At 36.0% G+C, this 123,591-nt stretch overlaps 1 protein-coding gene across 1 annotated transcript; it reads right to left on the bottom strand.

Annotated features, from left to right (window-relative positions):
- Nucleotides 1–19,176: 19,176 nt before the first annotated feature.
- On the bottom strand, nt 19,177–85,953 carry SEMA3E (semaphorin 3E). Its single transcript, XM_062597744.1, has 16 exons — nt 85,843–85,953; nt 79,889–79,948; nt 75,483–75,602; nt 56,874–56,967; nt 48,757–48,876; nt 46,664–46,806; nt 44,026–44,140; nt 43,628–43,697; nt 41,460–41,604; nt 35,625–35,847; nt 32,792–32,883; nt 31,553–31,594; nt 29,427–29,593; nt 23,262–23,329; nt 21,464–21,603; nt 19,177–19,693 (listed from the first exon to the last, which is right to left on the bottom strand). Exons 1-16 carry the CDS (start codon nt 85,936–85,938, stop codon nt 19,241–19,243), a joined length of 2,148 nt encoding a protein of 715 aa, XP_062453728.1. The 5' UTR covers nt 85,939–85,953; the 3' UTR covers nt 19,177–19,240.
- Nucleotides 85,954–123,591: the final 37,638 nt, after the last annotated feature.

Genomic DNA, 123,591 nt, shown 5'->3' with positions numbered 1-123,591 from the left:
CGTGACAAAATGCTGCTTCACAGCTTTTAAGTTACTTTTTAGCAACTTCATAATATATATTTTTTTTGATAAAGTAAAATCATTATTCTTTAGACTTTCAACAGTACCTACGATAGTTAGGTACTGCCGCAGAAAATATGCTGCTATAAATATGGTTCTCACTGTCACAGAAATCTGCATCTCATAGATTTTTGATAAGATTGGATTGGGAATCCAAGGCATTTTTAAAAAAGAAACACTGTTAAATTTATTATATTTTTTTCAAACTAAGACAGAAGAGTATTTTTTTCCATTAGACACTCAACATTACCTATGAGATTTGAGAGTCATATAAACAACATATGCCCACAAATATTTCCTTAATATCAGACCATGCTTGATTCTTGGCATGTTTCAGTTTAATCCCTCTTCATAATATAGCATAGCATTAGCATTAGCACATAACTAGCATTAGCAGCACATAACTATTCTTTCAAACAAATACTCACCTAAAACTTTTCAGATTCCACAGCATAGGTTCATGTCATGTATATCTGAAATTAAATCCATCAGAATGATAGCTTTTTCAAAAGATATAGTTTATTATCTCTTACTATCTCAAAATATCAAAATGACTCAGCTGCCTAAATCTGTTCCTTTCAACTAGTATCTAAAGTCTGTGTATTCAGGATACTGCTGCCCACTGCAGCAGATACGTAACTAACTGTTCCATACTTAGAAGATGGCTTATTTTTGATATGTGGAGTGGCTGGATTTTCCATTTAGCAGTGTATCGCCCTCGCAGTATGTGTTTCCATTGCATTATCAAACGCTCACTATTAAAACCCACAGCTCCGCCAACTCCAGGCTAACCGTACGTAGGAACGTTTTTCTGGATCCTAGATGTAAGGTACAGCTCTTCAGTGCATCTCTCATGTTTCCTCTGAGGCTTTGGAGTAGAAGGAATTCAAAGCTGTTATACCTCCTGCACTGAATGCGAGATCTGTGATTCTTCCTTCACGAAAGTCCCAGAGACGAACCCAAGTTCTGACAACTGATCCATGCAATGCCTGTTCCTTGTGTTGGTGTATGTGCTTCTTACTCTATTACCACTAAGGATGGCTCACTGTCAGAACACAGCTGGAGTGAGAAAAATGGCTATAGCCAGGGAACCGAAATAAGGTTCTCGTTCTACCCAGCAGCAGGGCTCTTCTTTGCTGAGACCTCACATGCTACTTACAACTACATGGTAGATTTTTTCCTGTAGTTCTTGGCTGTGTCAGACATATCAGGTCCTGACAGACTGGTACATTAAAGCCCTCAACCTGTACAGTGACATCTGTGTCAGGACCTTGAGCGCGCCGACGAGCTCTGCCACTTCTCCTCCTCCCTAGCAGAGGCTTAGTAGCCCGTGTTCAAGGTTGGCTCTGGTGTGGTGCAGCCATGTTTAAGAAAGGCTTGTTTAAGGAAGAGTTGTAAGAGTCTTTGTGCCCTTTGCTTGGCATCTGCATTTACGCTCCGACCCTCACCCGCTCCTTGCCTGAGCTACCCTGCAGCCGTGCCTGCGCCTTGTATCTTTCTAATCTTGATCCCAGCCCACAGACTTGACTTCCTGGCCTGTCCTCGGTCTTGCCTCTTCACTATGGACTTATCTGATGACCTGGACTCCGGGCTGAGCCCAGCCTACCCTGTTCACCATGCTTGGGGCAGTGGCATGGACAGGTCAAAGAGACCACTGCCCTGTAGGCTGTGATATCACTGTCTCCTTCCCTTGCAAAGCATCCAGCCCCTGCTGTTCCCTTACAATCTTTTCACATACTCTTCAAAATCACAAGAATAAAGTAGAAAAAAATAAGAATAGGCAAAAGCTTTTTAAATATGAAATGTGCCATTTGTATTAGGGAAAACAAGGGTCTGAAACTAGGACTGAGGTCGCACTGAGCTATGCTATTTGGCCAAGGTAGCATTGACTACCTAAAACAGAGTATCTTAAGTCTTCTTTAGTTTATATCGTTCTTTTCCTGCTGCATGATGAATTATTAGCTAATACTCTGAGGTTGCTGAGTATATTTGAGATAAAAGGCCTTCTTTGGGAAAATGTCAACAAATTAGCAAGAAAACTTACTAAATACTATAGATGTATTTAAACTTCCCATTGCCTTTTTTTTTTTTTTTTTTTTTTTTGTAGGAAGAGAAAGTGTCTTTGACTTTTTCTATGTACCTTGAAAGCATTTATGGCATATTAGAAGTCTTGCTATGGAGTAATACAATGAAGTTATCAGGTAAATACCTTGAAGCATTTCTAGAATTAATATTAACTTGGAAAGCATAAGCTGAATCTCTGTTCCAGATCTGGTTGTACAAAATACAACTTTTTCCCCCATTAAAATCGAAAGGAAAGTTATAATAGGTAGTATAGTATGAACCTACAAGTGTGCAAGTATGATTTTTTTTTTCTCCCTAAGTAGTGATCTTATGTTTTATATCTTCATTTGTATTACTTTTAATGTAAAAGTGAGTGTATGTACTGATTTGGTTATAACCGTTTACCCCATCACAAATTTGACTCTAAGAATGAGAATCCTTTTACCAAGATCAAAGTGCTGTCTTGTTCTCTACACTGACTATAGAAGAAAACTACATGAATTAACCCCCGTCGGCTAGATGATTGCATGTAGTTTTAGGTTCATTGAGATTCTCTACAGATTCCTCCAATTATTTTCACATTTTGTAGAATAACATGTCCAAATTCTTGTTTTTAATATTTGTATTTTATCATTATTATTTTGAGCAATTACAATCTTTATAAAGTTTATATAGAAAAAAAAAAAACTCAGTCATACCAATTGAAAAATCAATAGTTTTAAAGCAATTTCGAAAGGTGTGTCTAGCAGAGATATACAGTTGCAAGATATCACATTTTGTATATAAACAAATAGAAAGAAACAGTAAGTTTGTAAAATAAATCATAAAAAGTTAAGAAACATCATGTTTAATTGCCTTTGTAGCTTTATTTTGATCCTTTAATTTTTATATATTATTTACAGTCTTTAAGAAAAGGACCTCATAGCTTTTCCATTCTTCCAGGATTCCTGCTTCATTCAGTGTACCAAATGAACAAGGAGACATTATCCAAAATTTTGCTTTTTCTAGTAACAGTTATGCACAATGCCTTAAGTTTTGTACTATCTGACCACAGCTCCAGTAACAGAATTATTCATTTCTTTGATGATCATTAATGTAGATTCATGAGTGATTCATAAATACCAGATTTTCCACCCTACTTCTCAAAAGATAAAAGAGCCAAATTGTAGTAGAAAAGTCCTAGTCAAGCCATAGAAATCTAAACCCTAAGAGATCCCTGTCACACCTCTCAGGAATATGGCCAAGCTGGGTAAATCATGCATGTAGAGTAAGGTATCGAAGCACAGGAAAATCAAAACCAGCAACCAGAAACCTTAAATAGCAAGTAGGAAACGGAGAAGACTGCAGCCTGAGCTTGCCCTCAAAGATAGCTGCGCTATTACACTAGGTGAGAAGCAGACATTTATTCCTATTCACAGTTCTTAACTATGAAATCTCTTCTAAATTAGCTAAGTTGTGCTAGACTTTTTCGTAAAAAATATTTAAGCTTTGCTAAAGACTCAATAGTTACAGCATTCATCAGAGACATAAGAGATAATGAATGAGCTTTTCAGGATGCCTTGTATGTGACAGAGAGTTGTATCCCTAGTGATTTTGTTCCTATATTTTCTTATCTCCTGGAGGTAATATATAAATTGAAAGCTCTTGATGATTTTTATTGACTTTTTTACAATTACAAGAAAATGTCCCCAGCACTGATGAGTTGAGGAATTGTTTGGGAGTCAAAAAACTCATCTGTGAAATGTAGAATATCATCCTCTATTTCACTGTCTACTTTACTTTGATGTGGATGGAGAAATTTCAAACAGTTGTTTGGCAAAAACCCACCAGCCGAGTTAAGCTCAGCCAGGCAAAGAAGTAAGTGAACTGAGAAATAAGTTTATTACTACGATCAGTGGTGCAGCGATTTCCAATTCAAGGATTAAGTGTGCTGTGCTGGAGTTGTTATGGAGGAACAGAGTCCATCTATCTGACAAGGAGTTCAGCATCTTCAGGAACTTGAGCTAAGATGTTTTCCTTTCTAATTGCTAGGAAGGATGCTGATGAATATTTATACTGTGTCCCAGTATAGGTAGTGGATTGGAAATGAGCTGATGTTAATTCTTCAAGCAAAAGTTTTGTTAGGACACATGCCATGAATGCAGAGTTATACACCAAAATGGTGTACTTCTATGCCTCAAGCAGAATATATCTTCTTTCAACTCCTTTTCTCTCCCTAATGTGGTTGGATTTGGCTTTGACTTCCTACAAGAGATGCTGAAAGGGCAGGTATTTCCACATAGTGGAAGAGTGGGAGTGCAAAAGTTTTTCACTCATTTGAGGGAGTTGTGGTCTTTGTACATAATCGCGTCCTGGCATGCAGAAATTATCATTTCCACTCATCCGTAAAGATTCCATTCCAAATAGCTGCCTCCACAGTTGAACACGGTGGAGAAGTGGGTATAGCATTCTGCTAGAGTTTGCAATAAATATCCTGCCGTCCATCTCGATTCTGAGCCAAAGCAGCAATATCATTAGCTTGATTTTAGCTAGATAGTTAGCAAGCGTCTGTGTCTGATAGCAGATTTTTCAAAAACGGCTGCCAAGACATTGATCATTGTGAAGCTTCCTTCTTTATAGCAGTAGATTCCAAGAATTTTTTTTTAATTTCTGCATGGAGTATGGGCAACAGAATAATCTAATATTTTACATGTCATTTATAAATTGTAATACACCAGATTTTTTTTTTAATTAATACCTTCCATTTAGCATAATCATTCTTTTACCCATAAAAGAAGAACTATCCTCAGCACAAAAGAAAGAATGCAGTGTATGTTTTTCACATTTGGATTAAGTGAAACTGCTGACAGTTCTGTTCATTATGGCTTGTTTTTATTTAAAGGCTGATAGTAAAATTAGCTATTCTAGAATTGTCCATAAAAATTACTGGCTTTCTTCAGATATATTGTGGAGATTTATTAGCAGCCCAGCTAACTAGAAAGTGCACAGTCTCCCTTTCTACAAATACATACATATATGCATATATACATAACATATTTACATATGCACACACATATGTGTACAAACCTCACTTTGCTTATTTTGTTTTCTCTATATGTATTTCCTTGGAGTGCTTACTGAAAGACAAATGATTCTCCTTTGCCTGGAACATAAAATTTTGACTTCTGGTAACTTTGTAGTTTAAGAAGAGAGATAAATATTTGTGTTTCAGAGCATTATAAAAAAAATGAAATTATACAATATGGGGAGAGACTTATTTTTTCTTACTTCCTGTGTTTATCAAGCAGTATCTGTTGCTATAGAGCTAGTATATTCTTTCACTAATGGACAGTTACTTTTAGTTTGCATGGCCTTTGCTACTTCCCAGGACAATTTTTGTTCTGCCATTCTATTCATCAAACTGTCAAATATAACCAGTGACAATTTTTAAAACTCAAATTGTAAGCAATTAAGTCAGATTCTTTCTTTTTCTGATTGCAAGACTCAATGTTTGGTGTAGATTGTATGCTCTTCACCGTATAAATATTGTTTCTAAATAAACTCATGCAGAATTCTAATGCCCTTTATAAAAATAAAGTTGGTTTTATTAGCACAGCATTGGTTCCTCCTTTTGCTAAGTTACAGATGCTGATTCAAGGGAAATGTTACACACCATAGGTGGTAATTCAACCATTTCATATTTATGTCCATTCAGAATTTTTGAGGAAATGTCATCTGATCCTGGAAATGTCTTACCCTTCCTTATGCCCATTTGTTCTAAAATGTCCTGCACTGATGCTTCTATTAGAGATAGAAGCTCTTCAGCTTCTATCCTATGAAGAATGCATAGGAATCTCGCTCATGAAACTCTCTAACCTCTGTTTAATGAACATCATATGTATTATAAATTAAACTTAGCTGTTCCGGCTTTGTCCTTCTTGAATGCTTCTTTCATCTTTGACGTGCATCAACCCTGCTCACTCTCTAGTAGGTTTCCTGCTTCTAATGTATTTGAAAATTATTAGCTTTTATTCTTCTATCATGTTTCTCCTTAAAATTATTCTTGTGGCTTATCTTATTGTAATTTTAAGGTTAACTTGACATATTTTATCCTCTTTTTTATTTTTTTTTCATTTTATTCAGCCCCCTTTTTGGAAAGATAACCTTTTATTTCTAGCGTATTTTTTTTCATTGCTGTTTAGTCATTCTTTGTGTGGCCCTCACACATTCTGTTTCTATCCTTCTGATTAGTGGTATGTTTTTAAATTTAAGCATCTAATGTGACATTTTTAACCAATCTCTCAGTTAAAATTTATCTGTTCCTTTTGATTTTTTCCATCTTGCTTCATTCTGTGTATGCGAATTCCCCTTTCAAAGAAGGTGCATCCTTTCATGAGTATGTTAGATTTTGTTGGCTTGTGGTTCCCATTACTCATGTATGAAATTGTTCAATACATTATTGCTACTTCAGTCTTATTTTCTGAAATAGGTTCTTTCCTTTGCTAGGGACTTACTCAAAAGTAAAGTCAGCTGATATCCTGTGAATTTTCTAACAACTCCAAGAAATAGTTATCAATAATGTGTTAAAACGCAGCTTCTGCACCATGTTATAGATGTTTACACTGATTATAGAGTGTTAACTGAAGAACTACTTTATTATGTTTTTTTCCTTTGAAATTTTTCTAATGTTTTATTTTCAGAGCTCATTTTATCATTTACTCAGTATACAACTCTACTATTATATTATTTCTAATTCAGCCAGAACTTTCAATCCATGCAGATTATGTGGTACACTGTGATATAGACAATCTACTTGGCTCTGTTTTCTTCAGTGTAAACCTTCCTCCTTACCACTGGAGTGTGATATACTCTTTTATTCCTAAATAATGATACTTTCATAATAGACAGTGATGATTATCTTTCTTCTATCAAGTTTCCAATGGGCATATTAAATATATATGTATATTACAATTAAATATTATTTACCACGTGTTTTCCAAAACTGGGTATTTTCGTCTTGTAAAATTTTCTAAAATTGTAATTATGTAAAAGTAGCGTTTAAAAGTATCTGTAAATATCATTTAAATATACTTTCTTATTTTTCATTTCCACCATTTAATTGAATTTTACATCTTTAGCCCTCTTCTTACCTGAATTTTGTGGACCACTGCTATGCCCTATTTTCTATGAATCCTCTTAAAGAATTAATTATATCAAACATTATTTTTCCTAGATTTTTAATCAATATTTAGGTTTTGAATTTTCCTTTTTTTAAAAAAAATAAAGTACGAGATAACGTCATATATATTTTTTCACTTTCCATATTTCCTGAATACCCTTCACTTTTCTTCCTAAACCATTTCTCTTTATGTGAGAAGATGCTGTCTTTCTACCCATCTCTATATCCCTGTGCTTAGTACTAGAAGCAGTTTGGAGGAGACTATTCAAGTAGTCCTTATCCAAAGCCTCGAGCCCAAAATCTACATTTGCCACCCGGACCTTCTCTCCCATGCCTTGTTGGGATCCTTATGTCCTTATGGACCTGGCACCTGACTCGTTCGTCAGCCTTCTCTAAAACAGTGCTTCACCGTCCTGTGGCTGCTCTGCCTTCGACGGGCGTATCGACAGTCTACGGGGGATAGATTTGTGATACCAAACCAATCCATGTTTAGCACCTGGTATACCAGCTCTCCATCCTGCCTCTTCCTAATCTTGAGCCGTTCAATCACAAAGCCTGTGGAGCCAGCAGAAACATAGCTTGCTCTTCAGCACTTTTATTTCACATTTCTCCCTCCTCCTGTGAACGCCGGCTGGTGGCTGCAGTACCTTCGCGCAGTTCATGCTCACGTCATGTGCACTGCGAAACGTATCCACGTATCCAGACTTCTGTCAGTTATGAGCGGAGGTAGTAAATGGTGCTTATGTGAAGTCACTTATGGATTACAGCTGGTCATGTAGTCTGTCAGCTGCCAGGTACCACTTTCGTTGCCATTCCAGCAGATTGTAAATAACTGTAGGCTAATAAATTATTTCATTAGGGAAATCCTGGGCCAGTCACCAGAGGAAAGAGGTTCTGGAGCAGACTGGGTAAGAACCAGACGAGTGGACCATGAACCATGGTAAAAGGAGGTGGATGGGCAGACTAAGTGTTCCACTTTGTGCATTTTCAGCTGTTGGGTGTAAGAGTAGCCCTGTACCCTGTTTTACTAGCCTTACATTTGTGATATTCTCTATTTAAAATATGTATTTTTAAAGTTTAAGTTCTGAAAACTTAAATCCTGTGTTAGTTACCTCTTATTACAGTCCAAGCTAATATTCTTCTGTGTTTAAATGCTATAAATTGCAACTTTTTCTAATAGTTACAAATACCATTTTTCAGGTAGCACCTCTAAGTGTTTCAGTATTTTTAAGCCAAAAAAAGTTGCTTGAAATCTGCACAACCTCGTTCGTACTCACATTTGTTACATTTTAACTATAAAAAATGATTCAGAAGGCTTTTTGAATTTGCAATATGTCAACAGGTTTCTGGGCTTCCAATTCCCCAGTAGTCTTTAAGGAAGAAAAATCTTTGTATCTGATGCAAATGAATATGTAAAATAGTCATGGATGCTTTCTGCAGCAGCAAGGCAGCTTTCCGAGCCAGCTATGCATCCTGTGTTTCTCCAGATGCTACCATCCCTGGCCACTGCTGTGCCTCCCTCTCAGTTATACCAGATGTTCAATTCCCTGTTCTGGATCTCCTTATAAACCCCACAAATCGCTGTTTAGACACAGCTGAGCAGGGTGCAGAGTGGAAGGACTGACTGGCTTGGGTTTTGCTCAGGTAGCAAAAGTGACATTCCTATTTCTTAGGAGGAAGTAGGATATATGGTGCTTATCTGTTAGGCAACATGACTGTGTCTTCATTGGTTAGCTCAGGAATATCCAAAGAAATTAAACTGTGCTGCAGAAATGAAATTCAGGAGAAATTATGCAGTGAACAAATTCTCTCTGAATGTGTTTTTTCACATTCCTTTCCTGTATAGTTTCAAAAGATATTTAAAAGACTTTTTACCCTGAAATTTATTTAAATACTAAATGATGTATGCATACAACCTATCAGCATTCAGTATATTTTAATAAACAAGATGAAAGTGTGTGGATTAGCTTTCATATTCCTCAATATTTTATCAAAATTAGTTCACAGTTTATGTTTGTACATATCCAGATATACTGCTGTGTAAATCTAATCAACTGCTAATATTTTTCTTTTAAGAATATTAAGCATGTCTGTATGTTAAAAGATTGGTTTTAGGTTGTTCATGCTAAATGTGTGATCTGAAGAAGGGTCAGACTGTGCTAAGAAGGAAGTCTGTAGCTGATTTCCATGAAGTGCCTAGAATGGTGTTTGCATCTAGCTGCCGTTTTCAGACAAGATCATTTGGAAAAAACGTCTTTACTGGAGAAATAAGGGGAACTCAGGACACTATTGGTGCAAGAAAAGCTTCATGAAGAGACTAAGGGACCTGAGAATACAGTCATTTTAAGGCTAGAAGAATCTATGTGGAAAATTCCTAGTGTAAAACCCTCATTTGCTGGAAACAAGATGCAGGCTTTCAGTCTGAAAAACTACATTATAGAGTTTCACAGCTAGCTTTAAAATGTTTAAAACTGAATATATAAACAGAAATGTTGAAGTATGAAAATGTCAAGGTACTGATAGAAATAGTGGAAGATAGCCATGGGGAAGCTTATTGTGCCCTTTGTAGCAATTATCAAGTAATGCAGCAGTTCCCTACAAGTTCTTATATACAGCTGCAGCTTTGGATTGCAACTCAGGAACGACAGGGAACTTCGTATTCTAGAAGTAACACCTAATACTATCTGAAGCAGATTCATAGCATCTTTGTGACAAGTAGACAAAGACAAAGTAGAAATAATCCCATTTTGAGGGGGAAATAAAATGAAGAGAAACAGTACAGGGCTAAGTCTGCATCAGAGTTGTATAGGAAATACTTTTTGACCTCTTTTCATGGAGACTGAGGAGGCTTCAGCGTATTACAGAGGCATCAGCCAGTCTGATCACCATGATGCCATTCGTCTGTTTGGTGAACTTCAGTTAATCGCACTGCATGTCAAACAGCATGCATTCCCAGCCCAGAGTAAAGCCTTCTTTAGCCTTCTTCTAGCCTTCTTCATGATGCAGCTCTCCTTTGTTCATGTAATTCTGGGCAAAGCCACCGAGTGCGTGGTGCCTGGGAAGCTCTGATAATTGGGGTGGGTACAGAGCTTGCTATAGAAACTTGTAGCATGTATGCCAGGGCTGCTAGCAGTATCAGCTTTTCAAACAGCATGACCCAGGCTTACCAGGAGGTGCATTTTTTCTTTTTCTTTTTTTTTTTCCCCTATTCTGGTCATTTTCTAAACTTAATTACTCGTGGAGCTAACAAGTCAGCAGCAGCACTCCAATTAAAGCCCATAAAGGAGGATATGTAGTTAACAGCTAAGGCGTAACTGGATAATGTACTGGATTTCTCTGCAGCTGTCATTGCAGTTACTAACCCTTGCGAAATAATTTTTTTTTCTAATTCCATATTGTTTTGAAGGATGGAACTCATTCAGTCAACAAGTAAAACTGTATGTCCTGTTCCTTTCCCACTGCCCAATTCTGTAATGAAATGAGAAACTGGAGAAACGAGATACCAAACATGCAGAAAATACACAGCTGAGAATCTTACTTTAGTTCTTAATCTGGATGTTAAATGGCTCCAAATAACTTGTTTTCTTCAAATTAGTGCTTTTTCTTGACGATAAGTGTCCATATTTGAGGCAACACATCTCTCTCTGAGGACCAAATAATAGAAAGTTTTAACAACTGTCTAGTACCCAAATCTCAGGGCAGAGAAAGCCATAAGTAGCTCTACATAGTGCCCTTTGTTTTTTGTTCAATGTAAAATAAACCTAGTGCAATTAATTGAACTGTGATGTTCTTGGTAGAATGGAAGGCAAAGCTTCCTTGTAAAAGCTTTCTGTGAAAATATTTAGTCTACATCAAACTCTGCACCTGATTTAAAATCAATATTATTTCAAATAGAAATCTGATACTCAGAGTAACCTAAGCCAAAATAGGGGGATTGCTCAGCGGGAGGATCTGTGTGATAGCTATATGAACACATCTTTAATGAGGACACTGGAAAATAGCTACCATTTTGCCCAGTATTATGGTATAGCTATAAAGCTTCGTATTCTTGGAATACAGATGTGGTCTTGGAAATGTTTCACCTTCTGCTCTGCTATTTGATAACCTATACCTTCTGCAGCTTACATTAAAGTCTCATATCTGTCATTCTAAGCACACGGAAAAAAGATGCATTTGTTTCTGTTCCTGCAGCACTCAGATGATATACCAGGGAAACAGCATGAAGTGTCAGCTTGCGAGCCTCTCTCCCTCTCAGGACCAGGATGAGCACAAATATCTCTTACTGTGTGCCTAAAGACCATTCATGCAAGCAGATAATCAACTCTTGTTGAAAGAATCAGAATTAGTATCCCATAGTTTGTCTCCAAAGAAAATAAAATTAGAAGCAACTTCTCAGTTACAAAACATCTACTGATTGTAAATTCAGCAGGTTAGATTTACTTTTTTTTAAGGTAAAAGTCTTTTATGCATTAAAGGCACACCTTCTGTGCTTCATACGTTGCTGCCTCAAGTATGTCCACGGCTGATCGGACCTCAGCCTAATCAGTCTGCGTAGGGAGAAATCCCTTTGCTGTATTGATAACAAAAGGGTTCAGCTTCTGGGAAGAAGTTTCCCACAACACGGCTTATGTTTTTTTCCACAACAAGAGAATAATTGCTTCCTTTAATATACTTTTTTTCATCTGGCTTAAAAGAAGCTACTGTTATCTGGGAGACAGACTGAACATGGGACCTGAAAGAGACCATAGTTTATTTTTCAATTTTCTCATCTTTGAAAGTTTTTATAGTGTTACATTAAGCGTTACAGTGAGAAGGGGTGGACTTCCCTCATTCCCTGAGAAAAATAGGCACAGTTCCACAGCTAGCCTACATGCTTATTCAGCTCCCATCAGGCTAATAGGAAAGTTTTTGAGGCACTGTGTTGTTGGAGTAACGACGGCCCTCTATACAGGCTGCTTTTTAGTTGAAAGCTCTCTGGTGCGTATGGCATCTGCTGGCTAAATGGTGCCATTTACTCAGTTTTAATTCTACTAAACCAACCTTAAAAGAGGGGAAATTCGAACTACAGAAATTACTAATAAATCTCTTATCCACCCCTCCTCTCTCATTGTGCAGCACAGAAGTTGCTGTAAATGACAAACAGTGCATAAATAACATGCTCCAAAACTTAAATGAAACTGAATACGAGATGAATCTTCCTTCCCTCCACTCCTCAAATTCAAATGGCAACCTTCACTCCTATTTTTTTGCAGCTGCCCTGCTTGTCCCCAGGAGAGACTGATCTCACCCATTTCCCACATCTTCTGCTCCCTTCCCCACTAGCTATTCCACATCCAACCTCCTCCCAGCAGCACATTGTCTAATCCAGCACCCTATACTCTTGTCAGAGACCTTTTGCAATATCCCCAGAAAAATATTGACAATCCACGTGTTGTCTAACCCTTCGCATCAGTGTAGAGCTGCTTTCAGACACACTGGGAACAGTCAGTGGTAAGAGGCCACGGGTAGTTATGGAGCAGGAAAGGGGATGCTTTAGTTCTCGCTGACCTGACACAGCAGGCCACCATGCCGACTGCGAGGAAGGACTGAGGAAGCCCTGGAAAAGGCCAGGCTTGCAAGAGCTTTGAAAGGGATGGGGTGGATGAGATGGATTTTCTTTTTTTTTTCTTTTTTTTCTTTTGAATTCTTTTTCTTCTTTTAAGGTGAAAAAAAGGTTTTTGCCTTTCAGTACTAAAAGACTATTTCTCTGTAAAATGAAGAATCTCCCCACAATCAATAATCCATCTAGTTATGGGAGCCATCATAACCATTTTCAATTCAAGGTCTTTTCTATAAATTTAGGAGTAAGCAGTTCTTAGACTGTTGTAGACACTAGCCCCACACCAATAAAAATAGCTCACAGCCGTTTATCCACCAGTTTACAGTTTTGTGTGCCTTGTGTGACATTTAATGAAATTCACAATGCAATACCATGAAGACATGAAAAATAATCAAAAAGCTAGAGTGGAGAACTGCAGTGGTCATGTTCTAGGCTGGAATAATCATAATTTCAGGAGAATGTTTAATATTCTGGAGGCTGAATGAACTTTTACCATGTTCACACTCTTAAAAGGTCAGTGCACATAAAAAAAATACTATTTTTTAGATTAAAAACAATCCTTGCTCTTTTGGGGGAAGTTTAAAAAGAAGGGCGATATAAAGGATGATATTCTTTGGAAGTTACACTGTTTTCATGAATATCTGTTTTCACATAAATGTGATGATATCTCAGTGAGTTAACACCTGATTCCCCTAGTTTCCATGCAAATATAAAGATTCCTTATTAAAAATAATCTCTGATGAAACCATAGCCTCAGAATGAATGAGAGTACACTACTTAAAGATTTCTACTATTTTTATAAAAAATCTCCTTCCCAAAACATTCCCCTAGATATATTGATTTCTTATTAAATGTTGACAACTTCATCCTCCTCAATGACTTCATTTGCCAGCTTTCTAGGACAAAACTGCTCAGAAGATGTTACCGTGTTTTTGTCTATATTGATACCTTTGATGTTTTGGACTATTTGCTTTGAGACCTTAAGATCAAGTATTGACTTCACACCCAGCAACATAAAGGGGGACAGTCAAGTAGCAGATACTTAGATATTTATATCACCATAAACAGGTTTTATATCCCTAGGTGGATTTACTACTCCCCCCCCCCCTTTTTTTTTTCACTTTATCCTTTTTCCAGAAGCTTCCTCCCTGTAACAGGCATGACTGAACAGGACGGGAACGTCACGTATTACCATAAATTGAAACTGCCTGAAAAAAAAATGTCGATTAGCGCAGTCACAGCCCTTATGCTAGCAGGGTCACAGTGCTTGTGGAGCACGAGCTCAGGTCACTGCATGGCATCGCACCGTCTGGTTTAACTTGCCACCCAGCTGTGAACATCTCCGCAGCACACACCATCGCGTTGTGGGGGAACCTTGCACGGCCATAGGCCTTTTCTGCTCCTGTTAAAATGTATTTTCATCCCTCCTGGCTGTTGCAAAACTTGATTAGCCAATACCTAAACAATACTTTGAACACTAAAAGCACTGTCAAATATTCATTTTTTCCAATGACTGTAAAATTATAATATAGTAGGTAACCTATATGAGCACAGGAAAATCCAGTAAATTAAAAGCTAATGATAAGTATGCCTGAGTATGCGCTCGTAACTCAACCTTAATCATTCCCACTGGTCTGCAGATTTCATCTTTTATTATTGGGAAGACAATGAGTTTCAACTGTTGCTGTTGGTATTATTATTCCTATTATTATTATTATTGTCTCTTCACACACATGCCTGAAATTCATTCCAAGGGCATTGGGAGAGTGGCTCTTCAGAGTCAGCAACAACATCAAGAAAAACCATCATAGAATATATGGGTGATTCTTTCTGTTGGATATGTCGAATTTCAAACAGCTCTCAAAACTGGCTAGAGTTATTTTGAGAGACCTTAATTTATACACAAATGCACTCATATTAAATGTAATTCTAGACCGTACTCCCTCAAACAAAGTTTCTAAAAGATGTGCAAAACACTCTAAAAAGCATGAAATTCTGCAACTGAATTAATCAAATAAGTAAAGCAACGTTTTGTTTCACTGGAGTTTGTCAGATGTGACAAATGGGAAAGTCCACTGAACCAGATTATTTAAAATGGCTCTTTAGCCAACAGATGGGTTGCAATAGGATCTTTGACTCACTAAAATCTTAAAGGATCCAAGCTTCTCATTCTGCAACTAAATCTTCTATGAGTAAGAATCTCAGGAAATCTGGGAGTTAGTACAACTTCAGTGCTCCAATTGCATTCAAGTCAGTGAAGTCCTGCAATTTCACGTAGCCCCACAGCAAATTATGAACACCTGTGACCAAAGATTTAACAATATATTTCCTTGTTCAACCTTACATAAGATTTGTATCTCATTCTAAGGTTTATAAGGTGCATCATCTCGAAAGGATAAAGCAGTTTGACAAATGAGATTACAGCGATGGATTAGGTTGATGTGAAAGGTTGCTCAGAAATGTCTGACTGCAAGTCAAATATTAGTATCACTGTAAAGTGATGAATAACTCAGCATTACAGGTAACTTTTACTTGACAATTCTATTGTCATTTTTCAGTTTACAGTACTAGTCAGGTAATTTTTTTTTCTCCATAAAAGGAAAAAAGAAAAGGTAAGCAGGTAAATATCTCCCAAAGACAAGACTTGTCAATCACGGCTTCACTGACAGTACATTTTCATGCTAACTGAACATAAATGCTGCTTCTAGTGCTGTAAAAACACTAATTTTGTGAACTGAACAGGATTTTGGGGCTGATAGGAATTACAAGCATCCTGCTAGGTTACCAATGTAAAAAAAAAGCTCATTTTCAGTGCTTCTTATCTGGACAGTGCAGCTTTCAAAGGGATTTGTACCTTCTGGACCCAGAGACATGAAGTAGCATAAATAACTCCAGCTTCTCTGCTCCAAGGTAGACTAAGGAGATTAACGGGCTTTCTAAAATGGAAACTGTGCTACTGCTTTTGAGGGAAAGAAAATTGAAATTTCTCTCTCTTTTTTTTTTTTTTTTTTTTTTTTTCTTTTTAATAACAAGAGAACCTCCATAACTGTAGCAGTTGTTAGAAGTTAATCCAAGCACAAATTGTTACTGTTAACTCTGCTGTTCAGGCAAATGAATATAGACAATTATTTTTCCCTCTTCCATACATAAGTCTGTTCTACATAAAAGGAACTGTATTATGCTGCAGAAAAGTCTGAGACCACAGTAGTCTGTAACAAATGATAATAATCTCATTTACAATAAATGACAAGAATAAAGAAAAAAAAAGGATACACTGGGAAAAAGCATTTAGTTGAAAGGTTTGAAATGGCTTATCCCTTGTCAGGCTGCAGTCTGGAGTTCAAAACTTCATCCAAACTGTTGTTTCTCAACGGATCAGTTAGATCTCCCAGTTTTAAGTGACCATGTTCCACTCTGAAATACATTCTCGCAAAAGATGTTGTTCTGATCATAGCTCTTCCAAAACATATTTAATATTGCTAGGCTAAATCTGCTAATTATCCTATGTCATGGTTTTCCAGTTGGTAATAGTGCATTAATAGCCCTCTGTCCTGAATCTGCACAGTGAAGGGCATCTGTAGATACCTGTGTGTAACTAGTGATCTGCACATCATCATATTGCTCTGGTCAAAATAAATAATGAGAAATAATACAGATTGTGTCAGCCAAATATGGTTCTTAATTATATTTATAATTTGACCACTTCATGCACATACAAAATACATCAAACTCATAATGAAAAGAAGCAGACAATGCTCCCTCATATACACAAGAAGCATTTTAAATAACATTGTCTGTGTACAGCATACTTATGTGTATCCTTCCAAAATACATTATTGTCACTTTCTCTTCAATTGTCACAGCATTTTTTAAACAAGCTCTTGTAGCTGTGATTTCTTATAATTATTGTAATGATGAAGATTGAAAGGTATAAACTAAAAATTTAAAATTTTAAATGTAAATAAAAGCTTGATGTGATTCTCCACATATAACCACTAAAAGGATGGGGAGCTAAAAATAGGCAATCTCATATTAAATCAGGAATCCTGCTTTGCATATCACATGACTTCCACCTGCAATCTCAGAGAATGAGGCATAAAGTCTCTTCAGGGTGAGAATCTCATGTTCCTTTCTGATATTCCAGCAATGGCACAGTTGGCACTGCATACTAGCAAATGAATCAGAAAAATTAAAATATAACTCACACTCCTGTTGAAAAGAAGCAGACCTTATCAGAAGAGAATTTCAGTCACATTTTAACAGTTTCCCATCAGGGATGCCAGTGAGATATTGTATAGGAAATGAAGTAAAATTGGGGATGTTTGTTCAGTGTAGGTTCTCCTCTCTGCCACAGTCCTCAGTGCTTGCATTTTCCTTGTAACTGTAAATGAAGATAGGAGCCGAACTGCAACTGAGTCCCTTTAAGCTGTCATTGAAAACTGAATTTATCCAGTCCCCTGTATCAGGCAGAGGTTACTAATGGGGGGATTCATGCAAGGCTACTCACAACATCCGTTCCCATCTCCCAGGCAGGCATTCTGGTCAAAAGAAGTGCAAAACTCCATATAAACACAATTCCCTTAACACAACGGGGTGCCTGAAAGGTTTATCTACGACTGTTGTCGTTATCACGTTATACCGACACACGGGGAAAGCCCGGTTTCCCCTCCGCGCTGCCGGCTGGCCGGGTGCCCAGGGGCTCCCCTCGCGCGCCGAGGCAGCGTCCGCTCCTGAAGGCAACGCAGAAACACGGCCAGATCCTCTCGCACGCAGCGTGCAGGTGTTGAAGCCACTCTGTCAGCATCCGCTGTGGTCTCCAGGAAGTTAACTCCCACTAATTTCAAATTCTGCTCCCGATAAGACATTGAAGCCAGACGTGAACTTCTCTTCACAGCTGGTGAATCCTCTGAATATATGCTTGGTAAACCAAAAATCTGTGTAAACTAGACTATTTACCCTACTGGCAGTACATTCTTGCTTGAGCAGGTAACTCATATTTATAACTTCCCCATCTCTTTTTTTTTTAAAAAAAAATCCAATTCATAATATAATATCATATATCTCGAGTAGATTTGGTAGAAAAATGCTGGATTGTCTGCATTTTCTGCATCTGGTTTCATGTACTTAAACAAAGGGGGTTTTATTTATTTATTTTTTAAAAAGTCTTGAAAATCTTTGATCTCCTCTCCTGAAATCACTCACAAAGGCAGCAAAGCAGCTCTTTTGACCAGAGATCACATATCAGGAAAAGATTTACCTAGATCAGACCGTGAAACTGTAGAAACACAGCTGCACGTAGGCATAACGCCATTCCTCTTAATCTATCTCCTAACTTTTACGACTGCATGTTACCCCAAAAGCACATCAACAACGTAAAGCGTTACTTTAAATGCCGTCTTTCCAACATAAGTGACTTCAGACATTGCCTTCCAAACCTGCGGATTTAGCACAAGGGGACTAGAAGCGTGTGCTGAAAACAAACCAGCTGTGCCTCTGGGTAATACTCCGACTAACTGCGGGTTAGCTCTGCACGTTTCTTGAGAAAATTTACGACAATGTTAGAAATGTTTTGTTTTGCCACAAGAGGGCACTCGCTTAAATCATGTCATTGCTGAGGCAATATTCGTTCCAACAGCCAGGACTTGTTTTCCATCTAAAACATTATTCCAACGTTTTATACAGATATGTGGACAAATTCCATTCTGTTTGTGTTGTCAGCATGCATTTGACTTACATTAAGTTATCAGGCAATATTATTTAGCCGTGACAGTACACTGTGCTTCATAAATGACTGATAAGACAAATAATGGTGGGAAGTAAATAGGATTTCCCTTCATTATCTTTAGAAATAGCAGTACACCATATTAACACATCACATGATTCTCAGTGATAAATTCAGACAGATCACAATCAAAAGGACAGTATTAGGACGTGCTGCTTTCAGAAGTATAAGAAATTTATGAAACCAAGATAAGATACATGTTACATTTTTCACCTACTTGTGAATGTTTAGCTATTTGAATGTGCTTAAATATGCTATCAGATGCAACAATATACAGCGTAAGCACAGTCCACATAAGAGACTAATTAAAGCACTCAAAGTCTGAAGATTGTCACGTCCTTAATGTGAAACTCTGATTGTGTTGACCTATTTAGAACCAGATAGTTATGCAAATTTTGTTTAAAATGCTTCTAAACAGTCATCAAGAGTGTACAGTATAACTTACCACAACATTTCTGTTTCTAGTCCCAATACTTTATATATATAAACCTGTTTCATTCACCAAAACCAAGACTGATTGCTCCTTCTTTCTTAAGTCCAAATAAAAATTCTCCCAGTAATAGATGGATTTTATCCATCAAGAGTCAGCTATGTTCCTGGGCAACCGATAATGCTCTGGCCTGAGCCTTGCCTTCTTCTCCTGTGGGTTGGCGTATTTCCACTTGGATGGAGACATTTTCAGCTTTTTTCTCTTCTTATCTGTACACCACACTTTTTCACAATATTCTTCAACCCTCTGGAAATTGCTGTAACCAATTAGCTGAAGAAATTCCTTGTACCATGGCTTTGATGCTTGAGGTATACTGCTCTGGATTGGGCATGGCATTTTGTGAGGTATCTCCTCCTCATAGTCCTTATTGAACATTTCATCTACACGTTCTTCCTCGACTATTTCCAGGGTGATTTTCCTGACAGTATGAACAATACTATGTTCCACTGTCTGACAAAAATAAGTCCCTGCATCCAATCTATGCAGCTTCAGGAATAAGAGGCCAAGGTCCATTTTGATTATTCTATCATCTGTCTTCACCTGAAAAATAATTGATGCGGGAGACTTTATTATTAGATTAAATCAGTAAAATTATTTCTGGAAAAATACCTTCAGTAATATAATGTTAAATTTGGAGGGGAAGATTGAGGAAATCTGAGATCCCTTATTTCAATGTCTTTTAAGTAATTAAAACATATGAAGTAAAATAGGAGTTTAAGATGGGAAAAGGAAAGCAATCTAATCTGGCTAGTATTCAAACATCTCCTCCTCCAAGCTCAAGAGCGGTGCATCCCTATGAGTAAGAAGTGCAGCAAAAGGGGCAGGAGACCTGCACTGGTGAGCAAGGAGCTCCTGGCCAAATTCAGACAGAAGAAGAAAATACACAGAATGTGGAAGAGGGGACAGGCTACTTGGGAGAATTATAGGAATGCAGTCAGAGTATGCAGAGATGCTGCGAGGAAGGCTAAGGCCCAGTTGGAATTGAGTCTGGCAAGGGATGTCAAGGACAACAGGAAGGGCTTCTTCAAATCCATCAGCAGCAAGAGGAGGACTAGGGAAAATGTGGGCCCGCTACTGAATGGGGTGGGGGCCCTGGTGACAAGGGATACAGAGAAGGAAGAATTGCTGAAGGCCTTCTTTGCTTCAGTCTTCACTGCTAAGGGAAGCCCCCAGGAATCCTGGAGCCTGGACGTGGGGGAAAAAGTCTGGAGAAGGGAAGACTTTCCTTTGGTTGAGGAGGATAGGATTAGAGACCTTCTGGGCGGGCTAGACATCCACAAATCCATGGGCCCAGATGGGATGCACCCACGGGTACTGAGGGAGCTGGCGGATGTTGTTGCCAGGCCACTCTCCATCATCCTTGGAAGGTCCTGGAGAACTGGAGAGGTGCCAGAGGACTGGGAGAAAGCCAATGTCACTCCATTCTTCAAGAAGGGCAAGAAGGAGGACCCAGGCAACTATAGGCCGGTCAGCCTCACCTCCAGCCTGGAAAAGTGATGGAACAGCTCATTCTGAATGTCATCTCCAGACATATGGAGGAAAAGAAGGTGATCAGGAGTAGCAAGCATGGATTCACCAAGGGGAAATCCTGCTTAACCAATCTGATAGCCTTCTAAGATGGAATGACTGTCTGGGCAGATGAGGGGAGAGCAGTGGACATTGTGTACCTTGACTTGAGCAAGGCTTTTGACACTGTCTCCAATAACATCCTCCAAGATAAGCTCAGGATGTGTGGGTTAGACGAGTGGACAGTGAGGTGGATTGAGAAGTGGCTGAAAGGCAGAGCTCAGAGGGTTGTCATCAGTGGCGTGCAGTCCAGCTGGAAGCCTGTGGCTAGTGGTATCCCCCAGGGCTCAGTACTGGGTACCATCCTGTTCAACTTATTCATCAATGACCTGGATGAGGGGACAGAGTGCCTCCTCAGCAAGGAGGGCTCTGCACTGTCAACAGGTGAGGCAGTAAAAATCAACAGATATTAAGTTAGAATGACATTGGGAGTAACATGTACACTTACCACCTCCAAAATAACATACAAGCATTGATGCTGGATTCTGTTTTGTTTCGAGATCTTAAGTCAAGTTTAGATACATTTCTAAAATCTGTGTATTTATTCAATTTCAATAACCTCAACTCAAACACCAGATGAAATTCTCAGGTACATTAATTCAGTACAGCGGATGGACACAATGATTCTACCTTATACTTGCGCACATTTCAGCAACTCATGACAGGTCTCTCAGTGAAGATGTAGTATTTCTAATCACAGGCTCTTTTTATTTTATTAAAAGGTTAGGGCATAACGATAGTTACCTCTTCCTTTTTAGTTTCGTGTGCTCGCTGGACAAACCAGATGACTTTGGCTTGTAGAGTCCTCGGGGTGCATTCCAGAAGGGTGCTGTTGTATTCTATCCCGTACACCAGTCGCTCTTCAGTCTTATCCAGGACTTCACCTGGAAGGGAACAAAGCTTTTAAAAGTATGTCTGCCAATTATGTTACTGACTATACAGGTCACCTTTTGTGCTTAGGGTACATTTACCGTGGGCTTTCACTCTTTAAAGTAAAATTTAGCCCACGCTCAGTCAGACTGCGACTGAAAGTCAGTGCTTGGTCAAGATCTTCCCTGGTAAATGAATTATCCCCATGGGACAGAAGGGGAGTAAACATCATTTCAGCATCTCACAGCATTTGGCCATAAGATAAACTGCCCAAATTGTGCCATGATTTAGCTGATATTATACAATGAAATACACCTCAACCCTTCACAATGTTAACTGCTTGTGTGTGGTTCTTATGAATCATTTGTCTTGATTTTCAGTCAGTTAAAGAGGATGATTCAATATATGCTTAAAAATAATCCCCAGATAAACACGTTTCTGGATAAAAATGAGAATATTTGTTCCATTGTAGAATGAAACCCTTAAAAGGTATAAATATACAATTTTATATTATGCATGTCTGTGATGTACACACACACACACATGGATAGAGCCTCATTAAATATGTAAAAGAATGTATAAATTTGTCCCATGGATGTTAACAAAAACAAGGTGAACACAATTAATCAAGAGTCCATTCTGCTTTTCTGTCCAAAAAGCATCTGGAGGAAGATAAGTTAGAATATGTTACACTGAAGGACACCAATTGCCTCATTAACTAAATCATTTTATTCCACAGTAGTAAGAGAGAAATGTTCTTGAGATAAACAGTTTTACACCTCAAAAACACAAGGTTTGAGATTATTGTGATTCCTTTCTTATATTTCAAATTTACTATATAATAAATACTTCATATTGGAATATACTCTTCCAAAATCTACTTTGTTCCTTAAGAGACTATAATTTTAAAAAGCTTTCTCTGGTAAAATATCCATCACAAAGAACCTTTTATATTTGAATTCTTCCTCTTTAAATATATTGGGTATTATCCTACAAAACACTAAGGATGTCCTGGCAATCATTTTCTGTCTGTTTTCACATTCCTTATGCCAGTGTTTGAAATTGGCACTTTTCAAGATTATGAGCCACAGTAATCTTTTTTCTTTTTTTTTTCTTTTTTTTCTTTTTCTTTTTTTTTTCTTTTTCTTTTTTTTTTTTTTTTTTTTTTTTTTTTAGATAGCTAAATCTCGATAATGATCCTAAACACACATTTGTGGTCTGACAGCTCAGTGGCTGTAGTTCTGTAGTAGGGAGCTCCTTCAGTTCCTGTCGCTGGCCTTGGCAGTATCTCAGATTCATTTCAGGATGCGGCCCTGTTGCTTCCTGCCCCTGCCCTCTCTTGGGGGTTACATTCCCATGGGAAACCCTTGCACAGGGGTCAGAAGGGAGCCGTGAAATGCATTAGCCTCATCTGAAAGACAGGGGTGCAGGACTACCGCAGACTGCAGGGCAGAGCTGCCCTGCAATCTACACGGTCACTGCTTAGACCTCGATGACATGGGGGCTTAGAGTTTAGTGCTATGTGGGAACATGCCAGCAAAAAAAAAAAAAAAAAAAAAAAAAAAAAAAAAAATCCACAGGTAATATAATGGTCCAGCACAAACTGTTGGCAACATCTGTGCTCTCTGCTCCAGGCATTTGCTAGCAATTTGTGAGTTTGTGAATAGATTACCAATGAACTGCTGGCCAAAGCACTGCTGCGCTGCATTTCCGTGTCGAACATCTTGTCTGCGGAAACGTCTGGAGGGAATGAAAAAAAAAAAAAAAAGAAAGAAAGAAATTGAGAAAACATGCTTAGCTTACAGATTGTTGCATTTGCACTGAATTTGCTTGCATTCATTAAACACATAAGGAGCTAAATCCTGATTCCTAAAGCTTTAGCATAATTGTGAGAAATAAACATTTATAGATTGGTATTTTCCCTCTGTTTAATGTGTTAGCAATCATTCCTGAAAAAAGAGACTTGTCTGAGAAAGAGACTCAACTGTGCGGCCAGCATATGAGTATCTATATTGAAGCTATAAATACTAAACCAGATCCTCTGAGCCAACTGGGTAGCATTCAATACTAGGAGAAGTCAAAGGGATCTTTAGTTTGTCTTTGAATGCCAAGGGAATTTATTCCTTTTTAGTTTTGAATAGTTTGTAGTGTATGCAAATCATGGCTCTTTTATTCTTAGCTCATATATATTATATGTATTTTAACTTTGAAATCACAAGGCACAGAGCAAACACTTTATTTTATTGCATCTATCTAGCAGACAGTTGCTAAGTTTATTTTTATTGATAGGGAATCAGACACAAGAATGACTTGCCCACTCTTAGAAGGTGAGCTAGTGGTAGAGCTGTGGTCAGAATCTACAAGTCTTCTCTGCAACCTGAAGACAATATAAATGCTTTTGAGGGAAAATGTGTTGTGGGTTTGGGGATTTAGGTAAACCACAATTGGACAGTGAATTCTCAGAAGAATTATGCTTTTCTATGATAATTTTGTTGATCCAGATAAACAAAATTAAGATTGATTACAAGGGAAAACAAAGACTCTACTAGGATGTTCAACTCTGTATCTTGCCAAATGTAATATCTCCAAACCTAGAGTTATACTAAGGATACCTTTCCCTTGCATAAAGAGCAATTCTACAAAATGTTACCAACTGCCATGAAATATAACTGATTAACAGCAATGCGCAGTGTAGCAAATCTTACAGAGCACAAGTATTAATGTGCCCTGTATAAACCACATATGATAGAAATATATGAGGTTTTTCTTCCTCATATTTACTACTTATTTAATACTTAGTTTCCACCAGCTTTATGAAGACACAAGAGGCAGATTATTATTAGGTTATTATATTAGATTATAGGTAGTGATTATTTTCTGAGATCTATCATATACATAGATTTTTGATCTAGTGGTAGAGCTGGACCAATAAAACAGCTTTAACCTTTACTGACATTCGAGTGGCAGCGCCAACATTTTGCCATTGCTGTTTCAGGGGAATCTGCAAATTCAGTTGGGACTGTGTTGACTTTTTTAGGCAGAAGGGCTAAAAATATGTACATGTTACTAAATGAAAGCTGAGATTCTGAGATGGTAACAGGATTTTATCATGTCCTGGGAGTTCTCACTTAGATGCATGGATGTGGCAGCTGTGCTCACTGATAACTCTGTAAAGTCTTAGTGTTGGATAACGCTGCCACCAGCTCTGCAGAAATGTGTACACAGATTGTGTAGTAGAGACATTCTTGTGCACAAATATACATAATAGTATAGCCATTAGTCTTAGAAAAAACAAACAAGGAAACCTCACTACTGTCAGTCCCAGCAGCCCTGTGTGTCAGGAAAGGGATAGTTAGCAGGCATGTACTATTTACTCTTCAGTTCCTATAGAGCTGGAAAAAAAATCCTACTTCTGTAAGACAGGACATTTTCCCATTTGTTAGCAACATTCAAGAGGAACAACTCTTTGGTGATTTTTTTTTTTTTTTTTTTTTTTTTTTTTTTTTTTTTTTTTTACATATTAAGACTGGGGAAGAAACTCTACCTTTTTAAACAAGAAAAAAATGAGCAACAGGAGCTGGAAGAAAGGGAAGTACTAGGAGATGCATACAGTTCACAAATACTGGCATAAGCCTGGTATTTGCTATTCTTTCTTAGTAAATCATTTCATCCAGCATTCCATGAATAATAAACTACCAGATAATCCATGAGATACACTAGTGTAAGGAACAATTTTCAGTGACTAACAAATGTGCTGGATGTACAGGAGTATGTTTGTAATCTTTTATTTGATGAGTTGAGATTTCAGTCTGTAACCCTGTGTTTTCAGGAACATTAAAAACGATCTGCAAGAAATCAAAGCAATCATCATCATCATCATCATCATCATCATCACCATCACCATGTTTATTATTTCTTCCACAGCAGCAGCCATTGAATCAGGGATAAATGAAAACAAAAATGATTTGGTTGGGGGGGGAAGGGGAAGAAAAAAAACCACGTCAGCGCAGTTTACTTGTGCTGTGCACAAGTAAAACAAGTAAACCAGTAGACTGAGTTTTGGATTGCTGAACCAAATATTAAGACAGACTGACATGTGCGTTGGGCATGGGTTGTTATTCTGCAAAGCATCTATCTAAGACTTTAAGAAAATTTAAGTAGAAGCTTAAAATTAAGCAAATGCTTAAAATACTCTTTTGCATACCACCTTAATTAAGTACCTAACACAATGAAATGACATTCAGCAGTAATAAGGGGACTACAACCAGGCCCATACCTCTAACTAGCAGAAAAAAATTAAATTAAATTTAGTTTAATAATTAAAAGAGCCTTGGGAAAAACAAAATCTGTTCAGAGCTCCTTTCGTAGATCCCATTGCTAACCACAATGGAGGAAGTGCACAGTTGCGTTTGCGGCAGAATGGGTGGTGTCGAAAGAGGCCAGCATGGGAGAGAAGGCAAGAGGCGGGACTGTCAGTTAATTTAGTAATAACAGCTTACCAGATCTACTCAATTTGAAAGGCACGTTAAAATACCTTGGCCCTTTTTTATAGTGGACTATGAATTAGCTCAGTGAAGAATCTCATTTGTACAATTTAGTGCTGCTTTAGATAAAAAAAAAATGAACCTGACTAACTCAGATTACTGATGTAATAGTGAATTAAAGCATTTAATCAGATCCTGGGACTCCCTGCTTTCTCAGACATACTTTGTGGAAGTTGATGCAATATAATTCCCTTCTGGCATCTTAGCTATTTGCAGCATGCAGAAAGAGCCCGCCTGTAAGTACCATGACAATACGGCATGCTGCACTGCCAGCATCAGGGTATGGGATTCTCTACTGGTCTTTTTTTTTGTTTGTTTGTCCTTAGTTAGGGTAATTAGGCACCCAGGCCAAGCATTTGCAAGGAATTAAACTACAAACTTTCAAAATTAAATAAATCAGTACCCAGCTGTCAAGCAGAAGTTTTTCTGAATTTATGCTGCAATTCATCTCTCTAAATCCCGCATGTGCCTTAGTCTACATTTTTTTTCCCCTGTTTCATGTTTCTCAAAACACTTGTCATACCTTGCAGGGGTCAGGATCTTAAGGAGATAGCATTTCAATCAAAGGGAGGGAAGGATACATTGTGTGTCCATGCTGGTTACGCACTACTAGTCCTGCTTCAGTAGTAGGATTGCGCTGAAGAGTGCAGAGTTCTTAACAGTGCTCTTACCACACTAGCAGGGCTGCTTTTACAATTCAAAAGCCCACTTACACATACTGTATGACGGCCACAGTTGACCTTTAGGCCTAATTATTAAAGCCAAATCAAGTGTCTTGCAACGTTAGGAGCTGCTGCAACATGAATACTGACTAAGGGCAGGCTACAAGCAGCAGGAGGGAACAAGCCCTCTCCTGTTGTACTCTTGTACTCACATTACTGCATTTTACAGCTTGCTCAGAAAGCTGGATCCAGACAAGGACAAGCCAAATCAAGACTCTCATGCTCTGGGATGTAGAGTTGTGTCTGGAGCACAGGTCAGCCATGCCAGGGTTATCTTCTGCTCAGGGGTGGTTTGGTATCAGAAAAATCCATGCTGTCTACTGAGACCTGCCTTTGCTAGCAGGGCACTCCTTGGACCCAATGGGATTCTTCCATACGTGGGTCCTGAGGAGCTCTCCCTGCCTCTCTTCCTTTACTGCACTTTACTTTTTTCCTTTAATGTAAGGTCCTAAATTTAAAATGATCTGAGCTACTCATAGCTGCCTACAGTGAACAAAGCAAACACTATACATCCCTCCCAACATTTTAGTTCTGTTGCTGTTTACCTGAATTCCTATATATAAAACAAGTTTTGCAGATTTCAAGAACAATTAATAGAGTGCAAATCCCTTCTCCTCTGCTGCAGCTCTTATCTTAAGAGAAGGAAGGTGATAACAGCAGTAGTTTCTTCTTTTAGAGTTTGACCTGCTGAATGTTGTTGAGGTAAGGCAGAGGAAGATGCCTGGGGTGCTGCTCATATCACTCAACCCTGGATAAATGAGTGTGTCAAGAAACTTAAGGGCTGCAACTCTGGAATCTGTCTTAAGTGAGAAATATGCTAAAAATGTGCAACTGAATTAGGGAGCTAGTGAGTTTCTCTTATCTTTTCTTAGACAATAAATAGCCTGGAGAACAACATAAATGAGGGTTTCTATCCTAACAGGCTGGTAGGAACCTTTCTACCTTCCTTCTCCCAAAAGGCATATATGTGGTTAGAGTAAATTATGTGCATTATACTTACGGTAACCCAACTTCTGCTTATACTAGAGGAAACAAATCTCCCTGGCTCACTATACAGCAAATTTTCTCTCTTTTTCCTGCTTAATTTTGGGGCCTGAGAATTTTAGCTGGGCTTCTCACGTTGTGTTTGCCCACAGATTCCACTTCTCCCACTAGGTCTGCTTGCAAGAGGATATGCAAAAAGTGCAAAAATGCCTGCAAAAGTGGTGTGTATTTCCTACTTGGTTTAATTTATAATTGACACAATTGTAATAACTCAAATAGGTTCTTCATTATGCTGAGTCACTGACTATATTTCCCATTTTGACTTTTTTTTAATATGCTCTATACAAAAAGTTGTGTTACTCAATACTTCCTCTGTTCATTATCTTTTAGAAAATCCACAGAAATGTCTGTTGTGCCTGGCTACAATCAGCAGTGTATTTGTTTGTGTTCACCAAACATCCAGGTTCATGGAAAAATAAGACCTGCAGGACTAAAAACAAAATAAAACAAAACAAAACAAACAAACAAAAAATCTTCCCATTTTTCCTTAAGAAAAAATGATCAGTTCACTGATAGTATGATTTCCTTTTGAGTGAACAGTTTCCACTGGTTTTGAAAACTGTCTCTAGACAAGAAGAGTTACTCAATTAAATCTAATCCTTGGAGTCACGATGAGTGGCTCCATATAATACATAAACATGTATTTACAGAAAGTGCAAAGTAAAGAAAGCTACAGAAAAGACCTGAATTATTCATAATCAAAGTTTTGCTGGCTAAAGGCAACAAATGACTCTGTCTGGTGGCAAAGCTGTCTTAAAGTCATGGGAAAAGGTTTGGGTTAAACTACACGTTTTATATGCTTTATTAGCATATGTAGCTGAACTGGAGAACCTGGCTTGGGTTTGAGAGAGAAGCGAAGATGGCAAATACATGAGAAAATATTAGGTAGGTAAAAGAAGGGCAGCAGCTATGAACAAATGATGAGATAGAGAGAAGTCTCCCCAAGGGAAAACTTACAGCACCAAAGCTAGGTTTGTGCTTTCAACTCGCCTCTAGAGCACTTTCTCCTTATAAAATGACTCTAGAGAAAGCGTAAAGAAATGAGCCTCCTTGGGCTAATACTACCTTTGTGAATATCTTAGTTTTATTTTGTCCAGGGTAGATATTTTGCTAATAACCCAGATTCTTCTCTTCTTTTTTGAAAGCCTGTTTTATATAATATTTCTGTATGATATATCTCCTGTGCAATACTACCAAAATGTATTCCTGACATTTTAAAGAATGAAACATCCATCTTTCTTCTTCCCACCAGAAGAGATATAAGGAAGTTGAGATTTGTTTAGTACTTACTACAGATAATAACCATTCATTAAAAAAAATATATTCCTAGTACTTCAGTGTATGTTATCCTGTTAATTCAGATCCCTAGCAGTTCTCTAAGGCTGAGCTAATAAATTATTAGCTAATATATCTTTTCACTATTCAGTTCTTTGTGTTAGGGGGAGATATGAAATAATTTGTGTTTCAGTAGGAACTCTTTACATATTTATTAGTTAAAATTATTTCACAAGAAGAAGCAATTCTTACCTCTTTGCCTGAATTCCTGTAGGATAGTATCGGGAACAAGATATTCCATCCCAAGCACAGTAAGGATCTCGAGCGAGACAGCAGTCGGCACAGGCAGTGCCATACATGTCACACTGATGGAACTTGACTTGTGCTATGGTTGACTCAGATCCAACATAGAGCTGTTGCTGTAGAAAATTTAACACAGGAATTTAACATATGCAATTAATCTCCTACAGCTTCCACTAAAACTAGTGTTACCATTTGTTTTTTTTTTTCCCTAAAAAAAAAAAAATGATAGAAGTATAGCTGCTTGCCACTTGTGCATCCACCCTGTGCCCAGAAGGAGGCAGAGTTATACTGTAAGAAAGCCTTTAATTACAGACTAAACTCTACTGTATGATGACAAAGGAGCAGAAAGAAGGGAAAAAGAACAAGTTTATTCTAGCATTTCCTAGCTTTTGATTTTCAAACTTGTAAGCTCAGTGTCTGAATAGGGAGGGTTTTATGTTTGTATTTCTCCCTCAGTGTAGTTACCTGTATCTCCCTATTTTCATTTGTCTGACACTTAATCAGTCTGAGAAAGTATTATGATATGAAAGACTTTAATCAAAGTTCATATTTGCCAAAATTATAAACAACTTCGATCTTAAAATGGAAGTTACTAGGTAAATTTAACTGTTGATGTGGTTGCTTACAATATAGGCATGTATTCACATGCAAAGTAGTATTCTGATTTGTATTATCCCTACGTACATAGATTATAGATAGACTTTTTTGGGGGGGGGGAAATGGGGGTACTGTGAAATATTTATGTACAAATTGATTGATATTTCATTTTTTCATCAAATCATTTCATTTCTTTCAGCACTAATTTTAAGTCTGTTTCATTTTTCTAATTTCACATAATTGTTCTATTTAAAGCAAATAAAAGATGATTAGTCTGATTCATGAGATGCTGACATAATAAATTCAGGAGAAAGTAGCTTGAATTTACAGGGATTTGAGAAAAATCTTGCTGTTGAAGGTAAATAGACTAAACATAGAAATACACAGTGTTCACTGCAATGCAAATTGCATGTGCCCTGCTTACTTAAGTGGTTTGCTAGTTCAAAAAAGGATTTCTAATGGACATTAAATTATATTCATCACCATACTTCATCTCTAATTCCAGCCTTTAGACAAAGCTTTCATAATTTTATGGTTTAAAACTGTTCAAGGCTGGAAAATGCAGGCAGTCCATTTAGTCTAACCTGCCTATCACAAGACATGAAATTTAATCCAGATACCTACTTCTTGTTCCTAATTACACTTATTATGTTTTTATTATTTTATTTTTTTTTTTAGGCCAAAAAATTGAAAATCCCAGAAGTGCCAGAGGAAGAGAATAGGAGAAATTGATAGTAGCAATGCTTAAGGACTTTTCAAGCTGAGATACGCTGGAAGATAGTAACTAAAAATTCAATATGCCAACTGAAAGGAAGATGAAAAAACATAGGATCCCTGTTTTAGAGGAATATTTTCTTGTCTGTAGAGCCTGCAATATGATTATCCTATATTCCAGTAGATGTCCATATTAAGATACGACCATCCTGTGTTACAGTGGGTTACCTTGGCTGGGACAAGGTAATGATGAGAATCTACCTACAAGAGCAATAAATATGGTATTTCTGTTAGACTAGAAGAAACACAGCAACAGTAAATTGACTCCAAACAGCCTTGCCTTTCATGGGGAGTGAATACCGAACACATGGCAGTCCAGCAAGGCTTGGTTTGTGCTGATATTCCCATTGGCCTGAAGTTAGTCTGCCTGCATTTATCAGCAAGGAACTCTTCCTAGAGTTGCCATACCCACCAAACTAATGCCTGCTGTGATCACCAGCCATGCCAGTAACTCATGAACCTTGCTTTGAAATGAATAATGGTGCAAACTAAGGGGATTTAAGCAGTTTTAACATTAGACCCGAAAAAAAATAAGTGTTTCACAAAGAAACAGAGCATGTTAACTACAAGTTTGTGTTACAAAAAGATTACACACTATCAGACTGGTTCTCATCCTGCTGCTGTATCTCCATTTCTATACATTTTACAACTTTTTTACATTAGAGTTATGCAATCTTCATATTTCAAATTCATCAAATACTTACCCTTTTTGAAGAGATTTCCATAGAAATGATAGGAAATGGCTCCTAGAAAATTAGAAACATATCTTTGCTTAGATATATATAGATATATATAGATATAGATATATATTTTTGCTTAAAATAGTGTTGATTATTCCTTATTATATGCAGCTCGGCTAAATACTTTAATTTTCTCTAAGTTCTGATGCTACAGAAAGATGTGAAGAAATTGTGTTTTTGAGAATTATTACTTTAAAAGAGTTTATTTAAAATCAACCAATCAACACTCGTAATTCAAGGTTATCAAATCCACAGGAGCCCTACAATTTCACTGTCCAAAATTAACATCAGATCTTGCCACCACTAAATACTTTTTGCACTACTTGAGAGTGACACATGGAGCGTTCTTTATAACAAAACATTCACTGAAGATAAGATAAATATAGTAGGAATTCCTTCTCTTAGCATCTTCCTCTTTGTCCTCTGCTGTTTCCTGGGGCAAAGGCAAGACAGACCTACTGAAAACGAGATTTATCAAGAGGAGAAATTTAAATGATTTTCCCCCAGATGACAACTGTGTAGTCACATTGCCTGAATTCAGATACAAAATTTAAATATCTAAGTTTGGACATTAAGCCTTGCCTATGGTGTAAAGTGGCTCACTCTCCTGCTTTATACAGGCTAACACGTCTGTATAAGCTTTAGCTTTATAGGTTAATGTGAGATGCTGTGAATACTCACTATAAGGATTTTGTTGTATTATGTGGGCTGCACAGCAAATATTGAGGTCTAGTCATGGATAATTCTTCAATAGAAAGGTGTAAAAACAGATTAACTGATTCACTCCTTGGGGGCTTTGGGCTTTTTCTTGCTGGACTTTCATTAAGCTTCCAAGATTCTAGGCATATTTTTGTGCATGCAATTATACTCTTTTAAATATTTAATTGGATACCACGGAAAAGGAAATAAAATGCAATAACTTTCTACTAAGAAGTTGCACTACAACCTCTAAAGTATTTAAAAGGAGTTTTATCTTTGCTGATTGCAACAACTGAAGCAACTGCTTCAGTACATTGTCTGCAACTCCATTTCAGAAAAACTTCTGAAATGGAGATATCCTGCCATAAAATGACTAGATTATTAGACAGTTTCTTGTACACAGCTACTATCTATCTATTCAGCCATCCTCAGAATTATAGGCATTTTAATTCTGAAGGAAATTCAAGACAGTTGTATGCATGCTTCATATACAGTACAATGCACCTTGAATACTTGCAGCTCTTCAAGAATCACTTCTTCCATTGATTCTGTCTCTTGATTGTAAATTGTAATGACTTTCAGCACAACTCCATTATCTGGAAATAGATTAAACAATGCTGGTGGTTATAACTAGTGGAAACTTTTAAATGGCCTTCAATGTATATTAAAATAAGTTCTTTAAATTGATAAACTTATAAATACATATAATCTGTTGCATATGGATACTACTTTTACTAATGGCAGTTGTTTCTTTTGAAAAATACAAATGTGTGACAGTTTATAAAACAAGACCAGCAATGCTGTGACATACTCTGGACTTTCTGGCAAATAAGAGAGTCAAGAATATGGCTAAGATGTCCCTGAGCGCCATGATTAATTGACCTATATTTTTCAAACTCTGGGTCATAACCCCTTGGTAGGCTGCAAAAAGAACAAAGAGGATGAGAGTGTTCTATAAAAAGAAATGAGAGTAGGCAGGAGTGCAGTTCCATCAAGGCAGAAGAGTGTAAAATGGCTATAATTATAGGATCTGAGAGCTGATCAGTTAGGAACCTGCTAACTGTCCTTAATTGCTGGCAGCAGCTCTGTTCCTCCAGGCAAGACTAGAAACACCTTCAGGGCTCCTTGCATGGGGCTCTCGCTCCCCTACTATAGAAGCATTGAGATGCTATTGAGTTGAGGATGTTAATTAAAGAAAGATGAATCAAAAAGTGTTGCATTTTCAAAAAGCTTAAGAAACACTGGAGTTTAGATCTCTCTCTCAGTATAACTCTGTTACAGGAAATTAAAACAGGAGAACAGCATCTGGTCTTCCACCATTTCGGCTTTGTCTTGCTGACTATTATTAGAATAGTCTTGCTTTCCTTAATCTGAAAATCTGTAATCAACAATGGCAAATACCACTTCCTTTCTTCTGTTATTTTCAGTCATCTTTGACTTATGAGGGAAATATTCAGCAGACAAGCATTGGAAAAAAAATAGTTCAGCGAAAGATCAAAGGGGCAAACATAAAGAAGAACCATTAAAGCGGGGTCACACACCATGTCTCAAAGAGAAAATGTAACCAAAGGAATCCATTTTGTGAGGGGATAGTTAAAAGAAATTGCAGTTTGGGCTCCGATTTTCATAAAACAGTCCCTCTTCAAATCCTGCTGACAGACATGTGGACTGTTAGGCCTGACATTCAGACTTCTCCTTTGATAAACCTCTCTAACCTGGGCAGCTAGCCTAAGGAAACCTCCGCTGTGCTGTAAGAGCCTGTACACTAATGTTGCACTGTAGGTGTTGGACTGAGATGAAATATTCTAACGGCAAGGGAACCCCTGAGTTTTTTGATGGGAGTTTTGCCAGAGTAGAGACTGCAGGATTTGTCTTAGATTTTCTAAAGCCAAAATTCCTATGTTGTAATTTCTCTTCACCTAAGATTAGACATTTTAAGAAGTCTGAGCAGCTGTTAGGCGCCAGTCCCACAAAGCCCTAAAGCACATACTTAACTGCAATGCGCAGTCCCACTGGTTTCAACTTTGCTCAATAGAGGACTTGGACACAAGTATTTGATATAATATCTAGGTCACGAATGTAAGTGCAAAATATGAAAAATCTGGTCACTATTAAAAAATCTACTGTAGGGACTATGTAGACACAGAAGTGACACAAGTGATGGCCTAGTCTGTTAGACCACATATTGATTTAACACTTAAAAAATTTAGAAAATAGTACTAATATAAATAAGCATTTACTCTTCTACAAACATGCTTCTTTTGAATGTTCTCAACACCGAAATGCGCTTATCAGAGGAATTTCATTAGCAAAAAATAATTCACTGTAAAAGCATTCCTTGACAAAATGGTCAAAGTGATTTGTGACACCATTGCTGTCATTAAACTGATAAATGTGAATATATGAATCATTGGATACTTTCCAAATAGATTAGATGTCACCAAATTTATATCTCATTCCAGGCTTTCTTCTTATTTTCTTATGATTTCTTATTTTTTCTCATATCTTTAGTATGCATATTTTTCTCTGACTGCTTAGTTTAAGGGTAGTTCTATGATGTATTTCACCTTATTCATATTTGTTTGGTAAGTATTTAAAAATATCTTTTTAAACAAGGCCTGTATTTTATGAAAACGGTGCAAGAGAAAGACAAGAAAACTTGGCAGAAAACTTCTGGCAGTTTCGTTTTGAAATATAAACTTGGGGATTTTCTCTTTCTTTCCTTGAACTGTTTTATAATGTAGGTCTGAAAGCTGGTAGTTTCTTTTTAACAGCATCAGCTAGACTTCCGGTCTTCAGAGTTGGGAACGACAAACTTTGGAATAAAGCTAGTAGATTGCACTGATATTTTTGAAAATCATATCACCTCTATTTCTCCTGGAGTCTAGGTCTCAGCTCAGTCTCAACTATGCTTAGTAGCTGCTTCTGTTCTGAAATTTTTTTAAAAAGGTCTCTTGTTCAGGAATTTAAGCTTCTTATTTTGAAGAAAAAGAAAAAAAACTTAATTGTGTACTTAAATCTGTCTTCTCGGTCTTTTTAATTGCTCTCTACCATTGTTTTACTATATAGCTTTAGATATATAGTATCTATATACTATATTGTATATAGCTTTACATTTTTTGCATGCTATAGCACAGTGAAATATAGGTCTGGAATGACTGATCTCTTTTGTAAGACAGTTAGCGGTCTAACAACAAAGACCAACATGGTCATGCAAAGAGTGATTGTTAAACAGAATGCTGTCTCTATCATTTCTGGGCTGTGCACAACTTAATTTCATTCATTTTGGAGGCCAAAGGTTATTGAATCAATTATCCTCTTAATCTTCTATATTTACCTGTGCCAATGAACAAGACATCATATTGCCCATCTTCAGCTTCCACTCTATCCACTGCTATTTGCTTAAGATTGTACTTTCCATCTGTTTTAACTAGTATTGGTCTCTTATGAACAGGCTTGATGGGCTGATACATCAGCGGATGACTCCTTGCAAAATGGACAGCTTCATCAGGATAATCTTTGGTGGTTGTGTACAGACCACCATTCACTTTGCTGGCACACTGCAAAAACATAAAACATAGATTGTCCATCTCGTTTGGAAAGTAAGTTGTTGGAGACAAGTCTTGTTTTCCAGGGTGAAGACAACCCTACACAAAGCCCATCATAAAAACAGTCACAGAAAACCAGAGTAGGAATTGGGACAGTGTTTTGTCCCATTGCTTTATGCGTGTATGAATTATTAATGATGAGGAGCAGAGAATGCTGAGCAGAGCCTTGGCATTCTCATGTCTAGGAAGAGCCAGTTGCTTACTGTGTTCTGACGTACTAAGAGCTTATATTTCATTATTTTTTGGTTATATCTCTTTCCGAATGCACACACACAAAGATAGCTATTATCACGCTCCTGACATGTATCTGGCCATAAAGGAATACAATCAAATACACACAGTAGTTTATGAAGGAACTCTTAATTATACATGCAAAGTCTATTGATATCCTGGGGAGACAGTGAGGTCTATAGAACAATGCTGGTCACATTTTCAGAAAGACATTTTTATTTAAAATAAAGCTTTATTTTGTAAAGCAGTTTCAGAGGCAAAATTTTGAAATATTGACACATTTATGTTTTCACAAAAAACATAATGATTATTTCTTCCCCAAATTCATGTTGAACCTGGCCACCGACATCCATTTACCATAAATCAGGCAGGAGAAAGGGGCTTCCTATCCCAGTAGAGAGCCATGTAAAGTCAGCAGAATAGTAATGCTTGATATCAATCTCTAGTTTAGTTAGTTTTGACTGTGAAATGTATTACAACAAGAAATTAAGCACACTTAAAAATGATAACAATATAAAAAGTAATTATTGATCTGAAGACTTCTAAGAGTATTACTAATTCTGATTTCTAACTCATGATGGTAGCATATATCACAGTTTAGCTTGAAATCCCAATGTTTGCATTGATCAACCCTTACAAAGCAAACACACTTTATGTCGGTGATTGATTAATTAAAAGAGATTTACTCCTTTGGTCAAACGTGCAATTAGGGATAACTTAATGTGTTAGATATAGAAGGTAATTTAGGATGCTTTGTAAAGGACAGGATATAGTGTTCCCAGCTGAACATCGATTCTTCATTTCCAATTTGCTTTATGGTGTCTAATTGAAACCAGTTATGATCAAGCTGGAAATATCTCACTAACCATCTACATTTTCCAAATATTCATAAGAGTGTGTGGTTTTAAGAAGCATTTCAAGCAAAGCCACAGTAGCAGGCTCTCCCTATTTAAATTGGATTTGCAATCAATAAAACGAAATAAAATACTCTTTATGTTTACTAGAAATAGTAATTTTAAACTTGTGGTCAGGTGTAATTGACAATAACAAACTCCTGCACTTGTCAAGTGGGGCAATGTTTATTTCCACTCTTGGGGCTTAGCTACAGGAAAGTATTTGCTCAGTGTTGACTTTGAAGTAATTGTCTAATCAACCTAGTGATGGAATTTCACCGGCTGTTTGCAATAAAGAGACAGAGTTTGAACATTAAGAGAGGCTAAACCTCTAATTTCCATGAGCCACACAGCATATCAAGGGAAGAGGCACTGCCAAGTCCCCTTACAAAGTTCTAGCCCTGAGAAATATAGTAAAAATGATCCTTCATAGGCTTTCCATTTTTAATTAAACAAATCAAGTTCTCTAGAAAGGACACAGTAGATGCAGCTGTGTCTGAAGCCTATCAACACCATTTTTGAGGTAACAAATGTCATTCTCAGAAGAATCACTGTCTAAACACACTAAGTGAATCAGCAGAGTAGGAATCTGGATTACGAAATAAACAATGCTTCATGCAGACTTTAGAGAGTGGCAGATTGCAGAGTTTGTCAGAATCACTGCGACTCTTAACAGAAATTTTCAATTTATTTAGCTTTAAGCTCTTTTCTCATTCCTTACAGACTCCATCTTTCCCCATTCAGTAGCTAAGATCAAAGAATGATGCCTCTCAGAGTTGCCCAACAGTAGCATTTTTGCTTCTTTGTCACTGATGTTCTTCTATTTAACTAACAATGGGAAAAGTAGTGGGATTCACTTTACCCCTATGCTTTGCAGAGTGTGTGAAATCCTGCACTATGGACTACAGCCCCAAACAGTCTCTTCATGCTACTGGAAAAGCATATAAAAGACCTTTAAACTGTGCCCTAAATGAGTAGCAACAAATGAATGAGCCTCTTTTTGCTAAGGCTGGCATAGCCAGCTAGTCCTGCCTCTGACATGCTCTCCAACCTATAGAGACAAATATGATTAAATTGATTAACACTTAGAAGACACCTGTTTCTACAGCTAACTTGTTCTGTGATATCGAAAAAACTAATTTCTCTGTTCTTTTATGTTTGTTTTAGCTCCTGTGTCTTGTCCTTGTCAACTTTACTGAAGTTCTAGCTTGGTATTCTGTCCTTCTTCCCAAGGAATAAACACTATTTAACCTTCAACACTAGTAGATTTCAAATACAAATACATTATGACTAGTAATAGTGATTAATATTGAATTCCTGACTGTGTTTAACTCTTATTCAGGTAAGATCTTTGATGTGTCCTACTGCGTAAAAACAAGCAATCAAACAAACAAACAATCAAAAATATTTTGGACCATATAATCTCTGTGAAACATATAGCAGTTCTGCAATTCATGCATAGAATCATAGCATCATAGAATCAGTAAGGTTGGCAGGGACCTCTGGAGATCATCTAGTCCAACCTCCCTGCTCAAGCTGGGTCACCCAGAGCATGGTAGACAGGATTGCGTCCAGGTGGGCCTTGAAGATCTCCAGAGAAGGAGACTCCACCACCTCTCTGGGCAACCTGTCCCAATGCTCCGTCACTCTCACAGTGAAGAAATTCCCCCTCACACTCAGCCAGAACTTCCTGTGCTTCATTTTCTGCCCATTGCCTCTTGTCCTGGCACACAGGACAACTGAAAAGAGTTTGTCCCCGTCCCCTTGACACCCTCCCTTCAGGTACTTGTACACATTGATAAGATCCCCTCTCAGTCTTCTCTTCCCCAGGCTAAAGAGGCCCAGCTTGCGCAGCTGTTCATGGCACCATCTCATTTTCATTTGGCCACTTATAAATGCTGTAATTTTTCTACAGCAATGATCAAACAGGAAACCAATAATTCCTTCAAATTCTCCTGTTTTACTCAAATGTTGATAATTTACTTATCTGTTTTCCTATCCTGACTCAATACCCGTGACTGACTTTGATCCACATCAAACAAAGGAAAGACATTTGGTATTGACATCAACATTATTATAGTGGCAGCTTACTGGTCAAGATGGTTAAATCATATTTAAGTGTTTAAATCCTAGTTAATCTCTTTTATGGAGCATCCTCTCCTGCATTTTGACTTGTCTCTAACCCCAAGAGAAGCAGAGGAAAGCAGCAATTTAAAATGATAGAGAATGTCTGTTTGAAATCATACTACAGGGAGAAAAGCTGTATTGGTATGGACTAGATAAGCTAATAGGCCTTTCACCTCTCATTCCTGTGATTCCATGATAAATGAATTGCATACAATATTTACTTATGCATATGATTGCTTTTAGTATAAAAGGGAATATTGATTCAGTTAGCAAAGGAAAAACAACATTGAATGTAAAGCTCCAGTAACTGCTTATTTCACTGTGAAGCTCCAGAGAACAAACTCCTAGCCTGCTAGAAGATAAAGAGGTGAAGTGCGAAAGCTGTTTTAGCCAAACAGCTGTTAGAAATGTCTTGGCATCTCACAGAGCCAGAACCCTGCACAATACAGACACGGTAAGGGGCAGACCTTCGAGAGTGTAAATAAAAACAGCTATGCCAGAGATAACCGCTGCTGCGAATGGCTAAGTCGTTCCACTCCGAAAAGGTGTGGGGAGAAGAAGAAATCCCTGATCTGACCCTTCCCTGCTGCGATGCCTTTGCCTTCGGCAGGATTCCTCCTGAGCTACCGCAGGAAGCGACAGGCGAGGGAGGCCCTGGCTGTGCCTGACCCGTGAGACGGGTCCCCGCCATGCAGAGTGCACCCTCAAGTACCGCTGATAGGCAGTGGCATGCGAGATTGCTCTCCTCACACCCCAGCCTGGTAAGTGAGAATCCCTGGCTAAGATATTACAGCGATAGGAACTTCAGAAACACCTAAAAAGAGAGGGGAAATAGAAACAGAGTTTGAGATGAGGATTATGTGCGATGCCTGTGAAAAGTCATCACAGACATTAGAAATTCATTGTATAAATTCAGTACTTCTCTAAGTAATGTCTGTGATTTCCTCCAGAAATTCTATCTGACAACTGAAAAACCTAAATGCCAGGCCAGAACAACCCTCCTGATGACAGCTCCTGTATAATTTCAGAGTACGCTACAGTAGATGCCAGCCAAATTGTATATTCAAAGTGTGTCTTGTTTCTTTTCTTCACTTACTGCCCACCTGGGGGAAAAAAGTGTTTGTAAAGAAACTCATGCAAAAATTATGGAAAGCATGAGTATTTTTGCTCAGCTCTGTTCTTGGCAATATAGTTTCCATATCTGTATATTCTCTGCAAGGACAGAGAATAAGAATGTTAATAAGCCCAGGTATCTGATCTGAGGTCATAAAATCTAATTCACTAATCTCTCTAAGCAAACCAACATATTTTGAGCATGCTAGGTTACACGTTCTAGAAAGAACCAGACTTGATATAAGGATCTCTAATGATGGAGGATTTACCCCTTGCCTAAGAAAATGGTTCTTCTGATTAGTTACTTTTGTCAAAATCTATGTCTAATTTCTGTTCTGTGCACTGGTCTAAATTATTGAAATTTGGTCCTTTTCCAAAAAAAGATGAAAAAAAGGAATCAGAACTACCTGCTTTAAAAAGAGAGAACTATCTCTCTCTTTTTTTTTTTTTTTTTTTCCTTTCTTTCTTTTCCTTTAACATCATTTTGTCACTGACTGCCCTGGTTTTGGCAGGCAATAGAAAGAATTGCCTTGTGTAAGCATCTTCATCCCTCCCCCAATAAATTTATTTACACTGAAAAATACTGAAGGTGTGTGCGAGCATGTGTGTGTATGTGTGCATGTGTGTATAGTTTTTACTTCATCCTGGATTTATTTTCTTAAACCAAATAAATTGGGATTGTTTATTCTTCAGCAAACTCTGTGGTGTTCAGAAAACTCTGGTGTTCATCGTTCATCCAAACCACTTAAATCAATTTGATTTTTCATTTATTTCTGTAGAAAAATAGTTTTATAGTGTGTGAAGGTCACGTTCCTTTCCAGGAAGGAACAGGAGCCCAGCTACTGTAGCTGGATGCAGCATCTGACACATAATCTAGAGATGCCTCTCCCCCGCTTATTGCCTGGGATCCTAACTTTGGCACCAGAGCATCTTAACACAATGTTGCTGAATCTAAGCCCCAGTAGGATTTTGAAAAACCCTACATACTTAACTCTCATGATTTTATTTACGAAAAACTATTGTTACCATGCTTGATGAAATTTATTGCCATTTAATACACTTCCTAAAATGTTAGAATATGCTTATTTTCAAATAAGTATATCCTGAATTGTGAAATCAATAAGATTTGCACATCAATATGAGTCCACTTTTTCAAGTTCACTTACATTAACAAAAGAGTGGAGAATAGACTGCACTTACTGAACCAGGTCTAGGATAAGGTACTTTTCCTTCATATAGAGCCCAGTGGTATTCAGGTCCTTCTTTATGAGCGTATGGTCCGTTGAAAGCTGCTCGAACACTTGCCATGTGGTAGACACATATAGCATATCCTCTAAATATATTGCTATAAAGTAAAATTCAAAGGCATTATTAAAACAGTATGGCACACATTCATTGCATATAATATCAGTGTTATTATGTAATTAAGACTACATCACACTTCAACGGTGTCCAGGGAGAAACATTTCTTCGTGTTTCCTGTACGCTTTCTTATAACTGTTGTGTCTGATGTTCTTTACAGAGTCTTTAAAATATTTATAACATTTCTCTGAAATAGCTTGGTGTTGTTATCCAAAATTTGAGGATGGCAAACAGACACACTAGCTCTAAATTACTTCTTTGGAGATACAGATAAATGACAGTCAGCACAACTCAGGTCTTTATGTCTTTGATGAGTGACCTGAACAATTCACTGTTTTCTTTCCCATAGCTTTTTCCTACTCTTTGTACCTTGGAAAGGTTGGACTAATCCAATACTGAGCGAAATGAACAAGAATCTTTCTGTGACATTAGCAGGAATATTGGACAGGGTTGTTTGTAAGGCCATAAAGTTCACTGTATATAGATCAACCTTTATGAAAGCATCTTTGCTATTTTTAAATTTTAGGGACATAGTTCTGAAGAAGCAATTCTGGTTGTGTTGTTGCTGTTGTTTGTTTGTTTAAAGTAGGCATCAATGCTCTCGACAAAACAATTACCTCTGAGGAATCCAGAAGGTGATCCAGATCACTTCAATTATATGTGATCTAATTAACTCTACATGTTGTTTGCACAGAGAACCAGTAAGAACTACTAGGTACCTACATCTCTAGTAGACTCTATCTGCCTTACTTTCTTCCAAAAATGTGAATCAAGAGAGCAAAACAGTGGCAATACCACAGCTGCTCCCCTCAACCAGTTGCAGCCTAAATCACCACGAAACAGTACTACATGCTAACACTTGAACAAGGCTGCTGTGAAAAAGGACGCCACCGGCAACAGTACAACTGACATTTTAGACTTCACAAGAAGGCAGAAGAAATCTAAACTTGAATCACAGAGGCCTTCTGAAAGGAACCCTGTCTGCTGGTTTAAAAACATAGAGGAGTTCATAGAATCACTAAGGTTGGCAGGGACCTCTGGAGATCATCTAGTCCACCCCCCCTGCTCAATCAGGGTCACCTAGAGCATGGTAGACAGGGTTGCATCCAGGAGGGCCTTGAAGATCTTCACAGAAGGAGACTCCACAACCTCTCTGGGCAACCTGTGCCAGGGCTCCGTCACTCTCACAGGGAAGAAATTCCCCCTCACGCTCAGCCAGAACTTCCTGTGCTTCAATTTCTGCCCTCTTTCATTGCCTCTTGTCCAGTCACATGGGATGACTGAAAAGAGTTTGGCCCCATCCCCTTGACACCCTTCCTTCAGGTACTTGTACACATTGATCAGATCCCCCCTCAGTCTTCTCTTCCCCAGGCTGAACAGGCCCAGCTCTCGCAGCCGTTCCTCATAGGGCAGGTGCTCCAGCCCTCTGATCATCTTCGTAGCCCTACACTGGACTCTCCCCAGTAGCTCCATGTCTCTCTTGTCCTTGGGAGCCCAGAACTGGACACAGTACTCGAGATGAGGCCTCCCCAGGGCTGAGGAGAGGGGCAGGATCACTTAATGCACCCCGGGATACTATCAGCTTTCTTGGCCACAAGGGCACATTGCTGGCTAATGGTCAACTCATCATCCACCAGCACTCCCAGGTCCTTCTCTGCAGAGCTGCTCTCCAGCAGGTCAGCCCCCACCTTGTACTGGTGCCTAGGGTTATTTCTCCCTAGGTGCAGACTCTGCATTTGTCCTTGTTGAACCTCATGAGGTTCCTCTCCGCCCAACTCTCCAGCCTGTTCAGGTCTCTCTGAATGGCAGCACAGCCCTCAGGTGTATCAGCCACTCCTCCCAGCTTGGTATCATCAGCAATGATGATAAACTTGGGAAAAAGAAAATTTTCAAGCGCAGAATATTTGATTAATGTCTTTCTAAGAAACAAGTAGACAGCTTCTGTCTCCTCTATAGACTGTTCAAGCATTCCTCTATTGCTGTTATTATTTCTTCAAGTTGCTTACCTTGTAGTGTTGAAGAGTCCAAATATCACTGGGTTTTTGTTATCCCGAGTTTGTAGCAAAAACACATCCTCTGTAAAATGTAAATGCAATGTTATTGATAGCAAACTACTTTTCTTAGTCCTAAAAGAGACACTTTGTTAAAGGTGTGATCTTAGTTTACTCATGCTACTCAATTTCATGTAGGTATTTTAAGTAGTTTTTAAAAAGAGTATTATAAGTAAAGGCATAATTGATGATAGTCAGCTCCGTATGTATAAAACTTTGTAAACCTTGGAATCAAAGCATTGCAAATCTCTTCCTGTTAATATTTAAGTACAATATTTAAATGTAAGATGAATTATCATGCAAGTTCATATTTATATGATGGTTTTAAGTTTCTTACAGTCTAGGATATTTACCTAATTCGTCAAAATGTGTGTCAATTCCATTTCTTCCTGGCACAGAGCAGACTAGCCTGGTTTTGAGGAAAGTACTCCATTTATTCACCAGCATTCGTTGTCCTCCCATATCATTCTGTGCAGAAGAAACAAATGCTAATGGCAGTTTGGATGAATAAGTCTAGAAGCATAACCATCTCTGCTGAATTACCCACTCATTGTATTCTGTAATGTCTAAAGCATACATTTTCAAGCCATGTGTCCGTTACTGATAATATTTCTCTTGAGTCAGTTTTCAGTAAGATTGCAATGATCAAGTCCAATTGTCAGAAAGAGCTGTGGGTTTGAATAATTTCTTTTCTTTTACTCCTCCCCCCCCCCTTTTTTTTTTTTTTTTTTTTTTAATCCGTATCGTATCTATGGCTAGTTTGAACTGTTGTATCCGTTTATATTTCTCATTTCTGTTAACTGGATGTACCAAGCACATTAGCAATCTTTGCTTTGGGAGCTCAATGCTTCACTGATGTTCTGAATCTATTTATAGAGCTAGTACAGCTGGGACAAGTCTAATTCAAGCATCTATATGGTGCTCTAACGATGTCTCAGCAACTTAAAATCATTTGCCCTTTGTCGTGGTTGAGTGATCTTTTTCTGCTGTTGGGACTGTCCAGAAGGGGAGAGGGGATTAGTGCTGCTTAGTGACAGGACACTGTAACCTTCAGATAGCATCCTCAAAAGTATATAGCCTTTTATACTCAGGTAGACCATATACTTGTATGTTGAAGGCTGTTTTAAGTTTTCAAGAGTCTTCTCACAACTTTAAACTACTGAAGTTGATTGATTTACTCAGCTTTGCACTGAGATATTACAAACACAAATAGAGCTCTGCTTTCCTCAGAAAAAGTAGAAATAGGGTAGTTACTCCTGCATTCCACAATCTGGTACAGCTCAGATGAAAATGTAAAAGCTGTAAAACCCAGTTACTGACAGCCTTTAATAGACAGCTAGCTCTCTTTGTTTTATGTATTAGTTAAACAAAATTTGATTTATAGCATATAGAGGGAAGACTGGAAAGTTAACCTCTAGATGAAAAAGCATCCAGAGTTTTGCACGTGTGGAAGAGAGGTCTATGGGATTTTGGGTTAACCCATGGTTAGAGATAAGAAATTCTGGTGGATACATTTCAGACAAGAGGGAACTATTAAAATCCTGACATCTAAAAAATCATAGGCAGTTGAGGCATTATACTTCAGATCTTGATGCAGGCTTGAATTCAAAATGCTAACTAGCACTGTGAACATTCAGATCTTAGGTTGCAATTTGGTACTCTGCATACTTCAGATTTTTTAAGTCATATGTGGGTACTCTGTAAAAAAAAATTGATAAGCAATATGATGGTGAGCATATGTGACATTTAGCATGCCACTCAACTGACAGAACTTTTTTGGCCTGTATTTTGCTTTATGCAGCTCAGTTTTAGGAAAGTGTCTACTACAGATAAGAAGGAAGGATGCAGTTTGCTTCGAAAACCAAACTGGATACCAAGAAATTAATTTATTCCTGTCTTTGATCAAGCAGATGTAGTTCCAATGGGAATGGGACAGCTCCTCTCATCAGCCTTACCTTTGGTCCATTAATAGAAGAGGAATGGACCCAAAGTTCATCAGGTGTTAGGAGAGGACCAATTGCGGGTAGCTTAACCTGAGGAGCTCACACATTAACACTGCTCCTCTCCAGCAATTGTCTGAGTTCTTTTTGCTGTGAGTGGGAGCAAGGAGTCAAAAAGACATCAGTCCTCTAGGCACATGGTCAGAGTGGGAAACTGATCATCATGCAGGGCAGTGGGGGGAGCAAAACCTCTCCTCATGTCTTTTCCACTCTTCTTGCTAAATTTACGCCTGGCTGTAATACTAATTTGCTGGACAATTCAATCTTTTTTTCTAGCTTTCTTATCTGCAAAAGGGAATGATTTTCCTTAGTGGCTGATGAGAGGAAGAGGAGTGGCAGATGAAATTAAAACATTAATAAGGTACTATTTATAAAACACTCTGTAGACAGGTGACATTGCATCCCTCTTATCAGTCATGCGCTAAAAAAGAGGTTTCCAAAATATACAAAAGTCATCAGATTGACAGGATAGCTGTCGTCCTTGCACAAATGGAGATGAGTCATGTCAGGTTCTGGCAGACAGAATAGGAAGGCAAAAGGCAACGTCAGAGAGGGCTGGTGGCTGGGCTTGTTCTGTCATCTGAGAATGCAAGGAGCCCTCAAGTTATATCAGCTGTAAGAGCTGCAGAAGGCATTGGACCTGCAACTGATACCGAGATGATGGTGCCATCATCAGAACGGAGAATCTGATTGTAAATGAGGCCTCTGGACAACTACTATTACTGATACCACATATAAGCATGAAGAGAGACGGAGTTAAATTTAAGACTTCTGAACTTTGCCTTCCCTGAAGCAGAATTCAGCTTCAAACCTAGATTTAGGGTTGGATTTAGAGTCTTCTAATGCTTGAGAATGTTTAGACATAGGGTTTTCATTCAGACCTGTATCTCACCTACATTAATTGATGCCATATTTGCCTGTGGGAGAAGAACCAAAAAAAGGAGCTTGCTTTTTTCTTCATCCAACTAGAGAATAAGGAAAAGAATCTTACCGCGCACACACGTCCTACTCTGGTGTAAATGGCATGAGTGCTTGTCTCTGCCTCTAATGCTTTTTCGGTAAAGAAGAAATATACTTTGTTATCATCGTGGTCTTCATTGTCAGGAATCATGTATGAGCCGACAAATTTTGGTTCTTTAAAAGAAAACAAAAATTTATTTGAGGATAAGATTAATTAAAACATTCTTTTTTTCAATCTTTAAAAACAACTAGTAGTAAAGAGAAAAATAGAATGAAAGAATGAAAGATCTGTCAGTCAGAGAGCTACTACTGGGGAATAGGGTGATGGAAATATGAAAAACAATTATTTAACGTGGGTGGGTATCTACAGAACATGTGGAAAATATTAGTATTAAACTATTCTTATAGCTTCAATTCACAAATCAATATTCCTTTGTATATATGCACGAAAAAGATCTCTTTCCAGTCCTGTTCTCTGGGGTTTATATATTTCAGTTTGGGTTAGACTAAAACTTGGCAGTGTACTGACATAACAGTCTCTGGTCCCATACAAATCATAAACAGGAATGCCAACTTCAGCTTCAGACAGCCTTTTAGATAAAGATCTGGTAGTTCTGATAGTTCAGCCAATAGATGGTGTATGGACTTACAGACAGAGGAAGTTTTGTGCATCTTTGTCATGAAATAAAAAACTGAAATTTTCATGTTTTGAATTTTCACTGCAAAATTGAAACTGCAAAGTTTGAACTTTGGTCTCTGCTGTATGCCTTTTAACCCCAAACCAAGCAGAACAATGAACTGGACTGTAGCAAAGCAAAGCAAATTAGTTCTTTAAATGAGAATGACGTTCATTCCACTGGTTTGAGTTCTTAAGAGGCAGTGGGCATCATAAGTATTTTCTAAATTCTTGTTCTATTTGAAATCACTCTTTAAAAAAGATATTGCTATAGAATTTTTGCTTGATGATTTTCTGAAGTGGCTCAGTGCATTTAAAAGTATTCTTTAGTAGCAACTTTAAATTTTCAAGTATAGAAGAAACTAAAAACAAAGTCTGAGGTCATAATTTCAAGAATCCTAAATTTAAAATAATGAAAACTTCCAGAGAAGGTTGAGAAGAAGAGAACATTTACCTGCTTATTGGTAACTATATATGACTAGTTAAAACAAGCAGTTCAGCAAAGGTCTAAGTACTAGATATAAGTAGATATAAGAACATTTTGAACATATATTTATAAAATTAATTTAATTGAAGTCTGAAGTCAGATTCAGTGAGGAAAAAGCATGCAGCAGAACTATTTTCTCTCTTTCCTTTAGTTTTAAGAGAAAATTGTTCTGAAATTTTAGAAAAAAAGTTTGCATTTCCTTTCTAGCTAGGTTCACTGAAAAGACGTTCTCCACATGAATCACTATTAAAAGGTGATTACTGATTCTCCTTGCTGCAGCTCTGTCACTATTAAGATGAAATATATCAGTACTCAATAGTACTGATCAAGCACTGAGCAAGAAAGATCAAGATTCTGATTCTCCATTTGACAGGAAATTTCAACATTATGAAATTCAATTTTGTTCCAAATTGAAGAGTTTCTAGACATTTCTAGACTTCCCAATATTTTTAGTCTTGAATTTCCTCAATATTTTTATTCTTGAAATTTTTGATGTTTTTATGTAAAATAACATGTTTTAACATTTAATTTAATTTAACTGTATAATATTCATATTTTTATTATTTTATGTTATTGTATGACATCTCTGTAGCACACAACTTGGCAAAAAGTTCAGTTGTTTTATTACAAAATTAAAGACAAAATTATCTCATCTAGAAATTCTAAGTAGAAGCTCTGAAGTATAATCTAAAAGTATTTTTAAAAGCAAAAATTGAAGGATTCCAAAGTTGTACTTGCTAAATCCAATATGTAAACAGAGTAAAGATTTCAATTTGCTCATCCTGGCAGGGACTTTTGTTGAAATCAAAAGAATCTCATTAAAAAGATGGTTTAATCAAATTCATCTGTAATTGGATAAGGTGTGCCTGGATAATATATTGTTAATTTCTGGTTAACAGAAATTTTCTAGTCATACAAAACACCTCTGGTTCCATGTTCTTCCTTCTTCAACTTTCTGTACCTTTCAACAGACGTTCGTTATCAGGTTCAGTTCGGATATGTGACATACGATTCATAGTATGAAACAGAGCTGCATCTCTTCCCCAGTAGTCACTGTAGAGTCCAGTAAAAAGTTCACCGCCTACAGACCGTACATTAAAAAAAAAAAGAAAGAAAAAAATTGATAATGTTCTACTTATTAATTTCATTACCTATGATGGGAAAAGGCATGGCTCATTAGTCTTTGCTCAGATGAGAAGGTGAGTCAGTAAATTATATATACTTTAAAGAGTGTATAGACATTGTTCCAATTTGCACTAAAATGCATTTGCAGCTGGAACAGCATGAAGACAAGATTTTGAAACTTCATTAATGGGCTCAGCCTCATTTTCAAAACTGACTCACGGATTTAGGGATAGATTCACATATACAAACGGTAGGCGCTAAAATATCATCTAACTGCAACATCGAGCAACTAAATTGCCTAGGTGATGACTAGCCCTCGGGATACCTACCATTTGTCAGCACTTAAATGTTTACCAGCGTAAAGACCTCTCACTTTGCTTCAGGCTTTGCTTCTGAGCATGTCCTGAAGCATCCCAGTCCTACTAATGAGAAGCAGTTAATTGCTTAGTCCCAGCACTGGAGGGGATGTGTTGGTTTTATTAGTATTTGAGAGATGTGGAATGACTAGCAAGAAGATCATAGAAACTTTGGGGAGAGAAGGGGTGGATGAGTGGACAAAGAAGGGTCAGAAAATGAGATTAAAATGCAGCAGCAGGTTTCAAAGTGCGGTGCAAAGTGAATTCCATAAACAGGCAGAAAGGTTTGTTAGGTTGAGGGGTCTTTCCAGGCAGCCTGCTGGAGTTACTCCATTTCATCTAGAACAACCACTGCACAGGCATAACTTGTTAGCTGATCAGACAGAGGAAAAGATCCTCCTTTTCTCTGCTACTGCAATAACATGCTCTCAGATCCTTGAAATATTCATCAGCACAGGGACAGGACCTGAGATCTCTTCCATCCTGCACAAACGATGGTGAATATTTGCTGAAAAATTCATGGGAGCAGAAGTCATGTTTGATTTTTCAAAAGGGTTTAGGTGGCATTCACAAATTAAATAAGCATTGTAAAATGTCACACACAATAAAATATTGAGTGCCAACAACTTTGGAAAAGTTGTCTATAATTGGGAAACTATATATGCAAATGAAAATGGATATGGGGATGCATATATTAAAAAATCTGGCTGTCTGACCCATATAGAATTGTGATAATGGATATATTTTATTTTCAGTGAAATACAAGCAGTAATTCTACATTGTAGTTATACATGAGTGCATTTCTCTCTTAACTGACCAAGCTTTAAGAATAATATATTTTATACACATGTAGGATTATATTAGAAATGTCTTAGGCCTAATATTAAAAGTAGACAGTTATGGTCACTAGGTGGCAGCCTTATGTTATCAAATAACAGCAGGCATAAACTACACCAAAAAAAAAAAAAAAAAAAGAAATTATTTCCAGTTCTTGGATAATCTGAGTGAAAGTTTCAGTGACAACTTCCTACCTCCTAATAAAAAGAAACATGAGTGGTCAATTCAAATAACATTTGTTGGCATTTATTAAAGATTATAGCGAAAGCAAAAGTTTTGCTCATTGGTCTCCCTGCAAGCGTGACTTTTGTTTCTGCTAAGAGATATATACGAATTTAAGGGCACCACAAGTCTAAAAATGTAGAGGAGTTTGGCAGCTGGGGCTGGTTCACAGACCTCTGCTGTTTCAAAGCTAAGCATAGATTTCCCTTAGGCTTCACCTCATGAAGAATGGATATTACCTTGTAAAATAGATGATGGTGGTTTACTGTAAAATATTGGCAAGTGAAATTAAAAGTAAATATAAATTACAGCATCAGAAGTTAACCGAAACTTATAGCTTATTTTTTTTAAACAACTCAGAGGTGCTTAAACAGTAAAACTTGCCAATGTCTGAATAATATTCCAGACAATGTTTATAACTACAATTAGTGAATTAGTCATAAATCCCCCTTTAAAAATTTACATTGGGTAAATAGATCAGACTTTTTTATTGCAGATTATGGTGCAGTTATACAAAACATGATGCTTCTATTCTTTCAACAGGACAGTGAAGCATGGAAACGGCATCAAGCCAGGGCAAAGGATTCTTCACATATTCCTAGTGATTAAGGCAGGCATTTAGAAGTCTAGACATTCAGAAGTTCTGATATGAAGCTTATTAATTCTGTTTAACACATATAAAAAGTATCAGTATACGTAACTGCTGGTATGGCATTCCACCATAAGCCAGAGAAGCTGATCACTGATTTTATCTGTGGCATCCTGGGAGGAGCATTAGACATCTCTTGTGTCGATACTGACTTGGCTCTGTACTGTTCCACAAAAGATATCGTATAGATACAGAAATCAGATTTGATTTTTATCCTGGAGTTCTGCTAAATACGAAACAAGTAACAAGTATGAACAGACAGGTGAAGGACTCAAGAAAGCAATGAGATGATACAGATGAGTGTGGTTGGTAAAGATCTCAACACAAAAACATTCAACAGAATTCTGAAAACTTTTATACTTTGACATTAAAAGGATCGTCACTTTTCCTCTTCAAAAGGCTTTTGATCATGTCCTTTATATTAAAAATTCTAAACACTGGTAGATTTTTACAGGTGCTTCCATGTTTAGAAGTTCCTTGAGGTTGTGCTTTGAAAAATGCAGGCTAGATTTCTACTTTTTTTTCCCTCCGTTGAAAAGATCTAGCTAATACTAGCTACAAACAACTCACCCCTCTCTTGGTCATAGGGTTTTATGCTGCTGCTCAATCACACTAAGAAACTAATATCTTCCAGTGAGAATCAACTGTAAATTGAGCAATTTCATGGAGCTTTCACCACTCCTTCCCTCTTATAGTCAAAATTTAGCTTCAGGAGGGTTTGTATTAACATGCATTTGAAAATTACTTGCTAAAATCTAACTGATAACTCAACTCGGTTTCTCCAAATAAAAGAAAAAATCCAATGGCCCTCATATAACACTTTTAGCTCAAATGAAAACAAGATCATTTTTAAGTATTCATTTAGGTACTATTAACTTGCAGAAAGCAAGTACATGAAAATTTAACTGGGATCACTTAAAAGATATTTTTACTTTTTGCCATAATTTTTGGAGGGAAAAATGAAAGAAATCAAATACAACCTGTTCCCTCTAAAAAAACAAGAATTCCAAGAGATGAACCTTAAAGTGACACAAATGGAAGCATAAAATCTTAGAAAATACTGATAACAATTCAAAATTCGTGTAGCACTCTTTGATTTCTCTATTTTAATTGTTTAATTAAGTGTCTGGATATTTTAATTGTACACCATTAACATATATGCTACTCAGGGTGGGTGAGTTCACAGTATTTCTGAAATCATAATGTAAATGATCATTCTGAAGACTTTAAGATATGCCAATTAAATTAGTACATGGGATATATATGACTACATATAAAACCTTTAAGGAAATGTTTCACCAGATTTAGGTCTATTCATACCTACCTTTTTTAATACCCTGAAAATGCCTTTCATATGCAAGTCTAATTTTGTTCTAATCTCTTTTCACTACATGCAACTTAATTTTGTGACATGTTTTCAGCAGCAAATATGATGGGCGAAGTATCTTTTGTTTTATTCTCGCTATAATATCCATGCATGCTTTGCACTAGGGGGGCTCCTATTACTAATTTAAAAGCCGTGCTTTACATTAGGGTGACTCCTATTACTAATTAAGAGCCCATGTTTACTGTCTTTGATACAGCCGAACTACAGAATACCTACTGCAGTCCTTACTGGAGTCTCTGTTTTTCGGAAGCCCCCGAACTCTCAGACTCTTTTTACATTTTATGTGCACTATCTATTACTGTTAATAGTGGTAGAATAAAGAACACAATCAGACAAGATATTTTTTCATTTTTTGTGTCCATTTAGGGTTTTTCAACGTTCTCCTTGAAGAGGCATGTGACGGCGCTTCTCCGTCTCATACCTAGACTCACCAACAGACCAACTCTACTTCTCAATAGCAATCTCTATCACGTAGTAAAGACAATTATATTGACTGAACCCTGTTACAACTAGATTTTACTTTTCAACTCCCAATGAAAACATTCTTGATTATTTTAGATTTTATTAGATATATTTTATATTCAAATGGATAGGCATTCATTTAAAGCATTTACTGTGTACACTGCATTCTGATAGACAGGCTGCTTCCGCTTCTGAAGCGGGTTTCCTTCGTTTGTTTTCAGCATTTCTCGTGTATCTGCTTCAGACTGAAAGAAGTAATGGAAACATAAGCTACTATTCCTCAGTAGTACTTCTTTTTGTGTGACAGCCCTATTGTACCACTCTCCGTGGAGTGGCTAACTCTACGATGAATAAAAGAGCAGAAGGCAAGCAGGGTGTCTTGTGTTTCCCTCCCTGTCAGCCAGGTCTACCGTTCTATTTTTTTATTAATCACAACTAAAATTAGAATATGAATTCACATTTGTAGCAACTGGTACTTTTCACAGTAGAAAACCACTAATTCAAAAGAGATTAGTTATTCCTGAGCCAATGAATAACTAAGTATCCTAGTATATTAGTTTTTTTTTCTGTCTATCACTCAATTATTCTGTCTTTTCTTCTGAGAGAAAAATGTGATTTTTTAGTTTTTTTTTATTCTATAGTAAAGAAAATAAAGACAGAAACATATGAAATTGCTCTAAAACTGTTATAACAGAGACTACTATCAGAATGGATTCTCTTGATGTAAAAAATATTTAAATATAATACCAGTTTATCACTACTTGCTGATGAAATATTTCAGCTATCAAAACACACAGGCATAAACTAATTTATCAGCTTTCAAGAACTACTGTGGTCTAATTTAATCAGTGTGCATGATCTGATATCAAAAGCAGTTTTGGCTATTGAAAGCAGATGGGAGTGTTCATTAGAAATGAAAGTCAAATGTTTTAAATTCAGTTTATCTAAACACGTACATTTTATTCAACTTGTCTGCCTTCCAACATCCACTCTGTTTCCTGATACTGACAATAAATTCTAAAACTTAATTGTTCATAAATTGAAAAATTAATCACAAGCTACTTTACCACAGGATCATATAATCTGTAATAAAACTTACTACAGCATAGATATTTTGTTTTAAAGCCAAGTCACAAACTATTGTTTTGTTGAAGAAAGGATTTTAACGGAAGTGTTGAAATACATGAAGAGATATGGCACAAGAACTCCTCTTTCTTCCAGAATTAATCTAGGTATATTTGATTCTAATTAGGTAGGCTGCAGATGATCTTTCAAGCTGAAAAGCTTTTAAACTCGTATCAAAGGTATGTAAAGTTTCATTGTTAGTCTAATCCTAACCCTCTTCATCATTTGCCACCCTGGTGCAGACTGCTGTGTATTCACCTGAACTAGTTCTGCTCCATGCGGAGGTGGAAGCATATTTTGAATCATTCTACGAGAGAGAAAAAGGACAAAGCTGCGATATGAAAAGCTGTGTCAACCAGTTTGTGTAAAACCTGATCAAGAACACCCACATCGGCTGCATCCTCCGCCGGAGGACCGAGGCCACGGGCAGCCCTGGGAGCTGTCTCCAGGGATGCTCTGACTCCACTCCTGGAGGAGGCCAGACCGTGGTCCGATCTCCTGCGGCAACAAATTCAATTTCTATACTAAAAAGTGGAGCTCGCAAAGAGGAAGGGAACCTCCAAGCTTTGGGAGGGATGACTGGAGGACCAGCACGCATGGATACATCATGCAGTTGACAGCTCCAACAACACAGACAGGCCCACCATCTTCCTTTAAAGTACACTCAGCCTTAGGGGGGTGAACTTCATTTAAAAATAAATAATAAATAAATAAATAGATAATAAATCTTTAATACATGCCATATTTTCATCAAAGTCTTCCACCCTCTTCAAACCGATATGTGCAAAGCTAAAGGATCTAAATTCTGTAGTCTGAAGAAAAGCCTGAGAAATTAATTCTGTTTATCTGATAAACTATGTGCCTCCAGGTAGCTGAATACACCAACATACAAATTTATTTAGCATATTCTTTGTAGTGTTTACTTCTGATTGAAATGAAAGAAATAAACACCATTAAGAATATTGGTATAGTTTTTAAATATCATTCTATGGTCACTTGAATTTTCTCAGAAATAGTTGTAACCAAACTATTTATTCTTTATATTTGAAAGCTGACTTTACTGGAGAAGATTTAATTTTATTCCTAACAGAAAATACATTTTCAAAGAAGCTGATATTTTAAGAAATGTCTGTTTCACAGGAAACTACTGGCACTCTGCCTAATTTTGAAATCTTGTTTGTGTCAAAATAATAAACAGCCTTGTAAAGAAAATTCTTATGATTCTTGTATTGTCAGTAAAGAAATGTGGGCAGGTTTGACTATTTTTGCAAGACTACCCTTGTTGTCTAATTGTTTTTGTAAACTTCAGCAGACAGGACTGCCCGATGGAGGCCTAGAAAGCAGCTTCTAAACAACTTTCTCAGGTCTTATTACTCTTGATGAAAAGATGAAAGTTTGTCTGTTCTTTACAGTTGTATCTTTGATTCAATAAAAATGTGTCACTTCCCCCAGCTTCTCTTGCTGCTTTACAGAACTGCTAGCTTTATGAGCTAGACCTTATAACCATTTGTCAGTGGACGTCCAAGAACCACCATATATCAGAAAAAGGGCTTATATAATGAATATTTCTTTCAGGTAAAACTATAAGGATCCATAGGACCTCCGACAATTCAGGTAAACTAATGAATAGGCCAGAAACTTGAGCACTAATCATCAGTCTTGAGGTGTTCAGTAGGACAATCTGGCTTCCATTTAAGCAAATAAAATTCACATTGCTCTCACAGCAGGAACATGATCAGGTTAATTTATTTACTTAGTTACATCTGAGTAAAGGTAGTAAAGGACTTCAAGATTAGACCATGAGGTTTCAGGCCTACAGCAAATTCCATGGGATGAATCTTTGCTCCCATGCCAAGCTAAGACTGGAACCTGTTAAAAATTGCAGAAATGATTTAGAAACCAGAGTGGAGGAAAAACATAACAATCTTTATATCATGGATTTTGGAAGGTCAGTCAAAATACTTTTTTTTCTAATTCTTTCATGACAACTTAAGCCATTAATTATTAAGAATCTGATGAACAATGTTTGATAACATGCAATATTTTGATGAATTGCTAAAACCTGAAAGATTTAATGCTACTAGTAGAGATTTTTCTTGTAAGTAGTTTGGTGATGTAAAGGAATGAATAAATCTAGCCTGTAAAAATAAGTCTGTCACTCACGGCCAATAGCTCCATATTGCTATGGGTCACCTAAATCACTTTAGTTCATAATTAGAGACTTTGGCAGTCTGATTTTAAGATCCAATTTTAAGATTTGAAGTCAAAAGTAAATGTCAAAGGATCTTTAAATCCTAAACAATTTTTATCCCTGAAAAGTGCTATCTCAGCACAGTTTTCTGACACTGTAAGACTTAGACTGAATTCTGCTTTTATAGATAGCAAGTATAAGATCAACCCTCCTAACAGAGAATCATCAGTTTTAGGTAGTTTTATTAGAAGGTATTGAAAAAAATATTTTATTTTGAACTCAAAAATTTTATAGAAATAACAAATGCCTCAGATATGAAAAATTAAACTTGCAAATATTTTTATAGGATGCCTGCTATTCAGATTAAGTCTCTGAAGATGAAAATATTAAATTTTGCATATTTCTCACAGGTGTAAAAGACCAAGCTAAACATACCATTGTCCTTTGAAGGAAAACAGGAAATTATTATTCTTAAAATTACATGACAGCCAACAACCCCTGCAGAATGGCACGCATAATATACCATCTACTCACTTTTATGAGACACACTTGCTGAAGTTATCACTGCCTGGAATGTAAAATTAATGTGGGTAGCACTATTAGGATTAAGTCTGACATGTGGAAGGTTGCAATGGAAGTCTGATAACGCCTTGGAGTGCTGAAGAAAGAGGTTTAGGATGACAGATTGACAAGACTGTGAAGTTTGTGACATAAAGATCATTACCAATTAAGATGGAGGTGAAGGAAGAACTTGGGTCAAAAGGGCACCTGCCTCGTCCTCTCTCAAATTTGTGCGATTCCAGTTGAAACAGATGATCCTTTAAAACAAAATCACAGAAAACAGCATAAACCCCATAGGCAAAGGAAAAAAAAAAAAAAAAAAAAAAACTAGAAACCAGCTTAACTTAATTATACCTTTGTTCTGGATAGACTTCATTAGGGAGAAAACACAATTATGATTGCTTACTGATATATTTGTCATGAAAATTTCTACAAAGCATTTTTATGTGTGCATTGCCCAAAAAAGTCATTAAAATATGCACCAAAAATAGAGTTTCATTTCTATGGTAGCAGAGAATAAAGGTTCCTCTATCTTTTCTCCAAATTATCTAAATGTTTGATAGAGATCTAACCATGGAATGTATTTTCCTTTTAAACATTTTTTTTGAGTAGTTATTATATCATGCTGTATTATCTTCTGTTGGTAGTTTTGAGACTTTTATATATTTTCTCCATGCAAGTATGTTTTAGGAATGAATCTCTGGTTAGAGTTTTCAGAGTAGATGTGATTTCTGCAGTAGATTTATCAGAAAATTGTTGTCTCATTATTTTTTGCATTTATATATATGTAAAAAATCACCAAATACAGAAGGAAAAAAAAGGAAGAATTAAGAGCCAAATAGACAGAAAGCTCATCTTTGAACACTTCATACAGTTATGCCACCCATCAATTCTGTGACTAACACACATTATGCTATTTGAGCAGTTCAAGTTCTACGTCACGGTTTTACTCCAAAAGCTAATGAAATACAGATTACGTCAACATATCAGAGACATTCAACCTACATACTCAAGTAAACTAATCTTAGACTCAGGTTGTTAATATGTTAAAGGCAAATGTCTTGTCAGGCATAAAATTACATGTGACAAGACCCCAAGTCACCTAGGAATTTGAGGTAGTTTTACTTTTCATTGACAGAGAAGCCTGGCTTTGTGTCTGCTCTCTGTAAAGCTATATTGTCCCTCTCCTTCCAGATCACTCACCTAACGTCGACACATCCCGCCTAACAACTCTACAAAACCCCAGCTACAAAATCCCGCCTACCAAACCTGCCCCTTCCCAAGCAAGTGCAGCTGCTCCCAGACCAATAGCAATATTCCCTGCTCTCCTGGTGGCTTCACCTATGCTAGTCATGCTCTCCTAAGGCAAATATAAAGTATTTACTAGGAGCAAACAGAAGAGGTATTGTTCATTGCATGAGACGGAAAACTGGCAGAAAAACAATAATAAAAAAGCGAAGTAAAGTCCTGAAAGGACTTTCCGGAAAGGATATAAGGAAAGTGGGAAAATTGTATTTTATTTCCCACTCTATCACGAGTGATGGAATCTCTCTGTGTGTTTCATTTAAACCGATTTATTCTGAATTTGTCACAAGCCCCTCCACTCCAAAACAATAGCATTATTCAGTCCTTAGCTCCGAGATCAGCCAAGCTGATGTGCATGTTGTCTGTTCCCATCTATCTAAATAATATATGCCATTTTGCTGCAACTTCTGATCAAAAAGTAAGAATCCCAGTAGTTGAAGAGTTTCCATAAATTTGGGGTGTAACGGAGAATGCAGTTCCGTAAAAATTAAACATCTGTTTCATACGTACATGAGGTAAAAAAATCAATGTAAAATAAAAATAACAAACAAAAGCCAGGAAACACTAGTAATAATCTTAAAATCTGCGAGGTAAGAAGGCACGGAGAATCTCACCTGTCCAGAAGCTCCTGGGCTGGCCAAACCCAGGCTCTTTATCCTGTATAATGACTGATGTTAAAGCTGAAGATGATGCAGCAAAAAATAGTCATCCTGAGTAGAACCCGGTACTGCAGGCATATCATTTTCCATTGACTTGGCTTCCATTACACATCGGTAGTAACTATTCCCACTACACTGTTGGTTAAACGTTAAGCAAAGAGGAAATATCTCCCTGTGTGTGGAAATATCAACCCCATTCCATACTTTTTAAACATCATATACCAATTCTGTTTTGAAACTAAATATCACAATATTTTGGGTCAACAGTAGAAAAAGAACAGTAAGGAGAACTCAGAAAGGGGAAGAAAAAACTTTGAAAGCACACAAATGGACTAGGGAGCCATTATTGTCATAAAATGTGATTTAATGTAGTATTTCTAAAAAGAACCTGTTTGCTTTCACTAATCAGTTATTTATGAAAAAGCTTCTCTTCTAGGATATTGACTAAACTATTTGTCAATACATCAGTTCAATAAAGAAAAAAACACAATATTTTGGAAGGGAAGATTTAGCAGTAAATAGAGAGATAAATTGAGAGTTACAGATTTAATATTCTTTTTCTAGTCCTAATGTTGTCTGCTTTTTCACAATAAAACAAAAATGGACTTGCCAATGAAAGGAAAAAACAACAAATTTAAAACTGATTTAAGAGAAGCATATTCAAGTAAAGTGTACAAGACGAAGTGTGGAAACAAAAATATTTTGAATCAGTACTTGAAGTTTTATTACTCATATTTCGTGGTTCATGTTTCATCCTATGTGGGGAGCTGAATATTTTGTATTGGAGGGCAATAGATCCCACCTATGCATCATAAACCACATTTTATATCCAGATCTTCCCTAGATAAAACCCCGCTAAGAGTCCTCATATCAGTAAAACTAAGCCCGGTATGGCAATCTTCCAGAAGACATGGAAAGATTTTGTGTCACTTCAAATCAAAGCATAGTACCACAATGAAAAGGAAAAAGAAAGCAATGATAGGTTTCACCAAGATGTTGAGGTGAGTGCGTAAGTCCAAAGATCAAAGTAAAACTCACAAGATAACAGAAGAGGTTTGCACTAAATTGTTGCCTGAAACCACGTGTTCCCCAGGCTGTTCCTCACAGGAGAGCCCAGCGCATGTTCACACTAAAGACAGCAGCTCTTGTGGAGCTATGTGCATGTCTTCTCTGCTGTCCAGCAATGCCTGGCGCTTTACGGAAACTATACTATCCAGAGAAGCTGATCAGACATTTCCAAGTATATGTGCACTGCCTTTTTATTTGCAAATACCTAGCCAAATTTCTTGTATCCTTAAAGCACTGACAATACTGCAAATGCTGATTATATGCAATAGACTCATTTCTTTCAGAGGCACAGGAATTCCACACGAGAAATCCTGAACAGAGACGGCAAACCTTACTATATGCGTGAAATCTGCATACAGAACAACTTAACTAAAACTGGATTTTTGCTGTGATCGCCAATTAACTCCTCTACTATTACAGAGAACCTTTCCTCTGAGAATCATAATGAAATTAATAGTAGAGATAAACCTATCTATTTTATGATTCATGGTGCATATATGTTTATAGTTAACTATATAACCATATAATGAAAACATTAGGTACGATACATAGTGTCCTTTCATTATCTATATTTAAACAGCTGGAATTTCTGTATAAGGATTGAGGCTTAAATATATAAACCATTAACAGTGAAAGTAGACAAAAATTGGATTTCAGTGCAACTTGGAGAAGTTTCTAAGTGAACTTCAGTTTTGACACAAAGCAGGATGTGTATCTCATAAACGCTTGCAGATGCATGAAACTGTCTGAAAAGTCACAGTAAAATGTAAGCAATGACTCCTTCCAAGAGAGATTTTCCACCTTCACCTTTTAGGACAGAATATCAAATATTCCATGGTTGCAATAAGTTATTCCTTGCACTGGGACAAGTAACTGAAGATCGGGAGTTAGATGTGTCAGCTTCCACAGGATGCCAATTTAAATGAAATAAGCGTTACACATTAATAATCAGCTTTGAAGGCTAATACCATAATTCTAGCCCTTCTTGCTGTTCCCCTTCGAGAAATGTCAGAAATAAACTGACAGTTTCCTCACAGATTATACAACTCAGCAATTCAACATTGCCATTTATTTTACAGGCACTTTTCAGTGGTTAGGGTGAAAGTCACGCAAAGAGACATATGGAGGACTGGGAGTGGAATTACTAATTCATATATGTAGTTTGTTAAAAAAATGGTGCTCTGGGTTTGATTTATGATGTCTATGGCTCAGGAAATCTAATACACTTTCAACTATTATTAAAATAATCATGTAGTTTAAAAAGAAAAAGAAGTTATTTCCAAGGGCAACACCCATTTTATCATTAAGTCGAAGTGAATTGATAATTTTAGACAATGAAGAAGAATGTAGGTTATAAATGATAATGAAGAAAAAGGTCAATCTGAGCCATTTAAATTTAAAGTCTGAATTTAACTTTTGTTGCAGAAAATTGCTTTTTCTCATGCTTTGCTATGGTTCAGAAAAGCATTTGTGCATGCGATTAATTTAAAACATATGCTTACTTGTATTCCTATTCAGCAAAGCACCTATGCCTATTCTCAACTATGACTATATCTTCTCAGTAAAATAGGGACTTAAATTTGTAGGGACTTTGGTTGTTTTATCTAATGAAATTATTTTTAAGATAAAAAATATTTTGATTTTCTGTAGAAGAATATTTTTCACTTTCATCTTTTAATATTTTCCAGGTAGATAAGTAAATAAACCTGTCATATTGGCAATTTTAAAGGAAATTTAAACTACTTTGAAATCTTTGATTATTTAGTTAACTATGTATATATACTCTCAAACAGTATAGCCAAGGTCTACTCTTCAGCACAACTGTGCCTTTTTTTCTTTTTCTTTTAAGAAGTTCAGGTAATTTATGCTGGGGGCTAGTAACTCATATTGAGTGTTGTGACTGGTCAGCTTTTTGTGAATATAGTTCTTAACACTGGGTATATTCACTATTACTCCAATTCACTGGGTAAAATTTAGTCTTAGAGTTATGATTTCATAATTATATGGACATAAAATAAGAATAACATTATATACAAGAGATATTTCTCTTTTGCATATTAGTGGTCATGTATTTTCAAGCATTTTTAAAGAGCACTATTACGAACCTTAAGAATATTCACCTGCCAAGTCCAGTAAAGAGGGAAACGTAAAACAAGGATGCATCACTTCTGAGGAATTATGAATGTCTTTTGAAAGTATGAAAAAAGCCAAGTGATGCTAGTGTGATATAATTCACTCTATTTTTTTTTCTGTTAAAATAATTTCTAAAACGTCGAAGAAGAAAACATCAACAGCAAAGATTGACTTCACGGAGCCTTGTTTGAGGAGGAAGAAAGACTTCTGGGAAGAGATGAATTGCTCTGATCCTGAACATCGTAATGAACCAGCTGGCCAAGCAAAACACCTAGTAGAGTGAGTTTTCCCCTAGGCTCATCAGACTTGAGGACTGAAGGTCCTCTGAGGGTGAGAGGGAGAGCTGCAAATGGAGGAGGTTTGCAAGGGCTGCCGAGGGGATTTTCACATTCCTACTCAGAAGACCGCGTGTTCAGATGAATTTCCTTGCACGTCTGTACACATGCACAAGAGTACCAGGGCTACTTTCAGTTACAAAGGGTTAACTTTTGATTGCAGGCTATATCCTCTCACAGAACACTGACATTAAGGTCCATTGCAATTTTTCAATCTGTTTTGATAAGAACTATACCAAGGCCCTTGTCCCCAACAGGCGAAATTATTCTTGGATTTGCTAGTTCCACACAGTCAATATATTTTCCTCTAAATATTATTATAAAACAAAGAAACAAGACAATAATGCCAGCCATGGGAAAGACTGTGATTTAAAAACTTCATCAAGTTAGGCACCCAACAGGAATGTAACCTTACAGGTTCACCAACAATCTTCAGCTCCATAGGAATTAATGTAATTTAAGAAATCTCTAAGACAGTAACAGACTTTGTTCTATAGAAAAGATTATTTTAAAACATTTAATATAGCAGGTGTGCAATTCCTACTCAAAGAAAGCATCTGTTGCCCATATATATATGTTCTAATTTGTATTTTTAAGGCTGGTTTAATCTTAACATTGCACATCCAAAAACTTAGCAATTCGCACACCCATATGCACTCATGCACACTCACACGACCTAAGGAACCAAAGAACTTCTCTCAATGTGATTTGGTTAAAATGAATCAAAATTAGGCTTTGTAGAGCATTTTGTCACTGGATTTGTTTTCAGATGTGAGAAATTAAATATTGAGTGAATCCAGGGAGATTTTGCGACCCCAATAGACAACAAAGTACAATTCACAGAATACATCTCTTTGTTTTCATTATATCTTTTGCACTTAAATATTTTGAGTATAAATTTACATGACACTTTTCAGAAGTATTTTTTCTTTCTGTATATTATCAAAACTTTTTTTTTTTTTTTTTTTTCTTGTATACTCACTTATCCTTACATTCTTATTTTGACATAGAGATGAGCTGAATACACTATGCAGTGGCTTCTTTTAGGAAGGATGAATCTTGACTATACCATTAAAAAAATCTGAAAAATCACAGAACATGTCTGTAAATCAGCATAAAATATAACTCAAATGTAAAGCTCCAAAATGAACTCTCAACTCCATGACCTTTTTTAATCCGCACATTTGCCTTATCAACAAGGCACGTGGTAAAAGTGATATACTGTAAAATACTTAGTCTTTACTTAACAACAGAAAATAGCATACTGGATCAGGCCTGAAAAGATCTTTCTTATCATACAGTCTTTGATATTTAAGTAGACAAAATTTAGCCTATTAAAAAAAAATGTATATAAGCCATATAAACACACTGACAATTATAATCCTGGATATTAGATAGGTGCCTGTTTGATATAAATCAATATAAAAAATGAACAATTGTTCAAACAGAATAGAATACTACAACATGTTTTCAGATACCGCTAATACTTTTAATTAGAAAACTGAAGACAAACACCTCGTTTAAGAAATTCAAAATCTAAAACCAATAGAAAATGAATCAATAACCTCCAGCAAAAATCCTAAAGCCCATGGAGTTCATATGAAGGACTCCATTCTTCAAATACTTTAATATACTACTCTTGAAAGCTACTAGACTATTTACATGAGCGTAACAACACAGGCACACAGATATACTGGTGAGTAACACTGCAATGCTCCAGCAGTTAAAAAAAAATCTTTAAAAATATAATAGCTTATAAAAAAAATCAAAGCAATAATTTTCCAAAGTAAATCCAAGTACTGGCAAAACATTGCTCTATAGTCAGAGGATTACCAGTTTTGAAAATTACACCCTCCATGTCCACTCAATTTTATTTTCTCAGCCCAAATGGGATTCAACATTAGCAGCAGAATCCTCAAAGAACTAGCTGAAATAGTCAGTTCTCCACTATTTGACATAATTAAGATTATTTGGGGGTAGTATTTCTTTTGAGGATCTGTTTTCAATCCTCTTTACTATTCAGTGACATACTGAAAAGATCAATCGTCCTTTGGGATGAGAGTGCATAAAATATTATGGACATTAAATCCTCCCTGCAAATTCAGATGTATTTTTCAGGTCTATGCATTTTATTCCACAGTTAAATGACTAAGACATATTGGGCTCCAATGTAAAAATATGTTTAAAATCTGGAGCTGTGTCAGACTGCTGTCTGGGTTTGCTAAAGGATTAGCAATTTGTGACTTCTGTCAAAATATCTAGCCTAAAGTGACAGAAATAATACATTTCCCTGATTTAATGCATGTGAAATATGCTGACAATATTCTGCAAGCAGTAACAACTGCATGTAGAAATCACAGGCATTCATCCTCAGGAGTTCAGAGTTAATAAGCAGAGGTGATTGAACTGATCAGGATTTTAGGAGACACATCTTTGCATGACCTTAGATTGACACAAACTCGTTAAGGTCCTATGAAACTATTAGCAATATAAATTATGATATTATACAAGTATAATGGTTAACATGTATGAAAGTTGCAGGGACTGGATAAGGGATCTCTAAAATTAAAGGATTTATATTGATGAGCATGGAGATTATAGTATAATACCCAGGTGAAAGAATAGCTACAGGTAGTACAAAAGTACTACACAAAAACAGAAGATTTTTTGTGGGGGAACTGCGCTACCTTTACACACAACTGAGTCCTGATAGCCAAGGGCATCCTGCATCCTTGATTTTGACAGGCTAAGCTTGTCAAAGCTTATTGTGACGCTCCCATCAGAGTAAATCCCAGATAAAACTCTTCTCACTCAATGACTCCAGTCATAGTATTCAGGGAAGAAAAAAAAGGGGATCACAGAGAAAAGGAAGGATAATTCTCTATAGTCTGAGTTTACAGTCTAGGCTTTGTTGGTGGGTGGAACAACAGACACGCTTGGCCTAAAGAACACGAAAGACACACTAAATTGAAAGTGGGTTTCAGAAGAAAAGGAGATCCTAGGGGAGTGCTCTCTGTCCCTACAGAGTTACACCTAGGTGACCAACAGCCTTCTGCGGTGCTTCAACAGGGCATGAGAGTGTGGGACGTTCTGGAATGAAGGGCAGGGGAGCGGACCCACGGCCAGCGGAGCTGCCGGCTGCTTCCTGTTTCCAAGAGCTGCTTCTTTCTTAGTCCACTTTTTAATCTGAAATAATTTTATTAGCTAGATCTCAATCAAATAGAAAATTATTAGTCATACATTGTAACAGAATATTACGGAGGCATTTTGTAAACCCACAAAAATATTAACTGAAACTTGTCATTCTTCAGTGTTTTGGTATTTTTAATTATGATGAGTAACACCTTATTGTGGAGAACCTTTACTCCTGAAAAAGCCCCACAGACTTTAAGATGTCCTCACTTAGAAAAGAACTTTCCATCATAAATGAAAGTGGCAGAATCTAACCACTGGTACGATGAAAACTGGAATGTTTTACTCACCCCATCAAATTACCACACAGGTGGAATATTTCTTTGGCATAATAGAATTATTCCTCCCTATTGATTCATTCTCTCCTGACCATCTGTCTTTTATCTTGCAAAGGGCAGCTCTAATACAGTGGAAAATTCATTTCGTATGGTTGATCAATTCATAAACTCTATCAATCAGCCAAACTGACCTTAAACTTCAAGTATGGTCACATTTACAAAGTATACAAAAGTAATTAATGCCATTTACTCCATTTTATGGATGGAGGGTCCTGTCAGACAAACCTGTTGTCTGTTAGAGCATATAAAACTGACTGATAGGAATACTTATTCTGACACAGAATACTCAGCTTTCTCCAAGACATTTGAATTAGTACATAGCAATTTAATGAAACATTGTACTTTGTGAGTTTTAAAGGTAAAAATAAACTGCTGACATATATCATGGTACAGTTGTTATTAGGTATGCATCAGTGAATCCTTCTTTACTGAAATTTTTCCTAATTTTTGTTCTTGATATAATAGATAGATTTTTAATTTATCAGTGATTTAAACGATCATCTAATTTCTTTCCAAGTTTGAAAATAACACAAAAGGACTTTGATACATAAATAATAAAGAGAATAGGTTAATAAATGTTCTGAATGTACTCAGGTTACGGAATGTTCACCAAGTGAATGGTCAGAAGCTAACGTGATATATTTTAATGCAATCATACCCAAAGTGGGATATCTTGAAATCAGGAGCACAATTTATACCTCAAGTACAAGAAAATGCCCTAGAAGACAAAGGTTCAGACAGTTGTTCACTCGAACTACCAAATACTTGACGGATGTACCTCATTTAGTGCCTCAGCTAAGTGTGTAAGGTTAAATGGAATAACTTTAGGCTTTAGAGAAGAACTTTAGGTAAAGTGACAAAATACTACCATAGCAATGTGGTGCTCTGCCAAGAACAGCTAATGTGCTCTTGAATTCATGAAAAGAAGAATATCAAGGAGGAGGAGTAAAGTGACTTTGCTTACATACACAGCACAGAACAGTCTGTCTGATTTTTGTGTCTACACTTTCAAGATAGGTGAAAATACTGCAGAGAGTTCAGAGGAAGGCCACAAATACTACTGAGGAATCCTTGTGGTACGAGGTTGAAGGAGCTATATTTATTCAGCTTATCAAAAAAAAAAAAAAAGTGAAGAGGTGACTTGATCTTTGTATATAGGTACTTACATATGAAAAAGATGTGGAAAAGATAGTGGGAGACTTTTCAACTTCGCTATCAGAGCTATATCAAGGTTAAATGGCAGGAAGTTGAAGTTAGATAAATTTAACCTTGAGTAAGTGGCAATTTCCTAACACTGAAAGTCATTACATATTGGGACAGCTTACCACAGAAGTAGTGGAGTTGCCATTATCTGGAGCCTTTGAAATGACAATATGTATTTTCCTGAATATGTTTTGATTCAGTATCTGGGAGAAATAACCAACGCAGTAGTATGACTGATAACGTAAAATGTCCTGGCCTTTGTTCCTATACATGCAGTAGCCATTCATCCCTTTCTTTACAAATCACGGGAGGAACAGAACGGCTCTTACCTCTTTACCCTTACTGAGTGTCACATATCCAACTATTCATTAAAATAATTATTGTAACTAAATCTCATGCTTCAGGTTCTCACGTAACGAGGAGCATTGGTTAGGACGGAAGTATTTTCCCTGTGTCAAAAGTGGATATGTTTATCTTTTTTTTCAGAAGAATCAGAGATTAGCCACTTTTGGAGATAGGGTTGTCCTTTGAGTTGGTGCAGAAAATCTTTTCCATGTGTTACTTGGCTAGCACTTGTTCAGTTTTCTGGGCTGAAATAGAAGTATTTCCTCAGGTTAAATTGTTGGGGTCTTGGGCCTTCCTGCTCGCTCCCCCCATACCCATTGTAACACATTTGCCATTTGCTATGAGCATAGCTGTAATGCTCACCTAATTAATTTCCTATTTGTTATGGCCTTAGGTAGATTTTTAATCTCTCTCCAAATGCACACCGATTTTAGCCTCCAAAATCTGAAACGCTTTGAACTAACAGAAATTTGGGGCTTTAGGATGTTTCGGTGAAGTTTAACTGTCAGTGAAGTGGGCATTCAGAATAGAATTTTAAATTCTGTGAAATTATGACACTTATTCAGCATCACTTTACATACATGAACTCTTGACACTGCTTTAAAGATCACCTAGGTTAATGACTACTTTCATACGCGCTATAGACAGGGAAGACTGCAATAAATAAGCAATTTCATAGTATTTAGCATTGCATATTCAATCCCATAAATGTATTGACTTGGTAAACATGCTAAAATTTAGTTGATGACATTCTAAATAGTGGTTGTAAAGACAGACCATGTGTCTCTGAGCAAATATTTCCAGGGCAAGAATTTGTCACACATTTTATCTAATGAAGGAGTGACCAACACCCACTTCTGTTTGATCAGTGAAACCAGATGTTCCTCCTCCTTAATCCTCTGCAAACTGAGAGCGGAGATGAGGTAATAGAAAAAAGAATGAAGAGGGAATAACTGAACAGATCATTGTTTTTATGTCTATAAAAATATGTCAAAAATTATATTCTAGAATAATAGAAATAAATATATATATATACTTTTTTTTCTTAAAAAGAACTAGATGCAGCTGAAAGAATGATAAAATGCTAGTCAAGAAAACAAAAATTGCATTATATGAAAACTGAGCTGAAGTATGACTAATATTCTATTTCAGTTCTTTCAGCAGGAATTTGTCTACTCTTTCAGGGAAGAGAGAACAATAGCACAGGCTCACCAAAAAGTTGAACATTATTTTAGTTCTGCTCTACATCTCAGAATATATTGAAAAAGAAGTCCACCCACCCTCTCCACATCCAGTGAAAAATTAAGGGAAACATAGATTAGAAATAACAGCAGAAATTCCAGCCTGACTGAACTGTGCTCCACACAAATACTCCTGCTGCCTCACTAAAGGCTGTTCCTTTGTAGCAGGCTTTAAAGGCTTATAATTTAGTGGTGTTGTCCCCTGGCAAGCAGAATCCTATCAGGCTAATTAAAAAGGAAATAGCTTAGTAAGTAATACATCAGATTGAAAACATCTAGGGTAGACTCCACCAAACCACTGTAGCATATGGTGGAAAAGATGACTTAGCCCTTCAGCCTTCTGGTGTGGAGAAATGCACCTGTATGCGATTTACTGAGTTAGATTTGAAATGGTATTTTGCCAGCTCAGTGTAGACTTTACAGATTTACAACTTATTCTGGAAGAAAAATTCTTGGTGCACTATTCTTTTCCACAACTTCTATTCCCTTACAGGCTTTGTCATGCAGAGATGCTCTTTTCTCCAGAAATCATCTGTGTCTTGTTGTCTCTATATAGTTTGTTAAAAAATAGGATATAATTTCTGAAAACTGCTTTCTTTCTGAATTTACTTTATCTATATTTGGTGCAACTTCTATCTGGATTTAGTAAAACTGCTTCTTGGGGTTGGCACTTTGGACCATTGTAAGGCCTCCTATTTTCCCTTAAATATATTGGTCTGGTGAGTAGATAACTTACTAAAAGAGGAAAAAAAAAGGAACACTATTTGACTACAGATAGCTTCTCTGATTTCTGTAACATTCATCATAATTGAGTTAAGGTATTTTGAGCTATATTGAACAGTATGGGAATGCCAATAGCTAGCAACAAGTAAGTAAAAAAATATGGATTGATATAGAAATTACTCATTTCAGTACTCCTTTGCTAACAAAACTGAGAAATTTGTGCGAATTTAAAAGATTGAATGCAGACTCTTTCTTTTCTTTCCTCTCCTTTTTTTTTTTTTTTTTTTTTTTTTTTTTCCTGGTGACATCATTAGCAACAGGAGTGATGAGTACTGTTGGCAGTTGAAACTGCATTTGATAAGAATGGATACAGGGTAATTTTTTCTCCACTTTTCTTCATATTCTTTATTTGGTTTGAAAATTTATCTCAGATTTGTTCTCAGAGAGCACTCAGAAAGGATTCAGTTCTTGGAATTCTTGCAAGATTTGAGTTGGAGGATGTCTGATCTGTTTTCTTCATAAAAAGAATAGTAATTTTAATGAAGTGAGATCCCTTTCTTTCTGGATGATAGACAAATACGCACCGGAGGCATTCAACCTTTTCTGACCTATAAGGCCTCTGACATTTGGAAGTGTTTCATGAAGTCAGCGATAGTTAACTCACTTATTGGTGGGCAATTAATTTGCTTGCATTTTGTTAGACAAGATTTTGTAGTATTCTTTTTTGCAAACAGTGACCTGGTTGTTATATCTGCAAAGTCAGCACTCCTATTTTTACCAATTTGAAATTAATTTCTAAATGGCAGCAAAACACTGGGTAATTAGTTGAAATGTTTATATCTGAGAAAGAAACATTCATCAGAGCCAAAGTAGTGAGAAAGAGAGAAAAAGATAAAAAAAGCTGCATGTTGCTATCAGTGACTACAATTCCATGCTTTTATAAAGGTAGCAACAGATATATTAAAGAGAACAGCCTGGAATTTGAAAGATGTATCAGTTAAACCAATATTATAACAAAATTTCTACATTTATCTGTTTATATATAATTTTTGAAATGGGTATATAGTTTTTCAAATAATTTATAATTATAAATAATAGTATTTATATATTTCTAATAATAGAAAACAGTATTTGGTTTTTATTTGGCAGTACCACCCAGCTTGAGGCAATAAATACAATAAATATTGCTTATTGCTTAATATGATTAATATGTTCAAATATAATTATTTATATTAATTCTAAATAAATTGTATCACGATGTTTTTTATAAACCTTGAAAAGCTTTAATGAAAGAAACGTTAAGACATAGGTAATATATCATAGTACAATTTCATTGCAAAAGATTTCAAAACATCTTTCTATTGTTACATAGTAAAAATGTACATTTCTCAAATCTATTTATTATGTGTTTTGAGCAGCTTAAATTTTCTGATTTTCCATAAATTCCAAAGAGCAATGCTCGGCCAATTAGGCAACCAAATTCTGCTTGTTTTTTTTAGACTGAAATCTCCCTTTGGCTTCAGTGGTTGTTGACAGAGCTCAATGTTCTGCAAGACACAGCTCACGCCTATTTTTAATGGGAATGTAGCTACATAAGAAAATAAGGCAAACTTTGTCCTGGAGACAGAATGCTTCTTTTTATAAAAACATTGCCATTTTACTGAAATATTCAGTAATGATATAGCATCCCATACAGTATGGATATGATTATGAACATGGCTTTGGGATATTATCACAGTTCAATGAAGGACTATAATGTTTCATTTTCTTACCTAATGGCTTTTAAACTTTTGTTATAAGCCAACAATGAAACACATTTTCCTGCAACACAGGACTAGAGACACCCAAGAACAAGAGTCTCTATCAGACATTTTCTTCCACCAAATTGTTTCTCTTTGACCTGTTCAGGAAATTGCAATGGCTAAGGCTGTAGAAAATATAATCCTGCTATTCTATCAAGTTCTTAAGTTCCTACATTCTTAATTTTTATTCAAATAAATATTATAATCTAAAAGCCCTACGGTTTTTACTTAGGTGGCTACATCTTTTGGCTCAAGAGGCACTGGTGAACATATGCTTAAGGGTCCTGAGCACAAAGCAAGTATTTCCCTTCTATTGGTACTGTTGACCCACAATTCCATATGGAAGAGTGAATTTAGCTTTATATTCTTCATTTACTATGTATCTGGATATGCAGAAGTCTGCTGTAGTGACTCCCTTCTTTCCTCCCACCTCCCAGTCCTCAGTATATCTGGAGACTGTCATTGTTCCAAATAGGTACATAAGCTTCAGATGCATCTTGTGCTATTTAAAGAGATTTCGTTCAGAAGCTGCTTAGTTTTCGAATCAAAATTAGATTTTACTTATACTGAAGTTCAATATATTTAGTAAAAATATCAAAAAGGTTCCTTTAACACTGTAACTACACATTATAAACCAGCATTTACCCTTCAGAAAAAAAATCTGGAGTTTACTTTTTTTTTTTTTTTTTTTTTTAAGAAACATGTTTTGGTTCCTGTTTATAAGCAGGATGACCTCATCATATATTTAGGTTAGTTATTGGCATTTTCTGCATTTATTTCCTATTTATATATTTCTGCTGCTATTTTATTCCACTTTAGATATTTATGCAGAGATATCTCCTCTGCTTGTACTGTCTCCACCTCAAACTAAAATTCTCCTAATCACATTTTTCTGTTTATTGGCAACACCTTTAGAGGCTGTGAAGCATGTTATAAAGCTAGATGTGAGGAACTGTGATCTAAGCTGGGAAGAAAAGAGATGTTTTTAAGAAAAAAACAAAACAGTTTTCGTACAGCTGTCCTCAGTAATAAAAATGAATTCAGGAAAAAATGCAATGAATATGATCCTATCATTGGGCTCCAGCTGAGTCTGGCTGTGAGCCAGCTGCACTGTGTAAGGATCTCTGTATTCCCAGATTAGGCTATTTCCATGCTAGACCTTATGAGTTTGGGGAGCAGCTGCCAATTGTCTCTTTTTCTCCCTTCTGTGAAAGTCAGAATGTGAGCAAGAGGCAAGAGAGTCGAGCTGGGGGAAACTAGCAGAAAATAATCAGTAATCATTGATTCAGGATGTTCTTCTAAAGAGAAAGCAACAACCAGAGTCTGAACTGCAATTTTGGAATCTGGTCCTCTCACTTCCTGCAGTTTCATGGTGTCCTTATCAGTCAAAGAAAACAAGATTGCAATTTGCCCACTCTATCACATACCATATGTTATTTTTAGCCTTCCATACATAGGACACCTGTCTTTTTAATCTTGATGGTCAGCTTTTCACACACTGGAAATTAATATAGCTACTTTTTACTGCAGCAAATATATTTCCTGTTGGTCTACACAGACAGCAAAGTGGTAATTTTCCCATGACTTCAGGGTGGGCAAAATTTTAGAACTTCAGTTTGATAAGGGAGAGTAATAAACAAAAAGAAGGGAAGGAAGGACAGCGATACATAAGAGGAAGATCATGAGCCACATTCAATTTTATACACAAATCTTGCTTCTCGATTTTTGTTTGCTTGGATTCTATTTTTATCAGCCCATTGCTTATACTTTCTTAAATAGTGTTCCTAAATATAGAGACATTGCTTCCTTTAAATGATACCAGGAGGCCTGACAGGAGGTGCATGACACGAGCAGTGAAGAAATGTAAAGTTGCCTTCTTTTAAAATTATTGCTTTTACGTAGCTCCTTCCTCAATTTTAGCAGACAGTGTGTTTGTACTATTCAAATAATTTCAAGTATAAGTGTTGTGCTGGAGTCTTAACTTCTGAGGTACTTCTGGCTTTGATGGCTGAGGAAGGTGCACAGCACGGACTGGATCCTGCAGCATGACAAAGCAAACTAGAACCACATGACTAGGAGCAAAGGAATGCCTCTGCCCCCCAAAAAATTGTTCAAAGAAAAAAAATGCTGAAGTAAATGCCTTAACTGACTTAAACGAATACACTTCACAAAACTTCATATCTTCCATTCATATTTATCTGAGCTAAGTGCTTTTTTTAAAAATCAGCTATAGTCTCTTGTTCCCAATTTTCCTATTTTTCCCAACCAGCATACCCCAATAAGTAATACTGTAGGTATGGAGTGGGTCTGAACTGCTGCTTTAACCTACTAGGTACAAAAATGTCAGTTAAACACTGAGTATAACAATTAAAGGTCAAAAAATAAAATAAAACCAGTCTGGCTAGGAGAACTTAAACTGAAAAGGAATTAGGAGAAGCATGTTTTTAAAGGGATAAACTGAGTAATTCTGTTATGGAATAATCAGAAAAATAAATATATATAGATAGATGTCTTCTTTGTAGTCACATGCTTAATTAAAACCACACTTAAAAGTAAGATCAAAACTTTGGCAAAAATACAGCAATATATATTTTCACTTTTTCTTTCACACATGAAAATACCCCAGACCTTAACCTTGTAAATGTAAGTAGAAAGCAAGCTTCAAGCTTTTAGGAAATAGGAGAGCTTTTCCAGTTTTTCCAAGTTCAGCTGCAGAAACATGAAATACAATGCTTTTCTCCTTTTTTCCTGTTTTCATTACATTTACACAAATCAACTGACTGTTTATTATGTAGCTTTAAACTTTTGGCAAATATTCTAAAATATTTGGAAAGAAAAGTACTTGTAACTTCATTTACTTTGAAGCTCTGTTTTTCCTTATGTTCATCCATGTATCAGCACGGCTGGTCTTTATGTTTCACCCTGTATGCACTGTATAAATAATATACATAATATTAAACCCACTTCTAATGTGGATTCACAGAATTGCAGTCAGTTTGAAATCCCCCTCCTTGCCATGGGGAAAGCAAGAATTTGCTTGGCTGATGCTCTAATACCACCTCCATGACAAGCCCTCAGCTTTACCAGCAGAAATCACCAAACGTTACCCAGTTAAGCAAGCCTATTGTCCAGCATATGTTCCTGACATTTGCTAGTAAAAACCCTTCTTACCCTGGGCTACAGATGGTCTTCACGCGTCATGTCCTACTGTGCAGATCGTGCAACCAGAGCTCTCCAGATTCTTAGACAGCAGTTATCAATGAGCTGCTCTAGCAGCCTACACAAACTCCCTTCCAGCTTCAGGGTAACCTGGATCAAACACTGGGACCACCTATCACTTCTTTCACCTCCTGGAGTCTGACCTCTCCTACTGGCTCGTTTTCCTCCTCTCATTCAGTATGCCAGGGCAAAGTCCATGGACTTCACAACACTGTCTCTGAGGCGTATAAAACACGAGCTTCACTTTTAGTTCTTCTCAGACTTTGGAGAGTGATCAAATCCAACCAAAATTTTAAGAGATTGAGGGCCCAAAAAATTTCTATACTTTCTGTCTTGTAATAAAATAAATAATCCCCATGGCATTGCTAAATAAAAAGGTCCACACCAAGTGGCCTATTTTCACCTTGAACTTCGGACTGGATGTTTTCAGCTGGACTTCCAAGACCCAGACCTTGTAATGGAATTTATATCTTTAAACACAAATTCAATTTGATAACAACTGAAGAAATTAAGACCCTCAAGAAGGCCTTTAGATACAGGAAGCTTCAAAATAATGCTCATAAATTTCGTAGTTCTAGAGTGGCAATGACGGTAGGATGAGGACTGAAGACTTGCACCAGTAAATAGAACCAATTGTTCAACATTTTGGACTCCATGTAGCAGTGCACAGGTTTTACACAATCAGGAGCAAGTACAGTACCTGAGGAAGCTTACATATCTGAAAAATCCAGAAAACTTACATTTTTGAATGAGAAATACACTGACAATACAGATTATATATGGCATTTTCTGACCTTCTCTATAGTATTATTTCACTCATCTGTAAGCACTGTTAAGGAACTAACATAGACTTGCTGAATGGGAACAAAACTAAAAAATTGAATTTAACAAAAATTAAGTTGTTCTGTGTCCTGACATACTAAAGATTTGTTTTTTATACTGTGTATTATTACCTAAAAAAAAGAAAGTCATCAAAAACCATGAATATTTAAGAATAATTTTGCTTTAAGTGTAATATCAGCACAACTAGCAATAAGACTCTAGGATAAAAAAGACTTCTGAGTCTCACTAGATTTTATTAATGAAAATATCTTTTGAGTGATCTGTAAAAGAACTCTGAGATCTTGAATTTAAACATTTATTTTTAACCATGGAGGACTTTCTGAAATACAGAACAAGAGAGTCATTTCTGTAAAATAAAGTTCTTACCTCTGATGAATGTCCAGCTCTAATAAAAGTGCAGAGCGGATCAAAAGCTCCTGTTCCACAAGCCAGAAGATGTGTTCTGTTGTATCGGTGAAGGACACGGATGTAATTTGCACATTCATCCTTATTTGCATAAAAAATAGGCAGATGTAAATCTTAACATTTTAAAATATATTTTTTGAAAAGAAAATATCTTAAGTGTCTTCAGATGACAGTATGCATATTGAGAATTTCAATTCTGTTACCTGTAAAATCTTATTTATCTTGCTTTACACTAGAACTGAACTCGTGGATGGACACTCCTGACATGAAAAAAAGTAATTTTTAAAATCCTGATTTATCACAAGTTATTTTAGACACTTAACTAGTTAGGTGTTATTAAGTTATAAAATATATATTTTGTGCTTTTTTAATCTCTGAGTTATTCTATGAATTTAAATATTTGCTCTACTAAGTTTTGTTATAACACACTAGATATTAGACTCAGAGCATGAGATATGAACATTCAGCAAATGACTTCACTCTCAACTTAAATAAACTTTCCTTCAAGAAAAAAAATTTTTATATTTTTCCACAAGACCTCTGCACCATTAATTTCATATGTAATGAACAGCTAATCAATATACTTTTTTTTTATTGTATATGCTCATGCTTTATCTACTTTCACTATTCAAACCCTCCTTTGAAGAAATTATTCATTTCCCCTGGGTTGTACTCTGGGACTCATTAGTGTATTTGCAGCTTCATAAATATTACAATTAAAATTTTTTCAAACATCCCTTTGAGATGGGGAGTCGTTATCCTTCCTGTGCTCAACTAGAAACACAAAGAGTGAGATAAAAGTATCCATTGATTTTGGGACTCCTGGGACTTAGTTTTCCACAGTATTAACTTTATACAGTAATTTCTATGTTTGGAGCAAAATTTTCTTTCATTTTCATTGCTCAGCATTTCTGCAACTCAGACCATGGGTTTAAAGAATTTAAAGAAGACACAGAATTTTAGAAGACACAGTTACAATGATGTTAATCTCAGCTAGCTTTAGCTATCAATAGTTTAGGCATCTGCTTTAAAATACCTAATCTCAATCTAACTATTCATCTAAGCTCCTTCAATGGTCAATGAAGAACACCAGACACCTCCAAAAGGCAATTAATTCTATCTTAAAATAAATGTGTGAAACAGAGTAGAGGAATTTCCTTTGGGGAAAATTACTGTCCTTCGCTGATGACAGCATAGGAAGCCTGGATGACTGCTTTAGATGATGACTAGTTTTCAGACTGTTAAACTTAGATGTGAAGAATCCTAGGTCTTAATGAGCATCTGTGAAAGCTTAACGACACAGGGGGAGTCTGCGGCAGAAGCATGGGCAGAATTCAGCTCTTACAAAACAGTATTAAGTTCAAAACTGAGATGTCATCCTTTTACTTTCTTCAGACATTTGCAGTCCCTTATAAGTCTTCCAAATTCTCCAACAAATCAGTAAGAATCCTATGGAGAAAGTCTCCCTTATTACATGCTCTATTACATACTTAACCACGCAACAAGAACGTATATTATACTAGCAGAAAGAAGCAAGTAACCTACACAGACAAGTAATTCATTGTGTAATTAAATATCATATGTTTGTTGTTTATGAGATTTCTTAATTCTTTAGCTTTTTTCTTTCTCTCTCTCTCTCTCTCTCTTTTTTTTTTTTTTTTTTTTACAGAATCTTAAAAATCAGCAAATATATCCATATTTTCTATCATCAGGACAAGATTACTTAGATCCACTGGAAAAAAAGCCTTGCTATGCTTGAATTATCAGTAATTGAGAGAAAAGATGAATTGAGATTACCTTATCTTTTATAAATGGACCAGCACTCAGACACAGACATACCCCGCTTGCCTGTGGGTTTCACAGGCCTTTGTTGACTGGTATTAATGGGATGGTAATATGTAGGAATTGTGTGATGTCTTGCAGCTTTTAAATTAGATGCTTTATTGGGATCTAATGCTTTTCCTCATTCTTCCTCCCTTCCAGTTATGAATTTCCTGCTTCATCCATTCTTTTCTAGTGTGCTCTCTGCTAGTGTGAGCTTTCCTCCACATGGTTTCTACTAAGGAGAAAATTCCTTCCCAAATATCTCTGCATCTCCTAATATTTGTATCAAAGACATCTTGGAGGAAGAAAGATCTTAGATTTTTTGTTGATATGGCTTTTCAGTGGAAAAAGTTGCACTTCTTTTTTTCCTGTGCTTGTAATTTCTCATAAAAATGCATGAAAATTTCTGCAAAAAAATCCTCCTAGATCAGGCAGATACCAAATACAGAAAATATAATTCCAAATGGCTATACTTTATCAAAATCATAACCAAATGGAAGAGGGTGCTATTCTGGAAAGCATCAGGCAGCTAGGCATTGCTGCTCACCCCAGTAATAATATCCCTTACACATAACAAAGAGGGAGGTCGTTAAAATGCATCAAGGGGGCTGTCAAAATAAACTGCCCTCCTACTATATTGAATAATTAACTGTTGTGATTGCCTTTAGCAGACTCAGAGAAACATGAATAGATCTGTGGAATATTATTCATCTGAAACTTCTTAGTGTGAAGGAACTAGTCATCACTGGTGAATCTGATCTCTATTTCTGAATGATTTCCAATCTGATAAAATAATTGCATGAATTAAAAGCTCTCATAGCACAGGCTAACGGGTGTTGTTTTTGGCATACTGGACGAGAGCAGAAGGGTTTCATTGCTAGCTTGATCCCCACCAGAAAAGCAGGGCCCAGGTTTAAGGTGAGACACGTCTCACTAACATTAGGCTTTTGTAATCGTCCTATTTAGTTTGTTACAAGCTTTCTAGAACTGTTTTAATGACTACAATGCTTAACGTTTTACTGCTACACGATGAGCTGATAACCTTTGAAGAGCTTATAAAAGTGGTCTGTTGTGTTATATATAGTGAGAAGCAGAGAACACGTGAAATACCTGGACACTGAGATACGTATTACACCATTTAAAGTTCTATTTAATGTTGGTTATGAAGTGAGTAATATATGTTTTGTAAAGTAAAATGAAGAGGAAAACAACTTTGAAATAAGCAAAAAGCTTTAAAGAACACTGATAAATAATGTTTTTGCTGTTTTTTTTTCTCTGAGAATTTATAGCATGAAAAATAGCATCCAAAACTTAGAAATGGCAAAGGGTTAATTTTAAGACATAATACCATTAAGCAATATGTTTATGGAAACAAAAAATGAAGGAGATAAAAAGAGAAGTAATAGGAATGGTTTTGATTCTAATTTAGACTCCTTTCAGGTTGAGCAATTTACTTCACTGAGTTCACTAATAGAAATTATTAAGGATTCACAGAATTAATTATCATTATCCATTTGCATGATCCCACATATAATTAAATCTCTTGTGAGGATTAGAATAATTCCTATTGTTTGGTGTTAAAGTATTTTAAGCTTTCACAATTTTAACATCTTTTTCTTACGGACTCATTTTCTGAAGTCGTGTGATTATGTAAGGATCCTTTGCTTTTCTTTTTGAAAATGGAGACGTGACTTTCACAGGGCAGGAAGAATGATCTTCTGTAAGAAGTTCTTTAAATATTCACATTTATCACAATACAAATTTGAAAAGTTATAATTACAGATTGAGTTTTAAAATATAGTGATTTTGGCAATCTTAGGAGTCTTAGTACCTATTTCTATAAGGAGTTAAGGATTTATTTGCCCAGACACTCACCCCTCCTTCCACAAAAATATTATCATAGACAAAATATCAGAAAATATGTCCCATAATATTGCTGTGGTGGAAAGGTAAAAGAGCTTTAACTGTAAGAGTAACCTATACTGAGGGGCAGTATAAGATAAAGCTCAAGCATTTTAGGTTTTGGATTTATTTAATATGAACACCAAGTTTGAATAATATAGAAAAACGTTTTCTTCTACCAAGCCCTCCTGGAAATCTCAAGGTCCAAAAATGGTCCAGAGAAATGCCATGAGCCTTTAAGATAACCTCAGAAAGGAGGTATTCCAGACCATGTGAATTTTAAAGAGAAATTAGAATGTACAAAAGGATTGAGCAGACAGGGCATCCTATGTGTATGGGAAGAAAAGGAGACAGAAATGGGAAAAGGAAATTGATAAGATACCCTTTCTGTTATTGCCAGAAAAAGAATTAGGAGAAAGTTCAGCTGTTCAAAAATGTTCATTACCCATTTATAAGCTGTTCTGAAAAGCAATTAAACTAATCATTTAGTGTATTCACAGTAGCTACATATGTTAAGCTGCAACATTTAGAACTGTATCTGTGCTTTGATCTCTCTGAAGTTTAGGGATGCCTGAATCCTTGTTTCGGATCAGCCACTGGTATAATTAAAATATATTTGATTTGTAATTAATGATACTTACAGCATCTCTTCCTTTAATTATGCATTCTTCTGCCTGCAGAGGTGTGCTAGGCCAACGAATCTGAAAAAAAAAATGTAGAAAATCATTCAGCTGGACATAGTTCAAGGTTAATCCAGCTTTTCCACTACTGTTCATGTGAAATATTCATTTAGTGCGTATACAGTTTTTATTGTTAGAGCATATATTACAATTTAATAATTTGTTTTATATGTTGGAACAGCTTTCAGGTAAAATATTGTAGTTCTATTCTTAAATATTTATAAAAGTGTAAAACAATGTAACAAATATTGTTCCTGGAATGTAACTACTTTCTTTTGGGTAACTCAGCAAACTTAATGCTAGCCAATGGAATTTAGGAGAAGTTAATGTACTGAACATTTTATAGAAACTCAGCATGAATAGCCCTGATAAATTGTCAGTGATTTTCAACAGTTTCCCATAAAATATTAATTTTGAAGCATTGATTTCCTGCTTTAAGTGACACTTAAGGAAAAAGATAGTTTATAGCAAAGTTAATGAGGGTCAGTGATTAACCTCCTGGGAGCAGGATCAGCTCTTCACAGTCAATTACTATAAGTGAAGCCAAATTGCACAAGAAGAATTTTTTCAATTACTTTTTCAGTTACCTACTGTATAAAATCTATGTTTCATTCCAGATACATCCAGATTTGGATGAGAACAACGTTAAATCATGACTAAAAGGGCTGGAATGATTACTTAAGTTCTTAGAACTTTTAAAAGTGAAAACAAAAACATGTTACTTTGGTGAGATCAGGCTCAGCTAAAACAAAAAAAACTTGGAAATTAAGAGAGAGAATCAAAAAATGGATGTCATCATTAAGAAATTTTGTCAGTAGCCCGGCCAGAAATTATTTCTATCTCAAAAACATTTCAGGGTAGAGGTAATTTAATTATCTTAGTTTCCTTAAATTTAAAATAATCCTAACCTGAGAAAATCTAAGTCACAGAGATAATTATAAATCCTGGAAGCCTATTAGATAATGCTTAAAAGTAAGAGCTCTGCTGTATGTTGTCACTGTCAACTTCAGCACCTCTAAGTGCTTAAGTTTCAGTGGCCAAACCGAACCACCTGCTCTCAGATAGCATCTAACTCCTGTAAGGAATCCAAAATCAACCAGAACACTTGCTTTGGGTCCAAAAGCTACCTGTGTATGGTCAGACATTCCTTGCCATGGGGAGAAAAAATCTAACGCTTGTCTAGGCTCTATATTGCTTCTGAGTGTGCCAGGTAGGTAGGTACCTGAACTCTACTGAAGACCTGTGAGGACACTTCTCCAACCTCCTGCTCAAAACACCCCTGATTCATTCAGCGCAAAGCTTGATGGTCTCAGTCCTGGACTTTATCCCTGCTGGATGTCGGAATAGGCATGTTTTTTAAGCAAAAGCATTGATTGATAAGATAGGAGATGTGAGTTCTAGCATTTCCTGGGCCTCTGACAGTTTGCACCCGTTGCTTCCAGTTCCCAAAGGAGTGCCCTAATAACCAGGCTAAAATGGAGCTTTTATCCATACCAGTGGGTACCATATCAGTGGCTCAGGGTGCTATTAGGAATGGGAAACGACAGGGAGAACAAATATAAGCTCTTGACTCTGTAGCCTAATATTGAATATTCTGTGTGTAACTGGTTATTTTTGTACTTGAATATTTAGTCTCAATGCTGTTCAAATTTGATTTTATATGCACGCTCTCTACTTAAGAGATACCAAATTAAATGCATGAAGAGAAATAGGAGAGAGATGAAATCTGAAGAGGGAGGCCACTGCCCCCCCCCCCTTTTTTTTGGAGCTCAAAAAGAAGCTGCATTGTAAGCAGAAATAATTTGGGCCTTAGTACATACTAAAGAGAAGTGGGGGATGTATGCACAAACCTCTTACAAAGGAGACAAATGGCTTTACCTCCTGGGTGTTACCCTAATCAAGAGGCTAATGTGCAAAATGAAATACCATCTGTCACTGTATCCATCACTGCTGCTAGGTGCCTGTTTTCCAAACTGAATCCTACACAAATCCTTTTTTAAGCAAAGCCCCAGACCTACAGCAGCTCAAATACATGCGTATTTCCTATTAGGATGCCTTTCATGACTTATGTTATGGAAAGGTTCCTACTAAAATAAGAGAGAAAGACAGACATCTCTATACCTTTTCCAGTGGCCATGCAGAGGTATAGGCATCTATCTCAGATATCTGTAGATAACTACTTACCTCTAAGGCAAGCCCATGCCTGTTGCCTGAAGAAGATGGGTCTGAATTATGATTTTAGTAAAATGAGCTTTCTGAAGAAGCTTTGTCCAGAATTTTTTTTTAAGACTCGTAACTCTTATTAAAGCTGATGAACCTCAATAGAAGACACTAAAAGAGACTCAAAGTCTCTTTAAGATTCTTTTAGACTAGAAACCAAAACAGAGCCTGCGCATCATATTTTACTTTCATATCAATTTTTGAAATTCAATTTTACATGTATTCTGGTTCTAAAAATAGTAGCAAGTATGTGCATAGAAAAACAAAGAGTCTTGAACAGCATGAAAACCATTTATTGTATTGATTTTACTGCTGAAATCTTTGTAAAGACTTCTTAGCTTGGTTTATGCATCTGAGAAGAGCTGTCAATCATGTTTTCAAATAAATAGATAGTACGTGGACATAAGTAGAACTTTTTCAATATGTGCTCACTATACTTAATTATATTTGTGTAATTATTACAGTTTTCTTTGACTGGAAGAACACAGGATGTGTTTGCACTGCATAGAAATCCAGATACTAATCAGCTGTAACAGCAGCCTTTAACCCGCAACATGTTATTTTTCCTGATATTTGTGCTTTTACAGTTATGACAACTGTCAGCTTTAATTCCAGATTGGTTCTTTGCCAGGACTACAGTCTTTTGGCAAGCTGTCAATAGCCATTCCTGGGAAATTTCTCCTGCGCATCTAGACTGGTGTAGTATCCCAGTAACATACATCTTATGTGGCTGCATGCTTGACCTTTTGTTTGGACATAATTATTCAAAACCTGTCACTACTGTGAGTTACTGTGAAACAAATTTGTAAACTGCATATTTAGCGATGGTTTTTCATCTTGCATCACAGTGTTTTCGTCTTTGGTAATATAATTCTAGCATTGAATTTAAAAGACAGAAAATAAGCTACTTTTAAACATACTCTTAATAGGAATACATGGAATTATGTAGTAAGGCAGTATGATTGGCAGATCCTCAGTAAATTTAGATAAAGGAAACAGTTTAATTGACATTGGAATCCTAAATAGTGTCTCCAAACAGCTTCACTATTAAGCCACTAACCTCAAAAACTAGGGTGACATGTTTACTAAAAACTAATTTCAGGAAACGGTATGAGCTTTATAATATTTCAGGCCAGAATGGACCACTATGTGAGCCTGTCTGACTGAGATTATATGAGCAATTAAATTTCATTCAAGTATTCTGTCCATGTTTTGAGTCAATAAATAGCACTTTACAAACAGCATAACTCGTGTTTGGCCAAAACACAACTTCTGCAAAAGCAGCTGGTTACGACTGGAAAATATTAAAAGTATCAAGAGATAGACACCAAGCTTGTCTCATGAGAGGTAATTCCAGTTGATAATCAAATTAAAATTATGCTAAACTATGTGCTTATCATTTAAATTTGAATATTGGTACATTCCTACATAATATTCAAAGGAGAGGCAATCCAGTCCCGGTTTTGCTCACTTTTGTTAAGTCTGCCCTGGAGTGAAAATGTATCTAGCTTCTCCAGAGGTTTTATCAGTGCTCTATGCTGTATTACCACAGAAAGCCTAATCTGGAGCTATCTCATACTGGACCAGAAACAGATAAAGCCCACTAAAATCTTCCTGCACAAGCCTATTTACTTAGGTAAGAAGTCTCTTCATAGCCCTTCACTACCACTTTGAAACAAAGTTAGGAAGAATGAATATCTGTAAGGAGTTCCAGGAGAAATAGGAAGTCAAGATTATTTTTACTTCTGCAAGAAAGGAAAAATAGACCCAAAGGTCATCCTTCTCTATGAGCTGTTATACCAGGGATGGTGAACTGGCAGTAGTTCAAGTTTGCTTTCAACGAAGACCTAGTCTGGCACCAATTACAATGAATTGCAATGCTTTTTAAAATAAATTTGGCACCAGACATCAAAGAAGGTTTTCTATCAGTGTGTTAGATCGTTACAAGCCTTAAAGACTTTGGATCAAGTCCCAGATATTTGCAAAGTTTGATTTCAAAGGTGGTATCAAAGGGAATGAGATCTCTGGGGATATCGAAGGTCACATGGAGGGTACCTCCAGAGCTTTGGCTTAAAGAACACTGCAAGTGTATGTATGGCTTTAATTTTTGTGTAAATATTGATATCCTCATTTCATATTCTCCATCATTCTTGTCACTGGTAGTGTTAGACATTCTTCATACAGGAGCCAAAGCACAAGAGCAACTGTGTTCAGATACTTATGGTGCAATAATTTCTGTGCATGTGACAGGCAGGGAGATACAAAGGGTACAAAAAGAAAAAAAAAAAGTAGGCAAAGAAATTATAATTACTCTCCACTTGACTAATGGAGAAATAAGATGCTGTATGTTTGCTTAAGATGCCATAGAAAGTCTATGGCACATCTGGGGGCTAAAACCAGACTTTTGGAATCCCAACCAATGCAGGAATGACATTTTGTTCCTTGAGAGACTTTCGCAGTTTCATATATATTCCTTCTCCGTATGACACGAAAGGTGCTTAAGATAATATATGCTGTTAATATTGTTAAGCACAAAAAATCACAAACAACTAATCATTTAAAAAATTTATAATCTATCCTTCTGACTAGGGCTTCATTTTTGAAAGAAAGTGGAACCTTAGGGAACAATACAGTGTATTAAAGATTTGGGGGTTTTATTGGGTTTGCTAGCTTACTTTGGCTGTCAATAGGCAGATATGTTATATCAGCAGATTTGTTTTAATTTGAGGGACTCTTAGTATGGTCATTAGAGCTGAGGATTGACTGGGTTGTTTCACTGCAGAAGAGATATATCTCTGATTGGATTTAATTTATTTTTTCTTTTATTTTTAAGAGAATATATTCATATTCCAAATTGTGGAAAAAGGGAAGACAATGAATTAAAACTCCAACTGTTTTCTAGAACCTAGAAAATGAAAAAGTTCTATGAAATCTGCTCCAAAGCTACCAACTTTATGAAACATCTCTGTTGTAGCTAGTGACTCATCCTGTTTGCTGAAGAGAAAATAAAATCCAGAAACTTGCCTCCACTCTTGTACTTTCACTAGCTTATAATAGCTGTTTTAGATTAGTTAAGATAAATTCTTCAGTTTGAAAAGAAAGGTCAAAGGCTAATCAACACACAGTTAAAGGCAACTTAATGAAGAACCAGGATAATAATGAATCAACTAGTGTCTTGGTTCCAGAAACTTCACTCTATGTGTCTCAGTAATTAAGCACTGATATAACAGAAATATGTCATTCCACACTTTTGCTGATAATGTTGTGGGATGATCAGGCTTACCCTAGGTACTGCTGAGTGAAATCAGTACTGAGTGAATACTGAGGAAACAAGAAAAGGATCATGACATTTGTTTTAAGAGGAGCTAATCCCCAGCGAGGTCATGTTTCCAGATATGTTAGGTCAAGCTCCATTTATTCTAGTTTCTCATCTTTTGCACATCATAAAAACAGGCAAGCAAGCAAGCCAGCAAGAAGACCCTCCTTTAATTTGTCATACTCTGCATGCAGATCTCAAGGCAGAGAGCATAGTTTTACATAGACTATATATATATATACACATATATAACATAGATTTTTATGTTACTATACAAAACTTTAACGTCTACAAAAAGATCTGTCATCTCTTTTCCAATCATATTGTGTGCTACACATTATGTTGCAAAGTAAATAATATATATATTTTTTTACTTCACCTCTCGGTAGTTGTCGCTGACTCGATCCAAGCTGAGGGAATACAAGAGGTCTCTTCCTCCCACAAACAGTCGCTCTTGATACTCGTCCAGCAGCATTATGTGAAGACCAAGATATCCAAACGGGCTGTGAAAGACTGACGTCCTGTTTAAATCCCAGAGCTCTGAAACACAATCAGAGTGTGCGTGATAAATACCAAACAGCTTAGCTTCATGGCTTTGTTCTCCTATCCTCCTAGGAAACTCAGCAAAAACTTGTGGGACATTAAAAGGCTAATCGTATAATCTTTGAGCAAGAAAAAGACACAAAACACCTGGGAACAATTTCCAAACCAGCCAGCTCTCCATAAGAGTTGTATCTGGATCTTTACATCACAGTCTTTGTGTGCAATCATAACATGGGGATGGGGGGAGATAACTTTCCCCTTTTAACATTTGTTGAACCTCAGGAGGTTCCTCTCCGCCCAACTGTCCAGCCTGTCCAGGTCTCTCTGAATGGCAGCACAGCCCTCAGGTGTGTCAGCCACTCCTCCCAGCTTGGGATCATCAGCAAACTTGCTGAGGAGGCACTCTGTCCCCTCATCCAGGTCACTGATGAGTAATAAGCTGAACAAGTCTGGACACAGTACTGACCTTTGGGGGACACCACTTGTCACAGGCCTCCAACTAGATTCTGCTCCACTGATGACAACCCTCGGAGCTCTGCCTTTCAACCAGCTCAAACCACCTCACTGCCCACCAAAACACACCAAAAGAGTATCATTTTGGTGGTGCCAAACCAGCAGCTATGCTCATGCATTCACGTGACACCTTTTCAACTATGCATAAGCCACAGCTACACTGTGAGGAGCTGGTTCTGCATGTCAGAAGAAGTTATCAAATGGATGCAACATTACAGCATGCACTTGAGACCATAAGCTGTATGGCTTGGTTTTCAGAAATGGATGTGTGTCTTTAATCTGAGAATCACAGCCTCATAAAACACCCAAAGATTAAACCACCAGAAGTCATAATCACTATCAAAAGTGTTCTACGCTGAGTAATTTTTTTTTCAAATCAATGATATCTGAAAATTTTATTTGAATTTAATGTGAACCTTTCCCATAGAAAGGTTATTTTTCCTCATGGTATCTTAGTAATATTTGAAAGTATAGAAAAGAGAACAGAGACTAGACATGTACTTTTGAGCCAAGTAAGAATTTTAGCCTTTGATGACAGATCCAACAGATGTGTTTCTACAATTTCATTTCATTTTAAGTTTTTTTTTGTATTATGTTGATGATAAGGAAGTTTAGTAATAAAATAACCCAATCTATTTCTTCGATTGGTTAATCCGGAAAAGCGCCTGAAAACAACTAGTTTCTGAAAGCTGTTTACCTAGATAATAAAATTTACATGAAATGAGTCATAACAGAAATTCAGCCTTATAACTGATTTCATTTTTGAGATTTAATGGTTTCAGATAATCTATGGATTAAATTGTTGTGTAATTTTAATAAAATCTAAGCTTTCCATAGCATGTTTTTATGATATTAGTCAAAGCACTTTGCAACTAGGTATGATCAGCTTGTTTTTAGATATGGAGAAACTAAGTCACACAGCAAGATCATGACAGAGTATAATAAAATTCTTTTTTTGTCTGTGTGTAATGTACAAATCATATGTATGCATGTATTTGATGATGACACTGATCTTAAGACTGCACAGCAGCGTGGAGATGCTATGCTCAGAGGAAGCTTCTCTCACCAAGCAAATCCAGCAGATAGTTGCTTCAGAAGAACATTACTTGTTTGTGATCATATTAGAAATGGGATTAAAGCAGAACTGGGAATATGTCTTTGGTCCTAAATAAAACCTCTTTTTATTTGCAAGAATATAAAACATTCTATATATTTTATTTATGAATCAGTCTTGGTTTGAGGAGAACTAAAATTTAAAGTTTTAGTCATACTGAAGTCACAGAAGAGACACATTGATAGATTCTGCTGATTTATTTTCCTGTTGAGATGAGCTTTTCATAAGTGAGACAATAATTTTTTACTTGCATCAGAGATATCAGTCACCTGCTTTCAGTGAGAATATTAAGCATAATGAACTTAATCATGTGAACTAGCAACTAGTCACATAAGATTCAGTATTGCTAAGTACACCTGCATCTCTGATTTTTTAAATGGAAGTTGAGAATATTAAACACCTTTCAAGATCAGACTTGTAAGAAGGTATTTCTAGAACTACCTCCAGTAAAAGGTATACAGGCATGTTTTTGCAATGAGTATATAGACCAGCACAGATGTAGACCTGATATCTGGAAGGGTGGCAAAACACCAAGTGGAGGGACCTGGGGAGTGTTTTTTTTTTTTCACCAAAACACAAATGTACTAGTGAATTTCTGTCCTTTGTGATATCTGAGATATTAGCATGGTAAATAGGACGTGGAAGCTTCTGAATGCCAGGACTCATCTAGACAACATGTGAACTATCCCAGAGAGTCTAAAATGGTACTGAATGCCCACTATGTCGAGGCAACTGAATTTCATCATGGTTTGGTTTAATGTAAATGACTTTGGTTTTTGAAGTTGTACAACTTCATACATGTGCTTTGTCCCTTCCGCAAAGCTGGTTAGCTTAGAGGCAGCACAACTTAGAGGTAGAGCTGTACAGCTTTGAGACTTGAGCTGCTGTGGCCACCAGTCACGCAGACTTCACATTTATTTCATGGAGTGTTAGCTCATAGACCTTTGCACTTTGCAGTGTTGAGGTACCCTGGGACACTAAAACCAAGATACAATTGGAAATTAAGCACTTAAATTCAAAATTATAGCTAAGCAACTTTCCTCCAGATCTACCCTCAATTTGTGTCTGACCTTGAAGATGCTTATACTCACAGGGACCACCTTGTAACTGTGGAGTCCTCAAGGTATCAAAAGCTGTGCTCCTGGCCTTGTCCATATCCTTAGTTTGAAACACTTGTTTCCTAAATCATACCAGACTTGAGCATAATCCAAAACCAAGAAGTTCTTCTGACTAATCCTCGGCTTCAATTATGCTGAAAACACCTACAAGACGAGGTGTAACTGCAATTTTCCTTGAGAATCTGTCCAGAGAAAATATACTGCTGCATAACATTTTTAGAATTTTTTAGTGGCTTAATCTGTCACTTGAGACAAGGCAGACATGAGTTCAATTTCCTTTTCTAAATGGATTGAAACCAAGATTCTCTTGCCATAAAAAAGTCTAATTACAAGCTATTAGCTCTTAGATTGGAAGGTAAGGATGGATGCTTTCTCCATTTCCTGCTGAAGCTATACAACAAAGTAGCAAATATTCAGGCTTCAGGAAGAATGAACAAGTAGGAGCATGACTCTAGTAGTTAAATTACTTTTCTGGGAAAGAACTCTAAATTCTGGCCCTTGTTCTCAAAATACTCTATGCATTTTATATTAACCAGTCGGCAGATAAAGTATATAAACTGTTCCAGAACATGGACTAGAAACTCTGGGCTCCTCCTTCCCATGGGAATGACTAAAGATTTCAGCTGAGTAGAACTGTCCCTTTTATTGAGTTTCTATAGGTTTCTATGACAAAAAGCTTTGTTTTGTCTCATAAGGTATACTCTATAAGAATCTTGCAGGAAGAAATAAAAAGTAAAAAAAAAAAAGTAAAAAGTAAAAAAAAAAAAAAAAAAAAGAGGAAGGCTTGTTCACAGAGAATATATTGTTTATGCTTAACACATATGACAGAAAAGTCCATCCCTACTCTCACCTTGTATTAACAGCAGAGCTTCAAAATGCCCCAGTGTACCGATCAGCAAATTTGACAGGGATACTTAGTTCTATTGTACTGAGTGTTTTGCCGTTCTAATTTGAAAGCTCTATCCCATAAGTAAAACTGTACTTACAGTATGAACAATATTTTACTTAAAAAAAGAAATGGCTGCTTCAATATTTACATATTCCTAATTGAATCACTTCACTTACCAAAGAAAGCCTTAAAGCAAAGTCTGGGCTGCTGTGCTGTTACATTATATTTCATAAGAGAGCTACTTCATCTGAGTGGATCTGAGTGGAACAAATCTTTTTTGGTTCCTACTTTAAATGTTTAGTATAAACTATAAACCTGCAGATTTGTTATCTATCTGCCAGGGCTTGCTGTCAAATATTCAGACTGATCTCACTTACCATACTTTTCCTTACAAATCTACGCCAGTGGACATGTTCTTATTGTATCTTCTTTGACAAGAAGGGTATTATTAGCTATTCAGTAAGCTATGTTAATTACATTCATAACAGGTGATTTCTTGAATGTTTTAATGATCGGTATCTAATTCTTTCAGGCCCCTAGACTGTGTTAAAACAAGCATTTCTGCTATTACAAAAAATGAACTAGATCACCCTTTTATTATGTTATTTCAAGATTTTTGAAATTAAAATGCTTGATATCTTAAAACCACTTAGACGATTAAATGCAAAAACCTTCCTGGTGCAGAATATAGCAGGTTATAGCAGAATTGTACTTGGGCAAAACTAGAATATAGTGAATTCTACCTCTCTGGAATAACAGGTTCTCAGAAATGAAACACTTAGTGAGGAAGATAAGCTTTAAACCTTGAATATAAACAAATATGACCACAAACTTTTGCCTGCCCCCTCCCCAGGAGTGAAAGCTGCTGTTGCTCTGCTCTGTTTTTTTAAATCATTACATCATCACAACTGCACAGGTCTATTGCTTTTGCCCTTTTTTGCCCTCTCATAAAAATCTTTGGTTCCTCTTTTAAATCCGATAGAAATATAGTCTAACCTCCCACGCTACTTAATTCTGCAGAACATTCTTCCGGCAAAGATGTTTTCCAGGTGCAGGGCACTGACAAATGAGTCTGGCGCTTTGAACATGCTGAGTATGGAAGGTGGACATGTCAGAGCTGCTTCATCCCTTCTGGCCCCATCAATAATGTAAAAGACCACACATTACAGGATATAAAGTTTAGGTAATGTGAACACCGCAATGATATTTAATGTTATCAACTGTCAGCATATTCTTGGAATATAAATATTATAGTGGATTGGATTTTGTGGAAATTTGGCAAACTTTACGTAATTTTTGTTAATTCATTTTTTTCCTGTAAAGCTAAGTGATAGCCAAAACTTGCCTATACGTGACAAAAAAGAGACAGAAACAGAAAGAGCAAAACCAAAAAGGAGACAGTGAGGGAGTCTGAAAGATAATGTAGCTTATGAATTGCAGGTTAATAGTAAGATCAGCAAATGCTTACCCTTCAGTTTTGAACCACCAGAACTTTAAGGCAGATTACTGTTCAAGGGTACTCTAACAAGTCATCCATCACCAGGGCAAAAATATAATCTTACAAGTGGCTAGATCATTCTGACAAGGTTAGGACCCCTAACTGGAAATATTCCGTATAAAATTGGTAACAGTAGGCAGAATTTTTCTTCCCTGGGAAAAAAAAAAACACATCCCCCCCCCCAAAAAAAAAAAAAAAAAAAAAAAGAGAGAAAACCCTCAAAACTATATTGCTTAATATGAGCTAATATATTAACAATGTCCTTTCTGATGCTCACACTCTTCTACACCGCTGCCACAACAGCTACAGAGGATCGGCAGCGGGTGCCCTGCGGCGAAGACCGACGCTAACGCAGGTGCCTGAATCGGCCGAGCAGCAGGAAGGAGGCTTGCGGGAGCTGGCCCGGCCTGGCTGAAGCCAACGCTACAGCAGTTTGCTAGCAGGAGCAGAGCCAAGAATTGTTTAAAAAAGTTCAGTACGAACGGCAAAGTAACTCCACAATCTGGGCAGCAGTAACGGTGAAAGTTGCCGCTACGCTTGTCAGCACGTAGATCTTAAGACACTTCGGTCTGCTGCTTAAGGAACAAGAAGCAGTAGAGGATAGGCGTAAAAGCCTGGGGGTGAGGCTGAAGCACGGACTGCCGCTGCCGGGGGGCTCGTCCGCGCGGCTCTGCGGCACGGCGGCCAGGCGGGCGGCAGAAGGCAAAGCCTGGCGGCGAGGAGCCCGAGCCCGAGCCCGGCGCCCCGCGGTGGCTTCACGAAGCAAGCCAGCGGAGCAAAGCCCGTGGATAATTTTGCCCGTTTGATGTTCTTATAGGCACTTTCTCAGAATTTGTGAATCTAGCCAGGAAGTTCAAATAAAAGCGGAAGGTAAATCCCCTCTGCAAACAAAGATCTTTCCCTGATGTTTGCTTAAATTACAGAGTCAAAAGTTTCCGAAATTGAAAGCTGTGGTTTGGGGTGATGAGAATATTTTCAGACTGTGCACAATACAGAACTCTCTTGTCTTTTTTCTGGAAATTGGAAAATCTTATAACTTGAACACATAATAAATCACTGGGCATATTTTTGTTCCTACTACTTCTTCTTAGGTTATGCCAGAAAAAAAAAAAAAATCAGTAGAATCTGAAAGCCTTTAACGCATCTAATCTTGTTAGTTCATGTCTGATGCTCTCTGCTGTTTTTCTCTGTTCCATCTTGCTTGGTACTATTTAGTTTCTTTTCCCTAGTGGCAAAATATTATATGCAGTAAGTGCCACTATAATTGTTCTGGTTTTAGTTCTTAAACAACAGAAATATAACCATTATAAATCTACCAAGGCACATAGTATTGACATGCCACATACTGCTGGAAACAAAATGTATGTTTATACAATATTTCATGACAATTCTGGTTCCTGTTGGAAACTTCCAAAATGAAACTGTACATCACACAAAAAGTAATCACATTTGATCTTTGTACTACATGGGTCTATTGCATTTTTAAAATATATTTCCAGAAACACATTCTAGTGCAATAAAAAATATCTACTATTTCATCTATTTTCACTAATTTTTTAAAAAAGAAATTCAGTGTAGAATAATAGTCTTGACATTGCTGTTGTTCGATCAAAGCTGTCTAGTAATGATGATGAATTTAGAGAATGCCTTAAACGAAAGTTTCTTTGTAAACTATCTGAAAACACTTACAATGCCTGCTTGATTGTAGTATAGATTGAAGGGGTTTTTATGACAGTAGATAGGTGATTCTACGAGATTCCGGATCTTTGGTTTTCATTACATCAGTATAAAACCACTGTAGTATCTGCTACAATCATCTAGCACTTGATGTCATATTCCCAAATAATTTCATTAACTTTGAGCCAGGTAACCATACCAACATAGATGAAATAGGTGTGAAGTGGCATATAAATAATAGCTTTTATTCCCCTCCCCCCACACACCATTTTTTCTGGTATTTTATCTGAACCTGAGAAACTATATAGAGAGGAAAACTTCATAATTCCCAAATTAAAATTGTATTTAAAGAATAATTCCTTCCACACATTCATAACATGTTTCTAATGAACTGGCATTCAGAGTTAACATTTATTTGCAGAGATTTTAAATTAAGTTTTCTATACTTATGCCATACTTGTTGCCAGTTCACTGGATATTTCTTGCACAATGATGGATCATTCTGGTTTTGGATTCATTTCAGTGCTAGGTGCTGGCAAGCATTCAAACAAAATTCCTACACTCACGATGCCCTACACTTATTACCTGGGACTTCCGAGGAAAAAAAAAAAAAAGTTCTCAGAAAATGTGCACACATATCCCCAGAGTGCTCCACTTTAGGAAGGTGGTTGTGAGAGAGAATACTAAACTATATTCCTTGCTGATAGAAAATAACATAAACCCATTGATGTTACAATTCCCCAGATTTCAGTCCAAAACACAGTAGATGTTTAGCTCATATGAGTAATATTAGTGTGATTAACTGAAATTCTCTATTAACTTCCGACCCTAATGTTTTTTAAACCCTAATTATCCCTTTAATAAAGCATTTTGAAAGCTGGTCGTAATAAATAATAATGTTATACACAATTATTAATATTTATTATCATTAGGACTTTCTTCTTAATAAATAATGCATGGTAGAAATCTTCAGGAATTCCCTCTCAGCAGGAATATAAATAGGAAATATATAATTAACATTAAACAGCCTTAGAGCACATTTATCTACTTCATCCAAAGCATTCCTTAGAAAGGAAACAAACATACCAAAAAATCTTCTTCAAATTATACTCACAGAAAATGTTTTACATTATGTTTAATATCTTAACGTTAACAAGTGAAAGAATCAATTTATAAAACTCTTGTGTTTTAGAAGATACATATGGTTCAAATAATCGCAGCCCTCTTCTGATGAAACACAGACAACTCAGTCTCTTAAGGACTTGATTTATTAAGGTGTACCACTTACTACATGCTTATTACCACACCACTCCAGAAAGGGTAGGATTTTTCCTATGGAGAGATCCCATGTTTTGACAGAAAGAGAATCTGGTGCTTTCATTTAAAATGAAGATGCCAAAAGTCAGGGTTTTATTCTATCCAAAATGACTGTTAAATTGAATTTCCTTCTAAAAGATGGCTAAAAATGAGCTATCCCGTGCGATTTTCAGGGGCATATGCTCTTGGGCAGGATGGCATGTGATTGACAGTGCACGTAAGGCTATCCAGAGCCGTCAACATGATAAGAAACAGAATGAAGGAGAAAGGAGGCTTTGTAAGGCAAGCAAAAGCAGGGCGAAAGCTCAGAGCGAAGGAACTAACAAGGATGAAAGGGGAAACTTTCAAGTTAAATTTTCTGCCAAATCAATTACTCACAGGAGACTTTGAGAGATTGGAATATTGACATATTCCATAGGTGAGTTTAAAATGACTTACTACACCTCTTACTCTAAAATAAACTCCTGTTTTACAGAGCAAAGCCACTGTCAAAACTCACGTAAGCAAATGCAGCTATGTAGAAAGGAATATTTTGTCACCCTGAGGTTTGTTCTTTTTAACTGAAGATCATAGCTTCTCCAGAAAGATTTAACTCACAGACGGGAGCCAGGCATTTAGCTGCTAAACATCAGCATCTTCAGATGCAAAATCTGGAGCATCTACCCCTGAACTATCTGCAATTTGATCCTGCTTCTCCTCATGTGTCCAGATACCTTTGACTATTGCTGAAAATCATGTGTATCAAGGATCTGTTTGTCAAACTCATTTTAACTACGTATCTTTTTTATTATTATTATTATGATCCAAGTTTTTAGGAAGGATTTCAAGTTTTTTTTTTTGTACTGAATGTGGGATTTGTCTCATTCAGCTTCTGTTTTGTTTAAAAGTTAGGGGTCTAATTTAAGATATTTATCCAGCTGTCAGACCAGGAGCAATTGGCATTCTCAAACAGCAGTTTACGATTCTTTCACATAAACATCTAAAATATATAGTCTAAAAGTTGCCATCTCTATACACTGAATTTTAAAAAAGTCTGCTAAATTTTAGACCATTAAATGTGGGTGAATTCTACCCAAAAATGTATTCTATACACAAGCTAGAGACATACTGCCTTAATGATTGGTAATTGTCAGCAACGCAGTGAAGAGTAATACGTAGAAATCTGTCCTTAAGAATCTTTGTTGTCTCCATTCCTTCTCCCGCAATATACCTAATTATCTACAAAATGTAAAATAAGGTAAATGCTTTAGAAGAAAGAGGTAGAGGAATGCTTTTATTTGAATAACTTGGGACACACATTTGAAACCTTTCAGAATCAATAATGCTTTGCAAATATTATCAGTCAGAAAACTGAGACGTACTTCTGCCATTTGACTTTGAGCTGGCAGAGCTCAACAGAGTAGATGTAAAGTAGCGTAATTTGAGAAGAAATGTCAACATTAGGCAGCTATTAATGGTCACATAGCTATTATGAGTTACATTAGACCCACTGCATATTATCCTTAACCTTCACAGATATGTGTACCTCTCTCCTTTTTATCCCCACATTTTTTATTTCTCTTGCTGGCAGATTTTTCAAGGCAAGAGGAAAATCCTACAATACATTCAAAGCTTATAAAGCTGGGATTCAGTTATCTAAGAGTTAAATCCAATTAAATGTATTTTTTAGCTTGTTAAATACCTGTGCAATTGTTCAATGCTTATTTAAAAGTTTATCATATATCTGATATAAAAATCAGCTTCAGTCAATTAACAGAATAAATTGGGGTAGGATCTTACCAGATTGTCTAATAGTGTTAGAGAATGTATCCCACTGGATTCCAGGTATAATTTGTGTGTCTAAACAATTCCAATGCTTTTCAAAGAGTATCTGAAGATAACAAAAACTGTTTCAGACTAGAGAAATCTACATGTAATGTGGAGAGAAAGTCTCCTTGAATTACAAGCAAAATTGTATAACCACGTTCAATCTGATGGTAACCATAAAAAAAAAAAAAAAAAAAAAGAAGAAAAGAAAAAAAAAGAAAGAAAAAAAAAGAAAAGAAAAAAGACAAGAAAAGAAAAAAAATGAATATCATTTCAGTATTATCTTGTCCTGATTTCACATACTATTTATAAGCACCATACATCCGTGGCATTCCTTCGTTACTTCCTTCTTTATTGTACGGTTAGGAAATGATGTTCATCATGGTGTTTGGTTAAGCATTGATGCTTAATCCTAACTTCAGATTTTTTTGGATCAACCTATCTTTTGATGTTATAGCTGATTTTACGGTAGGTAGAACATGAGATATTTGCATGAAGAGTCTTTAAAATATTAATTTCTCACAAGAGCTGTTCTGCTTTAGAATTCAAAGATACTATAGAAATGAGGGGTTGACACAGTAGCTTTATTTTTTGTGTATTAGACCGGTGTGCAGAAAGTCACAGTGATCCAGGGATTAGTCTGTAATGCTTAGTGCTCCAGAAATACACAGGGCAGGATAATCCTTTCCTCTACAAAATTTCCAATCTAATTGGAAGACACAGACACAAAAATAAGAAAGAAGTTTCCATTATGGATATGAGAATTTCCATTCTGGGAAAACGAGAAGGCCAATTACAGTGTCCAACGAATTCTACAAGGTTTTGATTTAGTGCTACATGATTAGCATAAATCATTCAGGAAACCTTTTGGAAACATCGTGTTTTGAATGTAAGTGCAATGGATTGCCCAGATGACTAATACCTGAGATGAGAATTTGCCTTTAGCAAAAGGTATCAGAATATACACAAGGTACCTCTTTTCTGATGTTAAAAGAATTTTGGAAACTTTGAAAAATGTGTTCATCCTAAACTGGACTAAAATGTTCAAATACTGAACATTTTGAAATATTGAGAAAGCCTGTTATTTTCAGATTGAGTTAATGCAATTATTTTGATAATTTTGATGTATTTTATTGTGATAAAAGTTGTTTCATCTTTTTATTATGTCAATTACAATTTCAAAATGAGATGTTATTTGATCAAAATAGTACACAATTTAAAAATATGTAAATATCTCTTTTTCTCTCAAAATAGTAATTAAAGAAAACACAATCTTTGTGGTGATTAGATTCAACCTGCATAATCATTTTTGCATAAGATTCAATCTGCATAATCATTTTGGCATAATGATATTCATATGAAAAACAAAACAAAATGAAACAAGATCATTACAGTCAGAAAGTAAAAAGCGTCCATATATTTTGAAGCACCTAAGGCTATTCGTCTTGTAAAAATTAAACTCTTTTTAAAACCTTAACTTCTTGTAAAATCAAAATACTTTTGGAAATAAGGTGTTTCATTAGTTCAACCAGTAAGGATTTTTTCATAGTGCTGTGTGGAGGTGGAAAGACCTAGAGAAGAAAAGACACCTAGAAGACAACATTCAGAAACCTTTTACAGGATATATAAGACCTCTTTCCATACTGGCTTCAATGTGAAATTGAAAAAATTGTAGCTTTTCAAACTATCTCTGTCAAGTACTGTGTAACACGACAGTCTGGCAGCAGGCTTTGCTGTTGGTGGCTGTAGTTTAAAAGGCAATATTAGTAGAATTTTATATTCTTAACATTATTAATGAGCATGGAATATCTAGCAATAACTCAATTTTATCATACATGATGCACATTGCTTCAGTAATTATATTTCAGGACGCAGTTCTCCATTCCTGATACTATCAGAAAGATGTAAAAAGAGTATCATGAACTGTACGCAGTAGCTTGTCATGGAATAATGTATTTTTCAAAACTGTCACAAGTACGCACACTTAGGAATGAATAGGTCCTACACATATATTATTTAACTGAAAGCTATTTAATTGTTTATATTATATTTCATTAATACTTTAGTGGAAAATGTTACAGTTAAGTAGTTCTGCCAGTTGCTATACAAGCTTAAAGTTCATGGGAATTTTCTCTCTTTAAGAAATAAAGAATTGGGAACATTTTATTCTGTCGTGATCCCTGTAAGATATTACAAAATAGTGTCTAGTCTGAAGGGAATGAGAAAAAAATAGAAAAAAAAAAAGAAGGAAAAACATCAGAAAGCACTCATTTGTTTAGATTGATATGCAACATAATTTATTTATGCCAACTTTAATCATAGAAGTTCTGTCTATCTAAACAGTTGCTATTTTCAACAAGTTGTTTTGCAGAGGTGTATATTTCCTAATTTAAGAATTGCATGAATAATTCCTATGTACCAGTGGATGCCTGGCATTAGCAGAAAACATGGGCTGTGATATTTGTTATATGCAGGCCATTAGAAAACTACATGAAAATGATCTTCATTCCATCTTCTGTAATCACTTGCACTTGTGCAAGTTCAGTGCCAGACAGATATAAATTATTCTGTCTCAAGCACTGGAAAATAAAGTCATTAAAACAGAGAACAATATACATGTTTTTGAAATAAAAAAAATGAAAAAAGGAAAAAAAAAAAAAGCAAAACACTACAAGAGTAAGTCAAGTAACTCTGTAAGGTCATCTGACAATACGGATACAAATAATCTCAAATCTATTAGCTACAGAAGCACCAGAACTTCTATTAAATGAGCCAATTAAGCAAGGATGGAAGCATTTGACAATCTACTCTCATTAACAGTCATGCATTAGTTGGAAAATAATTAGCTGCATGTCAGGGGTTTTCCTTGTCTTCATTTTCCATTATACAATTTACCCTGTAGGATCGAGCTATCTATATGTGCATAGTATATCGATGCAAGGTCGTTTGCTGGCAAAGCAATTATGCGTAACAGTAAGAAAAAAGAGAATATCCACATCTATCTCTATGGGAGTAGAGAGATCTGAGAAAAATATTCGGTGGCCCACTGAACGTTCATTTGTGTGCATGTAAATATGAATGTGTATATGTACCTACAAAGTAATTTCACATAGATGTCTCTTGTTATGAAGAAGGTTGTTTGCCATATTTAACAACACTAATGAAAGCTGTATCAACAAATTAATAATGAAAATACAAGTATAATCATTATAACGAGGATCTATATTTTCAAAAGATCATGGGCTAAATATAAATTTGATATAAGGAAGTAGTAGTCCATCTGTTTTTTTTTTCTTTTACCACTTATTTCCCTATGTGCTTTTTTTTCTCCGAAACTAGTCTCAGTGACACTGCTACATAAAGATCCTTTACAAAAGCTGTCAAAGTGCTGACTTATATTTATGTATTTTCTACGTCAGTCTAGCCCTGGTGCTAACACCAGGGCTAACACCATTTAGCAACAACTGTGTTTTCACTGTATTGTCTCTATCAATTCTTTTGCTTATGGCCATCAATCATGATTTGAGTAGCTTTAAAAAATGCTAAATAGCTATTGAGAGCAACAAGTTTTTCTTCCTTAATAGAATTCAGCATCAGGTAATTCATAACTCATTCTTTCAGTATCTCTGCATCAGTAATTAAATTATTCCAGAGAGTCTAACAGTTTGGGATTCCTATTGCTCTTGTTCTGAAATTCTCAGAATCCCCTGATCTTCTGAATTCACTACAAAATTAGCCTACTGTCTCTTGCTTTTAGGAGGGTTATAAAGATCAGAGCAGAATAGAAGGTGTCCCCTTTAGAAGGGCTTATTTTCACTGTTTATCTGTTTGTGGTTTACACGTGGTTTTACAGTAAGGCAGCAGCCCGGGGGATGTCCGCACCGAAATCTGGAAGGCCTGTTTTTTGCAGATCTGCTCTGACTTCCACCGAGCTGAGCTGCCCCCGCACTTGCCAGCCCACCACCTCTCCCGGATGCGTTCTAGTGACCAGCATGCGACTATACCAACATTTACACGTTTATACCCACACACGCAAAAGCCTCAGCCCACTACCACTGATTACGCGTCCTGAAACACCATCCTTTGCTTTGAGTAAGTTGTAGCAAAGACATCTGAGGAATCGTTTCATGTTAAATATTTACTCTATCTCCTTTCTACATTCTTATGTCAGAGAGTTTTAAGTGGAAAAAACAAGAAGGAGCAAGTCCCCAGAATATTATTGTAAATATTCAGAAGTTTCATTACACGAGGGTTCTAGAGAATTTTGATTTACTTATGTTTAATCTCCTTCATCTGTCTTCCACTGCCACTCAGTTTTGGCTTTCAATCCCAGAATTCAACACAGAGTTAAAACACTAAATTGTGCACCAAGCTACAAAGTCTCTGCAGGTACTGGCATTTTTTTTCCTGAGCTCTAAAGAGTCTTTCAGAGAAACAAATAATGAAAATAACAAATATATATATATATATATAATTAGAGTGTAAAAGCAGTAACGAATCCAGAAATTGATATATTTGGCATAGCTAGGGATTCAATTTTGAATATTCCATTTAGTCTTAGTATCTCCAGGCAAAACCCTGTAACATTCAAGGAAGATGGCATGAACACTATATAAAAGATGACAGTATAAAATGCAGGTAATATTGCACTGTTGAAATAAAAAAAAAACTAAGGGCCAGTCATGTAGGGGCCACATGTATTTGAGCTGACTTATTTCCACTGACATAAATGAAGTTATACTTATTTATACTTGTACAGGACCTGGTCCTTGTTACTCTAATTTTATGTTTTCAATTGATTTATATAGTCTTCTGATCTAAAATACAGAAAGAATTTTCCAGCATTATGAACAAGAAGATGTGGTCTCTAATATGAAAATCAAAAATGTTTCAGATTTATCAAACCATTTTAAGACACATTAAAAAATGTGCGCGTAAACCCACCAGCAATGCTTGTAGCCTTTTCTTTTATGGCTGCAGTAAGCTTAAAAGCTATTGAACAGCAGTGTAATTTTCTGTTCAGATAACGCAGATTCATGTGTTTAGAAAAACGATTGCAAGTTCAGTCTGCACAGTATTTGACCTCTCCTGGGTATACCATTAATCATACGTAATAAGTGGCAGAAGTCTACAAAACATATTAACACAGGTGGACCTTTGGTGCTTATTTGTAGCCCTGTTGACTAAAGCGTGCTTCAGGCTGTTTGTATAGATCCAGTAGCAAAGTAATAACTTAGGAGTGGTAAGATTACCTAAACCGTAGCACAGTTAACGAAACTCGAGCCCTCCAAGAAAATCAAGGTTGATTTTTACCTGTCACATTTAAAAACTAAATATGCCCATTGCCTTAGGAGTGCCCTTGAAACAGCAAGGTTTTATAGGAAGGAATGTTTTAAGAGCATTATTTCAGAAGGGATATTTCTACTGGGAATAAATAAACTGCTAAACGTGCCTCATTTTTTAATCTTCCACAGATGTAAACTGTACTTGCTTCCATTGTCTGTAATTTAATTTAATGCTTGGAATGTTGCAATAATATACAGTAACTGATATGCCCTTTGATTGAGAAACAGCCAGACCAAAAAGTTAATAATTTTTCCTGAACTACAGAGTCTTTTTATTGTAAAGGAAAGATTAGCTTTTAGTATGAAGTTCTATTATTCAGTCTTTATTAGAAAAGACATACAGAACTCAGAGAAAGGCAATGCTTGCTTTATGACTTTTCTTATTAATTGCAGATTGGAAGGCTTTCTTGTAGATGTATAGAATTTTTCTCAACATTATTAATTGTGAACAATATCTTGAAAATTTAAATAGTGATTGAATGAAATACTGAATAGTACTGTGATTTTTTTTTTTTTTGTAGTGTTAATTATGCTTTCTACATTGCCTCATCCTTGCTCACATTAAATATCTCTAATTCCTTGAGGAACCTGGCACTTAGCATTCAGTACAAGAAAGATACAAAGGAGTGTATTCATATTCAAAATTACTCTTCACTCTGACGTCTTTCTAGTCAGAGAATTAACTTAAATATTTATATTAATACCTAGCACTACACATATGGTTCATGGTGTGATAGAGTTTTAGTGTTTTACCCAGTATTTTTTAAATAGATACATAGAATAGAATAACAATATGTCTGGAAATGTCAACATTTGTTTCTTTTCAAATCAGAATGTTTTCTGTTCTTTTGCGTAATAAACTCTTCCCCAGAAAACCATATAGATATAGGATACCTATGTTTTAATTTTTAGAAAGACTACGAGAATATTTCTCATTTCCCACTTCTCTTTAACTACAACCTAGTGACCATCGCTTAAGGGACCCAAAGGCTCTTTTATTTTTCCCATAAATATAGATCTGCCTAATTTTATGAAGTCTATGCTGGAATCTTCTTATACATTATTTCGGTTACACATCATAATATTACCAACAAAGATGCAATATATTACTTATACTCAATTTATACCTTGTTTTACAAAATTGTCAATTTTGTCATTTTAATGTGACTGTTGCAGCACTGACTTTTCTGAAAGTCCTTACAGCTGGAGGGCTGAGGTTACGTGAGAATCTAATGTTGCTTTACAACCGCAAGGTTTGCGTGTGATTTTGGAGAAAAACTGAACAAGTGGCAGAACCACAAAGATCTTAAAGCCAGAGGAGAGACTGAAAATAAAGATTCTACCTCTGTTTTATTATCTCATCTCATCTCATTTCTTTTCATTTTCAAAATATTTTTAGTCAGTGCTTGTAATTTTTAAACTGAGTACATAATTCAACACCTACATTTGAATTTGGGGCTAGACAGTGCTTACTTACTCAGTATATCAGCTTTTTGTTCTTCTCTTAAATTAATTTCAATGTAAGCAATCAACTTCCTAAAAATACAACTAGTTATATGTAACTTCTGTTTCAGAAAGAAGCAGAAGGTATGCAGAAGAGGCCAGAGAAGTTTGGAAGCTTGTTAATGACTAGCAAAGTCCAATCTAACAAAATTTCTGAACAGTCAAAAAGAAATATATATATATTCTACTATTGGTAATAGTTTTGAGAACTGAGATTTGTTTTTTTTCATTTTACTTGCCACATTTTTAGTATTTTGAGTAGTGGGCAGCAGGTCTATGCTCACCGCCCACTTTATAGAATGAACTAATCTGTATGAAATTAATGTAAGGGATTTGTAAGCATTAATTCAATATGTTGTTTAAAGCATCATAAACAAGGAAAAATGGTGGTACTAGAAAAGTTAGTTATTTACTCAGGCACAGAAATCATTTGAAAAAGAATGGTAATTATTCATTAACATAAAATAGTCTATTTCCTTCTTCTGAAAAACTGGAGCTTGTTGAGGGCTGAATCATTTGTTACTAAGGATACCTTCTGAATATAAATATTTGCATTCCTTGGAGGATATTCTTCTCCGCAGGAGCCAGGAGCACTTAGCTTTGGCATTATGCCTAACTACACACCTTTAATGTGCGACTAGCTCAAAACTCTGGTACACTGCATTATACCAATGAGGTAAGCGTGGCATGTTAAAGAGAGACCAATTTCAATCAAAAATAGGATAATGGCATAAAAATGCATTGCCATAGTTTCAGCAAGGTCTCTTATATGTTCTTGTCGATAGGAGTTTATTATAATTTACTCAATTATGTGTGCACAGAGACTGATACAGTTGTTAATGATGCAGACAGTAGCAGGTGATTTACATCTCAAAGTAGGAAAAACTACCAATTTAAAACTGATACTCGCATTTAGGCCCTTCATTCTATATTGTGGGTTTTATTAGCAGGTTTTGCTTTCAGAACTGCTGATAATATACAAACTTTGCTTAAGATGCTTACTTGAGGAAAAGGCATGGGAAAAAAAAAAGAAAAATCCTCCCTCACATGCAACTTGATAGATGAAGGAACCTGTCGGTGAGAGCTTCAAAGGTGACTGCAGTCCTTTACGGGTCCTTCTGGCTGCCCCACACTTCTCCGTGTAGAAGTGGGATGAGTGAGACTTCTGTGAGATTATCCACAGGCAAAATGAAAGAGTAAACTAACAGTTTAAAGATGACCATTGTGTCTTCCACATAAATAAATGCTCTCACTTACAGTGGTTTAACTGACATATTTTCATTCTTTAGTGGTTCCAGGCATATATTCTATTATTGAGCACTGAAAATATTTGTCAAGTGGAAGTATACTGGGATTCCAGCGTTCCTCAACTTGTTTTTATATTTTTCCCCTTATAGGAACACCATTTGCGTGTATGTGCCAACTCAGATGCAAACTGTTTTTATTATGTGTGAAATGGAAACTGGATTAGAAAAGGCTTTTTATATTCATACACTGTGTTAACAGTACAAGTCACATCATATTTTTTCATCACATAGAATGAAAACTAATTTTGCAAGGGAAGAGAAAGAACGAGGGGCTGTGTGGCAAGGTAACCAAATATTACAATAGCAAGAGTGTTTAGTGGTTGGAAAGCCAAGGCTTTTTGTTGGTTAAGTGACAAAAATGATGACTAATTGGAAGGATGATTAATTCCCTTTTGTATATAAATGAAATAAGAAGAATTTTCATAAAAGAAGCAACTAGCTGCGAATGTCAAGTATGAGATATTAGGAATGCACAGATTAATCTAAATAGACTCTATCCCATTAATCATAAATTCAGAATGGCATAAAAATAGCTTTAATATATACCTTTTTATGCACTATTGATGGACTTCATATATTTTTGTGAAGTAGCCAAAATGTCAGCTTGACAAATGTTTTCATATGATCAAAAAGCTCAAATGATGTTATTTCTGCTGCATGCTGATGAATGCAGGAAACAAGAGTACGATATATTATAATGTCTGGACTGAAGGAGGACATTGATCATCTTGGCAAAGATTTTGTGACATTTAACAAAAAATGATGGAGGAAAGTTACTCTGAACAGTGCCTCTGTATTTTGCATTCTATTCAACTGTGAAATGTCAATGAACAAACCAAGAAATAGTTTTCAGAGCCTGAATTAAAATTCTTTTGCACTACAAAGTTACCACAATGAGTGTCCCTGCGTTTACAGTCTTAAATAAGAAAATCAATTAATTAGAGTTAGTAATTATCAACATTATCTAAATCATGCTTAGCCACTTTTATTCTCTAGCAAGATTATGTACCAATAACAAAGAGCTGTAGCTGAGGCAGTTGCAGTCTGTACAGTTAGAAGTACTAATACTTCTCTTTGGAAAGTATTAATACCGCAATAGGCACTACTAATGTGAGAGACCATAGAGACCATAGACTATTAGCTGATTTAGTGTTACTAAATCTAGGCATTTTATAGCTCAGAGACCATGTGGCATATATCCATAAAGTTAAATTTTCTCACTGCTCCCCCTCATCCCCAAAGAGCATAACTTCATCCAATCCAGCAATGGTCACCGCCGTACGATCTCCTGAACCGTGACAAATATTATCCGGGAGAATGCTAGTCTTCACAGCTGCCAAGAAGCCCATCAAAAATGTAAATGGTATGTGTAGTCACAGGTCAGGGCCTGAGCAGGTGCCTGTGCTCTGGCTTTTTTTAATTTTAACACGATATAATCTTTTCTCTTTATTATATCAGTCCTTGATGATTTTAATTCAATTATTATACTATTTCATTATACGTTTATAGGTAAAGAAGACTTAAGATTCAGTTCTAGAATAGAATGCTCCTTAACTGATATATTACAGCCACAGGAAGAGAGATGAGTGAGATGAGTCTCTGTTGTCTAAACATCTCATATTTGGGCAGTTAAGGGCCCATTTCTGAAGATGACTTTTTTGCCTTTGATTTTGAAGAAATAGTAGGGAAGTATTCACTTGCTGAGCAGCCAAGGGGTAATAATGAGCACAAATAATGCTATCACAGAAATGTTGACAAGAAGTGGTAACTTCATCAACCAGCACAATGGTTTTGAAAAATGTGTATCTGTAGTCTGTTACTTAAAATCTAGTCAGCACCTCCTTTGACGTACTCTGACCATATAGCTACAAAATAGTACTATTTAATCCAAGAAGCATTTGCACTGAATACAAATTAGAAAATTAAGAATTTATTTATATTTTAATTAATTAAAATCTCATTCTAATTACGTATCTGACTGTCAGGAAATTTATGTCAGCTAGGAAGTTGTCCATTATGAAGACTCTAGGATTTATATAGACAAATTCACAATAAATGTAGATGAAATCATTCCTTTAAATTATGGAAATTATAATCTATAGATGCCTGGAAGATGGTGAAAGTCTATTTTATCCAACATGTTTCCCTCATCAAAACTCATGTTCAGCAGTAGATATATATTAACAAAGTAATATGATTTTGCGCATACAAATAGACTATGATCCTTAAAGACAATAGTGGAGTTGAATGAAGAATATGTTAATATTATAACTAATTTGGCAACTATGACTTTTTCTAGAGTCAGAAGTAGAATCTAGAGATCTTAGAATTTTACACCGCAATTTTTTTGTTCTCCTATCACATTCAGGAATCTTAGGATTATGCACTCCTGAATACAGAGATTCCTACTTAGCATAGTAGGAATGTATTCACGTACATAGCGCACTGAAATGATGACCTTTTTATTATTTTTGGCTGTTTCTTACGTCTGATTTGAGAGTAATCAACAAATGATTGTTGTGATTATTAATATATTACTTAGAATTTGTTTTTCATATATTAACATACATTGAAAAAAAATCTATATTATAAATCATTAATGATAACTCTCCAACCCCTTATTCAGCTAAAGAATGAAAAGTTTAATTTTCATATACCTTTGCTAATATTTGCCTTCTCACTTCAACAATGTGATAAATTACCACCTTGTTTGTAAAAGCCAACATTTTTTTGTTCAAAAATGAATAATCAGCTTGAGGGTAATACAGGATTAAGCTTGACGTGCCAATACATCCTCCCTCACTTTTTGCTGTAGGCATACTGCTACATTTTCCACTCTATAATGTAGATACATTGAGCAGCATAACACAAAATTAAACAATCTAAACTACAAAACCACATCAAAGACACACAAAGGAGTTAATTAGCCTCACAAGAGAATTAGCGGTATGTTTTCCACTGCCTCAAGTCCATTCAGCTAATTATTCCGAAATACTTTCATATCAAGAGAGAACATAAGGCTAGTTTTAAGTTAAATCATCTGTTTATCTTGACTGGCATTTTTCTTCTGACTCTGGTATATATCTAATGCATTAGGAAATGCAAATAATTCTAATCCTGACTGGGTGACATAGTACATTTGCTGCCTCCAGAGTCTCCTGGTGAATAATACCCATCTAGAAACAGGAAAAAGGATGGATCTTATCTTTCATGAATAAGTATTAGTGTCAATAACATTAATAACTCATAGCCAACTTTATTAGTAAATTGAGTTGTAAAAGTAAAATATCAGTTCGGTGGATTGTAGAAAGTACATAATTCTTTTAATGTGCTTTCACTGTATAATGTAGATACAATAATTTTAAGCAATAATGAGCAATATTGTGTGCATGTCTTCATATTCACTTATCCAGAGTACTTGAGAACATAAAATCTTTCCCAACTCCCTGTTAAATGTTATCTTTAATTAGGTCTTAGATAACCAGATCACATTTAAATACATTCAAATAACACTAAGACAAATAAAAAGCCACAGTAATTAATCTTAAGTAAGAAGAAGACAGCATTATTAATCTAGGCTAAATACCAACTCTGACATATTAATGTCTTTGTTATTTGTAACTATTAACAAGGCATAAATATTCCCACTGCACACTTTCAGCAGTTACAGTTTGAATGCTCCTCTTCATAAAAAAGATCTTTGCCTTTCTCTTGTTCTATTAGTGTTGTCAAAAAAATTCACATATTTGCCCAAGGATAATTATGTGCCACTATCTCAAAATGTTCACCCGCAGTATCAAAGTATAGAACAAAATCATTTGAATGCTAACAATATAAAATCTTACACAGTGAGCCTATGAAGCCATTTAAATTATTAGAGCATTACGTTTATACTCAATACTGGGTAACAGAGTTTTGGGTGAAAAACCCAGAGCAAGGCGAGATTTTTCACCATTGTTCAGAAATTCAGAGTCTGATGGAGTTTTCAAAAGCGCTCACACCTACCAGGCGATTAAGTCTGATCGCTCCCAGTCTGGCTAGATGTTTTTGAAAAAATCACTTTGATCCATTCTTAGACATCTAAATTCCTTTGAGAAATATGACTACTTGTGATGTAGAAACTCTCCTGCACTGACCTCTTCCTTTTTGTGTTTGTGTGTGTGTTTGTGTGTGTGTGTTAATAAGAAGCTTGCTTCTAAGGGTATTAGCATATATCCAAGTTTTTTCTTTTCTTTTTTTTTTTTTTTTTTTTAATCCTTTTCAATCTTTTCACTGTAGGAGATAAGTATAGATTTTCTTATGGATGAGAAATGTTAATGTAACATTTACTTATTTATAAATGCAGAATTTAAAAATTCCTACTTTTCCACATTGCACTTAGACTCATTCTTGGATTAGACCTTTATAAAACTAATGAGTATAGTTTTACAAATGAAAATGTCTGCACATGTTTCAATATCTCATCTTCTTGTAACTGAAGTTTTTTAGAATGTTGAAAGATGACTTTATTTCTTAGGGATGTGCAAATATTCTAGGGATCTTAATTTGGTATTTTTCTCATTTTAATATTTTTGAAAACTATATTCCAAGGAAAAAAAATTAAGTTGAATTCATCACAAAAATACAATACTAGGAACGCTAATGATTCTATAGAAATTTGTTACTTTTTGTCATCTTTATGTACCTTTCATTGTATTACACTTTGTAACCTTGATCCAAGTGTGAAAGGAAAGAAAGGGGGAAAAAAAAAAAGAAATATTGATCAAAAAGTGCTATACATATTTCTTTACAGTAACATTTCTGCTTGTGAATCTATTTATATGATTCTATAAATTAGAAGAGAAAATTGTAGATGTTTATGAAAGTGTATGTTATGACATCTCTTACACTTAAGTCCAGATAAAGCATAGAGGGAAATTCTCTCCAGAAACCAAAGACCATTAGCGCACAGTAAAATACAACACATGGCCTAGATAAATGTATAAATGGACTATTGTTTTCATGAATATATATCATATCAGAATAAATATCTTGTGGAAAACTCTGAGAGTCTATTTAGGAAAAACACTGTCGTAATAGAACATATTTCCTGTTTCACTTTTCTTCTTGCCTTATTCTTGGATAATTTTTGTACTAAAACCACAAAATTAACCTTGAAGTTAATTTTCTTTTACAGCTTATGGCTTTTAGCTGATGTCATATTTCTCTATTTGCAGTTTTGAAACCCTTCTCCACTCCTTTGCTATGAGGGAAAAACTACCCTCAAACGAAGATTTTCTGCAGCCTGAGCTTCGATGAGCAGGAGATGATCCGCATGGATGCCAAAGGAAAGCACGCGCTGCCGCGCACTTGTACAGCATTCCTCAAGCCATCGGCACTACCTGCCTGATCCCTCTTTCAGATCACGCTGCTTCAGCTTTTATCCTGATAAAAAGGAAGCGGATATTTCCTTCAGGAACTCCGGCTCCTCAGTCACGACAGGGACATCATGCATTCGTCGACCTCTGCCACGGGTTCTGGTACCAGGAGCAGGAACTGGAGAGGTCTTACAGTGCTACACAGTTTTTATCTTCTCCCTTGAAGTCTCAGGCCATGGGCTCAGCCCCACGAAGTAATAACGAAGCTTGTCTGAAGCAGGATGGTGTCTGAGGTCACGGGGCTGTCCCATCCAGCATCTTACCCACACTCATGCAAGTATTCCTCAATTGCACTGGAAACACTTTGTTTAATAAATTTAGAATAACATTTGTCTTTTCATGGGCAGCTCCATTGGATAGTTAATAATCACTCTGGGATCAAGCCTTAAACCCCTGTTTTCTCCTTCCCTGTAGGTCCCCAAACTCCTACCTGCAGCTTTTGCCAGAATTTGTTGTTACTGACCTTTCTGTTCACAACCCATCACTCTGTAATACTATATTTTCTATCAATTTATCTCAGTTTAACACTTTTTTTCTTCAGGTCATCTATTTTTTGCATTATATATAGATTTCATTAGCATCATTTTTGTTTTCACGCCAAGTCCATAAACGAGCCTATTAAATAACGTGTTCCATGAATAACCATTCTAAAATTCCAAAAAAAAAGCCTTTCTTTCAGCCCAGTAACTCTCCTTCCTTTTTTTATTTTATAAGGTGTGTACTAATATCTCCCTAACCCTAACTCTTTAACAGAGTAATAGCATCTCGTAGCACCATATTAAATATTTTACTGAAGTCTAGACACTTTTGCTCTACTACGTTTCATCTGTCTAAAGAAATGAATCATATATCAAAGAACAATAAGTTAGTACAAGTGAGTGCATTTATGTTTGATGAAGTTATCTTCAGTGTCATCTCAGGGTCAATTTAATTTCAAATTTTAAGGATTATTTTTTCCTTTAAGTTCTGAAAATCACTTGGTCTAAATTTAGCAAAATACAATGTGGGCATCTTGCCCAAGGCAGCCTTTCAGGTTCCCAATAGTCAACAGGAAGACACAGCACATGTGAAGAGCAATTCATTTCTATATACACAACCATACATACCTGTATATGTACACAGGCATATTTAGAATGAAATGAGACATCTATATTTCTGTCTCAAATAAAATGGGAGTCATGCTTTTACACAGCTGGACAAGCCTAGAGTTATGTGAAAAGAACTTCACCCTGAATATCTGATCACATCAAAATCTTTACTAAAGATTGGTAAATTATATTTGCTAAATTCCATCCAAATATTAATCTCTATATTAGACCTTTTTGAAATCTTACTTTTGAGTTTGAAAATTAATTTTACAACTGTTTCAGCATTTGGATTGAAAAATACTTTATCTTTTTGACTTAAGAACATCAGGCTCCTTAAGACTTTTTTCTAACTCAGATGGTGAATTTTCTCCTCTATATATCCATTCTTACTAATCATCTGCCATTCACATATTCTATATTAATATTTTTATTGAAAGCAAATATTCATTTAGATTTGCCTTATTCTTAGACCATGCCTAATTTCTGTCAAATCCTCACTGAACAGTGTTCTAAGTGCCTTCTCCTTTTTGCTCATTCTTTTAGTCACCTAGAGATCTTGATGCTGGAGCCACTGTGGAGGTTAAGAGTCTTAGATATTAAAAAAAAAAAAAAAAAAAAAAAAAAAAAAAAAGTGTATTATGTAAGCATGTCAAACGTGGCTTCAGAAAAAAATGTTTTTCTTTTCTTTGAAGGAGATATATTAGGCATATTGGGGGAAAAAATAGAATAAATACTCTACTGACTTTAATGGACATAGCTTAATGGACCCTAAGAGAAAAAGCACTGATGCAGCCAACAGACATACTTTATATTTTCAACCTTTCTTTTCCTCTAAGTAAATCTTAACATCATAAAGCCTTAATCTCCTAGTTCCAGTCTTTCAGCCTCCTATTGGGTTCAATGGAAGCACTTGACTAAGAACACTAGCTGAACTGACAGCTTTTTCATTTCATAGGCTTTTGCTACCGCACTTTAGTATGCTTGCTACAGTATATATATATATATATATATATATATATTTTTTTTTTTTTTTTTTCTGAAAGCCAGTTGAGAGTGCCAATTCTAAGGATACTACTTTGAAAAGAACAGAAAAAAATCTGCTTCTGTAAGTATAAACATAACTATATCCTTATGTCAATGTTATTTTTTGTGCTTTTCGATGTCAAATTGGACAGCAGTGACACAAAGCCCGTAATATAAAGTAAAATGAATTCCAGATGGATTGCCCCAGTTTGTTATTTCAGTAGCATGCAGAACAATTTTAATTTATTTTTACTAAAAATTGTAGCTTACAAAGATGACTTTGATGATGTAGTTCAAGGGTGTAAATATATAAATATATACTCATGCTTTAAAATGAAGACCACAAAGTCCTTAAATGTCAGCAACAGCAACAGCTAGCTTGATGTTCTAGCACACAAGATATGGAAGCTTTAGCAGTGGTCTTCATCAGAAATGTTCTTTAAATCAAAAAAAAAAAAAAAAAAAAAAAAAAACTATGTTGTTCTTATGCATTAGAAGCTATACATATTTTACTCATAATCTCCTAAAACAGAAGACTAGCTGTTTAATGATAAAACTCAGCAACTGAGAAAGTTAATAGGATAACTCAAATGCTTAAAATTAAACATGGAATTAAACAATTTACTACCTGAAGGTCATCATCCTCAGCACTAATCTTGGATTGAATTTCAGAATCTTCTCCTCAGATGGAGGGAAAGAAAACTCACACTTTTTTCTGACAATTTCTCTTCAAAACCTTGAATAGGGAAAACCAATGACACCATCCATATCCTAGTTGTTTTTATCATTTCCTTTGCACCCTTCTCAATAACTTTCTCAATCATGTAGACTCAGACTCATTCCACCTAGAGTAAGAACTTATCTGAGGCACCTAATACGTATCCATTGACTAAATTACCCAAACAGTTATTGGAGAGAAATACACACCTCCAAAGTGTTATTCAGCCTACTTAAGATCAGACCTGCCTTCTGGACTGGCCCATCCTTCTCCACTGACTGCACAGGTAGCTTAGTAAGACCCAAGATCTTAATGACAGGCATGATAGGTACCTGAATGTAGATAAGACGAACACGGGGTCTGATGCCTACTACCGAATGCAGTGACCCTGATGCAGTTACGATGTCACAAGAAATGTTGCTTTTATGTTTTTTTTTATCTACAAACATATTGCATTATTAGTGGAGAGTGCACTACTTTGTTAGTCTTTGAGGCAGAAAAGTTATTTTCAGTCTCAGTACTAGTACATTATGTTTAGTGGCAGTATGGGTAGTGGGTAGTGGCAGTAAATATTTTCCTGCCTTTGCTAGATATTTGTCTTAGCTCTGAACTGAAGAGAACCACCCACATAGCTGCAAGAATAATTCAGTCCCTCTGCCATTCAGTCTTCACTGCAAACTCTGGGTCCACCAGAAAGCTCCAAATATCTGAGCTCCAGATTATCTAAGCAGTTTGCCAATTACCATTTACCTGCTATGCAAATAACTGCATGCTTCATGAATTGTACTAATAAAGCCACTCAACCCTATTTTCTTAATTTAAAAAGTAAACTGTTATTCTTACCTTTCTAATATACATGACAATCAAAGTGGTCAAAATTATTCTGCTTCTCAGTCAAAGAAAATTACGAATACCCCATTATTTCTATTAATTGCCACTAAAATATTTTTCAAAACCTTATTAAGTGTCACAGAAATTGAAGTCAGAAATTGCACCATTAACTCAATTTTTTGTTAACTTCCAATTTTAATTGTTTTCAGTCAAGTGTGTTAAAAACTGCTACACCTGCTGTTAAAGCCTCCAGGGTGGCAGGCGTTCACAAATATGAGCACAGCCAAACAAGTCAGGATGCTTGACTTTACGTCACTTTTGCATTAATAGAATACCTTTGCTCATAGCACTCCTCTGATAAGATCTCAAGGCCCCTGTTAAAGGACAGATTAATGACACTGTCCTCACATTACAAACTGGAAAAAGATTAAGCTTAGCAAGATTTTTTGGTGCCTGAAGATGCAGACATATACCTAAAACCTTACAAAATCTGACATTAAAGGTGAGACTCATTTCATCCAGCTTCAGAAGTCTGATATATAGATGTCTACATACGATCTAGCTATGCAAATCCTCTAGCGCAGAGAAATGATTTGTTCTAGGTAGCCAGATGTTCACCTCATCCTAGTATATATGTCCAACATTGCTAAATGAGTTGCACTCTAGAAGTGCTTATTTCTCTTTGCTGGTTATAAAGGAAGCCCATATGACAGGCTGTACGTGCTGGCATCACAGCCAGCACGAGAATCTGGCAGTCCTATTTGCAAGTATATTGCCGATATGATAATTTCATTACTCCCAGCCATCCTATTCATTTGCAATTCCATACTTCTTAAAAATTGACTTTTAAAATTTCTTTTTCTAAGAGCGCTTATCTGCCTGTCTTTAATATCTTTGGATTTCAGAATCAACCATTTATAGAACCGTTGTGATCTTGGTACACAGGCTATATTTCTTTTTATTTCTTTTCTTGGGGACTGTCTGTTAACATAAGGCATAGGTGTTCTTTTTTTTTTTTTCCCCTATAGTCCTCTTCAGTTACTTACATTATCAAACCCTATATTTAAAAAAAGCTGTAAAGCATCTGAAACATTTCAGATTAACAGAACTATGCCGTTAGGTTTAGATAAATTTCAAGTCTTACCTACATCTCCATTATCTGTTCCTCATGCACAGCTGAGCTGCAGTACTACCTCCTGTGGATCATTTAGAGCAAAGCTTCTGGATCCCTTTCTGTTAAGGGATAAATTATTTGGCACAATCTCTGTGTCTAAGAATAATATTTTACTTTCAAGTTTTCCTGAAAGTTAGCTTAGATTTGACAGCTTATCAGTAGATCAAAAGGTCAGAAAACATGGGACTGAAAAAAATAATAAATATCAGTGTGTTAGAACTAGAACATAGCTTTAGGAGGTAAAATTTAATGTTTGCACTTTTAGTCTTCAGTTTTGATTTTTTTTTTTTTTTTTTTTTCTCCAAGTGAATGATATACAGACAGTCTTCTGGTTGAAGCTGAGCTGAAAGGTCACTAATTCTTAGCTCTCCTATAGCCAGACTACAGGATAATCTTTCAAGGGTATATTTGAAAGGCTACTGTAGATGGGCTTCTTCAGAAGGTATTTTCAAATTCCCATGACACAATATCTGGATTAAGAATATATTAGTGAACATAACTAACATATCAGCTAGATATAGCCTTTACACATATATATGATGTAGTATAAAGGACACTGCGTAACTGTTTTACTCAGGAACAGCCCAGAGGAAAAAGTAAAAATAAAAACTCGGAGTAATGCTCCATCTTCCTTTGCCTTCTTCTTTCTAGACTGTGATTTGATTTGTATCTCTGATGATAAAATAATTTTTAATATCTTCATACCGAATCAATCAGCAAAATACTCTTTTTGCTTTCCACACTTTTCTGTCCTTCCCCACCCAGTTGCCCATAGCTAGTTACGACGACTGTGTCTAAAACGCAGGATGCAGGAGTACTTCTCCGCTCCCAGTCTTGGGTGCATGCCCTAGCCGTGCTCCAGCCTCACAGGAGGACAAGACCTGGAAGCCCATCCTTCCTGCGCGGAAGGAAGCCTGGGGACGCAGGCCAAAAGGGAGCTGCCAAACGCCCCACCCATGTCTCCAGTTGCACATGCTCTGAAGTCTAAACAACCCTTCCAGAATGGATCGAAATAGGTTTTATTCTGTCTTATTTCCTGACTCAACTACGTAGGAAGACAGATCTTTGGCGCCTGCAATTGTCTTTCCTACAACAAAATTTTTGCCTCAGTTTTCTAAATTTGTACTTTGGGAAGAGGTTGTGAATTGTGATTGCTGTGATCTTCTTGAATCGACAGTTACTCACTGGCCACGACATCTGCACATAGTAACATTAAATTAGAAGGGAATGATTTGGAAATACAACATCAGCAAACAGGAGGACTCTCTTCCTTTCAATAGATGGTAGCACTGCAAGCATATTTAATTTTCTTTTTTTTCCCCCTTTCCCCCCATTTGAATACTTTTATTCCTTATTTGGGCATCTTAAAATTAGTAATTTATTTATCTTATACTGCCTTGCTACTTCAAATATTTTAGCCTTTATTTCAATAGCAAATGAATAGCAAATGAAATTTCAGATGGAATTTTTGTTATCTAAAAGGCAACTTTGGTATAAATATTTGTCAGAATACTGACAGAATACTAGCCTTAAGTTAGGTAGCTTTCCGTCAACACCAGAAGACTTAAAAAGAAATCATGTTACTCAGGTGCTACCAAAGGAAAATAAATAAATAAAAAGCAGAAAATATTTTACATGCTTACTGTATGACTACATACACTATGATCAGACCTTCTAAAATGGAGAATAGGAAAGATCCAGATTAAATTATATATTCTGTACTGATGCAGCATATGTTTCTGTGCAAAATAATGAAATTATATTTGGGAAAACAATAATTAATGCATGTAGAATCTTAAGAAAAAAATAAAGTCAAACCCAGTAATACGCTCATTCTCATCTCAAATGTTATGGCCTCCTGATGGAGAGTGGTTATAATTAAGGAATAACACAGGAAAAGATAAAAAAATTGGTTTTGACCATTCCTTTTATTGAACAGGTTCCCTCTAAAATAAAGTGATTTTTCTGAAATAAAATGATTTTATTTCTTTTTAAACTAAATTAAGCTTTCATTTTTGATATCATGATGATCTTTATTGGGTTAGTGGCTAATGGCATTTTAGTCTACAAGATTTTTATGTACCTGCCATTTTGCACCAAACACTTCATCAATTTAAATTTACTGAAGATACATTTCTAATAACTTCAGAAATTGTATCTGGCCACCTCTTATTTTTGAAAGGAATTTTTGAGTGGAGGTTTCTCTTTGTCAATTTTATTAGGTCTAACCAGGAGATTAGTAATTACAAATGCTCTCCATAAATTCCTCCTCACAATTTAAATTGATATATTGCTGTTCTTCCTGCCAGAATGCATTTGCTACAGATGGAAGAGTCGTTTTAGGGCTGCCTCATGCAGCGTTTTATATCACTATATACATCTCAAAGCTGGTATCACTGAGGCAGCTGAATTCACTAATTAACAGTATAGAGATATCCATAGAGATAGATTTATATGATTTTAGCTGTATAAATCTCATAAATCTCAAACCTCACCTGATTTTATTTTAGTCAACATAAATAATATCATAATCCTTAGAAGCCTCTGCAAGCTCAAAGAGAAGTAACAAGATGTAAGCTGAGGTAGTGGTAAGCAAATACGTCACTGAAATACCACAGTGTTTTCTCCTTACCCTCTAGGCAATTTCTCCCCTTTTAGGTAATGTCTTAAAATTAAAATATCTGCTTTGTGCTAGAACTACCAAGTCATTAAATCAATCTTTTTTTTTGTCTTAACTATTCCAGCTATTAAAAGATATAATTAACACATTTGATGGATTAAGTAGTGATCCAATAAAAAGACGTTCAGCCAGAAGAGAGATTTGTGACTTTCTTACTCCTAAATTGAAGAGTTCCTTTCTGAGAGTGAGAGAGAGAGAGAGAAAGCCAATTGGTTCTAATTAGTTTATACCTGCTCTGAAATGCAGTGAGATAATCTCTTTTATTAACAGATGGTGAATATTCAACACTTAAATCCTCCAAAATGCAGGCTTATGCAAGTATCATTGCAATAAAAGGAAGAAAATCACATCTCTAAATTTAATTAAATACAGACATAACAAAGAAACGTTTATAAAAAATATTTACTTTTTTGGCTTGTAGGCAATAAAATGACAAAAGTACTACATACCTTGCAACTGTTTGATATTTAAAAGTAAATAAATAAATAAAAAGATATGTGACAAAGACCAGACTGTATGCCGTAAGAACCAACTACCTATCAGACTGCAAATGGATTCTAAGTTATTGAGATTTTCCTCAGAGGAATGAAACATTTTGCCTCCTTACTAACATGAGAAAATAAAATATTGTGTATATTTAATTATTATAGTAATCAAGGAATTAAAGAGCCAAAATTAAAATGATATAGAATGTAAAAGTGAATTTTATTAAAATAGTACAAAAATGTCTTATCAATTTTCATTGCACTAAGTGAGGATAAAGTTGCATATGAGCATAGTTCTTTCCTTTAATTTCCCTTAATTTTTAATTCTCATATCTCTTATGAGCTCATATTTAAAAATAATTGAGGTTCTATTACCAAAAAAAGGAAAAAAAGAAAAAAGAGAAGAACGAATTTGAACAGTATCTGCATTAACTAAGTTAACTGTATGAAGCGGCAATGTGTGTAGTTCCAACCAATATTCCTTTTCCTATGCAAAGACAGCGGAACAGCAACCCCCAACCTCAACAGCAACCTCTTCTTTCCTAATTTCAGGAGATTCATCAGTCTTCCAATATTCCTTAAGAATATTGACAAGAAGCCAACAAGAGACTTAGTTTTCTTAAGAAACTGATAATTTCTCTCTCATTGAGAATGAATAGATGGACAAATCCACTTCTCCAAAGCACGAAATGCTGCTGCTGCCGAGCGTTAAGGACGGCCCCAGCCCGAAGTCCTGTTCTCAAAAACCAGCGAGCAGTGCAAAAATATCTTCAACTCAGAAAGCCACACTATTGGTTGATTGGAAGTACTGGAAGACTAAACATTGCTAGACTAGCTGATAAGGGTAGACATAAAAAACAAAATAAAGGAATTAAAAGAAATATCCTTGCCCATTAATACTATAAGTGTTCCTTTGGTTCCTTGTGACATAATTTGTCTTTATATTTTTTAAATATTTTTCTTCTTCCCCTCTCCTTTTATTTTCCTCCTTTTTATAGCTTTTTAAGAATTTTAGATATTCACTGGCATGTGGCTGTCACCACTTCTTGGTTTTGAGATGGAGTTTATGCATGTGTCTACAAAATCTGTACCGGGGTCAAGCTGGTGACTGGCCAGATCTTCAGCCTTCCTGGTTTCTTCTCTATTCTTGTACTTTTTTTTTTAATTATTATTATATTCTCTTGCTAATACCATTAGAGAGGGGCTTAATGGAGGCAAATGTCCCTTAATATTAGCTGTCTAACAGTTAGTTCAATCTAAGCTAGGTACAGAGTGATCCTGCGCCCCTGTATAGTTAACCCGGAAAGGTATTGACTTGGATCACCAAGTCCTCACCAAACCCTGAACCACCCTTGGAAGGGCCTTCCTTTCTTTCCACAGAGTATAGAGAAAATGTACCCTAACGAGGCTCTTTCTTTAAAGTTAGGTGCTATGAATATGAATCTTGGCTAGCTCTATTTTAATGGAGTTGTTTTTCCCTCCTATGTGTTTCATAATTTCTTTTGACATACTCTGCTTTTCAAACTTCTTTCCTATTATGCTATTGGCGAATTCTTATTGTTATTATTGAAAAATGAATAAAATAATCTTTTTAATGTGGGAAATTATTTTTCTCCAACATCCAGAGAAGGGTACTTTTCTTTTTGAATAAGAATTTCTTTTCTTTTTTTTCTCTTTTTTTTCCTTTTGCATATTTTTAAATTATATGGAATGCACAGGCCCAAGTCTTCTGACAACAGTGGTATTGCAGATGGTGCAAATATGAAAAAAGTATGTGCTGTAGCATTTAAAACAACAGCTATGACTAGGATGACAAATGCTTTAAAGTCTTGCTGTCCGTTACTGAAGCAGATCCTGACTCGTCTGTGGTATGACTGAGAACATCTAACAAATTGCTCATTAATTGCTGTTGAAAATCAATTCACTGGAAAAATGGCTTAAAAGTATTGTTGAATGGTTTGTCATGAAGGATATATATGAGCAGAGATAAAATGCTTTAATTTCAGCTGCAATTTATAAGTTATGTCTGGGCTGCCAATCATATCTAACAGCCAGGGCACTTGTTCCAGTGGTCGGAAATCCTGTCAGCATTTTCACAAGACGAAAGTAATTGAATTAACTGCAAAACGCTAACATTATCCCTTTTCATGTGCACTGAAAAGGAAAAGAATTACACATCTTAGAAATACTGAAATGTTTTAAGACAGAAGCAATTAGGGGTCACAACAGCAGACTGACCCCTTTAGTTTCCCAATTACAGGAGACTCTGTACCACATTATCTGACGGAGCTAAAAATACAGGCATTAACTTGCAAGGAGAAAAAACAGCAGGGACCTAAGCCCAAGTCTCAGGGAAGTCAACAAGTTTTGTCATTGACAGGAAGAGGGTTAAGCCTTGCTGCTCAGCATATAATATACAGCCTGATATATATAGAGAGAGACACTGTCATAATGTTCAATAATAAAGTAAAAACTAATCATCACAGCTTCATTAGAAGTTTTGATAGGTATCAACGGAATAAGGAAAGACTGACGTGAAGTAGCTAAACTTTCTATAGGGACATCCAGTTGTTTTGTCAATGTAATAAAGGTGATACTTATACTTCTTTTGACCCTCTCATGGAGGCAGACAAGAAACTGATAGTGAAATCTTTTGCATCTCTTCACAGATGCACAAATCCAGTTGATCTACCCACACTCAGTGGAGAGATTAACTTAGTGGACAGTGTCAAAGCTACTACTTTAACATTACACCTAAGGGCTTATGTAGGTATTAAAAGAAAAAAAAAGTCCTCTGTGAGTCTCTCATAAGCAGATTTTTTTTTCTCTTTTTTTAAACAAAGCAGGCAACAATTCATTTTCCAATTATTATTGTTCCATGACTCTATCAGTAAAATAAAAACAGCAATGCACAAAGCTAACAGAAACAGAATAGCTTTACCCAAGAGACAGCTTCATTTACTTACTGAGTGGAATTATCAGCTTGGTTTATCAGTTTGTGAAACACTTGAAATCCTTTGGGACAAATGGGAACTAAGAATATAACTTCTTATTGCCATAGTAAGTATATACCATTGTATCCTTCTCCTAATAACCCTTTGTAATACTCCTTCGTAACACTCTGTAACACTAATAGCTTAAAAGTAAAAGCTATAAAATACTTTTTTTTTTAATGTTTTCACCTAGGCTAAGTGAAAGTTTTGTTCGTAAGTTTATTGGATGAAACCATTTCCCCAATGAAATAAATAGGAGTTAGGACCTGGCTTCACTTGGCCACAATTTCACCTGTAAATGAAGGCCAAAACCGTTATTATGATTATTTAGTTTGACCTCTTTCATTACACAGGGCATAAAATTTAATTAAGTAATTTCTGCATCAACCCTAATAACTTCTTGAGGAACTCAAGTATATGATTTAAAAAGACATTCAGCTGTAGTGGCTACTTTACTTTGGTTGGAAAATTCCTCCAATAATTAATTACTCTCATTATTTAAAAAAAAAAAAAAAAAAAAAAAAGCTACTTCATTTCCTATCTAAATCTGTCTTATTTTCTTTGTCTACTATATTGTTGGTGTCTAAAAAGATAAATTACTGAATGCTGGCATTTTTGGAAGGACACTATATGAATGTGAAACACTGCTTTTTATTTAACTTTACACGACCACTCAGGCATTGTGACGGGCAAGATGCCATTAATATTTTTCTAATTAACACAATTTAGTCTCAGTTGAAGACATAAATGCTCTCTGAAGCAAAGATGATAAAAGCAAGCTAAAAGAGCAAATTACGTGAGTGAGCCAATTAATTCCTAAGTTGTAAGACAAGTGGTGTATGTCAAATTAAGTGGGAGTGGCAGATGAGTAAGGATGAGTCAGATGAGTCAGGAAAAAAAGGACTACGCAATATAAATGCACTGACCAAAGACATTTTGCACTTGGATGCCGTTAAAATATAAAGGATAAAACAAATAGTAGAAATAGCACTAAGACCTTGATTTATACTGTATGCAAAGTATCCAAATAGAGTTTGTATTAAAATTTCATATGCCTTCAAAATCAACATTTTAGACAATGAGCCAAAATGTCTAAGTCCCATCAGAGACTACAATCTTCTTTTTCTACATAAAAAATGACAAACATGTTGATTATTCAAATTATCAAATATGCTGAGGGGGTTATAAATTAGCGAGCACAGAGTTTGATCCAGTGCTTTCAACTCACGTCTAGTCTATAAAAAGTTTGTCTGCATGGAGAGGGAGGGGGAAAAGAGAAAAAGACCCAGATGATAAGAAAAATGGAGAGGGGATTCACCTGATGTCTCACTGTGGCCGAGCAACAGTGTTCTTAGACAGCAAAACTGTTAAGTGACCTAACCGCACTCAGCATAGTCTGTAGAGATCTTTTAAGTTCTAATAATGCCCGAATTTTAATAATAAATTGGGGTTTTAGATATCATGTTTGCACATACTACAGAATAATTTGTCCTTGTCACCTGCACTTTCTTTTCTAAAAAGCAAACCTCTTATAAAGCTCTTTTGGAGAGGAAAGATATGAAGGATTTGTTTACAGGTTTATAATCAGCAGCATATGAGCTCTGCAATGGGGATAGCATTACACACACTAACCTCTTGCCTCATTCACTAAGATCTGAAGTTTGGCTCATGATATAAACTCTCAACATGGGTGACCCTGGGTGCTGTAATTAAAATTCCTTGGAATGACAATCCTGAAAACTCTAATAGTTTGCAGCACTGGTATGTGTACCTAGCCATGCTACTTGGGCACTATGATACCGGAATCATGAAGACTTCCTACAGAAAAATGTGAGGGTGAGATGGAAAAATCACACCAAGATTTGCTAAGGGATAGCTCCTGATGCCTTTTCTGCTGTTAAAGCCAGGCTGGGACAGCTTCTTTGTTATAATAAAAGAATAAAAAAATGTGTGACTACAATTTGTTTTCTTTCACACCTTGAAGGTTGACGTAAATTGATCTTTGCAATAATGTAAATCAAAAATGTAAGCTCAGTAATTTTGCCTTAGTAAATCACAATATGATACAATTTCAGGAACTGCTCCTAAGTAAGAGAGTACCTCTTGTTAGGACGGAAAGTTTTGCCTTTTCATTTGCAAACATCTTCATGTGCATGTACATCAGAAGCAAAAATGCCTTTCTACTTTCTCCAGAAGGTTCAGTGCTGAACTTTAGGCACAGAGCTTAGCCCAGGAAAGTGTGTCTTATCTTTGCTCTTGCTCCCAGAAAGGAATTTGCTTCCCTAAAAATGTATGGCCTCTGAGATGGAGAAACTGGCTGAAACAGTGGGGAAATGCTGGTTCACTAGTACAGTGGAAACTGATATGGAAGAGTGATGTGTTTTAATGGGAAACTTCCCAGTGGGAATGCACATCCCTTACTATGGAGCTCTGATAGTAAAGCTTAATAAATACTTTAAATAAAGCACAGGAGTTGTTTGCAAAACTATGTATTCATTGATTTTGTTTCTTTTCTAAGTGAGAATTTTGCTGCATTAATGGCTTCTTTTTGGTTAAGTATGTGGATGATAAAAAAAATAAATTTATGCAAAACTAAATAGGAAAGATAACTAAAAGCTGAATACCTATTATGCACTAATTAGCTAATTAGTGAATGAAAAACTCCTTAAGACTTATGCATAGAATTACGATTGTGTGCAAATACAGTACACTGCTAACCCATAGCATAGGAACAACTACTGCAAGGGTTTTTATGAAAGATTTATATTTAAACAAGAACAAAACTTTATAAACCAAGACTGTGGCGATACGTGTGTGCATGTGTGTGTGTGTATATATGTGTGTGTGTGTGTATATATGTGTGTGTGTGTGTGTATATACAGAAAGACACACTAAGAAAGTGAGCATGTATACGCACACATACATACACATTACATCCATATACATACGAACACTTAAACACACATGCACACACTGTTAGTTTCATATTAAGCTGTCATAAGAAGGTAAGACACGGGGAAGTTAAGCTGCCAAATATTTCTCCTTTACCTAATGCCAAGTAAAAAAAAAAAAAAAAAAAGAATATACTC

Source organism: Rhea pennata, chromosome 1, assembly GCF_028389875.1.
Source record: "Rhea pennata isolate bPtePen1 chromosome 1, bPtePen1.pri, whole genome shotgun sequence".
In the NCBI taxonomy this organism is placed as follows: Eukaryota; Metazoa; Chordata; class Aves; order Rheiformes; family Rheidae; genus Rhea; species Rhea pennata.
Note: the sequence above shows the minus strand (reverse complement) of the source record. Positions and strands in the feature narration are given on the sequence as shown.

Coding starts and splice junctions, on each gene's coding strand:
- SEMA3E (XM_062597744.1), bottom strand. CDS start 85,938: ATGCTGCTGGACGAGTATCAAGAGCGACTGTTTGTGGGAGGAAGAGAC. Junction 75,603..79,888: donor TAATTAAAGGAAGAGATGCT/GTAAGTATCATT, acceptor TATGCAAATAAG/GATGAATGTGCAAATTACAT. Junction 43,698..44,025: donor CACACATTTTGACGAATTAG/GTAAATATCCTA, acceptor TACATTTTACAG/AGGATGTGTTTTTGCTACAA.